We start from the raw sequence: 137,202 nt of genomic DNA, 5'->3' as shown, positions 1-137,202 counted from the left end.
AGCTGGATCTCTACTCAAATCTCAGATCTGTATCTTACCTCAGTTTCCTCTTCTGTGAAGTGGGGTAGTGGAGGTTGACCTGCTTCAAGCACAGTCCTGTCATCCCGGCCCCTCCCTTACTTTCCTTTGTTCTCCAGTGTTTTCAAGTGTCACAGCCAAACCCTTATCTTGGGATCTCCTTCTGGGACAGCTCGCACAGACATCTCACTCTATTTCCCCTGTGTTGGTTAAACGGCATGCTGTTTGTGGCTGGCCACCAGTGCTGATTGGAAGAATCACAACCGTGGTTACCTTTTTAGAGCTTTATTGGGAGAGAGGGAGGGAGGGTGGGAGGGAGAGGACAGACAGAAGGAAGGAACCCAAAGGAAAGAGAAGAATGCACAGAGGGCCCACCTGCTTTTTTAGGCTGGGACGCCATCGCAGGTTGATGACGTAATTAAGGACAGAATCCTTACACCCTGTCCCCCGTATAACCTAAAAAGATGAGTAGATAAGCAAAATGTCATCTGTCCAGTTAGTGAGATGATTTTTTCAGTCATTAAAAAGGAGAAGTAGGAGGACAGAGAAGAGGATGAGGTCCGGCAGGAAGAAGAGGAGGAGAGATGGCAGGAACATGGATACAGGCTATAAATGAACATCCTTTGGAAGAGTTCACACAAAAGGTCACTTAGGCTATGATTTCATTTATGAGAACTATATCATAATGAACGAAGTGAATGGCTGGGTGACTAGAGCTGACCAGGACTAATGTGCAGAACTGTGTGTGTTGGCCCATTTTTCCTTTTTGTGACAGAACCCTTGAAATAAGTAGCTTATGTGGAGGAAAGGGTCTAAGGCCACAGCTTCAGAGCCTCTTGGGCTTGCTGCTCTGGTGGCAGTGTGTGACACAGGTCTGTTCACCACATGTAGGCTGGGAAGCAAAGGGAGAGTGGGAAGAGGAGACTGGGGTCCAACATGCCTTCCCACACTCCCCATAGCCCAACTTCTAAGTCAGCTCTGCTTCTTAAAGGCTCTACAACAGTGGTTCTCAACCTGTGGACCACAACCCTCTTGGATCAAATGACCCTTTCACAAGGATCGCCTAAGACCATCAGAAAACACAGATGTTTACATTAAGATTCATAACAGTAGCAAAATGACAGTTATGAAGTAGCAATGGAAATAACTTTATGGTTGGGGATCATCACATCCTGAGGGACTGTATTAAAGGGTCGTATTAACTGTGTTAAAGGGTTCTCAGCATTAGGAAGGCTGAGAACCAGTGCACTATAAGCTCCCATCAGCACCACACACTGACAACCAAACCTTCAAACACAGGTCTCTGGGGATACCCCAGATCCAACTCATGCCACTGTTGAATGGGCACAGGCTTTTGTTTTGGAGTGAAGCCATGTTTTGAAAATAGAAGCTGTCGTTGCACAGCGAAACGCTGCTGGACACAGTGTGGGTTCAATGCGTGAGTTAAATAGCCTATGTCTCAAAGTCATTTTTTTATTGTGTACTCTCAACTCAACAATTCCACTTTTACATGTTCCTTAAAAACAAAAGGAAGGTGTTTTGGAGACTTCCCAGTCAGCAAAGTGCTTGGCACACAGGCATAAAAACCTAACTTCACAGTCTCAAGACCCAAATAAAAAATCAGGCACAGCTCACACACCTGAAATCCCAGCATCAAGAGAACCCCTGCAGCTCACTGGTCAGCCAGCCTAACTGAACTGATGAACACCAGGTTTACTGAGAGTCCTTATCTCAAAAAATAAGATGGAGAGTAATAAAGAAAGACACCTACCATTGACCCCCAGTCTCCACACAAACACACACTGTGCTTACCTGCAACACATGTGCACAGGAACTAATGCTTACAAACACATGACAGAGTGGCTGAACAAAATACAGACATAGCTGCTTGCCAGCAGAACTGCGCTCCCCCCATCACCACCATCACCACCCCCCCATGCTACCACCACCCACCATGACCCCAGACCCAAGCCATCCCAGCAAATCCCCAACCCTTCTGCTGAGCTCTGCTCCCAACCACAGAGGACTTCTGACACTGAAGTACAGACCACATCAGCTAGAACGGGTGGGTGACCTGCCTGCCAACAGAACTCTACCCTGGATTCTGTCCCTTGCAACCCTTCCCCAGGCCCGTGCCATCCCAGCTCATCCCTGGCCCTGCTGACGGGTCCTGCCACCAACCCCAGAGGACTTCGGCCACTGAGGCTCAGACCACACCAGTTACAACTGGTGAGTGACCCTCCTGTCCCAAGGCCCTCCCCCATCTCAGCACCAGCACCTCTGCTGGGCCCTGCCTGCACTCCAGAGGAATCCCACCTCTCTGCTGCAGCCCTCAACAGTGGAGGAGTAGGCGAGTGACCTGCCTGCCAGATGGACTGCAGCCGCTCCCTGGGTTCTGCTCCCCCAAGACCCACACTGCCACTCAACCCTCCCACCTCATCATCCTTCCTGAAGCCAGTTCTTCCCCAGAACTCCAGCAGACTCCATAGACCCGGACACAGTCCACACCAGTTGTAAGAACAGCCCCAGCTGCTCGACTGGAGGCCAGGCCGGTCCCAGGTATCCCAGAAGAAGACTTGGGTTTTACCGGAGACCAGACTGGATCAAGGGACCCAAGGTCCCCAAAACCCCAGCAGAGACACCCTACTGGACCTGAAACTGACCAGTCCTGAAACTGACCAGTCACAGAACCCTTGGCCACTTAAGCCTACTGGACCTGAAACTGACAAGTCACCAGAACCCTTGGCCACTTAAGCCAGAAGACCAGAGAGGAAACAGAAACCAAGGAACAAAACACCCATCCAACAAAGACAAACCCAGGAACACCTAGACCTGTAATCACCCCAAATCCAGATGCCTAAACCCCAGTATAAGAACACAATCAAAATGGAAAGGGCAATCAATATTTCACCACCAGAACCAGTTAACCTAGGACAACAAGACCTGAATATTCCAACCCAGCTGAAGCACAAGAAAACAACCTTAAAAATAACTTTATGAAGATGATAGAGGTCCTTAAAGAGGAAATGAAAAAAAATCCCTTAAAGAAATTGAGGAAAAGACAAAAATTTTAGAAATCAATAAATCTCTTAAACAATGTCAAGAAAAAACAAACAAACAGATGGAGGAAACAAAACTGTTCAAGATCTGAAAATGGAAATAGAAGCAATAAAGAAAACACAAAATACAAACATAAAAAGATTTTTAATGCAATTGGAGTACACACAGCAGGTAACTGGGGAGATAGTTCAGTTGGTAAAATGTTTGCCTGGCAAGCCTGAGGACCTGAGTTCAGATGCCCAGCAGCCATGTTTAAAAAAATAGAATATGGCAGATAAAACTTACAATTCTAGCACTGGGAGGCAGAGGCAGGAGGGTCCCTGAGGTTAGGGAGTGTTTTAGTTAGGGTTTGTATTGCTGTGAAGAGACACCATAAACACAGCAACTCTTATACAGAAAGCATTTCATTGGGATGGCTCACTTACAGTTTCAGAGGTTCAGTCCATTATCATCATGCCGGGGAACATGGCCGCCTGCGGGCAGACGTGGTGCTGGAGGAACAGCTGAGAGTTCTAGAGCAGGCAACAGGAAGTTGACTAACTGTGACACTGAGCAAAGCTTAATTCAAAACCTCAAAGCCCACCCCCAGAGTGACACACTTTCTCCAACAAAGTCACACATCCTAATAGTGCCAGTCCCTGTGAGATTATGGGGGCCAACTACATTCTAACTACCATAGGAAGTTAACTAGTCTAGTCAAATCATTGAACTTCAGGTCTAGTGAGAAATCCTGTCTCAAAATACAAGGTAGAGAGCAACTGAGAAAGACATTCAACATTGCCCTTTGACCTCCACATAGACATGTGCATGAGTACTCACTCACATAGGTACACATGTACACAAACACATACACACACAGGAGAGGGAGAGACAGAGGGGGAGGGAGGGAGGGAGAGAATTATACAAAATGGTTAAAAATTAAACTAGATCTCTATTTCACGTGGAACAACCTTGAAACATATTGTTTGAGTAAAACAACTTAACACACACAATGTGACACCATTTATAAATTATCAACACATTGTTGTCTACTGTTGATGAATTAATTGGAAATTTGAAAAACAGACGATCAGCAGTGAACCAGCTTCATGGAAGGAATGCTCTAATGCAGGAAGAGAGGCCAAAAAGGGGAGCCCTGCCTTGGGTTCTGCAAAAAACAAGAAGTCAAAGGTAGCTCATTTGCTGGAGTAGACAGGAATTTGTAGAACTGAGTCTGAAATGCTCCTCACAGACGCATGTGTTCCAACACTGACGCCCAGTGGTGGCAGTACTGGAGGAGGCCTGGAGCCTTTGGCCGTGAGGCCTTTAGGATGCATGTCACCAGGGAACTCTGCTTCTTGTCCTGCCAAGATGTGAGGCAGTGGAGCCTCCAGCTCCTATGGTGCTGTGGTGCAGAACAGCCACAGTTGTCTCGGCCCAGCCTGTCTGCTTGCCAAAGATCATTACAGTAGGCTTCCTGACATGGCCTCACAGGAGGATGGATCATTGGACCCACATCCAAGTACCGAGCCATTCAGGAAACAGGGATAATCATCTTCCAGTGGTTAAGATTTGGCCTCATATCATTGCATCTCTGGTCTGTTTGGGGCTACATGGACAGAGCCAGCACCTCCCTTGCCAAGCTGCAGGGCTCTTCAAAAAAAGCTGCATGTGACTGAAGAGACGAGCAGTTGGCATGGTGATGGTCCACCGGAGAGAAGAGTGACCAGCGGGGTTCAGCATGGGGGGCTAGTCTTGTTGCTTACTGGGGAGTGACCTCGTCAGCCATGTTTGAACACTTTATTTGGGAAGTGAATATGATAAATATTTGTATTTGATAATTATAACTATGGGTAGTTATATAATCCTTTGTTCCTGTCTGTGCTTGCTATTCAACCTCTATCAATTATATTTATAATGTGTATGATTATCAGCACTATTTCCACTTTTCTCTGCTGCAAGGAGGCCTAGGCGGTGAGTCTTCTTTCCCCCTCCCTGAGCCTGTGGGAGTATCTAACCATTGTAGATACACATGTGACACATGTCCTTTCCTTGGCTCATTTCCCTTAGTATAATGCTCTCCAGTTCATCCATGCTGCCCCATGTACAAGAACTTCCCTCTGTTTGTGGGTTTAACAAAGTCCCACTGAATGCACAGTTCAGGTTTTCTTCATCCATGCACCTGTTGATGAACACTCGGGGTTGTCCCATCCTTTGACCTCTGTCTTAGGTTCCTATTTCAGAAAAAGTGAAGAGACAACATGTCCACAGCAGCTCTTAAAAAGGGAAGCATTTAATTGGGGCTTAATACAGTTCAGAGGTTTAGTCCATTATGGTCATGGAAGGAAGCATGCAGGCAGACACAGTGTTGGAGAAGGAACCCAGAGTTCTACATCTGGATCGGCAGGCATCAGGAAGAAAGAGATACTGGGCCTGGCCTGAGTACTTGAAACCTCAAAACCCACCCCCAGTGACACACTTCCTCCAACAAAGCCATACTTATTCCAACAAGGCCACACTTCCTAATAGTGCCACTCCCTAGGAGCTGATGGGGGCCATTTTTATTCAAACCACCACAGTCACTTTAAATAATGCTGCAACAAACACTGGTATAAGTAACCATTTGCACGCCTCTTTCCAACTCCTTGGCATCTCTGTAAGTCTGCAACTGCCAAGTCATATGGTACCTCCATGTTTCATTTTTAAAGGAAATTCCACTCTGCTTTCCATAGCATCTGCCCCATTTGCATTTTTATCAGCAACACATGAGGGCTCCAGTGTCTCCCCACCTTTACCAACACATACCCCACCCCTACTTTTTATCTTTAGTTATAATCATTTCAATAGACATGAAGTGGTACATAGCTCACTGTGACTTTTATTTTCCTAAGAAAGATCCTGAATATCAGGCCACTTACATATTGGCCACTTGTTCATCTTCTGTGAATAAATGCCTATTCAAGCTTTCTCTGCTTTTAAAACTTTTCAGAATTAAAATGTAATGTCCCGTCTCTTGCAATGGAGCCTGTGTCTTGAATATATTGTTGTCTTTGTCCAGAGATGTTACTCTCTTGACTTTTCTGACAGTCAGGTTTTGTTCAACTTCATCTCTCAGCAAATTCCAGCATCAGCCACATCACTCATTCCCTCAGTCAGCAAGTTTGTTGAGAGCTTTTGCAAAATTTTCTGGCAACATCAAAAGTGACAGGCAAATCCAGTGTTGGGCAAAGGTCCCAAATGTCACCCTCCAGGAGGCAGGAGCAAGGGGGAGATCAAGCTGTCATGTCAGCTTGTCCTTCATCCTGGGCTAAGGCAAGTGGAAGCTCTTCTTCTGGCTTTCAATAGAAAATTAGCTCTTCCCAAACCGTAATCGTGGAAGAAGGAATTGAAGGGGGTGTTGTTTTAAGGGGAGGATACTTTCTCAAAAAAACACTACATCAATTTTAATTCATATCAAAATGCAAGTTCTGTGAAGTTCGTCAGTGTCTGTACCGTGTGTAGCTGCTCCTCTCCACTGGTGTCTAGACCAAGCCGTTTCCTCTCCGCTGGCATGTCTGCCGCCCTCTAGTCTGTGTCCCCCACACAGTGTCCCCAACACCTTACCATCTTGGTTGAAAGTCAATTCTATGCTTCCTCCTCTTTGTCAAGGTCTCAGACACATTCCACAGTCTATTTGCTGGGGAACATTTGGAGTGTAGGCTGCAGAGTCAGCTATTATTGAGGACAGAATCTGAGCTTTGTCGTTTAATACCATGGCTCTTGCTGTTGTTATTAACTTCTCTTCAATGTCTTTAATGTTTTCTGAGAGGAAATATTGCCATAAATAACCACAACACCAACTTTATCTCACTCTATCAAAGCAACAGCATATTAATTACTTGTCTTGTTGCAACAAAGTGCCTGACAATAGCATCTTGAGGGAGAAGGGCTTGTTTGGGCTCACAAGAAGATACCGTCAGTCCGCCATGGTGGGTAACTCATAGCGGCAGAAGTGTGAAGCAGCATCCACAGTCAGAATGCAGAAAGAGATGCAGGATCAGTTCCTATGACGGCTCATGTTGATTGCCACACTGACAGGATCTGGAACGACCACGAGGCAAGCCTCTGGGCACACCTGTGAGGGAGATTCTAGACTACAGTGCACTCTAGGCATGCCTGGGAGAGGTTTTCTTGGTTGGATTAATTGAAGTGGGATGACATGTATCCTTAGTGCAAGCACCACCAGCCATTGGCTTGGGTCTTCCTGGATTGCAAATGAAGGAGAAAGTGAGCTGCCAGCAAACAGCCATCATGACCTGCTTCTTCACTCTGGAGGCAGCAGGAGCAGCTGCCTCAAGCACCTGCTGCTCTGACCTCTCCATGGTAACGAACTATAGAAATGATCCCTGAAAGTATAGTCTTCTGACTTCTCCATGGTAATGGACTGCAGCTCCCTTCTGTAAGCCAGAACCCTCCCTCTCTCTTAAGGTCTTTCTGCTAGGGTATTTTATCACAGCAGCAGAAGAGAAGAATCTTAAACGGTCTTATAATTTAAAAAAAAAAAAAAAAAAAACCCAGAGCCAGATATTGGGGTGAAAGCTGAAAGGTCAGAGAAGCAGAGCAGCAGCCACTAACCTACCTCTACGAAATTCTCAGTCTAGAGAGAGTGAGTTCCTGTTTCCTCACGCCTTATATACCTTTCTGTGTTCTGCCATATTACTTCCTGGGATTAAAGGCGTGTGTCACCACTACCTGTTTCTATTTCTCTCATGTAGCCCAGTGTGGCCTTGAACTCAAAGAGATTCAGATGAGTCTCTGCCTCCCAAGTGATAGGATTAAAGGTGTGTGCCACCACTGCCTGACCTCTATGTCTAATTTAGTGGCTGGCTCTGTCCTCTGATCCCCAGGTAAGCTTTATTGGGGTACACAATATATCACCACAGGTAACTAAAACAGCACCCTTCCTCCTTTTTATTCAGTCAAGGAGTTAGGGTGAGTTTTTCCGCCTCAATTAATTCAATCTAGAAAATATCTCACAGGTATACCCAGAGAATGTACATCTAGTCAAACTGACCGTCAATATGAACCTTCTCAGACACTTGGTGTATCATTAAGACAAGAAGTCCAGAGCTGAGGTGAGATTCTGAGCAGATTAATTCCGCCATTCGGTGACGTCATTCAGAACCAAGACTCTTTCTATTTTATCACTCTACCAGACAAGTGTGGGTGTTGTTCTAAGGCCAGTTCCCATCAGGTTGTAAGAAAGCTCCCAGTTTCAGAGTTCTGATCCCCTAAAGAAAGAATCCCCCCAATTTGGTGCTGAGAGGAGAGCTTTCCCCTTACATCCACTAGAAAGGATCAACAAGGCCAGGCGGTGGTGGCACACGCCTTTAATCCCAGCACTGGGGAGGCAGAGGCAGGTGGATCTCTGTGAGTTCGAGGCCAGCCTGGGCTACCAAGTGAGTTCCAGGAAAGGCACAAAGCTACACAGAGAAACCCTGTCTCGAAAAACCAAAAAAAAAAAAAAAAGAAAGGATCAACAAAAGCCTCCTGAGCCCAAGTTATTATAACAGGACTGTGAAGTGTAAGGTAACATACAGAAGTCACACTTTCCTATAAACATATAGAATTTAAATTGTAAAACACAGTACCAGGGCTGAGACTATAGCTTAGTGGTGTAGCACTTCCCTAGCATGCATGAGGCCCTAGGTACACCTCTCAGCATATACATTAATGAATACTATTTCCATTAGTGGCCCTCAAAATAATCACTTAAATATAAACCTCTCTCTCTCTTCTTCTCTCTCTCTCTCTCTCTCTCTCTCTCTCTCTCACACACACACACACACACACACACACACACACAGAGAGAGAGAGACAGACAGACAGACAGACAGACAGATAGGCAGGCAGGCAGGCAGGCAGACAGAAATTAAGAGGTATTCTATTTTCATGGATAAGAAGACTCAGTGTTGTGAAGATGTCAATTTTCTAACTTTAGCAGCAGAACCAATGCAATCTCAGTCAAAAACACACTAAAGAACCTCGTGGATACTGACAACATGATTATCAGAGAAGCAAAAGGTCCTAGAACAGCCAACACAATGTTGAAAAAAAAGAAATGGAAAATTGGCACCACCTGACATTAAGGTTTACTATACTTAAAGTAGAATCATGGGTGACCCTGTGAAGGAAAAGAGGATGAGATCTACTTGAGTGGACTGGGTGTGGGGGAGGGGTGACAGAGGGCAAGGAGTAGGGGATGAGAACATAGGGAAATGGGAGGATCAAGCTGGAACAGGGACAGAGTGGGAGGGCAGGGAGGAAGATACCATGATAGATGAGGACATCATGGGAATAGAAAGAGGCAGAGTGCTGGGGAGGAATTCTCAGGAATCCACAAGGATGACCCCACCTTGGTCTGCTGGCAGTGGTCCAGAGGGTGCCTGGACCGGTCTACTCTGGTGACCAGCCTAGCAAATAACCTAGCTGCCATCATAGAGCCTTTGTCCAGTGACTGATGGAGGCAGATACAGAGATCCACGGCCAGGCACCAGGCTGAGTTCCGGGAATCCAGTTGATGAGAGAGAGGAGAGATACTGTAGGAGAGGGACGTCGAGATCTTGATGGGAGGACGTGCAGAGATGACTGGCCACACTAGTGGAAGCCCATGAACTGTGGACTGGTGGCTGTGGAGCCCCCATGGGACTGGACTAGGCCCTCTGGACATGGAAGATGGTTGTTTGGGCTCCATCTGTTTGAGGCAGGGGGATCGGGATCTGTCCCTGGTGCATTGCCAGGCTTCTGGGAATCCAGTGCCTGTGGTGTGACACCTTGCACAGCCTTGGTGCATTGGGAAAGGGCTTGGACCTGCCTAGGCTCAATGTGCTGGACTTTGCTGACTCCCCATGGGAGACCTCGATTTGGGGGATGTGGGGATGCGGGGTGGCTTGGGAAAGAGGGCTGGGGGGTGGGGGGAGGGGAGGGGGTCTGTGGATAGCATGTAGAGTGAGTAGAAAATTTCTTAATAAAGAAAAAAAAGAAATAGTTTTCAAGGATGTAGCTTAATGTTGGTTCATGCAAAGTGACTGGTGTGTGATACACAGTATTGAAAACAATTATTATGTACATTCTACATACTATTATTTTCTATAAATAACTTCTAAAAATTTGAAAAAAAAAAAAAGTAGAATCATGGGTACCAGGAGCAAGAGAGAGTAAGAGCAAGAAGCTGGATGGGCCAGCCAGTAGGCACTAAGTTCCAGTTAGATAGAGAAGTAAGTTCTACTGCTTTTTTATAGAGAGACTATACAGATTATATGGTTCAAGAAAAGGAAAGGATCGTTTTCTTTCTCAAGCTGAATATTGCAGCTTCACACATGCAGCAAGCACTCAGCCACTAAGACACACCCTAAGCTCTGGAAGAAAGGATGTTAATGTTTTCACCACAAAGAAGTGATCGGTATTTGAGGAAATAGGTAAGTTCATCCCAATTTGAACATATAATATATACAACCACCAAAACATCATGCAACAGTAAGGGTTAAGGATGTAGCTCAGCTGGCAGAGTACTTGCCTACCATGAATAAAACCCTGGGTTCCATCCCCAGCACACTAAAATTGGGCATGCCGGTGGACTGCAATCCCAGCTGCCAACAAGTGGAGGCAGGAGAATCAGAAGTTCAAGGTCATCCACAGTTTCATAGCAAATTTGAGGCCTGCCTGGGTTTCATAAGAACCCGTCTTTAAAAAATATATTACACACCCTTTAAGTGTGTACAAATTCATGTGTCAATCAAATTTTAAGAAAATTATTATAAAGTTATAATAATCAAAACTATATATTACTGAGAAAAGAGTAGGCAAAAAATGTCAATGAAATAGATAAAGAACTCAGAACTAGGACCACATAAATAAGCCAACTGATTGTCAGGCATGATGGCACACACTTGGAACCCTAGCACTCAGGAGGCAGAAGTAAGAAATTGCAATATTGCAAGTTCAAGGCCATCTTGAACTACATCGTAAGCTTCATAGCAAGACCCTGTCTGAAAAAAATTAGTAAATAAAAAATTAACTACTCTCTGACAAAGGAGGAAAATCAGTGTGGTAAAGAAAGGTAGACTCAACTTTCTGGCAAAGAGTACTGAGAGAATGCTGGGTATCCATGTGCCCAAAGAGCTGAGTTATTACACAGATTTACAACCACCACAAAAGTAACTCAGAGCCGGGCGGTGGTGGCGCACGCCTTTAATCCCAGCACTTGGGAGGCAGAGCCAGGCAGATCTCTGTGAGTTCGAGGCCAGCCTGGGCTATCAAGTGAGCTCCAGGAAAAGTGCAAAGCTACACAGAGAAACCCTGTCTCGAAAGACCAAAAAAAAAAAAAAAAAAGTAGCTCAGAGTCGATCACAGACCTATTGTAAAAGGCAAAACTAGAAGAAAAAAAGAAAAACGTAGAAAAATCTAGATGGCCTGAGGTTTTCCAGTGACTTGAAGAGTGTAACAAAACCATGATCTGTGCCTCTCTCCTCCACCTTTGTCTAAGTCACCTCCATCCCCTGTACCAAGGTGATCCCCTAACCAAGACCGGCCAGTGCAACACCTCCCTGGTACTGAGATGGCCTCATCCATGGGTACATACCCAAAGCTACTGTAAGGAGGACCTCCCAATCCCTAACTCTCCATGGAAATTTCATCCCACTAGGGCCACTGAGCAAGTAGACTAGGAGTCTAGGACATCTACAGTGACCACACATAGAATAGAGCCTAGCGTAGACAATCTGTAGGGAGACAGAAAGAAAGTGCGTGCTAATAACAGCACATGAACCCCCTAATCAACTGTTCCTGAAAGCAAAGCTAGAGTCTCGCGTTATCTGGCCCCCAACCTGGTATTTGCTTCGTCCATGACCTTGAGCTATACGGCCCAAAGGAGGCAGTGCTTCTTGCCATTGTATGTGACTTCTTAAAAGGAAAGGGAGAGGGGTCACGAGGCCCCTCCTCCCTGTTTCCTGTTTTCTGGTTTGACCAAACAGAGGTGGATTTGCTCGCTCCCAGTCAGATCAGAGGACAATTTCAGCTGTCTACTTGGTTCTGTATTTGTGAGTGTATTCCTCAATTTATCCTAATAAATTTCCCTAATACTCCCTAAGCAGACTCAGATGAGTTGCTTGCATTACTAGAGCCTTTACCCTTGTACCCCCGGAAATAATAATTGTACCATTTTTGTAATTATTTGTGTATAAGTGTATGTGTGTGGTATGTGTATATGTCGTGTATGTGGGATTTTTGTAATTATTTGTGTGTATCTGTATGTGTGTAGTGTGTGTATATGTGGTGTATGTGGGGTTTTTGTAATTATTTGTGTGTATAAGTGCATGTGTGTAGTGTGTGTGTATGTGGTGTATGTGGGATTTTTGTAATTATTTGTGTGTATAAGTGTATGTGTGTAGTGTGTGTATATGTGGTGTATGTGGGGTTTTTGTAATTATTTGTGTGTATCTGTATGTGTGTAGTGTGTGTATATGTGGTGTATGTGGGGTTTTTGTAATTATTTGTGTGTATCTGTATGTGTGTAGTGTGTGTATATGTGTTGTATGTGGAGTTTTTGTAATTATTTGTGTATATCTGTATGTGTGTAGTGTGTGTATATGTGGTGTATGTGGGGTTTTTGTAATTATTTGTGTGTATGTGTGTAGTGTGTGTATATGTGGTGTATGTGGGGTTTTTGTAATTATTTGTGTGTATCTGTATGTGTGTAGTGTGTGTATATGTGTTGTATGTGGGGTTTTTGTAATTATTTGTGTGTATGTGTGTAGTGTGTGTATATGTGGTGTATGTGGGCTGAGGCATGAAGGGACATACGTGCCTGTTGCAGCGAGAGGCCATGGCTCAGTATCCTCCTTGGCTGCTCTCCACCATTTGCTGTTTTTTATTCATTTGGTTTTAGGTGTTTGTTTGCTTGCTTGTTCTTTAAACAGAGTCTCTCACTGACTTGCCGAGGAGCCATCTGTCCCCGCCCCTAAAATGCTAGGGTTAAAGATGCACACCGAAACACCTGGCTTCTTATGCAGGTGCTATGGTTCCAGGTGCAGGTGCTATGGTTCCAGGTGCAGGTGCTATGGTTCCAGGTGCAGGTGCTATGGTTCCAGATGCAGGTGCTATGTTCCAGATGCAGGTGCTATGGTTCCAGATGCAGGTTCCCACCCTTGTGCCGCAAGCGCTTCGCCCACTGAACCATCTCCCCTGCCCACTAGACACTACTTTTTAATTAAACCAATTTAAATTGAACTTTTGTCACTTTCAACCAAAGGAACTCTAATAAGAGGCAAATGAATAAGCGCTCAAGACATGGGAGGTAAGAATGGCAGGTTGTGAGCTAGGAACCTACAGAAGTTAGAAATGGTTGGAGTTTAGGATGGGAGTAAGGAAAACTAGGAAAAAAAAATAAGAAAGCCAGATCCTGGGGCCTTCATATGGTGAACATGGTTGAGACAGGGGCTAAGTCCTCCTCCCTTCTAAAGTTACTAAGTTCAGCATAATCAATGAGGCTCTGCTGATCTTGAGAAGCTCTAGCAGAGGACAGTGACTCACACCTCTGAGTTCCCACCCAGCAGCGACTTCTGTAAACACAATGTCCCAGCCTGACTGTCACCAACAACGCTGCCTTCCTTGTTTGCATTTGATTTTTATTCTGGCTGCTGGTGGTGGTTTCTTAAGAAATGCCTCATCCCAAAGACTTTCCAAGATCCTCAGAAAGCAAGGAGTGAAACTGAAGGAAACTCATGAAATTAAGTCCTCTGGGCACCCTGGCGGCTCCAGAGCAGTCTTCCTAAAGCTGTCACACACACACACACACACACACACACACACACACACACACACACACACACACACACGACAAGGGTATCTCAGAGGGAAAGCAGCTCATTTTCTGCAGGGAAGGTAAGACTCCAGACTCCCAGGCTACGCTGGAGGATGTGGCTCTCATCTACTGAAATCATGAAGACTTGAGATCTCACCTCCCACAGGATCCTCAGTCCCACAAGTATCAGGTAAGAATCAGCCTGAAGGAAGGATACCGTCCATCAAGGGATCAGAGACGATGAGAGAAAACCGAGCCATGGCCTGAGCAATTGCTTCTCAGCCTCTGAAGGAGTCCCTCAGTCCTAGCTTCAGAACAGACAGAAAAGGGAACACCCTCCCCACAGTCAGAGCCTAGGGTCCCTCAAAACCCATACATATAACAGTGTGACAAGTCCATACGCAAGTATCACAGGGAAGACGGAATTGGTCCTGCTCTGCTCCTCCCTCCCCTGATGGTCCTGAGCATGAGTCCTTGGCAACACAATACTATTTACACATTTGGAATAAAATTACAGCATCTCATTAGCACAGACTCTAAGGCTGACGGAAGTGATGGAGCCCGGTCACCAAACAGCCCAGTTTCCAACACAGATGTCGGAGTGCCATCTTGTGGTGACGTGTAAGGGCAAGGTGGCCCAGGAAGAGAAGCAAGCTCTTCTGTCTACAATTGAGGTGTGATTAGAAATCCCCAGTGCATCTATGCAGTCACCTAGCCCAGAGTCCCAGCGTCCCAGCGGCTGGCCTTGCTTGAGTTCAGCTACCTGAAACTGAGGACAGCTCAGAAAACCCCCTTTCCGTGTGCTCAGAAAAGCTGGAGTCATGGTCTGTTGGTTTTGACCCAGATTTATTTTAACATTGTTTTTTATTCTTTGAAAATTTCATACAATATATTTTGATATTATCTACTCCCTAACTACCACCGTCCAAACCCCCTCTGGTACCTCACAATGTGTCCCCTTCTCAATTTCATGTGTTGTTGTTGTTAGCACCCTGAGAACAAATAGTGGTGACCGTATATGTACATGTACTGAGACCCAGACTTTTTATTCCAAAATTGAAAGTTATTGGTCAAGCTCTACCAATGCCTGGACTCCACCCTCTAACTATAGCCTCCCTAGGGTAACAGGAAGTGCTCACTGAACAGGAATGTACCTGGGGTGTAGATGTTGGATAATCTTCTTTCCCATCCTGTACATGTCACTTTACGGCACTATGTACTCCTCTCATGCATTTCAGGAGCAAGCCTTTGCAAAATGTCTCAAGACCAAAAACCATTCCCTTTGGAAATGCAGACCCAACTCTGCTCCAGGTTCAATCCTATTCTTCCTGGCTCAGCTAGCGTAAGCAGCAGAGGAAGACAAGCATTGACCTCTTGGTTGCTACCCTATAGGTTCTCCATAGGTGAGGTTCTCCAGGCGCATTCCTGCCAGAGCTCTGTGTGGGCACTGCTACCGCTTTGATCCCAGGGATCCCAATCCTTTCAGAGCCTGAATATACAACAAGCTGCACTTCAATGCTAGAGAGCCTCAGCAACTGCCACTAAGAATGGGCTGATGATGCTGGCATACAGTGGTACACCCCTTTAATCCCAACACTTGAGAGGCAGAAGCACGTGGATCCCTATTTGGAGATCAGCCTGGTCTACATTTTGAGTTCCAAGACAGCTAGGGCTATATAAAAAGACCCTTTCTTGGCCGGGCGGTGGTGGCGCACGCCTTTAATCCCAGCACTCGGGAGGCAGAGCCAGGCGGATTCCTGTGAGTTCGAGGCCAGCCTGGGCTACCAAGTGAGCTCCAGGAAAGGCGCAAAGCTACGCAGAGAAACCCTGTCTCGAAAAACCAAAAAAAAAAAAAAAAAAAAAAAAAAAAAAAAAAAAAAAGACCCTTTCTTTCCTCTTTCCCTCCCTCTCTTTCCAAGAGCAGGTGTTGTGTAGCAGTTTCTTCTGAGATAAAGCTCCACCTCGGAGGGAAACTCTTAAGACACAGGAGGTGTCTAAACGAGGTGAAGCATTCACCCTTCAGGGAAGCGTGTTCCTCAGGAAGTAAATAACTGAGAAGCTTCAGGAAGTCCCTGAAATTCACCAGATTCACTATGTCCCTCCCTCTTTTCTGTATACACACACACACACACACACACACACACACACACACACACACACACACATATATATGCAATAGGACTACAAAGAGACACTTGCAGACGAACTGAGCTGTCTAAAAGAGCTCAGACCACCTGAGCTGGCTGAAAGAGCTGTATCTACTCTGTGGTGGGCTTTGGTGACGCAGCTGTGTTTAGGTCATTTCTGCTCCTGTAAATAACCCCTCACCCATATTCCTATAAATAACCCAAATAACAGTCACTGGTTCATAAAGCTGGACTTCAGTGCTAGCCTTACTTTGATCTGTTTTCAGTTCCCTATCTGGGTGAGCAAACGTTTATTTGTGTCAAATAATTTATTTCAGCAAAATTTTATTATTGTTATAGTATAAAACAACAACGCAAAAAAAATAGCTTACAACAGAAATCAGTGCCACGGTTCTCTCTGAAAGGTGGGGCTCTGGGGTATGAGAGATCTTTCTAGATGTTGAACACGTTCAGTGTCTTAACAGGAACTTGGGAGACATTCATTAGAACACCCTAACATGTGTGTTTTACTCTACAAACACACATCAGTTAGAATTCATAAAAGTGCAAGATCTGAGTTTGGTAAGAGAGCTATAGAGAGGAGCAAAGGGAAATTCTTTCCTGGGCAAACACAGTAGGTATTTTATGAAGGGGACTCCGGCACAGTGGGGGCTCCCTCCCAGGCCTCGGATTGGGCACAAACCACCCCCAACACCTGTGTTCACAGAGAGATTCTTTCCTGGAAGGGAGGGGAGTTAAAGTGGCTGCTTTCTGACTCAAATGACCTTGCAGGTGGGATTTTTAAGAAGAGAAAAGAGGAGGTCTGTGTTAGAATGGGCTAGGATGCTGCAGTAACAGAGATAGAGGACACAGGAGAAGGGGAGGGGACAAGGGAAAGGGGACAGGGGTATTTGTCCCCAGGACTGCCTCTGGATAGAGGGGAGACAGAGATGGGGTACATAGGCAAATGCCAGTTTATAAAGGTAAAAGGGAACCCCCGTGTTAGGATGAGGTATTTAGTTTTAATTGGTTATGTTAATTAGGTGAGCCAAAGGGGGCTTCTGATTGCTGCACTTCAGTACCTTGATGGGGGGGAGGGGCTTAATAGTCAGCCTCAGGAGAAGTAAGTGGCCAAATAAGGAGACAGACCTTGTGGGCTAGCTTTAGCCTTCCTTTTAGCAAGGAAGAGGGACCGGAGAAGGGAAGGCCTGCCAGAGCAATGCTCACCAGCTGGCCAGAGTCCCTTCATTTTACAAAGTGTCTTGTGTGGAGGCCACATCCCTGTGAATACATAGCTAACAGAGGCCTCCCGTTAGGGGCTGGGGAGATGGCTCAGTGGGCTGAGAGCTTGCTGAGCACACGTGAGGACCTGAAGCTGCATCCCTAGCATTCAAAAGGTCAGGCACTGCAGCTCATGCTTGTCACACTGGGGTGAGGACAGAGGGTTCCCAGGGCTGCCCAGTCTACCCAACCAATGAGCTCCAACTTCAGTGAAAAAGCCTGTCTCAAAACAATAAGCTAACATGGACACCTTACCTACACAGGTGCCCATCTGCATACCCACGTGCATACATCACACATGCTCACAACACACATGCACGCAATGTTATGCCCAGATCACAGGGACCCCCAAAAAGTCACCATGGAGACTAAATCCAGCATATAAAAGCAAAGAGCCAGCCGGGCGGTGGTGGCACACGCCTTTAATCCCAGCACTCGGGAGGCAGAGCCAGGTGGATCATTGTGACTTCGAGGCTAGCCTGGACTACCAAGTGAGTTCCAGGAAAGGCACAAAGCTACACAGAGAAACCCTGTCTTGAAAAAACCAAAATAAATAGATAGATAGATAGATAGATAGATAGATAGATAGATAGATAGATAGATAGATAGATAAATAAATAAATAAATAAATAAATAAATAAATAAATAAATAAATAAATAAATAAATAAATAAATAAAAGCAAAGAGCCTTTATTTCAAGCTCCGGGCCTTGGTCCCTCTGTCTGTCCAATGCAGCAGTGAGCAGAGAGCCCTGAGCTCAGGTGGGGTGGGGTTTTTATCATAGCAGAGGTTGGGGTGAGGGGATTTCCAGGGTTCAGGACCCTGATTGGCTGACAATTGTCTGGGGGTATCTTGGTAAGAAGGGGAAATAGGTGTGTGCTAGACTCAAGGACATCTGGCCACCTTATCTAATGGTTGGAATGTCTGGGATGTCAGGTACTTCCTCACCCCTGGCTGGATCCCTGGGTGGTGTCAGCTTAAGGCTTTTCCTGGATCTGGGTGTTGCCTCCCAGTAAGCCTGTCACAGAAGCTGTGTAGGCCCCTAAGCCTGTCATGGCAGCTGTGTGGTCAAGCTGTTTTGGGACCCCTCCACACACATCCCACATGCACATACCACACATACACACATCACACAGCACACATGCACACACCATGCATTCACATACAGAAATAATTCAAAAGAAAGAAATTGTCCTTCTTAGAAGTCTGAATTTTGAAAAGCGAGCACAAAGCACTGTCTTAGGAGAGACAAGGAAACCTGAGAGCCACGGGTGGAAAACAAGTGAGGCAGCAGCTGCGGGGTAGACAGCAGCTCCAGGCAACCAGGGAAACTGCCCTGCTCCCCCTCAGACCGGCTGTCTGGGTTATCCCTCTGTGCTTTCTCTCATGATTGTTGTAAATATTTGACTTGAACTAATTCCACCGCAGTCTTTATCAAGTCTCATCCCACTGGGTGCATTCAGTCATTCTTGGATAATCTTAATGCCGTCTTCATTAAGTACCGAGTTCAACAGAACTAAAAGCTAGCAATTGCTGAAGGCCTGGTGAGTACTCAAGGTGCATTAATTCGTCTCATCTTGCTTCACCCCCAGAGCAGTTATTAGCACTGATTTCCGAATTGCACATAACAAACACTGAGTCGTGTTGGAGTTAAAAATTTACCCAAAGTTACTAAGCAGAAAATGAGGAGCAAAGGTGAAATCCAGACCCTGGGACCTGAGGGCTGACCACAGAGCTGCTACTCAACCACTAGAAAATCAAGACCTGAAACTGGGACCTCTGGGTAAAGCAGTTGTGACTGTGAGGAAGGAGAAAGCTGTACAGCTGATAGAAACCTCTTTGCTAGGGGCTGGGGAGGACATGACATGCGTGCATCAGCATCCACATAAAAAGCCAGCCACTGTAGCACACACCAGTGATCCCATTTCAGACATGAGGCTCACTGGCCAGTGGTCTATCCAATCATAAGCTCAAAGATCACTGGGAGACCCTGTCTCAAAAAAGAAGATGAAGAACAGCAGAGGGAGACATATGTCAACACCCAGATACTTCCATTCTGTCCTATTTTGCAGTCATAGATAAAACAGGTCACGATGGCCTTCATCTTGCATTAATTTGACAATGTTTTCTGTTTTCATATCTTAAAGGATTGAAAGGACCAAGCAGATGCCATAACAGGCTGCTCAGTCTTCTCTCAGAGATCAGGCCTCAATTTCAGTTTCCTGAGACTTGAGTAAGCAGTCTCTGGGAGGGCCATGAACAAAAGACATAGTCCTTGCAGTAGCTCCCTTTCTGCACGTACTCTGACTGCTCAAAGTTCAGCCAGATGTTTACTGTCTGGGACCTCTCACCAACTTAGAGTTATGAGCATGAGTCAAGGACAGGGCCTAGACCACTGAGCTAGCCCCCACAGTCAGTACATGCTAGGCCAGCCAGCCTCCATGGCAGCTCAAGGACAACGCCTGGGACTTGTGCTGGACTGCCCCCAAAGTGATAATTGTAACCACCAACCAGTAAATTCAAAAGTTACATACCCTCACCCAATTAAAAGAGAACAGAGATAAAATAAACCAATCTGAGTTGCACCCCTGCAAAACCCCAACCCGTCCCCCTCAACCTCCCTGAAGGGCTTGCAGTTTTTGCCTTTAAAAAGCTAGCCACACAAAGAAAGAGCAACTCCTCCCTGCCTCACTGTATTGGGTGTAGGAAGGAGTTCCCTGTCTAGACTTGTATCTACAGAATAAACCTTGCTGTTGCATTCTGGACATCCAAGGTCTTCGGTGGTCTCTTTGGGGTCACAATCTGGGCATAACAGGATAACTTTCTGTGTTGTCTTTTTTTTTTTGTACTTTCTCTCTTTGTGTGTGTGTGTGTGTGTGTGTGTGTGTGTGTGTGTGTGTGTGTGTGTGTACATGACTATGCAGACACACATATATGGGGATACACATGTACATGTCATAGGTCAACCTTGGCTGTTGTTTCTCAGAAGCCACTCACTTTGTTTTTAGAGACAGTCTCTCAGGGGCCTGGTGCTCACTAAGTAGGCAAGCCTGGGTGGCTAGTGAGTCCCAGGGACTGAGCTCACAGGCATTTGCCACCTTGCCCATCAAACACCAGTGCTCAGGCTTGTACCATAAATGTTTTACTAACTGAGCGACCTCCTCAACCTGATTGCTGTGTACACTTCTTCTGGCTAACTTTAGAACTATAAAATTCCTATATTAAACATATATTTTATGGGGGAGAGCTCTACCATGAGTTAGATAGCCAAAAGTTATTCTGCCACATTTTACAACACTCTACTCAAAAATACAGAAAGCTGTAAGCTAAAAGCCACCATCCATTTCAAAAGTGGAGATGGATGAGAGATGAGTTTGCAGTTAGGAGTGCTTTCTGCTCTTGCAGAGGACCAATCACCCATGCCAGTCATCTCACAACTACCTGGAAGTCCAGCTCCAGAGGACCCAATGCCCTCCTCTGGCCCCCTGCACCTGCTCTCATGTGCACAGTGTACCCCCCATAGACAACATACACACATATTTTTTATTTTAAAACCTCAAATGTAGTGTTTATGCAACATGTAACTTTAAAGTCTAAAAGTCAAATGTAGTGACTGTTCATACATTTAAAAAGAAATGTCTAGAGGGGTATCCTGGGGGGAATCTGGAGAAGGGCTGAGTTCTCAGACCTGCTCAGGAGGCTACCTCTGCTCCTACAATTTCATCTGGCTTTATGATTACCTCATAATGTAGAAATTGACCATCCATCAATGTAGCCCAAGCAACAATCTTAGAATAATAAATCAAGACAGGATTCTGAGCAACAAAGCTCCAGGAGACTTCTGGGACATTAACATTGACTGATGGCTAAGACACTGCTCTCCTGGGCTAGAGGGGAACATGGGATGGATTATAGCAGGATGCAAAAGCCAGTATTACAGGAGGAGCAGAACTGATTAGACCATACAATAATGCAGAATAATTACCACAGAACAACAGCATCAGAGACCAAAGCAGAGAAAACAGGGCTGAGTAGGCACATGCACGTACACACACCCACACCGGGACTGTGTATAGAAGCCTGAGAACCTGTGGGCTCTCTTCTCCCTTCCATTATGTAGGTCCCTGGGATTAAACTCAATACATCTGGCTTAGGAGCAAAGGCTTCACTCACTGAGCCATCTTATTGGCCTGATGTTGATGCTATCTAACATAAGGGAATGGAGCACCCCAAATTCTGGTACCCATGTTGGGGGTGAAGGTGGAGGTCTGGGACCAGTGCTTGAAGATACTAAAGGATGATTTCTGTTGTGGACTATTATTTTACTAGGCAAAGATGTGTTACTTTTGTTTATGTTGCCTTTGTTTAATGATGTAAGGATGTGTGTTTAATTATGTAAAGATGTGTTGCTTTGTTTCACCTTGCTTTCCTAAGGCACCTGATTGGTCTAATAAAGAGCTGAGTGGCCAATAGCAAGGCAGGGAGAGGGATAGGCAGAGCTGCCAGGCAGAGAAGATAAATAGGAGAAATCTAGGCTCAAAAGAGAAGAGAAAGAAGAACAAGAGAATGATGAGAATGAGGGACACACCCAAGGCAAGAAGGCAGGCAGGTGCCAGACAGACAGACATGAGAAGCGGTGAGGGTAAGATACACAGAAGGGAGAGAGGTAAAAAGGCCCTTAGCAAAAGGTACATGAAGAGAAATAGATTAATTTAAGTTAAAAGAGCTAGGCAGAAAACAGTCTAAGCTAGGCCGAGCATTCATAACTAATAATAAGTCTCTGTGTCATGATTTGGGAGCTGGTTGGTGGCCTAAAAGAAAAAGCCAGGTACAGATTTCAGTTCACACAATAATAAATTCCTAAAGTTATCAACAAATGTATGTGAAATTATCATGTAAACCGGCACAAAAATCAAGGCATTTGGGTTCAAGATGTGCTTCCCTACCCATAATCCTGACTCAGTTAGGAAGCATCAGAACACCAGGTACACAGGAGCTTGGCCTTGTCTCTATTCTTGACCAAAGTTTCTGCCCCTACTTACCTTTGCCTAAGCAGAACTGCCAGATGCTATTGGGAGCCGCAGCAGAAGGAAAAGGAAAATGAGGCCGTGAGAGCAGGGAACTGCTATACACATGTGCAGGGAAGCACCTCCATCACTCTTGGCAGCCAGGTAGGCACTCCTCCATCTTTATCCCAGGGGAGCAGCTGAGCAATGGCCATGAGGAGCCAATATTTTCCCCCAGAATGTTTTCAATGGGTTATAAGGCATTAGAACAGATTCCAGTTTTTACAAGTGACTGGCCAGCCCTCTTGACTTTTCTCAATTCCTTTCTGTAAATATTTTATGTATGTGAATGGTTTTGCCTGTATACATGTACATGCACCAGATCTCCTGTAACTGTAGTCACAGATGTTTGTGGACTGTCATTTTGGTTTCTAGGAATCAAACCTGGGGTCCTCTTTAACAGAAGCAAGTACCCTTCACTGATGAGCTAGCCATCTCTCCAACGACAGAGCCAAGTATTTGATTTCCAAGACTCTCTTGCAGCTAGGGGTAGTTGTTTGACATAATACAGACAGTAGAAGCATGTTGAGCAGATATTCTGAGAAATGTTTTATTTCAGTGGTTAAAAAGCATATAAAAAGATAGCCTTGAGACAGATAATATTGTAATGGCAGATTCACCTTGTGATCACAGAGGCAAAAGAATTACAAACACACCAACTTGGATATGGCTGAGGCACCAAACCACACCAGTGGCAATAAAAAATACATGAGTCTCATCCTCTTTTTCCTCCCTGTTCAAGTTTGCAGCAAGTCAAAAAAGAAATATCAATTCTAAGAGGTAGGTTTTTCTTATCATTTTTAAGAAACAATGTATTATATTTTAAACCCTAAGTTCACCTGGTCCCTTTAGTGTTATTTGAATAGACTTGTTTGAAACATGTGCAGACCACCAGTTCTCTGTACTGAAATGGCTCAAAATGCAAACAATTTCATGAAGGTATTTTCAAAGGAAGTTGGGAGATGCTGTCTGTGTCCCCAAACAATACCACATCCCATGCTGTGTGTGCAGCCTGCAAGTTCACTGGTATTTTTACTTAAATGGGCCCTAAATTGAGGTTTATTTAGCTTAAATTGGTTATCTTTGGTTTCTACCCTTCTCCATCAGTCTAACTTCAGGCACCGGTGTATCCAACTTATTCACCTCTTAAATCGGTCTGATTTCCTCTATGTTAGCTGCACCCTCAGGTCATAACAACTTTTAAGTGTATGATGGGTTAAATGGGTACTTACAACTCCCTCTGCCCTCACTGCATTGGGTGTGTCTTTAGCACCTGCTGATGTGAAGGGTTTCCCACTAGAGAAGATAGGACATCATTTCCCAGCTTAGAAATTGTGCTGGACCCTGTGACCTGTCTTGCCCAGTAAAATTGAACCTATGTGACAGTGTGCAAGCTCCCAGAAGAGGCCCTGGTGAGCACAAGATGTTTTTTTGATCACCCTGTTATACATCTGCTATTCACAATGAGAAGTTCATGACCCAGGTACCCACTGGTCCAAAACCATGATACACACAAAATAGACTGGAACTCAATCCTAAGTTTTGATTATGATTCTGTTCCAGCATTTCTGTTATGAACTGCAAAGCAATGTAGATCATTCACAAATCACCACTATGTGCCCAAGCAACAAGGCACAACTCCTAAGAAGTCCCCTACCCAGGAAACAGCACTGAAAACCTGATTCTGCAATTATCATTTCATCACTCAGCAAAAGGGATTTCTAGAATGGGAATGCAACTCAGTGTTGGAGAGCTTGCCTAGCATGGTGAGCTCTAGGTATAATCCACAGAACCACATACACACAAATAATACAGTGAAGTGTGGTGTTCATGCACACATTAATTCAACCGACATGCACTGACCACATTCTGCACATCAGGCACTTTACTAGGCACAAGGAACAGAGCAAGGCAAGCTAATCTCTACTTCATGGAACTGACAGTTTAGTGTGTGTGTTTAGAAGTTCACTAACTATATGAACAAATACAATAAATGTAAAAACATGTCTATGATCTGCAGAAAAACCAAACAGCAAAAGTTCATGAGAGGATAAGGAAGTACTACCAGGTCTGGCCATGGACCCTCCCTTCCAGCCACAGGACAGAGCCATGAGGCCTTTCTAGGAGAAAAGCATTTAAGTAGAACAGTCAGTGCAAGACTTAAGGAAAATCAAGGTCTTTGGAGCCAGAGGCAAAGGAATAAAGGGGAAGTAGAGGGTAGGGAGGGTAGAGCTGAAGGGGGGGCAGTCGATATAAGCCTGCTGGAAACTAGTCAGAGCTTTTGGAGTTAAAAATGCTGGGTCCAAGACTTTAGAAATGCGTATGTGTTGCAGACCTGTTCTATGTCTGTATATTTCCCATCGCACATATTGTGAGCTGACATGACTGTTAGTAAAGCACTTCCCTTGCAACCTTTGAGGGCCTGAGACTGGATCCCTAAAAATCATGATGGGCTGGGAAGCAGAGAAAGGCTAGTGTGAAGATCATAGAGTTCCAGGCCAATAAGAGACCATCTCAGACAAAAAGTTGGAAAGCACCCAAGGAGTGACACTGGGTTGTCCTCTGACCTCTTCACATACTCCATGCACACACACACACTTGCACCCAAACATGCAGGTACATAAGACAAAAAAATAAATGAGTAAATAAATACAAGTTGCTTACTGAGTGTCAAGCAAAATCAGTGTTTGTAGAAACCAAGGCATTACATTGACAGCCATGTGGGAGGGATGTGTATTTCAGTCTCTGGCCTTCCCTTTCTTAGTTCAAGATGAAATAAATTCATGATTGCATGTGAAGCATGTGGAGACTGTGCAAACAGCCATTAAACACAATCACTCTCACAGGGACCGGTTGTTTATTCTACCTGGGAAGTAGAGAAATACAACTTTTAATTTCTAAAATGGTATCTCACACAATCATCGCAATTATCATCCTATTCAACTTCAGAGGTAATTTAAACCATGGGTCAATTCTCCAGCAAACAATCTATTTGTAATATGCAATTTGGGCTTGGATTGCAAAGATAAATATTATCCTCCAAACAAACTCAAGTTAAAAGTAATTCACAAATAATGGTGTGAAAAGAGCATAAATGGTGTGCAGACAATATAGTTTAAAAAAGAAAATCCACTGAAGAAATGAGAATCAATAATAGTTCCAAAAGCTGGTGAATTGAATGGCAAGGAGATTTAGTGGTTAGAGCTCTTGCTGCTCTGACAGAGCTTCCAGATTTGGTCCCCAGAACTCCTATCACGTGGCTCCATGAAGCTCTGATACTCCCTTCTGGTCACTAAGAACTCTGTATGCATGTGACACACAAACAAATACAAAGATTTAAATCTGAACAAATGATGGCAAGACATAAGATAAATAGCCAGAAATCATATATGTGGCCTAGATACGTAGCCATGTACTTGTATGTTTCCAGGATGCATGTGGTGGGAGGGGAGTCTAGGAACAATGTCACCAAAACATTTGAGCTTTATATGAAAGAACTACAGGTGCTTAAACACAAAAATAACTGTCTATATTGATATGCACCTCCCCAAAGCATCACCTTTATCTATGAATGCTGTGACATTCCAGATGCTAAGAGAAGTATTTCACAGACTTTGAACTCAAAATACATAACATGGATTATTTTTCTGTATCTTACAAATATGGTATAGAAGTACACACTTAATCCCAGCACTCAGAAGGCAGTGACCTATGAGTTCAAGGCCAGCTTGGTCTACATAGCAATTTCCAGGCCAACCAGGGTAGCACAGTGAGACCCTATACAAAATATGATATATGAGCTATATCACAAACATACACATAGAAGCTGAAGTGTAGAAGGAGTGATTTTCCCATGATGAAGAAGTCAGTGTGAGGTTGTCACATCCTAAGATCCAATTATGTCCATGCCCTGCTGACACCCTTTTCCTGGCCTCTGCTTACAAATGGAATCAACTTTTTGCAAAGCTTTGCCTGAGATTCACAGTCTCCCGTGGGTTTTATTTCAAGCACCTCATTCACTCCAAGTACAGATCTTCATCTGCCCAGACTATAGGAGGCCCATCCTTGACAGAATAGGACGTCTTATCAAACTAGTATATCAGGGTGCGTTCCCAAGCTGATTTTCATCTTTAGGGCAGATGAAACGCTCTTCAAAAAGAGAGGAAATGCTTTGTGCATGTTTTCAAATCTGTATTCTTTTCTTTTAAAAACTGTGTTATTTATTATTATTAGTGAGTAGGGCATGTACATGCCATGGTACACATGTGGAGGCCAGAGGGACAGCTTTATGGGGCTGAGTCTCTTCTTTTACCTTTCCGTGAGCACAGGATATCAAATTTAGACCATAAGACATTCACACCAAATACTTTTATCTGCTGAGCCATCTCACCTTTGTGTGTGTTTTCCTGAAATTGAGAAAGATAACATAGGATGGAAGAAAACAGATCATTCTTTCTCCCCTACAAATATGCATGCAGAAACTCCTAAATAAAATACCAGCAGTGCAGAATCTGCCAGTAGCTACACACTGTGACCACTGGTGAGTTTACCTCAATGACACCCAAAGCACACTGTTGATGCTGTGAACATAAAATGTCCCCTACAGGCTCCCATCCTGGGGGCTTGGTTGACAGCTGGTGGGATTTGGGGCAAATGACTGAACCTAAGACTCTAACTTAATGCGTTGATTCCTTCATGAATTCATAATACAACAGCAGTCCAGGGAGGTTGGGAGAAACACGACATGGAGCCAGAATGGGAGGAAGTAGGTCGTGGGTGTGAGTAGGAGGATGCTTCTTAACTCTCACCTCTCTGCTCCCTGTGCTCCTGAGACGAGCAGCTTGGCACCACCGCGTTCAGTAGCAGCAGTAGAACTACCCGGCTGTGGCCTGAAACCAGGAGCCAGAATCAGCCTGCCCTCCTTTAAATGCCTTCTTTCAACTACGTCAGCAACCAAAGCTTAAGACGCACACTCTGCTACAACAGCTCACAATAGGGTGGTTTAAAGAGGAAAATGTCACTGACACAGATAACAAAAAGACATTCTACACTGTTTTTATTTTTAAAACAAAAATTCTTTGTAAAAGTAAATAACTCCTTACCATGATACAATATTTCATATTGTGTACCAGAAAGGTACGGTGTTTAATTGGGAAACATCACAAATCAAGGCTGTCTGCTGTGACTCATCCTCTGAGATTCTTTCCATGCCTCCTACCACAGCCACCATTCTCCTGCTTTCTTGCTGCCCCAGGTCTCCATCAGCAAGCACCACCCTGACTTCTGCTTAAAATTTTCCAAACAAGACATTGGTCAGAAAGTCAAATGTCAAGGTCAAAAAACCTGGGTCAAGGCCACTGATGACTCAGTGACAGGTCCCTAAAGCACAGCGCTCAGGACACCCTGCAGTGATGGAGCTGTGAGAACTGGGGTTAAGGAAAGTCATGAGCTCTGCTCTCCTGCAGTGTTTGTACCCGGATGGCTCCCGGCTCCAGGTGGGTCCCTTAGCCCTGCAACATTGTTGAAAACTTTCACTTCAACAACCTTGAAAACTGTCCCTCCACTAAACTGCTGTTTCCAAGTCTGAGCATCACCAAAGCATCTGCTGTTCCCACTGTTATTTAATGTAGGCCAGCAAGAAGTGGTTGATGAAGTGAGACAAGAAAGAAGTTAACGAAGATTGTCTCGCTGTGTTAAAGGAAAATAGACCTGGATAAGCGAAATATGCAGAGCAGACCAGATCATTGCGGTGAGGACCGGGGTGACCACAGATGAGCAGTCACTCTTCTGCCGCTGTCCCAGGACACTTTGACAAAGCACCTAAGGAAGAAAGGCACAGTTCAAAGCCTTGCAGCAGCTGGTCATATTATATCCACAATCAGGAAGCAGTGGATGCATGGGACTGCTCAGCTCCCTTTTCCATTTATGGAGTCAAGACCCCTTCCATGGGAAGGCACCCATATGAGCTTGCCTTCCCACCTTCCCCAGAGGCCCATCTCCCTGGGGAGTCAAGAGGACAATTAACCTTAGTGCTAACCTTCACATGGAGGAAGGCGCAGGACAGATAATGAGCAGGGAGTCGGGAGTGAGCCAGGTGGGAAGAATCTTTTCAGAATCTTACCTCATTTGGCCTCAGCAGACTAGGATGACTGCCAAGGGCGAGACTAGACTTGGTTGAGCCGAGGGACAAGAGGGGAAGCCTCAGAAGCAGATGTGATTTGCATACCTGAAAATTCCAAGTTTTCAGAATAAATTAGAAAAAAAATACAAATAAGAGAATGAAAAACAGCTGTCTGGAAGTATAAATTTAATGTGCCCAAACTCAAAACTTCCTTCCCTGTCACTATCCCTGATAGTGATAGTCCTCACTATCACCCAGAACCAGTCAAATCTGGCCTGCTGTCTGTGATGTAAATAAAGTTTTATTGAAGCACAGCTATGTCCATTTGTTTAACAATGGGCTGTGACTGTTTTGCCTTGCAACAGCAGAGCTGGGTAATTACAACAGAAGCTGTACATCACTGTCACCCTGACTGTGGTGTGTGTGTGTGTGTGTGTGTGTGTGTGTGTGTGTGTGTGTGTTTATGTGTGGTGCATGTGGTGTGTGTGTGTTTGTGTGTTTGCTTTCTAGTTAGGAGTATTCTTCAGTGATATAGTGGTCCTGGTTACATATCCAGCACTGAAGAAAAACAGATGATGGATAGATGACTGATTTATTTGTTGATTGGTGGCTGATTTATTGACTGATTGGTGGCAGGTAAGCAGATAGATAGACAAATGATAGATGATCGATAGATAGATAATAGATGGATGGATAGATAGATAGATAGATAGATAGACAGATAGATGCATGGATGCATGAATGCATAGGTAGGTAATAGATTGATAAATGATAGAGAAAGAAAGATGACAGAGATGCTGTGGGATATCTTTCTGTACGCTGTGAATATGTGTGGCTCCCATTGGATAATAAATAAAGCTGTTTTGGCCTATGGCAAGAAAGCTTATGGCCAGGTGGGAAATCCAAGCAGAGATACAGAAAGAAGGGCAGAGTCGAGAGAGACACCAGCTGCCACCAAAGGAGCAACAAGATGCCAGCAGACCAATAATGCCACAGCCATGTGGCAACATATAGATTAATAGGAATGGGTTAATTTAAGATGAAAGAACTAGCTAGCAAGAAGCTGAAGCCACAGGCCATACAATTTGTCATTAATATAAGCCTCAATGTGATTATTTTATAAATGGCTGCTGTACCATGGGGCCTGGCAGGACTGAGAAACTTATGGTTACAAATGGTGTTCCAACATGGGGCAAGAATTTCCACCTAAAACCTAAGAAAGCTTTAAAAAAGAGTTCCAAAAATGGAGCCAAGAACAGCTTCCTAGTTGTGTCTCTCATTCAAGCCATGATACAGAGACGCCTCAGCATGTAGGCTTGACCTACAGCATGGCAGATTCCCACCACAGTACACAGAGGTGTCTCCAAGCCAAGCAGGACACTGCATGGCAGATTTAGCTTTTACTAGTTAAAAAAAAAAAAAGGTTTCTGGGCCACACACTGCTTGATGGAGGTATAGAACCACTGCTTCCCAGAGTTAGCGGTGAGCATGGCTCCCAGAGCTGGTGTGATGTACCTCCGCCATGTTGGGAAGCTGAGGGGGTGGAGTCAGCAGCCAGAGCTGACTTAACAGTTTAAATCTCTCCTGGTAGAAAGGATTATAAATTCACATTAAGACAGATTCAGGTGGAATAAAACTCTAAACAGTTTATAATGTGTTTAAAAATGTACATAGGCTTGAAAGAGAGAGAAAAAGGAGTATAGGAAATTATATAAATAAATAGACAGTTTAAAAAAATAAAGTCTTTAAAGAGACAATAAAACTAATATAAAAATTAAGCCACATAAAGATGAAAATTACACAAAGAATCTGAATACTGGATATTGTCTTTGGGATTTTTAACTGCAGAGAGACATTTGATTGTAAAGGCTGCTGAGTTAAACACACACATATATTATATATGTTAAACATATATATATTAAAGGTATCTTAACTTTAGAATTTGTGTCTAAGGAGACATTGCTTTAGAAAAGAGGTTCTCCTTTTGTTTCCACAGAAGATGAGAACCTGTGGATTGCTTCCAGGCTCATATGGTTTGATCAACCAAGATCTCCTAAAAGGTCCCTGACGACACCATGGCCCAGATGATCCAACATCCAAAACAGCTTCAAGGCAACTGGCTGAGACAATACAGCCTCACAGACTACTACAGCCAAAATTTAACTATAATTCTTAATTTTCTCAGGATCCCCATAAGATTGCCAGTGCCTCCAATCAGCAGGAGGTAGTATGGGAAGCTATGTCCAAATTTCCAAAATATTGTTTATAAATGTTTATTTTTATTTAAAGGAGGTTGATTACAAATGCAATCTCTTTCTAAAAAGAAAAGGGGATATAGATATAATAGGATGAAAGTACAGATTATTGATTTACTTTTAAAGAGCAACAAGTTGTTTGAAATGTTTTACATTGTTATGGATTTTAGTTTATTGATACAAATTTAAAGTTAATTTTGTTATACTGTATGCATATTTTTACTCTTGTTAAAGGTATTATGTTTACGCAACTCATTTCAAATTGTAATGTATAATTAAGAAATACAGATTAATAATTAGTCATCTATGATAATCCAAATTATAGTCATGTTAGTTAAGTTTTCTAGGTATACAAAGGTATATTTCAATTAGGCAGGTAATCTTCAAACACTTCAAAGACCTACAGAATGATGGCATTTAAAATGTTTTAAGAACTTAGACTTTTCTGGACAATGAGATACATCTGCTCCTGGCAGCACCAATTACTTCAAAGAGGATGATGGGCATTGAAGAAACTCATTATGGAGTTTGCTTTCTTTGTGGCAAAAGTTAGCCACTGGGTAAAAAATGTCCTTGCCTCAACTGTTTGACAGGATGCTGTATAAACTGAACATGCAGGACCCAAAGGAAGCTAACCACTGAACTTTGCAAGGTGAGATGGTCCTTCAGGTTCCTGCTTCACAGAAGAAACTGCCAAACATTCTACAGGACACAGAGAGAAACAACTGAAGAACTTTGCCAGAATGGGTGGAACAGTCCTTAAAGTTTCCTGGTTCACTGAAAACTATTCCAGAGACTCTAGGCCTGTAGGCTGAGGATGGATGCTCCGTTACAGAGGAACTTTGGGTGATTGTCCAGGCAGCCAGATGTCTCTCATTTCTAGAATTTTAGAAGTTGTTTACAATGCACTTCCTATTTATTTAGGTAATATTATATCCTTCTGGGGTCTTTGGTGAAGTTGAAGACTAGATAGTTATAATTTTCCTTAGTCATGATATAAGATAAATTAGATATAAAACTTTAGACTCACACAAATAGGATAGATGATAGAATATTTTCTTTAATTTTGCCAAATATAAATAAACTAAATATTGTAACTGTAATTTTTGCTTGATAACTGTTTTGTTATATATAATTTTACTATGTTAAAGTTAAAACTTTCCTTTTTGATTAGACAGAAAAGGGGAAGTGTTGTGGGATATCTTTCTGTATGCTGTGAATATGTGCAACTCCCATTGGATAATAAATAATGCTGTTTTGGCAAGAAAGCTTATAGCCAGGTGGGAAATCCAAGCAGAGATACAGAGAGAAGGGCAGAGTCGAGAGAGACACCAGCCACTGCCAAAGGAGCAACAAGATGTCAGTAGACCAATAATGCCACAGCCATGTGACAACATATAGATTAATAGGAATGGGTTAATTTAAGATGAAAGAGCTAGATAGCAAGAAGCCGAAGCCATAGTCCACACAGTTTGTAATTAATATAAGCCTCAATGTGATTGTTTTATAAATGACTGTGGGACAGCTGGGCCATGCGAGACCGAGAAACGGTTACACAGAGACATAACCTTCTGAACCTTTATAGAAAGTGTTAAAAAGCACTACTGTTTATAAACAATGCTTAGTAGATCAAATAAAATCACCTCTAAATTAGTATAATACGACAGTAAGAACTTCACATAAGGTTACTAGGTAAAAATCAGAGAAAATATGTACAAAATCTGTATTTGAAGATCAGTAGTAGAGAGTGTAAGCTGTCTGAAAGTGCACAGGTATCCTGGGAAGGGCTTTGGACCTGAAGTGTTGTAAATCAAGGGATGAGCTTGGAATCTTAAGAAGTCAAGAGACCCCAGCTGATCCAGTGACATAAATACAAGGCCTGAATCAGGTTTCCAGGCAGAGCATGTGCCATGTGCACTGGGAACAATGACAACCAATGGCAGGGTTGTCACAGATTTACAGGCAGACAGAGACAGCAAAGTCATGCCAAGCAGATATCAAGACTGGGAAGATGGATGTGATTGGAAGAAGACAAGAGGATACATGGTTTCTGGTACCCAAGGAAATGTGCTGAGCATCTGGCAGCCTGACTCAGAAGTGAGAGGTGGAGCAGGATGCTCTGTGGCCAGAATTAGAGTGGACATCAAAATGTCCAGTATGCAGAGAGATGATAGGCAGGCAGGTAGGTAGGTAGGAAGGTAGATAGATAGATAGATAGATAGATAGATAGATAGATAGATAGATAGATAATAGACAGACAGGTAGCATGAAAGTAGAACTGGGATATTTAGGGAAGGGAGGGAGATTTGTAGGAGGCAAGAGGAGGAAGAGGTACTAGAGGATGAGTGATTAAAGTCCATATATACTTAAAGGAAAATGTTTTATAACCATCATAACAGTGAACATACACTGTGGTAGTTTGAATGCTATTGGCCCTCATAATCTCATAGGGAATGGCACGTAGGTGTGGCTTTGTTGGAGTGGGTATGGCCTTGGAGGAAATGTGTCACTGTGGGGGCCGGCTTTGAGGTTTTCTATGCTAGCAACACTGCCCAGTGTGTCAGTCGACTTCCTGTTGCCTGCAAGATGTAGGAGACTCAGCTCCAGCAGCATGTCTGCCTGCAAGTCACCATGTTCCCTGTCGTGATGATAACAGACTAAACTTCTGAAATTATAGGTGAGCCCCCTCAATTAGATGTTTTCTTTTATGAGACTTGCTGTGGTCATGGTGTCTCTTCACTACAATAAAACCCTAACTGCGCAGAAGTTGGTGCCATTGACTGGGGTATTGTTGTGATAGGCCTGACCATGCTTTTGTTTGGAATAGTGTAGACTTTGGTACTTTGGGTTTGAAATGCTTTAAGCACTGTTTAATGGGCCACACTAGTAGGAGCATGGAAGACAGAGGTTTCAGAGAAGAATTTTAATATATTGCCTAGAGATCATTCTTTCGATATTTTGGTGAAGAAAGTGTCTGCCTTTTGCCCTTGACTAAAGAGTCTGCCTGACATTAACAACTTAGATGCAAGAATGTAGAACATTGGGTCTGGAATGTAGACCACTGGTAGCGAACTTCTGCCCTCCGGGGGTTCCTCCATTTGTGTTGTAAGCCTGTATTTAAGGTTTCTTCCCTCTTTCAATAAACGGCATTCGACATTCAAAAAGAAAAAAAAAAAGAAAAAAAAAGAGTCTGCCTGAGGCTAAAGTGAAGAGTTTTGGATTAATTCCATTGGCAGAGAAAATCTCAAAACAGCCTAGTATAGACTCTGTTGTATGAATATTAGTGTCAAGTCTGATCAAGATTTATAATGAAAAGGAGCAAGCTGAGCAGAGTATATTACAAAAAGTAAATTTTGAGGAGAAAAATTATCAGGAAGTGGAATGGAGCTAAATTTTGTGTTCAGAGAGATAAATGGATTAAGAAATGGAATAAAGGGAGTGGTAACCTCAGGGCAAGATCCCACCCCGCTAAGTTTTCAACTTGTGGAAAGAAACTAAAGAAAAACTTTGAGCTGGGTGTGGTGGTGTATATCTTCAATCCCTGGCACTAGGAAGGCAGAGGCTGGCAGATTTCTAAGTCTGAGGACAGCCTGGTCTACAGAGCAAGTTTCAGAACAGCCAAACTTAGGCAGTGAAGGACAGAACGTTAGTAAAGATGTAATTGAACGAGAGGACCATGTTCCAGTCCCAGTAAGAAGTAGAACTTGGTAATTTCAGCCTTGTGATTCTGGGTTTAGAGTTAAGGAGAGAAGAAAGGAGTTATGGAATAAAGCCAATGAGACCAGGCACGTATTAGGATGTCCCTGAATGGAGGTCCAGAGAGGTCATTGTGTGAACTGTGAAGTTGAAGCCTGGATTGCCTTGGAGAACCCAAGATATTAGAGATGCCAGAGCCATGGGATACCTGCCAAGGAAAGCTGCTAACAGCAAGTGGAACCAGCCCAAGAGAAAGAAGTGTGTTACAGTCAACAACGCTGAAAGGAGTTGGAGATCTGCAGAGCACGTTGACATCAGACATGGAGATGCAGAGTTTGGAGTTTGCCCAGCTGGTTTTTGGTCTTACTTTGATCCAATATTTCCTCACTATGCTCCCTTCCCTATGTTTTGGAATGGTAATGTGCCCCGGCCAGCAGAGTCTTCAACAGGACCTAAAGGGAGGGCCGGCGAATGAGGGGGACAAGAGACACAAAGAATAAGAGCAAGACAAGATGTCTGATCAAGCTCCAACATTTTATTTTCCTCTTTAGGCATATATAGACGGGGGCAAAGGGGGGTGCAAGCAGGGAGAGGACTTTAATCATGGGTTGTTCACCTAGCAGGGAATGTTGCTCTGAGTTTATCTATCTACTCTTGCCCAACTGCAGCTCGGTCACCTGATTTCTGAGAAGAGGTTCTGATATTTGTGAGAAGACGTTCTGGTGCTATGGAGACTTAAGCAAGGCCTAGATCTAAAAAAAGAGGAGAGAAGCCCAAATATGGCAGCATGTGTGTCAAGGGTCACTTAGGCTTATGGCTCCTGTCAGTAATGTATGTACTGTACCATTATGTGTTGGAAGTATTTGATCTGTGTTTTGATTTTGATTTTGTAGGTGATTACAGTTAAGAGATGCATGAATCTCAGAAGAGGCTTTGAACTTTAAAACATTGTTGAGACTATGATAGACTATGGGGACTTTTGAAGTTGGACTAAATGTATTCTGCATTATGATATTGTTACACGCTTCTGGGTATCAGGGAATGAAACGTGGTAGTCTGAATGTAATTGGCCCCCATAATCTCATAAAGAGTGGCACTATTAGGAAGTGTGGCTTTGTTGGAGTAGGTATGGCCTTGTTGGAGGAAGTGTGTCACTGTGGGGGCGGGCTTTGAGGTTTCCTATGCTTGGAATACCACCCAGTTTCTCAGTCAACTTCCTGTTGCCTCTGAGTCAAGATACAGGGCTCTCAGCTCCAGCACCACGTCTGCCTGCACGCTGCCATACTCCCAGCTGCCTCTGCCATGATAGTGATGAACCGAACCTCTGAAACTGTAAGCAAGCCATCCCAATGAAATGTTTTCCTTTTTACAAGTTGCTGTGGTCATGGTGTCTCTTCACAGCAATAAAAAGCCTAAGACATACATCATTCTATCTAAAGAGCCAATAAATTACCCTTTCTCTTAGACACTGAGCTCCAATTCCTATTGCTTAGAAATGAAGCTCTTACCAGTAAAGCAGGTATGAGAACACAGGGGACAAGAACCTCCCAATCACTGCCAGTTATTCATTTAACAGACATGTATGAGATACAAGAACAGAACAAAAAGCCTTGTACGCAAATAGGATCATTCTAGAAAAACACCACTCAGGTCTTCTGTGATGTGTTTTTATAACAAAAACAATGGACTGGGCCATATAGCTTAAGTAAAAACAAAAGCGATTTTTGTTGTTGTTTGGTTTGGTTTGGTTTTTGAGAGTGTCTCTCTATGTAGTCCTGGCTGTCCTGAAACTTGCTCTGTAGACCAGCCTGGCCTTGAACTCACAGAGATCCACCTGCCTCTGCCTCCCAAGTGGTAGGATTAAAGGTGTGCGCCACCACACCAAGCAATAAATGATTTAATTGAAGCTGAATCCAGCCTATCACTAGTGGTCATCTGAGTAAATCCATAAGCTCAGCAAACTTAGGAAATCCTAGCTTGATTGTCCCACACCACCCTGCCAGATATCTAGTCCAAGCCCTCTTCCTATGGTCTGAAGGTCTCTGACATGTCCCTGCCACCCCCCAGGACAGTGGCAAGAACCTTATTCTGCATCTACAGTGCACCAAGGAGGAGGCCACAGCAGCAGCCCTGATCACTGGCACACACCCCTGGAGTCATTTGTCTCCACCTATCCTTTCCAGATGCTGCTTCCTGGGCCTCTCTTCAGTTAGAGAAGGCACAGCACTCACAGTCTAGTAGACATTTTCCATGTGCTTGCTGGGGTTGGCCTCCTAAATGGAACTGCTTGGGCTGGGAGAAGCACCCTTTACCCTCCTGCATTAGAGAATGCAAATGTAAGGACTGGAGCTCTGGCAGCCATCTTGGACTGTGATCTTGAGAATGGAAGCCATGGAGTGAGCATGGAAATTCGAAGAGATGAAGTCCCAAACAATTTTGTGTTACTGACACACCAGCTCTGACTGCCTACCCCTGTTGTGTGCCTCTCTCTCTGTCTGTCTCTCTGTCTGTCTCTCTGTCTCTGTCTCTCTCTCTGTCTCTCTCTGTCTCTGTCTCTGTCTCTCTCTCTCTGTCTCTCTCTCTCTCTCTCTCGTGTGTGTGTGTGTGTGTGTGTGTGTGTGTGTGTGTGTGTGTGTGTATGTCCCTCTGAGTGTGTTTGTGTGTCGGTGTGTACCACTCCAGGGACTGCTGAGCCACCATATGAGGAGAAAATTGATTCTGTTACTTGCAAAAAAAATACAATTTTAATTTCAAAATTTGCCAGTGTCTCTTCTGCCTCAGTGTTAGACCAGAGACTCGGGTGTCCCTACAAGAGCCCTCTCTGAGTCCTCATTGCTAGAGCCCCAGTCTCTTTTCTGAATTTATTATTATTTAAATTTTCTCATACACTATGTTATGATCATGTTCTTTCGTCTCCCTCACTGTCTTAATGAATTAAAGGTTTTACAGGAGCAGTGAAGAGAAACTATAGATCTTGCCTAAGGAAAAGGAAAAGGAGGAAGAAGAGGAAGGGGAAGGGGAGGGGAAGGAGAATCAAACCCTTGAGCAGCAAGGCATGGGGGCACACACCTGAGATTCCAGCCCTTGGGAGGCTGAGGCAGGAAGATCGGGAGTTTGAAGCCAGCCTGAGTGGTGAACTCCCATCTCAAAAATAGCAAGAGCTGGGGAGGTGGCTCAGCAATAGAGCACTTGGCTAGCACACAGGAGGCCCTGGTTCAAGCCCCATTGAAAACATGGGTGTTTCTTTCTCTCCCTTTCTCCCCATCAGCAATCTCTACGAGATAATCCTCCTATTTCCTTCTCATAGTACACAGAAGCAATCCTGAAAGCCGTGAAATCAGCCAGAGTGGGAGTGATACCCAAAGCCTTGTGAAGAATAGTAGTCAAGCTGCCCTTTGAAGGAAGGAAAATAATAAACGAGAGTGAGCACAAGCTCACTAAAACGGATTATCCTCCTGAAATGGAATGATTAAATATGCTAACACACTCGGGATTCTGTTCTCTGGCCCCGGGCCTTTGTGTGTAATGATTTGTTCTTTGTTTGAGAAAATGTGTGATTGTTTGGCAGTGTTTTAAATGATTAAGAAGGGGAGATACAGGCCTACAGAGGAAAGCGGGTAGTGTCATATTTTATCGAGAATCAGCCCTGACTTAGAAGTCAGACCAAGCTTCTAATCAAAACATGAAATAGGAAGTGAGCTTGGAAATAATATTAATCATTAATAGAGAGTACTTAAGGTTATGAATTCTTCAAGGGCGTTAGAGGAGCTTCAGGAAATTTTAAGGTCACAGTGAAAGACTGCATATCTTATTTACTTATGTGAGAGGGAGAGACGGTGTGTCTGTGGGCACACAAGTGCCACTGTGCACAGTGTGGGGGCGCAGAGGACAACTTTCGGAAATCAATGCTCTCCTTCCACCCCGTGTGTCCTGGGGATTGAACTCTGGTCATCAGGCTTGGCAGCAAGCATTTTTACCTGCCAAGCCATTTTGCCAGCCCTGTGAAGTCATTTTAAATAAATATTTAAAATGTTTCCAGGGTCAAGATGTTGTAAAGGAATAAACATAAGTTTAATGGATTCCTCTGTGAACAGCTTCAGAAAACAAGGCACATCACAGGTCACTTACTTTGCATAGGACAGTGACCTTTCACCTGTGGCTTCAGTCAAGGCCAGGTCACTAGAGACTGTAGCATTGAGGCTCACGTTTACTTTGCCGTTTAGTGTTTAAGTATGGCTAGAGGCTGTCTTCTCTAGTGAGGTGCCATGGCCCATGTCCCCAGTGTGGCTTAATTCTCAAACCAATAGGCCAAGTCTGGATTTGGCTGATAGTACATCTCAACAGTTTTTAAAAGCTGAACCAAGTTTGAATCTGTGCTGGCTGGTTTTTTCAACTCGGCACAAGCTAGAGTCATCAGAGAGGAGGGAGCCTCAGTTGAGAAGATGCCTCCCTAACTTTGGGCTGTAGACAAGCCTGTGGAGCATCTTCTTAATTAGTGATTGATGGGGGGGGGGGGTCCAGCCCATAAGTGAGAGTGTCCCAGAAACACAAATTTAGGTTATACCAAATTCTGTGTTGCAATAAGGTAGTGATTTTAAAAAGTTTTATAGAAACAGAACAAAGGAAATCATAAACCAACACACTTCTCAGATACATTGGTAGAAGCATTAGGTAGGTAGGTCAAAGAAAAGTGGGAAAATCTCAGTGTGGCTGTCGGAGCTCTGACGCTATCTGATGGTACCCTCATGCTTTCGGTTGGTGAGAGCTATGTGAACAATCCAAGGGATTTACTTATTGTTATTGGCCACAAAATGTTAATTCACACACAGAGAAGGGCAATAATGGCTGTTGAGAGGGCTAAAGATGGTCTGAGATAATTAGGCTTTGGAGTTGAAACATCCTAGATGCTCCACATCACTGGGGTTCTGATCTGTCTGTTCATCAGCCTTTAGGAGGCTCCAAGGACTGTCCTCTTCAGAAGCTTCATCATGGAGACCCCTTTACAATTAAACTTGCACATCTTATATACTCTAATATTCTCCCCAAGTTCATGCACAGCTGGGGGTACAAGCGGGGGTGACCCTCCCCTCCATCCTTCTATTGGGAAGTGACAACAGCTCCATCACCATGGGCATATTCCTACATGTTGCCATACTGTTCATTCCAAATAGCTGCCATGGATACCGGCTAAGGTAATCTGCTCCCAGATGTGGATGTGATGCTCACTTTGTGCACAGTGGGGAAGCCCTACTCAACATATAGAGTCCACTCAGATGGGATAGGAAGGGGTGCAGGCCAGCCTGAAAATGTTATCCCCTCTCCAAAGCACAAGACATAAACACCCTTCCATCACACTTGATTGTGCCTAGCTCAGCAATGCTCAAGGCAGTGGGAAGAAGGAAGGAAAAGTCATTCCACGTTCAAGTTCAAATCTACACTTGAAAAGTTAAATGATCTGGGTAGATGGTACAAATGGATCTTTTTCATCTAAAAATAACTCTATTCTTGGTGTTGGCTTCACACTGCGGCTCTCACGGGGTGGTAAACACATCAGTAGCATTACCTGAGGAAACTTGTTGGGGATACAAATCCCAGGCCTCACTCCAGATGTTTTGGGTATGCATCCCAGCAACATGGGTCCCAACCCCTCCTGGAGGTCTCGTGCCCCTCGAGTCCAAGAAATGGACTTGAACTTGCCTGGTTAGTAGCAGCCCTGCCTCCATAGACTGTGCATGTTATCAGCTCTCTTGCTGTGGAAACAGGATACTTGACATAAAATCTTAAGAGGAGGAAAGGTTTATTCAGCTCACAGCTCCAGAGGGCTCTATCCATCATGGTGGGGAGGGTGTGGCAGACCAGAGAAGCTCATATCATGGTATGCAGGGAGCAGAAAGAACAGGCCACTCTATAGTAGATTGGTAACAATAAAGCCAGAGCAAGAGGTAGTTCCCAAGGACACATGCCAGGGACCTTACTCTTTTACCATTCCAACTCTTTAACAGTCTATTCACACCCGAGTCCATCAGTACATTAATCGTGGATGACGTCAAAGTCCTCCAGATCTCTCACAGACACACCCAGGGTCATGTCCCAGATGATTCACAATCCAATCTAGTTGACACCCAACACTAACCATCAGACTACATGCATGTGAAAAATTCACTATACCTCCATAAGGCTGACTATCTAGATTGTCTAAAATACAAATGGGGAGTCCTCTGCAAGGCTGGAAAGAACATGAAAATAAAAGAAACATTGAGAGAATGTCACGGGCCTGAGGAGACTAAGGGTTGGTGACAACTCCATTCAGTGTGTCATCATGCATGTGAACAGGAGTAAAAACCATATTCACAGAAACGCTGGGTAAATCTAAATACAATAAGGAATTTGGTTAACCACAGCTTAACAATGTCAATTGCTTCATTTGCACAGATGCACCCTGGGAATGGAAGATCTTGCTGATAGGGAAAGTGGTGGGGCTTTCTGTGTGACATCTACCAACCTAAAACTACTGTAAGATGAGAGACTTGTTTAATATAGCTGTTGAGGGCTGGGTCCATTGGTAAAGCAAGTGTGAGCCTGAGTTCAAGCCCCCCAAATCCATGTAAAAAACAAACAAACAGGACCCCGACTTCCCTTCTGGACCAGAGAGAGTTGGACAAGAGAGCTCCCTTTTGGACAAGAAAGAGAGACTTCCTGAATCTGTCAGCTCTTTCTGAAACAAGTACACTGATAAGACCAAGAAAGAACCACAAGGAGATGGGCAGACGTCAAGGCAGAAGTACATACAACAAAATGAAGAGCAATACAGCATCACCAGAACCTAGCCCCCCTCCAACATCTAGACCTGAACACCAAAAATTGGAAGAAGCAGAAGAAAGTAGCCTTATGAGTAACTTCATGAAGAAGGTAGAGGCTTGTGTAGAGGAAAAGACAAAAAAATTGGAAGAACGCTGTAAACAACTAGAGGAAAGGGCAAACAAATTAGAAGAAAACAATAAAGCCCTCCAAAAAAACAATAAACTCCTGGAAGAAAACAATAAAGTCCTGCAAGAAAACAATAAAGCACTGAAAGAAAATCATGAAAAAGTAATGAAACAAACAAAGGAAACAGTCCAAGAACTGAAAAGGGAAATTGAAAAAATAAAGAAGACACAAACAGAGGGAATGCTGGAAATAGAAAACCTGAGTAAAAGATCGGGAACTTCAGATGCAAGTATAACCAACAGAATGCAAGAGATGGAAGAGAGGATTTCTGGCATTGAAGACACAGTAGAAGAAATAGTTTCATCAGTCGAAGGAAACACTAAAGCCAACAAAGTCATGAACCAAAATGTCCAAGAAATTTGGGACACCATGAAAAGACCAAACCTACGAATTATAGGGATAGAAGAAGGTGAAGAATACCAACTCAAAGGCACAGAAAATATATTCAACAAAATTATAGAAGAAAACTTTCCCAACTTAAAGAAGGAAATGCCTATGAAGATACAAGAAGCCTATAGAACACCAAACAGACTAGACCCCCAAAAAAGTCCCCTCGACACATAATAATTAAACAACTAAATGTACAGAATAAAGAAAGAATATTAAGAGTAGCCAAGGAAAAAGGCCAAGTGACCTATAAAGGTAAACCCATCAGAATAACACCCGACTTCTCAATGGAGACTTTGAAAGCCAGAAGGACCTGGACAGATGTAATGCAGACACTAAGAGACCATGGATGTCAGCCCAGACTAATATACCCAGCAAAACTTTCAATCATCATAGACGGAAGGAACAAGACATTCGAAGACAAAGCCAGATTTAAACAATACCTATCCACAAACCCAGCCCTACAGAAAGCACTAGAAGGAAAATTCCAACCGAGGGAAGTCAGATACACACTCGAAAACACAGGCAATAGATAAAGCCACAACAGTAAACCCCAAAGAAGAGAAGTACACACACACTACCACCAAAAATAACAGGGATGAAGAATCACTGGTCATTAATATCCCTTAATATCAACGGACTTAATTCACCTATAAAAAGACATAGACTTACAGAATGGATACGAAAGCAGGACCCATCTTTCTGCTGCATACAAGAAACACATCTCAAATTCAAAGACAGACACTACCTAAGAATAAAAGGCTGGGAAAAGACTTTTCAATCAAATGGTCTTAAGAAACAAGCAGGGGTAGCCATCCTGATATCCAACAAAATAGACTTCAAACTAAAATCAATCAAAAGAGATCAAGAAGGACATTACATCCCCATCACAGGAAAGATCGACCAAGATGAAGTTTCAATTCTGAACATATATGCCCCAAACACAAGGGCACCCACATATGTAAAAGAAACATTACTAAAGCTTAAACCACATATAAAACCCCACACATTAATAGTGGGAGATCTCAACACCCCACTTTCACCACTGGACAGATCTCCCAAATCGAAACTTAACAGAGAAATAAAGGACTTAACTGATGTCATGACCCAATTGGACCTAATAGATATCTACAGAACATTCCATCCTAACAAGAAAGAATATACCTTCTTCTCAGCACCCCATGGAACTTTCTCTAAAATCGACCACATACTTGGCCACAAAGCAAATCTCAACAGATACAAAACAATCAGAATAACCTCCTGTGTTCTATCAGACCACCATGGTTTAAAGCTAGATTTCAACAACAACAAAAACTACAGAAAACCTACAATCTCATGGAAACTGAATAATGCTCAACTGAATCACCAATGGGTTAAAGAAGAAATAAAGAAAGAAATTAAAGACTTCCTAGAGATCAATGAAAATGAAGACACCACATACCCAAACTTATGGGACACTATGAAAGCAGTGTTAAGAGGGAAATTCATAGCACTAAATGCCCACATAAAGAAGTTGGAGAAATTCCACACTAGTGAATTAACAGCACATCTGAAAGCTCTAGAACAAGAAGAAGCAAAGTCTCCCAGGAAGAATAGACGCCAGGAAATTATCAAAGTGAGAGGTGAAATTAATAAATTAGAAACTAAGAGAATAATACAAAAAATTAATGCAACAAAGAGTTGGTTCTTTGAGAAAATCAACAAGATAGACAAGCCCTTATCCAAACTAACCAAAAGACAGAGAGAGAGAATCCAAATCAACAAAATCAGAAATGAAAAGGGGGACATAACAACAGACATTGAGGAAATCCAGAGAATTATAAGGTCATATTTCAAAAACTTCTACTCCACAAAACTGGAAAACCTAAAAGAAATGGACATTTTTCTGGATAGATACCACATACCTAAGTTAAATCAAGACCAGATAAACTATTTAAATAGTCCAATAACCCCTAAGGAAATAGAAACAGTCATTAAAGTTCTCCCAACCAAAAAAAGCCCAGGACCAGATGGTTTCAGCGCAGAATTCTACCAGATCTTCGAAGAAGAGTTAATATCAATACTCTCTAAATTGTTCCACATAATAGAAACAGAAGGAACATTACCAAACTCCTTCTATGAGGCTACAATTACCCTGATTCCTAAACCAAACAAGGATGCAACAAAGAAAGAGAACTACAGACCGATCTCCCTCATGAACATTGATGCAAAAATACTCAATAAAATACTGGCAAACAGACTCCAAGAACACATCAAAACAATTATCCACCATGATCAAGTAGGCTTCATCCCAGGGATGCAAGGGTGGTTCAACATACGAAAGTCCATCAATGTAATACACCATATAAACAAACTCAAAGAAAAAAACCACATGATCATCTCACTAGATGCAGAAAAGGCATTTGACAAAATCCAACACCCCTTCATGATAAAAGTCTTGGAGCGATCAGGAATACAAGGAACATACCTAAACATAATAAAGGCAATATATAGCAAACCAACAGCCAACATCAAATTAAATGGAAAGAAACTCAAAGCAATTCCACTAAAATCAGGAACGAGACAAGGCTGTCCACTCTCCCCACACTTATTCAATATAGTACTTGAAGTTCTAGCCAGAGCAATAAGACAACATAAGGAGATTAAGGGGATTCAAATTGGAAAGGAAGAAGTCAAGCTTTCCCTATTTGCAGATGACATGATAGTATACTTGAGTGACCCCAAAGATTCCACCCAGGAATTGATAAAGCTTATAAACACCTTCAGCAACATAGCAGGATACAAGATCAACTCAAAAAAATCAGTAGCCCTCCTATATACAATGGACAAAGAAGCTGAGAAGGCAATTAGAGATACATCACCCTTTACAATAGCCAAAAATGACATAAAATACCTTGGGGTAACACTAACCAAGCAAGTGAAGGACCTATATGACAAGAACTTTAAGTCCCTGAAAAAAGAAATTGAAGAAGATGTCAGAAAATGGAAAGATCTCCCATGCTCATGGATAGGCAGGGTTAACATAGTAAAAATGGCAATCTTACCAAAAGCAATTTACAGATTCAATGCAATCCCCATCAAAATACCAACACAATTCTTCACAGACCTGGAAAGAATAATACTCAACTTCATATAGAAAAACAAAAAACCCAGGATAGCTAAAAGAAACCTGTACAATAAAACAACTTCTGGAGGCATCACAATCCCTGACTTCAAGCTCTACTATAGAGCTACAGTAATAAAAACAGCTTGGTATTGGCATAAAAACCAACATGTGGACCAATGGAATCGAATTGAAGACCCTGACATTAACCCACACACCTATGGACATATAATTTTTGACAAAGAAGCCAAAAGTGTACAATGGAAAAAAGAAAGCATCTTCAACAAATGGTGCTGGCATAACTGGATATCAACGTGTAGAAGGCTGCAAATAGATCCATATCTGTCACCGTGCACAAAACTTAAGTCCAAGTGGATCAAAGACCTCAACATAAATCCAGCTACTCTGAACCTGCTAGAAGAGAAAGTAGGAAATAGTCTTGAACATATTGGCATAGGAGATCACTTCCTAAATATAACACCAGTAGCTCAGACACTGAGACAAACAATCAATCAATGGGACCTCTTGAAACTGAGAAGCTTTTGTAGAGCAAAGGATACGGTCAACAAGGCAAAGCGACAGCCTACAGAATGGGAAAAGATCTTCACCAACCCCACATGTGACAGAGGACTGATATCCAGAATATATAAGGAACTCAAGAAATTAGACATCAAAACGACCAACAGTCCAATTGAGAAATGGGCTTTAGAATTAAACAGAGAATTCTCAACAGAGGAAACCCAAATGGCTGAAAGACATTTAAGGAATTGCTCAACATCCCTAATCATCAGGGAAATGCAAATCAAAACAACTCTGAGATACCACCTTACGCCTGTCAGAGTGGCCAAGATCAAAAACACTGAAGACACTTTATGCTGGAGAGGATGTGGAACTCGGGGAACTCTCCTCCACTGCTGGTGGGAATGCAAGCTTGTACAACCACTTTGGAAATCAATATGGCGCTTTCTTAGAAAATTGGGAATCAATCTCCCCCAAGATCCAGCTATACCACTCCTGGGCATATACCCAAGAAATGCTCAGCCATACCACAAGAGCACTTGCTCAGCTATGTTCATATCAGCATTGTTTGTAATAGCCAAAACCTGGAAACAACCTAGATGCCCTTCAACTGAAGAATGGATAAATAAATTGTGACACATGTACACAATGGAATACTACTCAGCAGAGAAAAACAATGACATCATACGGTTTGCAGGCAAATGGATGGATCTAGAAAAAATCATCCTGAGTGAGGTAACCCAGACTCAGAAAGACAAATATGGTATGTACTCACTCATAGGAAGATGCTAGATGTGGAACAAGGATGACTGGACTGCTACTCACATCACCAGTGAGGCTACCTGGAAAACGGGACCCCAAAAAAAGACACGGAGAAATGGACGAGATCTACATGAACAGCCTGGTCATGAGTGGGAACAATGAAGGGCGACGGTTGAGGGAAAGAGAGTGGGAGATCCTAGCTGGATCAAGAAAAGAGAGGGAGAACAAGGAATAGGAGACCATAGTAAATGAAGACCACATGAGAAGGTGAGAAGGGGAGGAAGCAGAGAGCTAGGGAGGCCCACGGAGATCCACAAAGATACCCCTGCAAAAGACTGCTGGCAATGGTCGCGAGACAGCAGGAACTGACCTACTCTGGTGATGGGATGGCCAGACACCCTGATAGTTGTGCCATAAACCCCATCCAAGGACTGAGGAATCTGAATGCAGACATCCACGGCTGGGCCCCTGGTGGAGCACTGGGAGTCTAATTAGTGAGAAAGAAGAGGGTTTATATGAGCGAGAATTGTTGAAGCCAAGGTTGGATAAAGCACAGGGACAAATAACCAAATGAATGGAAGCACAGGATCTATGAACCAAAGGCTGAGGAGCCCCCAACTGGATCAGGCCCCCTGAATGCGTGAGACAGTCATTTGGCTTGATCTGTTTGGGAGGCAACTGTGCATTGGTGCCGGGTCCTGGGCTCATTGCAAGAGTTGGCTGTTTGAATCCTGGGACTTATGCAGGGACACTTGGCTCGGTCTGGGAAGGGGGGAATGGACCTGCCTGGACTGAGTCTACCAGGTCGACCCCGGTCCTCGGTGGAGACCTTGATCTGGAGGAGGTGGGAATGGGGGGTGGGCTGGGGGCGGCGAGAGGGGGAGAACAGGGAATCTGTGGCTATTATGTTGAACTGAATGGTGTTGTAAAATAATAATAATAATAAAAAAAAAGATAAGTAATGAAAAAAAAAAAAACAGGCACAGTGGTCCAGGCTTGTAGTCTCAGCACTATGTAGGCAGAGACTGTCCAAAATCTGGACTGTAGACTGTCAGGAATTCATCTAGACTGTAGATGAATTAGCAAGTTTCAGATTCCCTGAGAAACCATGTTTCAAAAACTGAAGTGGAGAGAGACTGGGGAAGACATCCAACACATCCACATGTGTGCATCCACACACAAACATGTACACACACATACACAGAATAGGGGTGTGCCCCTAGTACAGTACGAAGGCGTTAACATCTAATAGACAACAAAGAGCAGCTGTGGTGGGGACGCGTTCATCTTGACCTGAAAATAATTTGTCTCTTCCCTCATCCTGCCTTTCAACATACAGATCAGGACAGTCAGGGCAGAGAAAACAACTCATTCATTAGGGACAGGAACAGAGCAACAGAGGGAATACAGTAGGTGCCTTAGCTCTGCACACACACACACACACACACACACACACACACACACACACACACACACACACACACACACTGCTCTCTTCTCTACAAAGCAGAGAGCTGCAGCTGCTCTCCCAGACCGCCATGACAACTTTTTCATGCCTTGAACCAAGATTTACTGTCAACAGCCACATAAGTAGCAGCTGTTCGCTGTTCTCCCCCTCTGCCACTTCTCGAATGTCAAGGCTCTTCGCTGGCTATGCTTGTTTTAAGTATTAGGGTTCTTTTTTCTTCTTGCACAGCATCACTGTGCAGCTGCCTCTCCTCCCCTTCAGCCTTACTTTGCTGAGGGACAGACAGCAAAGCAATGCCAGAAGGATCTGCAGCATCCTGTAGCCGGAATCCAGGCACATAGTTCACATCACATTTGGTGGTCCATAGTGTCGGCTCTGGGAGCACCTTCCCTTGTTCCTTTCCTGCGGACCTGTGACCTCGTTTTGTGGTATATGTAGCTATCGGAGTTGAATGTGTCTGGTTTTGCTGTCTCTTGGAGCCTAGCTGGGGAAACCACCGGCATCAGTCCAAAGGCAGGTTTTCTCTTCATGTGTATGTTCCCTGCTTCTCACCTCTGTTCCTCATTTGTAGTCTTTCCTAGGTGGACTCGCTGAATGAATGCAGTGCCCACAAGGACATATTTGTCACTGGAAGGTGACAACCAAAGCAGCACTGTAGGGAAAAGGTGGCAAGAGAGAAAGAAGAGCCTGGGCTTCCCTTCCCCATCAGAGCAGGAGCAGTGACAACCCTGGAGAAGTCACTCTGAGAATTTGTTACAGAGACAAGGTCACAACAGACACCAGACATCTTTTCTTCTGCTGTTTTTGGATTCTGTTTTGTTTTGATACATCTGCTTTTCCTGTGCCACCTTAAAGCAAAAATTTATACTCAGAGTAGACACCAATGTATTTCTGGGTCATTAAGCATGATCTCTCTGTGCCAGCAAGATGGCTCAATAGGCAAAAGCATGTGCCTGAAAACCTGAGTTCAATCCCAGCACCCACACTGAAGAGCAAGAGAACCACTTACTCCATAGCATGTGCATGTGTACACAACACACACACACACATACACACACACACACACACACACACACACACACACCTCCGTGGATGGCCAGAAGCTGTGTGCATGTGTCTACCTACTCAGCAAGAGGTTTTGAGCAAATTCCACCAAAAGAAGCCTTTCTAAGCACATGGGTAGACTTGGGGTTCAGCCCTGGCGTTTCCATCTTTTTTCAAACAGAATTTTTCTAAGCAAAGTATTCTTTTCTGACTTGAATGACACTTCCTGCCAGAAGCTCAGGTCCATGCAGCTGAGGAGCACATCTCTTCTGTCTCCCCAGCAACTGGCACAAATCAGGCCCTGAGGGTATTCCTGCTGACAGCCTGTGTGGACTGGAGTTTTAGCAAGCTATTGCTCTAAATGATTAGTAACTCCTTAAGTCCACCTACTCTCTCTAAAAGGCTGGGACTAGGGTTGTTCCCATTGCAGATTGAAGCCACTGAAGCCCTGGGTGAGGACACTGCATACTGCTGCTAAGGACAGATGGGGACTCCAGGCCGCTCCTGCACAGCCTTCCTCTGGATGCCTGTGCTGTGCTACAGTGTCTGAGGAGCCTCCAGCTAAGGCTGTAACCAAGATGAGGTCAAGGAAGGTAAATTCCCCCCACAGGCTATAAAGAAAACAACTCAGCCTCTGCACAAAGCAAGCAAGCATCGGGCAGGGTGGCACAGTGCTGGTGCCAGTGTGGCCAGGGCAGCACGGTGCCAGTCCAGGTGCGGGCAGGGTGGCACGGTGCTGGTACAAACAAGAACTTAAACACCTTTTGTGATCGATTCATTTGATCAGTGTAACAAGGTGTGGGCATTGTTAACACACAGCTCTTGTTACAGCAGAACTGACCCCTTTGTTCTGCTGACCTCTGCACTTCTTGTCACCTGAAAGAAGTTGTGATGTTTAATCTACTATTTGCTACTCAGAGCATCTTTAACTGATATGAAAAACCTAGAATTAGAATTTCTGAGCTTTTTCAAGAGTAACCAAAAAGATGCTATTCAAAGTGTGTTTAGATACTGGATTGCACAGGCAGAGGCTTGGGCTGCTAGTGAATGTCTTCCATCCCACCACAGCTTCATGGCTGGAGCTGTAGTTCAGTTGGTAGAGTGTTTGCCCAGTATACCTGAAGTCCTGAGTTCCATCCACAGCACCATACGAATTGGGCATAGTGGTATACACCTGTAATTCCTGCACTTGGGAGATGGAAGTAGGAGAATCAGAAGTTCAAGGTAATTCTTGGATCTACTCTGCATCAAAAAACATAGATAGATAGATGATGATAGATAGATAGATAGATAGATAGATAGATAGATAGATAGATAGATAGAGAGATAGAGAGATAGATAGATAGATAGATGATAGATAGAGAGATAGATAGATAGATAGATAGATAGAGAGAGAGAGAGAGAGAGAGAGAGAGAGAGAGAGATAGATAGATAGATAGATAGATAGATAGATAGATAGATAGGAGGGAGGGAAAGGAGAAGAGGGTGAGGAAGCAAAGGAAGAAGAGGAGGAGAATGGAGGAGGAAGAGGAGGGAAATGAAGAGGAGGAAGAGAAGGGAAAGGAACAGGAAGAAAGTGGAGGAAGAGGAGGGAAAGGAAGGGGAGGAAGAAGAGGGAAAAGAAAGAAAATCTTGGCTCAAGGCCATCTGTTAGTGTCGTATGTTGGACACTGAGGTTCTTTCCTTTCAGAAGCAGTAAGGGGCCAACTCTAGTTGATTTAGGAAGCTTGACGTTTTCCTACTCTGAGACCACTCAACCATCTTCATGATGTCCTGTCCCCATGACAGTGGGCACTCCTGACCTAAGAACACTGTCAAGGGGGCTTCTGATAGGTGTTTTCATTTGGAGTTCAGTCTCTCATCAATATATCAAAGGTGCCTCCTTTGGTGGAGATTCAGGGGTGGGGGTTGACCTCTTTCTCACCCTATGTGCATCTTCCCCATCTCCCAAGCCAGAGATGTTTCTCAGCAGTTTGGGGGCTTGTCTTTATTGCTCTTGTTGCTGTGGGTTATTGGTGATAGAATAAGTAAGACACACAGGCACTTGGGGTTTTACAAGAAAGATCCTGCCAGAGTTTGATGCCTTAGCTGTGTCCAGCCCACCTCTGGTCCAGGGTGTATAGCAGTCCAGTTTCCATTCTCTCATCTCTGTGGTCTTTGTCTTGATTGACAGTGTACTAGGTCAGTAAGAGGAGCTGTAACAAGTGACAACCAGATTAGTCTTCCAGCAGCCCCCTTCTCAAACGCTCATCACCACCTTCCCACTGGCCAGTCAGACAAGGTGGGGCGAAAGCTGACCATGATGAGGTCACAGTCAGCTCTCCATTTGAACAGGGTCAATCCTTCAGGGTGGAATGAATCTCTGGGGCCAGGAAAGCCTTCCTACAGCACAAACCTCCATGGTTCAAGAGACACAAGAAGGGGTCAAAGGAAGGGAGGTGCACTGAGCTGTTGACCTCAATGGTTCTTAAGACAATGAACCCTGATTAGAGTGTCCCTGAAGGGAATGAGGGACAGCCAACAGCCTCCTTCCTGAAGTGGCTCCCAGTGAGGGCATTGTTGGAGATGGGGCAGGGGAGGAGGACACAGGACAGAGCAGTGACCATCTGCATTCACCCCTCTCTGTTTTCTGACTGTAGGTGCAATGTGACCAGCCAGCTGACCCTTCAGTTGCCATGGTTACCATGCCTCTCCCCACCACAACCGACAGTATCTCTTTTCAAACTGTAAGCCAAAATAAACCTTTCAGTTGCTTTTGTCAGGCATTTTATCATGGCAAAGAGAAAGGTAAATAATACAGATACAAAAATAAATACTAGCATTGATAGTTTTGTTAGCCTTGTTACTAATGGCTAACAATATGAATGATGAATTCTTACGGTAGCCACATCCTGTCCTTCCCCTTACATATGGCTGTGACCTTCAACTTGCTTCAACCAGAAGAATGTGGCAAGACAACAGCATGCACATGACCTTACACAAGACTGTGGCAGTGATTTTGCGGACATTTGTCTGCCCTTCATTTGCATCTGCTTTGAAGATGGAAAAGATGTACTAGAAGTCCTTTGTCAGAAGGAGATGTGAGTGGGTAGAGTGGGAGTCTGGATCTGGAAACACGGCTCAGCAGTTAAGAGGCCTTGCTACATGAACATGGGGACCAGAGTTCAAACCTGGAACAAGCCCAGAGTCCCACAAACAGCTGCAGGGGATCTGATGCCCTCTTCTGGCCACTGTGGGCAAATAAAAGACTTCTTTTTTTTAAAGGGAAGAACACAAAAAGGTGACTTGTCCTTACTTCTTTTTGTTTTTTAGACAGTCTCCTAGAACTCCACTTGCCTGTGCTTCTCAAGTGCTGGGATTAAAGGTGTGTGCCACCGCCCCTCCCTATTTGTCCTTTATTTTTTATTAAGCATTAGAAATTAGTTGTCCAGCCCAAACCATAGAATAAGTCATTTCCCCATTTTTCAAGGCGATTTGCCTTCTTGATGTTCCCACCACAAATGCTACTTCCGATTGCTAAGGAGGAGTTTTGTGCTAACTAGATCCCAGCTAGCAAAGATGGATGATGAAGAGGCTGCAGAAGAAATCTTGCTCAGTGGATCCTAACCTCAGTGGATCCTTACCTCAGTGGATCTGGTACTGGATCACGAAACCAGCACCAGAGCCTAATTTGCTGAGACCCGAGGGCATGAGTCTCTGGAAAGATAAAGGAGAGGAAGCTCCCATCTGGCGGCTGCTGCGGAGCCGTGCACAGCCATAACTGCAGAGATTAATAGCTTCTCACAGCCATAAATACATTTTTTTCTCTTCAATGAGCCCTGGGGGATGAAAATCTGGTTATAATTGGATGTGTTGCAATATTGCTTTTCATTTACAATTACAGCACAAGGAAATGAAAAGGAATGGCGGTGAAAAGAAATGAACAGGAATGGCGTAAGGTTTGAGTGCGGTGGTGATTAGGGACAGTGCGGGTCAATAGGGCAGCCTCCTTCTTCTGCTTGGCACCTGCAATGCGGGAAATGGCTACCCAGGAAAGGGTGAGAGCACTGTGACATTGGTACTACAGTCCTTCCTCTGGTGGACTTTCAAAGTAGGGCAGTCATTCAGCTCCTGGCTGGGCTGTTACCCATCTCCAACAGTTAGTGACATGATTATCCACATTCTGGAATGGAGAGGGAAAAGGAAACTGAGGTGCTAGAGCGCTTGCCCAGCATGCACAAAGCCCTGAGTTTGATCCCCAGTGCTGCATAAAAACAGGCATGGTGGTGCATGCCTGTAATCCCACACTCAGAAAGAAGAGGAAGGGTACTCTGGAGTCATTCTCTACTACTTATGAGCTCTAGCCTGCCAGCCTGGTGGGAGCCTGTCTCAAAACAAAACTTTTACCTAAACAAGTGTGGTAGGTAGCACAGGGGTGGTTGAGGCAGGAAACTGGTTTGTTCAATTCCAGCTTGAGCTACACAGCAAGAACTTGTCTCAATATATGTACTGCACATAAAATTATGTACAGCACATAATGTTTAAAAGATACTGTAGCAAGTCAATGCAATCCCCATCAAAATCCCAACACAATTCTTCACAGACTTGGAAAGAAAAATACTCAACTTCATATGGAAAAACAAAAGACCCAGGATAGCTAAAAGAATCCTATATGATAAAGCAACCTTTGGAGGTATCACCACCCCTGACCTCAAACTCTACTATAGAGCTATAGTAACAAAAACAGCTTGGTACTGGTATAAAAACCGACATACGGACCAATGAAATCGAATTGAAGACCCTGACATAATCCATGCACATATGAACACCTGGTTTTTGACAAAGGAGCCAAAACTATACAATGGAAAAAAGAAAGTATCTTCAACAAATGGTGCTGGCATAACTGGATGTCAATATGTAAAAGATTACAAATAGATCCATATCTGTCACCATGCACAAAACTCAAGTCCAAGTGGATCAAAGACCTGAACATAAATCCAGTTACACTAAACTTAATAGAAAAGTAAGTAGGAAGCACTCTTGGATGCATTGGCACAGGAGACCATTTCCTAAATAAAACACCAACAGCACAGACCCTGAGCACAACAATTAATAAATAGGCTCTCTCGAAATTGAGAAGCTTTTGCAGGGCAAAAGACAGTCAATAAGACAAAAAGACAGCCAACAGAATGGGAAAAGATCTTTACCAACCCCACATCTGACAGAGGATTGATCTCCACAGTATATAAAGAACTCAAGAAACTAGACATCAAAATACTGAACAGCCCAATTAAAAAATGGGCTAAAGAGCTAAACAGAGAATTCACAAAACAAGAATAACAAATAGCTGAAAGACATTTAAAGAAATGCTCAACATCCTTAATCATCAGAGAAATGCAAATCAAAACGACTCTGAGATACCACCTTACACCTGTCAGAATGGCTACGATCAAAGACACCAATGACAGCCAATGTTGGAGAGGATGTGGAGCAAAGGGAACACTCCTCCACTGTTGGTGGGAATGTAAACTTGTACAACTACTGTGGAAATCAGTATGGCAGTTTCTCAGAAAATTAGGAATCGAACTACCTCAAGACCCAGCCATCCCACTCTTGGGCATATACCCAAGGAATGCTGATTCATACCATAAAGATACATGCTCAGCTATGTTCATAGCAGCACTATTTGTAATTGCCAGGACCTGGAAACAACCTAGATGCCCATCAACGGAAGAATGGATGAAAAAAATGTGGTACATATACACAATGGAGTACTACTCAGCAGAGAAAAACAATGAAAGCATGAAATTTGCAGGCAAATGGATGGAACTAGAAAAAAATCATCCTGAGTGAGGTAACCCAAACCCAGAAAGACAGTTATGGTATGTACTCACTCATAAGTGGATTCTAGATATAAAATAAAGAACAATCAGACCACAATCCATAGAACCATGGAGGCTATATATATATAGCATGGAGGTCCCTAGGACGACTGTGGCTTATAATAAATTTCAGTTTTACTCAATTATTAAAAAAAATAGCCAAATGAATGGAAACACATGAACTATGAACCAAAGGCTGAGGGGCCCCCAGCTGGATCAGGCCCTCTGAATAGGTGAGACAGTTGATTGTCTTGATCTGTTTGGGAGGCAACTAGGCAGTGGGACCGAGTCCTGTGCTCAAGTGCATGAGTTGGCTGTTTGAAACCTGGAACTTATGCAGGGACACTTGGCTCAGTCTGGGAGGAAGGGACTGGACCTGCCTGGACTGAGTCTACCAGATTGATCGCAGTCCTCAGGAGAGGCTTTGCCCTGGAGGAGGAGGGAATGGGGGGTGAGTTGGGGGGGAGGGGAGGGGGTGGGAGGGGGGAGAACAGGGGAACCCGTGGCTGATATGTAGAACTGAATGGTATTGTAAAATAAAATAAAAGGGAAAATAAATAAATAAATAAATAAAATATACTGTAGCTTACTGTCCTGCTGGCTCTGCGTGCTGGGTTCGTTTTATGAGGTTCTAATCCTGTGGGGTATGGGTCACTCTGGCTCTCAGGGCTCAAACTCAAAGCTGACAAGCTAAGGACATTGGCCTGCGTGTGAAACCCAAAAGCTCCTTGATATGGAAGCCACTGGAAAGAGGACTGTTTCTGTCTTCATGGTTCTGTCTTTCATGGTCACTGTTGGTCTCCATGCCATCCTTCCTTCCTTCTGTGACTTTACCCTGCTGTTACCAGGATACAACCTGCCGGAAGTCACAGCTACTGCAATTACAAATTTAACTTAGACTTTCCCTTCATGTTATAATTGTCTTTAGAAGGGAATTCAAAATCAATATATTACATTCTTGTGCTTTATTGGTTAGGGCTGAAGTAAATGTATTCATTGGCTCCTCACTGATTGCATTTTCAAATGTAACATATTTAAATGATAGTTTTATTTTTGCACATAAAATATTTTAAGGCCATAAAGTGTTGTGACAGATAGTAGCTCCTGTAACAGGCCAATGCCCCAGACATCCCATGCAAGAACCACTAGAAGCTGACATCAGCAATGTCAGGATGTGGCTTCAGTAACTGTCAGAAAGATGCTTTGTCACACTGAGCCAGGTCTCTGGACAGGTGCACACACCTGGACACACACACTAAGAGTTCTGGTGAACGAGTGAATTTCCACTTGACATTCTGCTCACATAAAGAAAAACAAAGAAACTAAACCAGGCCTGGAAGCACGTGTTTGCAAACCCCAGCTGCTCAGGAGGCTGAGGCAGGAGGATCTCAACTTAAGACCAGCTTGGGCAACCATCTCCAAGCAAAAACTAAAGAGAGAGTTGTCTTGGGCTGGGGAGATGGCTCAGCCAGTAAAGCCCTTGCTGTGCATACACGAGAACCAGAGTTCAGATTCCAAGCCCCCGTGTTAAAATCTGGCACAGGATTTACCTGTAATACCAGCTTTGAAAGAGGCAGAGACAGTGAGTCCCCAGAGCTGGCTGGCCAGCCAGACTAGTTACAATGAGCTCTGGATCTAGCAAGGAATAGTGCCACAATATTTAATCATTCTCAACTTTGGGCCTCCACACCCTGGGGACAAATGCAAGGAGCCCTGTGCACACATACACATGTGAATATGCATGCACACCCCCCACAACACACACACACACACACACACACACAGATACATACACAGATACACACACATACACACACATACAAACACACATACACACATACACACACATACACATATACACACATACACACACATACACATACATACACATACATACACACATACACACACACATACACATATACACACATACACACACATACACATACATACACACATACACACACACAAACACATATACACACACACACACACACACACACACACACACACACCTCCATGCTATCCTTCCTTCCCTCTGTGACTCCACGCTGCTGTCACCAAGACAGAACCTGCTCTACGTCCCATCTAGGTGGTGTGGCCCCTGAACACCTGCAGTTCAAGCAGGAGGCAGCAGCTGCCACCAAGACCCTGGGCAGCTGAAAGTGTCATACCTTCCCAGGGCAGTGACAGTGTGCAGCTCTCCTACTGCACACAGCAAACGCCTGGCATTGGTATCAGGATCCTAATGCTGTTTAATTGGCCCTTGATTTAAAAAAACAAACAAACAAACCCTGCAGCTTTCCACATTAATTACAATAGCGATTAGCAACCATTTTCCTACAGTTTAAATGGTCAAAAACAAAGTTTCTGCATTAATTAAGAATTACACTCAGCAACCAATGACAAATCTCCGAAAGATAACACAGGCTTAAAGGAACTGGCTGTGTTTCAAGTCTGTCAGCAAGATAGGCCAAGGCCAGTGGGCAAATCCCATCGGTCTGCAGTACTTCCTTCGTATACAGCCTCCATCCTCAGTCACCTCATGCTGACAGAATGGCTGCTGGAGACCCAATGACACATCCATGTGCCAGGCTGGGTAAAGGGGTGTATTTCTTGACTGATTCAGTACAGCTTTCACAAATATAACTCATGTGACTTTTAATGTTATTTCTGGGTGTTATGTTGACACCATGTTGTTATTTTGGCACAACAACCAAAGCTGTGTTGTGTGTTGTCAAAGTTATGTGTCTCACCATCCCATCACTCATCACACATATGTGGTCCGTGTGTCTGTCCACTTTGAAATACTCTCTTCCCCTCTTCAGTCCCCCATCACAAAGCAGGCAGGTACCGCACCATCTCAGTGTTTATTGAGCTAGGTCGGCTGCAGAACACTAGCTATGAGAGAGAAGAGTCTGCCCATCCTTCCGGGAGGGATCTCCTTCCAGCTGGGACAAAAGTCATTAGAGACACCAACTCATTACAAGTAGCAAAATCTTTTATGGCCACCTTCCTCGGTCTCAGTTGGTGTCCTGGGTGGTTACTGTCTACTTGAAACAAGCTAGAGTCATCTGGGATGAAGAATGTCAATTGAAAAAAAAAAACACCTCCCTCAGATTACCTATAGGCAAATCTTGGTATCTGATAGACGTGGGATAGTCCTTCCCACTGTGGTGCCACCCCTGGGCAGGTGAGGGGTGTATATAAAAACAAGCTGAGCAAGCCATGACGAGCAAACCAGTAAGCAGGATCCTCCACGGCTGCTGTTCCAGTTCCTGCTGTGGTTCCTGCCCTGACTTCCCTCAGTGACAGAGTGTGACCTGCGAGCTGCAAAGTAAATGCTTTCCTCCCCAACTTGCTTTGAGTCACACTGTTTATCACAGCAACAGAAACTCTAATGAAGACTCGCTCACCTCGCTCACGCTTGCTCCAGTCTCAAATCTGTGTCTAGAATCTTGCCACCTCAGGAGGGGGACAGGTGGCCACTCCCTGAATGTGTCTCATCTGCCCCCCAGTAATAAAGCCCTTTGGCGGTCACTTGGCAATGACAGCAGAGTGCTGGGCACCCACTAATCTTTGCATCCTCCGTCCCCAGCTGAAAGAGCTTCCATAGGGGGCTGTGGGGAATGTGCTCGCCATGCAGGAGAGTTCGATTCCCAGCACCCATGTGGAACAGCGAGCAACTGTAGTGCATCCCTGTCCTTGCAGAGCTATGGGAGGAGACAGGCGTCCCTAGGATCCCTGGCCAGCCTAGCCTGTTCAATAACCTGGGCCAACGAGAGATTCAGTCTCAGAAGACAAGGCAAACAGTTGCTAAGGAGCAACACCTGAGATGGTCTCAGGCCTTCTCACAAATGTACACAAGCACCAATGTAACCGCACGCGCGCGCGCGCACACACACACACACACACACACTCAATTTTATTTCATGGCTGTGACCACTGTTCTTGGTTATCAATTGACTACATCTGAAATTAACTAAAACCTAAGTGGTGGGTAACCTGTGAGGGTTTTTTTTTCCCTTAATTAAATCATTTGAAGTGGTAATACTCATTTTTAATCCAGACCTTTTAAGGTGGGAAGACCCACCTCTAATCTGGATCACACCTTTTGCTGGCAGCCTATATAAGGACATGCAAGAAGAAAGCTCTCTCTCTTTTTCTGCCTGCTTCCTCCTACCCTTGCAAGTCCATTCCATCACTGGTACTAGAACCTACTTCTTCAGGATTTCAGCAGATATTGAAGACCAGCTGAGACATCTAGTCTCATGGACTGAACAACTATTAGATTCTTGGACCTTCCATTGGTAGACAGCCATTCTTGGACTAGCTGGATCACAGGCTGTAACCCTTTCCAATAAATCCCCATTCTATCTGTTCTGTTCCTCTGGAGAACCTGACTAATGGGGTAACATGACCAGATGAAGAAGTAGTTCTTGGTCACAGTTCACACAGGAGCCAGTCAATGTAGGGGATTTCTGAAGGGAGCCTGACCGAGCTGAGACATGAAATATTTCTTCCTTAGCTTTCTAATTCCTCCTTGGGAAGACAGTGTGATAGTGAGAGCTCCAGCAGCCACACTGAGCCATGAGGCACTGTGGCTCCAAAAGCCTACATTTTAGAAGGAATAAAAGTAAGAAGCCTGAGTCTTTGATGATCATGAAGCGCTTTACCATTTCTAAACTCCTGTCTTGGACTTCTGTGAGGTTAAAAAAAAAGATTAAAAGCATCATTATTTTAGTTTTTTCTTATACAGGACAGAACCTTATCCTAACCAACAGAATAATCCTTAGCTTAGAGATTCAGTTTTGTATATATACGGATTCACCGACTTGGTGGTTCTCAACCCCAGTATGAAGACATCACCTGGTAGGCTCTCCACAGTGGATGCCTGAAGCCATCTTCAGGAGTCCTGACAATTCCTTTGCTTGAGGGAACCTCATAGCTTTCTTCTTCAGGTCTGAAGCCAAGGAGCCACCAGGAACTGAGTCATTTCCAGTTTTCTTTATTATTATTCTAAAAATTCCACTCCCCAACACCTCTAACTTGCCTTTTGCCTGATTTTTCTTGTAGTTTCTTGGCGGTGTGCCCCTCCACATCTGCCACCATAAGAGCCCTTGCTAAGTTACCAGTGTAGATGTTGCATCCTGGCTGCAGTCCATGCAGTGAACACAAACCTGCCGTGGTGGGCTGTTCATCTTGTCCATGTGCAGTTTCCCCTTGATGGTCATTGCCAGGATTTTCTCAGACAAGAGCTCAAAATAGCACCGTGCAGGTTTGCAGGGGTAAGACTGTGGTGCTTCTGCATTTGAAGGGAGCTCACAGCTTCTCCCCTACACTGTATCATTTGATTCATTATCTCTATAGAAGATCAGTTCACACTATGGCCAAACATCAAGATTTTCCCTTCCATTCCAAGCAGCTCATGTATTTTCCTCTTCTAAAAGACACACAGCAATCTAACGTCACTTGGACAGCAGCTGTTCTTAGAGCGTCATCCTTTACACTCTGATGTTATTACAGTGAAGCCCCCTAAGCTCACTTGAAATGGCCTCCCTCTGCTCAGCCACAGTTGTGCATTTCTCTTATGCTGTTATCGAAAACCAGATTAAACACAAGTGTGGGGTGATGTGAGGAGCTTGAGTGTTGCTGTGTAGAAGTTTCCTCTAAGTTACACATCCCTTCCTGGAGGGAAGATGATTAAGAGGAAATTCTACGAAAGGCTTTTTGAGAAGTTTCAGGAAGTATGTTTACTCACAAGTCTCAGGAAGTCACTGAAAGTGATCACATGGACAAGGCTCCTTGCTCCACAAGGTTATACAAGCAGTCAGGACTGCTGAGAAGAGACTGCAACTGTGGAGCTGCCTGCAAGTCCTGCAAAGAACTCTTGCAATTTTTGTGAGTCATCACTCTTGCTGGAGTGACCTTGAATGATGCGGCTGTCTCTGAGAAGCCTATCACCCATACTCTTGTAAGTAACCACAGTGAACTCAGGGGTTCTCCAAACCAGACTCTAGTGTGTCGCTGCTTCTCTACTTGGTGTTTGTAATGTATCTCCCCAGAGAGAGTATCACACAGCAAAGACACAGTCGTAGGTGGAGGGGAGGCCGGATGTCAGTAGGCTCCATGGTATTGGGAGTATGCACCAGCAACTTCACTTTATGTCATGGTGTAACAGGAAGCAGAGAGTGGACAGAAAGTAGAGCCAGCAAAAAAAAAAAAAAAAAATTAAAGTGCTCAGGTTCATTCCTCAAGGGCCACGTCCTCTAGTGAGGTAGCGCCTTCCGGACAGCATAAACTGGAGACCAAGTGTTCAAACATACAAGCCAACAGAAAACATCACATTCAAATGGTAACACAGCCCTGGTGGCACACATGACCCAGCCATGGCCAACTCAAGCCACAGTTAATCTCCTCATTGTGGACTAAATAATGTTTCTCAAAATTTTTAAGTCCTTGAAGTGCTAACCCAGAGGACTTCAGAAAGTGACCACAGTATAACTAAATTGAAGATTAATTTGAATATAATGTCTTTAAATAATCAACAAATAGGAAGTCATTAGCCAGGACCCTAGTCCAATAACTGATGTCTTCATTAAAATAGATCAAATCTTGTCATTTTTTTCTTGGTCATACCTGTAATCCCAGGACTTGGGGGGCTGGAACAGGATGGCATAAATTTGAGGCCAGCATGGGCAACAGAATGAGATCAAACAAAAAAAAAATGAAAAGAAAGAGGGTGGGCAAGCCACAAATACAAGGAATACATGAAGCCACAGGCAGAAGACAGCACCCTTCCAGTTAGAAGTTAGATGTCCAGGTTTCTAGCCTTCACAACTAGGAAACATAAAAGTCTCTTTATTAAGTGTACTCAGTATGGGGGCTTTTATGTCATGTTGGCCTTAGATGACTAATACAGACTTAAAGCCCATATGGGGCTGGGGATATATAACTCAGTGGGTAGAGTGCCTGCCTATCATGCACAAAGCCCTGGGTTCAATCCCCAGCACTGCATAAAGCAGGCACAGTAGCACATGCAGCACTTGAGAGGTGGAAGTACAAGTTCCAGAAGTTCAAGGCCATCCTTTGCCACATAGTGAGTTCAAGGCCAACTCAGGCTCCCTGAGAGCCTGTCTCAAAGAAACAAGCCAAAAGAAAATAAATAAATAAAAAGAGCCCATCTGGTCAGTAAGATCTTGGAATGTTTAAGTGTTTACCCTCCAACTCATTTAGGGAATTTTCATGCAGGTCATTAATAAAACAATTCAACGTGGCTTCCTAGTCTGGATCAAATGGGAAGAAGTACAAGAGAATTTGAGTCTTACAGTATTCAAAATCAAAAACTGGCAATTGTTTACTTCTCAAACAGAATCTTATCCTTCTGTAGTCAATATTAGCAATAGCAGTGGCAGGCTTGCCTGGGTCAGATAAACCTCAGGATGTCATTAGGTGCAGCATGGCCAGCTGAGCTGCCATAAGATTACCAAAATATCAGGTAAATGTATGTCTTGTTCTTGCAAAGATTTCTGTGAGGAAGCAGCTTTCCATGGATGCTGCCCTCAGGGCAGTGGCTACTTCTAGCCTCTACTTTTAACAGACTCTTCTCTACAAGCTGGAGACTCAGAGAGAATCACTGAGCTCCTGAGTGCCTCCACCCAGGAGTAACCAGTGGCCCTTCCACTCTCAGCCAGAACCAGACACACGGTTTCATCAACAGAAGATGCCAGGAGATAAGAGCCTTTCAGGAGTCCAGGGAGAGAGAAGAGTGACTATCGTGGTGAGAATTCACGTAAGAAGAAAGGCCGCTGTGATTCTTGTGAGCCAATGAGTGGAAGGGAGCAGAGAAGGGTGGCTACGCCCCCCAGGAGAAGAGACTGCTCGGGTTTAGCTGACCTTTCAAATGCCTACGGGGACCTCCTCCTGCCGTGTTGGCCATTGTCCTGTGCTTGGAAGGTGGAACACGAGAACAACCAAAGGGTCCTGGCAGCCAAATGAATGGCATGGCTCCTTGTTCTGAACCGACAAGAACAAATGGCCATTGACAAGAATCAGCGGCCATCTAGCATTTGGGGTGTTATATAAAGTCAACTCTTTTATGAGATGATGGTCATAATACATGGGTGTTGTCCCACTAAGAATTTGGCAGCCACTCACAATTTTAATCAATTTTTAATTATTGTGTTAAACCACTATAGCTAGTGATTTGGCCTGCACTTTGTTTCAGTTGTACAAGGGAACTGACTTTTGTGAGTGCCTCCTTTTTGGTGTTGAACATGCTTTCTCATTCCTTTCCCACAATATAAGAATGGATTTGTCTTAGTTTCTTTCCCTATTATTGTGGTAAAATACACTGACAAAAGAAACTTGAGGAGCATGGGTCTGGCTGACAGTTCCAGGGGACAGTGGCAATCACAGTGGCAGGAGCGTGAGGCTGTTGGTCACATTTCACCCACAGTCAGGAAGCAGAGAGCAATGAGTCCCATTTATACAATCCAGGATCCCCTACCTAGGGAATGGTCCCACCCATAATTAAGATGTATCCCCCACATCAATTAACATAATCAAGGTAGTCTGTACAGGTATCCCCAAAGGCCAATCTCCCAGGTGGTTCTACACATTTAGTATTTACCATCATACTGTGTTGTGCCTTAGCTACAGAGACCCAGAAGAAACTGTCCGGGTTCTAACGTCTTTTGTCTCACTTTTCACTGCTTTCCTGTATGGAACTCACATCTAAAATGAACCTTTTAAATTTCCCACCCTGACTCCTCCTCACATCCAGCCTCCAGCTTAACCTCCCTTGACTCTGCTAAGGACCCTCCATCCCTACGGGTGTTTGACCTGGACCATCGGTCATTCTTTAGTAGCAGGCTCCTGAGGGAAGGGGGTGGACCAGGGATCAGAAATCATAAAGAGGACAAGGAGTTGGGATCAAGAGTCTGTATGAGCTGGTGACTCATGCCAGCAAGTTTATTTAGAAGTACATCTTATATATTATTTGCAGGGGACAAATGGGACAGAGTCAAAACAAAACTGCCACAAAATGAGATGACATCAGCAGGAAGCTAATCAAGCAATACTGCACAAAGGAGACCAGGGAATCTCAGCTGTCACAAGCAAGCACACAGCAGCTTTGGGACTGATTGCCATGGCCCCTTTAAGTGGGAAGAGTTGGGTTCTCAGTCTCCTGAATCAAAGCTTCCCAAGGCTGGCCTTAGATAAGGATCCATGTTCTTTTTCCATACACTGGGGACTCAGGGAAAGTCTTGGATTGTCCTGGCTCCCAACAGGTGATCAACCCACAAATCTAAGAAATATTCTTAATTCTCTCTTTTCTTTCTCTCTGATTTCACATCCAAAGCTTTCAGTATACCTATGTTCTTCCTGGATAGTTATCAAATTCATTTCTTTCTCAGTACTTACTGGGTTGCCTTCTTCAAGTTCACCATTGTTGTCCAGATGCATTATGCATAAGCTTCCCGTTTGGTCTTGGGGCTTCTGTGTTTGCCCCTCTAATCCACTGTCTACCTGAAATCAGAATGACTCTTACAATCACAGCCACATGCCACATAACTGTGCTTCAGTTAACAATGGACTGTATATACCATGGTGGTCCCAGGAGGGGACACAGCTAAAAAAAATCCTATCATGTAGTGTTGTAGCTTGTGATGTTCAGATGTGGGGTTTGGAAAGTGACTGGGCCGTGAGGGCTCTGACATCATCTACTAATCCACCTATGGCTGCATGATGGGCTACTGGGATGTGATGACTGTGTGGAAGGTAGAGCCTGATTGGAGGATGCCAGTCACTGAAGGAGTGTCCACAGAATGAAAGCTCTGAAACCCTGAGCCAAAGTCCTCTCTCCTTTGATTTTCTTGGGTGTGATTATGAATGTAAATTGTCAGTTTGATGAGACCTAGAATCATCTGAGAGACAGAACTCTGGGCAGGCCTGTCAGGGATTACCTCAACTAAATTGGTGATGGTGGGAAGATCTTCCCACTGTGGGTAGCACCATTCCCTGGGCTGGGATCCTGGACTGCAAAAAAAGGAGTAAGTGAGCTCTGAGCATGATAAATCGTCACTCTATGTTTTGACAGCGGATGAGATGTGACCAGCTGCCTCAAGCCCCATGCTGACTTCTCCACCATGGTAGACCTCAAACTGTGAGCCCCTTCCTCCCTTAAATTGCATTTGTCAAAGTATTTTATTTACAGCAAAAAGACAAATAACTAAGGCATCAGGTATTTTCATCATAGTGACAGAATGTGACTAACACAAGCAGCACCACCAAGTGTACTATATCCACTTAGCTACTCTAGAACTGCTGTCTCAAAAATTCCCTTCCCTGTGTGGTTCTGGACTAGCTTTGATCACAGGTGAATTTAACATCAGCTATGGAAGACCAAAGCAAAAAATAGCTATGTTGCATGGAGGTGGTCAGAGCAAGGCCAAGCAATATTACAACTCACCTATGTGTGGGGAGCAGATGAAGTCCTGAGTGAATGTATATTGTAGACATGAGCATGGCTATGTAGAGGACCACAGTGCTTCAGACCTATGTTAATGGCAAGACCTTCCTCCAGTCAGGCTCAGAGGGATGGCAAGGACTTCCCCTGGTCTAGATATGCATTTTGACAGCATGTGCAGAAAATATCGACCGCAGCTTCCAGGATGACTTCTCCCTACAGAGACTCCTTCTGAGATTATCTCACCTTCCTCTTCCTATATGCAGCCATATTTAATACATGGCTGATTGTAATGCAAATATTAAAAGGTCTTATAATAATAAAAAAAAAAAAACCCAGAGCTAGATATTGAGCTGAAAGATCAGAGAAGCAGAACAGCCAGCCACTAGCTTACCTCTCTGAAATCCTCGGCCTCAAGAGAGCGAGTTCCTGAGTCCTCATGCCTTATATACATTTCTGTGTCCTGCCATATTACTTCCTGGGATTAAAGGTGTGTGTCACCACTGCCTGGTTCTGTTTCTCTCATGTAGCCCAGTGTGACCTTGAACTCACAGAGATCCAGACAGATCTCTGTCTCCCAAGTGATAGGATTAAAGGTATGTGCCACCACTGCCTAACCTCTATGTCTAATTTAGTGGCTGGCTCTGTCCTCTGATCCCCAGGTAAGTTTTATTGGGATACACAATATATCACCGTAGCTGAGTTTCCCAGCTGCTGGTCAATGCTATCAGAGCTGATACAACCTAGAATTGCCTGAAAAGAGACTCTCAATAAGGGATTGTCTACACTGAGTTGGCCTTTGAGCATGTCTTTAGAAGATAGTCTTCATTAAATTAGTTGATATGGAAAGACTCAGACAACTATGCTTGACACCATTCACTAGGCAGGGGATCTTAAACTGTATAAGACTAGAGAGGTCAACATGAGCACAAGTGAGCATGTGTGCATCCATTTCTCTCTGTTATTGACTATGGGTGAGACTAGCTGTCGAGTTCTTCCTATGAGGATGGACTGTAATCTGGAATTTTAAACTGAATAAGCCACTTTCTCCCTTCATCTGCTTTCTGTCAGGGTGTTTTTCACAGTAACAGATGTGAAACAAGGACAGAAACCAACAGGTTCCAGCTCATTCTCACAGATCCCAGGAGACCTTCCCCTTTACAGCCAAGATGGCTTCCCATCTACCTGCTCTGATGGCTGTCAGCCCAGTGCTATACACTGAAGCAACAGCCAGAGGCTAGCCATCATCTAGTTCTGGGTGACAACTCCTAAACGAATTCTTGTTCCATGTAGTGCCTAGCATATTTGCTTCTCTGATGAAACCACATCTCAGCATCTGTTTCTGGAGAATCCATCCAAAGGCAAGCTACTTAATAGATGCTCTGTGATACATTGTGATGGTTAACACTGATTGTCAACTCACCCAAATATGTAATCCTCAAAATGATAAGACTTGAGCATGTCAATCAGGAGTTATCTAGAATGGGTTCATTGTGATCAGAAGACACAGTCTAACCATGAGCATCATCATTCCTTGAGCTGGGGTGTCATACTGCAAAGGAAAAAAGAAAGAAAAAAAGCAGGGAACTACCTGAGCAGTGGCATTCACAGCTCTCTGTTGACCAGCTGCCTCCTGCCATACGATTTCCCTGCCATGGTGGACTGTATCCCCCTGAACTGTGAGCCGCAATAAACTCTCCCTTCCTTAAGAGCTTCTGTCAGGTATTTTATTGCAGCAACAAAAAGAGTAAGTGATACAGCCGCCATGGCAGTGCAGATACAATGACTCTTAACTCAGGCACGTGAGGCTGAAGGTTGTCAGTCATCCAGAGCACACAGCGCCTGTAGGAGGGAATTGACAGAACTCTTCCAAATGTGCAAAGCTGGTGTACCTTGCTGGCACACGGGGACCAAGAGGGAGTCTCCACACAGAGAACATCACAGCAGGCAGTCAGCGGGCAGAAACTGACTAATTCTCAGCACAGGTGTTCTCGCTGGTATTGATACTTGGTCTGAAGTCAAAATATAGTCTCTAATCTGGCTCCTCCTACACCAGCAGGTGTTTCTCACTCCAGAGCCTGCAATGCATGTGTCTTCTAAAACTATAAAAATAGGCATTGCTGGTGTTTCTCTATAGGAACACTTAGAAACAAACAGCATTTGGAAAGCTGCATACATCTTTTATAAACTTGTTCTACTTCCCTGGGAGGCTTGCTAGGTCTGGAGTGTGAGCATAGATCCATGTATAGTCATAAATTTCTCACGATGATGTGCTTGAAATTTGGAGCTTCCGAGAAAGGCAGCAGGACAGGTCAACTGTGAAGAAGCAGTACCTTTTATTTTAAAAGTAAAATCAATTTCTGAATTGCTTCATGTTGCTAAAATCTTGGAATTATAGATTAGGATTAAAAATATCAAATTCTAAGTAGGATATTGGGAAATGCTCAAATAAATTTAATTTCCTAATTAAAAAATAAAAATAGTTACTACCACAATAAGACAATTTTTATATCAAATATTTTCTATCTACTTATGTTCATAACTCCTTTTACAACTAGACCTTGCTCCCAGTAGAGGAAAATAAATTCTATATATAATGAGTTATTTTAAAGCTGTTTTTATTCTAAAACTTCAAAACAGACCGAATGTACTTTTCTAGTGTTTTATAACTTGGGATCAATAATCCATTGTGATAAAAAGCCACTGATCTTGCTATTCATAAAGAATATTCTGGTGGAACTGTTAATTAAATGATGCAAAGACTTTTCTTCTGTGAAGTTATGATTCACATCTGAGGCTTATAAAAAGACACTAAACACAAGGAAATAGAACATTACCCTCCAGACTCAGAGAAAAGCTTTAGTTAGAAGTGATTTTCTAAAGAAATGAACAGATTTCAAACAAGAATGTTGGCAAATACCAAGTAGGTATTTATATTTATATTCCTACCTATATCTGTTCCTATTATAAATGCAGATACAGCTACCTGGTAAATAGCAAATAAGTATTTATCTAATATCTGTATCTATTCATACCTAGATATAATTAGATGCAGATATAATTGATACAGACATTGATAAAATCAAGAGGCCTCCATGAAATACAAGTATCAAACTAGGAGCTGGAGACAGCCTCTCCCTCTTTGTCCACCAGCCTTACCCACTGCACACTGCATCCACCCTCCAGGCCCCAGTGCACTGCACACTGCACCCACTCTCCAGGCCCCAGTGCACTGCACACTGTATCCACCCTCCAGGCCCAGCCCAGCTGCACATCCTATGCTTCAGTACAGTCTAGTAAGGCTGTCCTTTTAACTCTACCCCATGTGTATTCACTCCAATCCTCAAATGTTGTGGCTCCCACATGCAATGCTCCACCTGCATCCTCCTCAATCTCCAGGCTTGGCCTAGGAGGCATCATATCCTGTGTCAGCCATGGCTGCTGTGTTCACATCAGATACACAGCCAACAAAAGGAGTCTACATGCCTAGGTCTCATCCCTAAAACACAAATAATATGAAAGGTCAGAATAGAACCCCCACCCATCAACACATTCGGGGGGGAAAAAGTGAAAATCCACGTATTCTATCTAACATAGTGCAGAAAGACGAAACCAACAGCAAACAAATCAGCAGCAAGAAAAAAAACCATGGAAATCAAACAACTCATTACTCCCTGCATGACGAATGAGTTAAAGATAGAAGTCAGAAAGTTCCTGGACTAAACAGAAGCTATAATACAATACGGCACACCCTCTGGGACATGGTGGAAGCTGTCCTGTACGAGGGATGTGTAGCCAGCAGCTCCTGTGTTAAAAAGCCAAAAAGAGCAGAAATAAAGGACTTGATGATGCAACTCAAGAAAGCAGAAAGGCATGATCAAGCCAAACCCCAATCCAGTAGATGGCAAGAAGTAATAAAAATTAGAGCCAAAATGAATGAAATGGAAATAAGGAATCAATGAGTACAACAGAGCTTCTTTGAGAGAATAAACCTATACTCCATTAAGTTGGAAAATCTTTGAAAAATGGATGGATTTCTAGATTCATCCAGATTGCCAAAGTTAAAGCAAGATGATCAATAACCTAAACAGACTCATAACCAATAAGTAAATTGAAAAAGCAAAAAAGCTCCTAACAATAAAATAAAAAGCCCAGGCCTAGAAGACTTTCAAAGCAGATCTACAGCCAATACTTCTTAAATTATTTTAAAAGCAATGAAACAGAAGGAGCTCCTCCAAGTATACTTTAATACCAAAACCTGTAAAAACAGGACAGAGCAACGTCCCTCATGAACATAATGTAAAAGTTCTCAATAAAGTACTTGCAGACCAAATATAAGCACACGTCAAAAAGATCATCCACCATAATCAAATCAGCTTCATTCCAGAGATACAGCAACAGTTCAACATGTGTTAAGTCACTAAATGTAATAACTCATATAAAGGGATTAAAGATAAAAATCACATGATAGTTTCAATAGATTCAGGAAAGGCATTTGACAAAATCTAGCATGCTTTCATGATAAAAGTTCCAGAGGGAGGAGAACTGGAGAGCACATCCCTCAACATAATAAAGCTGTATATGACAAGCCACAGCAAACATTCTAAATGGAGAAAAACTCTCAAAACAACCACACTAAAACAAGGAGTGGGACAAGGCTATTCCTTGTCTCTCCTCCTTGTCAATACAGTGCTCAGGGTGTAGCTGGAGAAATAGGCAAAAGAAGGAACTCAAAGGGACACGAATAGGGAAGGGAGACGTCAAGTTGTCCCTATGTCAAGTTGTCCCTACTTGCAGATATGCAGACATACAATATTATACCCTAAATATTCCACTTGAATTGAAGCAAAATACCAGGATACAAGACCAACTTAGAAAAATCAGTGGATGCCTCTATATGCCAACAAGAAACATACTGAGGAAGAGATCATGGGCACATTCACATTTACAATAGCCCCAAAGAAAATAAAATATCTTGGAATATCTTGTAAAATATCTTTTACCAATGAGGTAAAAGATTTCTACAATGAAAACTTTAAATCTCTGAAGAAAAGACTAGAAAATGGAAAGACTTCCCATGTCATGGACTGATAGAATTAATATTGTGAGGGGGAAAAATTCACCAAAAGTAATTTCCAGATTCAATACAACCCCAATCAAAATGCCAACAATATTTTTTTACAGAAATTAAAAAAAATACTACAATTCTTATGGAACCAGAAAAGACTCTAAATAGCATATACAATCCTAAAGAAAAAAAGAACAGTTCTGGAGTGATTATCTTTCCAGATTTAAAGGTACATTACAAAGCTATAGTAATAAAAACAGTATGGTACTGGTACAAAATAGACATGTAGACCAATGGCAAAAAATAGAAGATGCCAACACGAGTACATGTAATGTCAGCTATCTGATACTTGACAAAGCTGTCAAAAACATACACTAGAGAAAAGAGTGCCTTCAACAAATGGTACATGAGATCCACATGTAGAAGATGAAACTAGATTCATATCTATCACCAAGTACAAAAAGTAACTCCAAGTGTATCAAAGACCTCAATTTGAAACCTGAAACAATAAAACTGATAGAACAAAACATAGGTAGTACCTACAAGATATAGGTGTAGGAAAGGACTTTCAGAATAGGACTGCATTTGCCCAGGAATTAAGACTAACAATTAACAAGTGACCTCATAAAACTAAAAAGCTTCTGTCGAGTTAAGGAAACAATCAATTGAGTAAAGAGGAAACCCATTGAATAGGAGAGAATCTTTGCTAGCTATACATCTAACGGAGGATTAATGTATGAAATATATAAAGAACTCAAAAACAGTCAAGAAACTAACACAATTTTAAAAATGGACTATGGTAGTGAACAGAGAGTTCTCATAAGAAGAAATAAATGGCTAAGAAATAACTCAAAATGTTCAGGATCCCTAGCAATTCAGAAAATGCAAATCAAAACAACTTTCAGAATGGCCAAGATCAACAAAACAACAAAAATACTGGTAAAGACATGGAGGAAAAGAAACTCCAATTCGCTGTTAGTGGGATTGAAAACTGTTTCAGCCATTTTGGAAGTCAGTGTGGAGAACTCTCAAAAAGCTAAAAATAAATCTATCATGTGACCCAGTTCTACCACTCCTTGCCACTTGCCCAAAGGACTCAGCATCCTATTCTATAGATCCTTGCTCAGCAGCATCCATTGCCCCTTTATTCACAACAGTGAGGAAATGAAAGCATATAAATGTCCTTCAAATAATGGATTGATAATAAAAACATGGTACATGTACATGATGAAATACTTCTCAACTGTAAAGAAAACAGAAATCATTAAATATGCAAGTAAATTAATGGAGCTAGAAAAACAGTAACCCAGACCCAGAAAGATAAACCACATGTTCTCTCTATTCTGTGGTTCTTAGCTCCAAATCTTCAGCAGTGAGTACATAATCTGGAGTACCTACAGAAACCATGAAACCTCAAAGGGACCTGGAGTGGCAGGAGGACCATAGGAAAGAGAAGAGCAGGATGCAGGTGATATGAAGGGGGAATGGGAAAACTTGAGAAAGTCTTAATTGCAGAGGGGAGCGGAAGGGCAATACAAGAGAAGGAAGGAGGGATAAATGATATTAAGAATTCTTGAAAAAGATACAGTGAGTGATTATTTTATATTTACCTAAAACTACATATCAGTGTATGTATATACATGTACATATACACATACACATACAGTTTATATTAAGTTATACTACTTGGGATGACAATACTCCCCACCAGAGGCATAGACTATCTAACAAAAACTTCAGTGCTGGGCATGGGAAACACCCATTCTAGTTGTTGGTGAGGGGAGTTCAAGACACTCCAAAAACAATATAGGCTATTTTCACTCCCCTTAGTTGCTTTCCAGTGGTTGAAAGTGAGTCCCTATTGTTGAAGATACCACACACCTTGGACTTGGGACACAAAAGTTTGAGCTAGAACTGGCCTGAAAGCCTCCTCCCTGAAAACTAGGTTTCATGGTAGTAGAAAGTGCTAGGCAGGCTGCTGTGGAAGACAGCAATCAATAGCCCTACTTCACTGTGATGCTTATGAGCCACAACAATGTCCAGCATGGCAAGACATACCCAAATGTGCAATAGTGGTGCTTATATCTTGGCATTAAATAAGCTGTCTAATCAGACTCAACACCAGCTTGACAGGAGGAAAATCATGCATGGTAGTGGAAGCCTAGCCAACTATAATTACTAACTGCATTCTAAATACATATCCCTATGCCCTTTAGATAAGTGCAGCTCTCACCCCTCACCAAAGAAGTTTCTTTTTGCAGCAGATGGAGACTACTACAGAAAGCCCACAACTATTCAAAACGCAATAAACAACTGACCATGGGGTGCCCAGCCACATCTACATCTCTGACACAATTCCTGTACCTACAGATCAGGGAACATTCCAGAAAAAGAAGTGGATAAATTGTAAGAGCCGGAGAAGCAGGGAGTCTTCTGTGAGATTGTGCCATCCAGCTATGGCAGGAAAACTATACCCATGAAATTTCAAAAGCATGGCTGCCTAAACAAGACCTGAATAATTCCAACAACAGTTGCCATCCCAACTTGAATGAAGGAAATCTCATGAGGCCCTCCCTGTTAGGGTCCTGGAGAAGTCCCACAAAAGTTCACCATCCACATATGCAATCAGTAAGAGTGTTTATTATATTCTGTGGCCGTCCATCCTATACAAAGGCAAAATGGCAACAACCCCGAGAGAAGCTTGCAGGGTCCTTTTCAGCACAGCTAAGGGGAGTTCCTAGGGCATCTGAGTTAGGTCATCTCAGATATGATTGGCTTAAGCAAGTGGCAATCATATCAGTATGTTCTAATTGTCTAGGGCTAGCAAGGGCTGGTTAAGGTTGTAGTTTTTCTATTTGAGGACAGGTCTGGACAAGTCTCAAGCTTTGTCCTTATTTGGTTATCACCTTGAGCTCCTGTGGCTCAGGCCTGGTACATCCTTGCTCTTAGGGGTGTTGAAGATTGACTGTCCTTTGTTTGTGATTTCCTCAGAAACTGCTTGCTCAGTCTCAGGAAACTGAAATTGAGGTCTGATTTCTGAGAGAAGACTGGGCAACTTGTTATGGTGTCTGCTCATCCTCTCACACCCTAGGTGAAGAGCTATAAGCAATCAATAACCGAGAGAGAATTAATCTTCCACAATTGGAAGATTCACAAAATGATCCCCCTGATTGGTTACCCCCGGGCAATACTTAACAAACTCAGCAGGTTGTATCTATTCATTTTTATGTATACGCAACAACCATGGTTAAAGAAGAGAAGACCATAAATTTGGAAGGGAGCAGAGCTACAGGGAAAAGGTAGGATGGAGAAGAGGAAAAGAGGAAATGAAGTGATTATATTTTAATTTAAAAAATTTAAAAAGAGATAAAATGTAAATGCCAGATTAAGTAATAAAATAAGTTAATAAACACAGAAAGACTACCAAGCATGTTTATTGTGACAAAAAGTATAAATGGATTAAATTTCCCAGTCAAACAATGTTTTTTTGAAAATTTCAAACAATGTTTTTAAAACTAAAACCATATACTGATATATATATACCAAAATGAAAATTAAACTAATAGACCAATTATGCCTATAATCTTAGAACTCTGGAGGTTGAAACAGGAGAGCTGAGAACTCCAGGACAAAATGAGCCACATGGTAACTTCAGGGGTAGCCTGAATGTTGAGAGCCAGTGTTAGTTTTATGTAGGCTGTTACCCTGCAAGGAAAAGTCTCAAGGCACAACAAAACCCACTATAAGAGTTTATTAGGAGAAAGGAGGGACAGGAAAGGGTGTGCTAAGGCCTATTTGAGAGACATGTATGGAAGCAGGGGAGGGTATATGGGATCAGCCTTTTATGGACTTCCCCTTGCATGCGCATAAGGACCTACTAGTTACACCATACATGCACATAGATTATGTGATCATGCTGCACACAAATTATGTGACCACACATTGTGTGGATTACGAAGGATTTAGGGCCCTGGAAATGACTAAGCAAAAATGACCAAGTGTCTCACCAGCGCATACATGGTCATGGGGACGTGGCTAGAATTCCTATCATCCGGGACTCTTTGATTTTGACCTACAAAGACTAGATTGTTGAATGTCGCGGTAACGCCCGCATTACCGATACCCGTTCACCATGTCCGAGCGAAGGGCTGCGGATTAAAAACAGAGACAAGAGACAGCGAGTCATTCGCCACAACTGAATGCCGAATGCCGTTTATTGAAAGAGGGAAGAAACCTTTTAAATACAGGCTTACAACACAAATGGAGGATCCCCGGAGGGCATTCTTGCATCTAAGTTGTTTACACCAAAATACAGGATACAGGAACAAAGAACCTCCGGTGAGCTCTCCTCCGGTGATCCTTAGGTGAGAAGGAGACCAGCAGGGAATCTGAATAGGGAGGACATCTGGTCAAGGTCAGCAAGCAAGGTGGCAGCCACTCACAGTCGGGGGCCAGGGCCCATGGCGCCCACAGTTGAATTCTCCAACATTACATCCATGTGCAGTGCCCTCTGAGCACATTCTGGACATTCCCATTCCTTCTGCGAGAGGTCCACAGCCACATCTCTGAACGTTAACAGACTCTGGGGAGCATTTCCCAGAGAAACGTTCATTCTTCTTGTTGCTCTTCTCTGAGTTTCTATCTCTGAACCAAAAACTGGAATTCCTGATGGATCCTTTGCTACTGCCTCCTCTCTCTTGACTATCCACGGTTCTTTTTCTGCTTCACAGGTGAGCAGGACTGATTGAGCAATATGAGCACTGCACAGAAGAAAGAGATTCTTCAGAAGTCACCTAAAACTGGGAGGTTCCAGGGCCACTGGGCTGTGGTTTCCACCACTGGCGCTAACTTTCCCAGGCTGCCCTGCGCAGCGACTGCAGCTCCGGGGAGTTTTCAGGTCCCCAATACCCCATCTGATCATCCTCACCCAGTTCCAGGACCACATGGCTTCCTGTGGGTTTTGTTGTGCCTCATGACTTTTCCTCGCAGGGTAAACAGCGCCACATAAAACTATCAGCCACACCCACCCCAGGCTTTCTCGGAGGCCCTGATGAAAAGACAAAAGGTACCAAGTTCTGTATCCTTGTCCAGGGGCAGGCTTGACAAGGTCCAGTCTGGGGCCAGGGCCTCAAAGGAGTTAGGGTTTCAGTTCCTGGGAACCTGACTTTCTCCCTGAGGAGACTGAAGTTATCAGTCCCAAGGCTGCTGTGTGTTCAGTCTGCAAATGTACTTGAGATACTATGTGTTCTCTTTATTCAACATTGCTTGGGTAGCTTCCTTCTGACTTTGTCCATTGTATGACAGTTACTGCTGACTTTATCCATTTTTCTCCTGTAAATAGTATATAAGATGCTGCACTTCTGAATAAGATTGCTTGGCATGAAACATAGCTTGTGCAAGACCTTCTGATCCCATACTTTACTGTCTTCTTATCTTCCAACCTCCTAGTCATCCCCGCCCCATCACTGGGACCTGTTTCTGAAGAATGACCTGCTGGTCCAGGTCACTTCAGTTACACAGTGATACCTCACTCTCTAAATGCATAAATAAATGGAAAGCATAAGCAAAAAAACATGAAAATGGCTACTTTATACACATGTATGGAAATGTCATAATAAAACTCTGTTTTATACAATTAATATATGCCGATTTTTAAAGACCATGGCACAAGACCAAGCATGTGAGTTTAGCATATACATGAGTGTTCAGGGTGTACTGTTCACAAGAACTGGCTGTACACACCTCTTCCCAATTCCATGTTTGGTAAGGTCACCCTGGTAGCTGGAGACCAGCCACAGGAACACTAAAAAACATCAATGTAGCCTACAGAGATTAGGAGAGCTTTTTCTTCTGTTTGGGAAAGTGCTATACTTTGAGTCCCCCCAAAGGTGTATGTAGTAAAAGTTTCCTTACTACTATGATGCTACTGGGAGGCAGGGCAACCTTTAAAAGGAGGAATGGCTAATTTGAAATCTTAAGACAATTGAGTCCTTTATAATGGGACTCAGCCCCTTCTTTCTCCTCTCTTCCATCTTCTAGTAATGAGCTGGGTGGTTTTACTCCGCTTCTTCATAGCAAAGGACTAAAATTCTGCGCCAATATAAACTTGTTCTGTTTATAAGTGGATTGTCTCCAGTAAATTACAAATTACAGTAACAAAGGGGTGCGCAGCATGGGGAGGGGTTGTTTGACTGGTTGCAGTAACAAAAGGGTGCGCAGCATGGGGGAAGCGTTGTTTGGCTGTGGGTTTGGGTTAGGGTGGGTTTGTTGGTGTGATGCTGCTTTACTGGTGCATTAACACAAACACCTTCCTTCATTCATCTGCTTTGCATTTCTCAGTTTTGTTACTACAGACTGTTCTTTAGTTATGATTACTGAAGTGCTTGTGTCAATTGTCATGCCTCCTAGTTTGAATTCTGTTGCTATGATAAATAACATGACCAAGAGCAGCTTGGGGAGGAGAGGGTTTATTTCAGCTTACAGCTTAGTCTGTCACTGAGGGAAGTCAGGGCAGGAACATAAGGTAGGAAGATGGAGGTAGGAACAGAAGCAGAGGTCATGGAGGAACTCTGTTGCTCTCCATGACTTGCTCAGCCTGCTTTCTTATACCACCCAGGACCACCTGTCAAGAGATGGCCCTAGTCCCAGTGGTCTGGGTCTTCCCACATCAACGGTTAATCAAGAAAATGCCCTCCCACACTTGCCTACAGGTCAGTCTGATGGAGGCATTTACTCAGCTGAGGTTCCTTCTCCCTAGATGACTCTAGCTGTGTCAAGTTGACAAAAAACTGACCAGCACAGTACTCTGTGTGTGTGTAGGCACCACTAGAAGAAGGTACCAGAGTGCTGGGGCTAGAGTTGTGGGTATTTATGGGCTGCCTGATGTGAGCACTGGGAACTGGGTCCTCTGGAAGAATCCCAAGTGCTCTTAACGGCTCTTCTCCAGCTCCTTCAGTCTTTTGAATGCTGAACTTAGCAAGGGTAGCTTTGAACTCTCTCAGAACTGTAGTAGTTTGAATGTAATTGGCCCCCATAATCTCATAGGGAGTGGCACTATTAGGAGGTGTGGCTTTGTTGGAGTGGATGTGGCCTTGTTGGAAGAAGTGTGTCACTGTGGGGGTGGGCTTTGAGGTTTCCTATGCTCAGGATACCACCCAGTTTCTAAATCAACTTCCTGTTGCCTGCAAGATGTGGGACTCTCAGCTAATCCTCCAGCACCATATCTGCCTGCATGCCACCATACTCCCTGCCATGATAAGAAATGGACTGAACCTCTGAAACTGTAAGCAAGCCCCCTCAATTAAATGTTTTCTTTATAAGAGTTGCCATGGCCATGGTGTCTCTTCACAGCAATAGAAACCCTAAGACGGTAATCCAGGCAAACTTTGAACTTTCAATCCTCCTCTTTGGCTTTCCAAGTCCTGGGCTTGCAAGTAGCACTAGCCTGGCCAGTAGTCTTCCTCTCAACTTCATTCACACCTTTTTGAGTCTAGAACCTCCCAGGCCATGGAATGAACTCAGACATCTAATCTGTAGTCATGAGTTGACTCCCTAAATATCTTTTGATAAACAGTAAATATATATGCATCTTTTGTCTCAGTTTCTCTGGAAAACATCAACTAATACATTTCTATTACATGCTTTTGCTTTTCTTTAATAGTTTTCTAAATATTTTCATTAATTTGTAGTTATGCTAGTAATAATTTTTAATAAATGCATTATTAATTTAATTACTTACAACTTTATTTTCAATCATAAATTCTACATTCATAATATCATTGATTCAATTCATCTCTTGGCTATCTGGAGCGTAATGGGACGAATGTGTTAGAGGGACATACTGAGAATGTCTCTGCTGCATACCCACTTCAACAGTCAAGGAAGTGTGTACTAAAGTATCTTTTGCTCCAGAGTCTGTACACCTTACTCCACTGCCTGATTATCTGATGTTTCTGAGGTGGAAATGCCTAGCTCTTTTTCCCTTCCCCTGGGAGCCATCTTTCCAGGTGTGCATCATTTCTCTTTTGCCTTAAAATTCAGGCATTTCACCATAATATCCAATTCCATGGACTCAAAGAGGAATTGTTTCCCTCGTTGTCCACTCTGAAATCACATAGTACAGTGGTGTGCCACATCAGCGATGTCACTGTCCTGTCTGGTGACACTTCTGAATAACCACCGTAAGTCCTTCCTAGGCCTGGTGCTATGTGTGGTTTACACTATTTTAAACTTCTTTTCATTAGTTATTTTTGCCCACACTGGTAAACCATAAATGTAGCACCCAAGCTCTTGTCCATTTAAAAGTACTTACCTTCTATTGTTCCTCTGAACTATTTCTCCAGAGCTACTGCTTCCTTCTTTTGAAATTCTCACTCTTGTCCCTCTGTCCATACTTCTTTCCTTAGGTTAGCACTTGTTTCTTGGGGCTCTTTCTTCCCCTTGAGTTTGGGGAGAGGCTGTGTCCTGTTTCCCACTCCGTTTGATTCCGTGTTCTGCAGTTCACTCCTGTACATGAGCAGTGGACATGTCCCCACCAGATTTCAGTTGTCTCATGACTCCTCCCCACACAGTCCTCTCCAGTCTTCACCTTCTTCCCACAAATACTACACATACAATGCTTGCAAGTGCAGTGCTCTACAAAGTGTCAAGATAGAGTTAGCAATATCTGTAAATGTGTTCTCTCCTTTCTTGTGGCACCTCTGGCTCATAGGGCAGTGCAAGTTTTGAGTGTTGAGTTTCATCCAAATCTTCCATCTTGATGTACTAGTTACTTTACATTGTTGTGCCCAAAATTTCTGACAGGCAAAACTGAAGGGGGCAGCAGTTTATTTGGGTGCATAGTTCAGGGGATACAGACCTTCATAATAGGATGACATTACACCATGGCTTATTCCATGTTGGTGAAAGCTTGCGATTTGCTCACATCATAACCAACCAGGAAGCTGGAAGAGGTTCTCATCCTCAAGGCCAGCCATTAGGAGCCTCCTCCACCAGCCATGCCTATTACCCAAACGTTTTGCAGCTCCTAAAACATCCCACCATCTGGAGACCAAGCAACAAAGCACTTGAGCCTGTGGAGGAGATTTTACTCCCAAACTACAGCATCTGGTGTTCTTTCATATGTCAGTTGATTCTTCTCACACAAAGAAAGCAGCAACATCAAAGTCATTGCATCTGGAGGTAACTGTCTGTCACCTAGCATTTTCCACTCCTTCCCTACAGGAGAAACCAGCCCCAGAAAATTAAAATATGTGGTTTGACTAGTTGGAAAGCAAACTGTTCAGCACCTCTTCATTCTGCCCTTAACATCTGGTCCTTCCTCGTAGTCACAAGTGTTTCCTCTCTCATCTGAGCCCAGCTAGTATATCTGGCTTGAGTCATTTGTTTCTTCTTGAAGAATTCAGCACATGGATGAACAGCCATTCCCTAGACCACCATCAGTCATTTTCCTACAGAGACAAAGTACACCCCAGAGACACACTCTGGCTTCCACTAAAATGATGTGAGATAATTAAGATGCTATTAACTCATTTGAATCATTTTGGAGTCTTTGAAGTTTTTTATCTAATAAGATTAAAGAACCACACTAATATCATAGGAAAGTAATTTATTTCCTTCATCAAAATAAGTAAGCAATTTCTCATATCCCCATGAGATGGTGGGGTCTATATTTGGGAGCAAGACACACACACAAAAAGACAAGACATTCTTTATGATTTACTGCTGATCACGTCAAGGTCAGAATCTGCATTGATGCAAGTCAGTTAGGACAAAAATAACAAAGCACAGCAATTATTGCACACGTACGAAGCTAGGTTGAGCTTTTACAGCTATGTTCACACATACTCTGTGTGCTCCTCATTGGTAAAGCACAAATTACACTATGCATATGTGTATGAACTAAAAATGCATCTATATTAAAAGCAAATTGAATCCCTATTTATGTTTCCTTCTGATTTACTGTCAACTCAAAATAAATCCTCTGAACATTTTAACATTCCCACCTCCAGAATTTCCTCCTCTTTTGTTTGTTACCTGGCTGGAGAAAGAAGTACAGCGAAGTTTCTCTCAAATATATTTTGACTTAATTCAATAACATATTTTAAATTTTTAAAGGATTTCTTTATTTTTATTTGCCTGTATTTTGTATGCATAAGAGGGCATCAGATCCCCTGAAACTGGAATGAGAGAGAGTTGTGAGCTACTAGGTGGATGCTGGGAACCAAACCCAGTCCTCTGCAAGAACAGCCAGTGTTCTTACCCACTGAACTGTCCCTCCAACCCCTTAATTATATATTTTAATGTGAGCTGGCATAAAGAATAAATAAAAACTAGAGGAAGAAAATGTACTTTCCCAAAGTGTACATAATTTAATACGCAATATAGTTCTTTAAAGCAGCAACTCCACCAAAATTACCTATGTAGTGTTTTTTAAAAACCTGTAGTTACAAATTGCTCTGATCTTTCAGGAATCTTCTTAATTAAATAACATCTTTGCCCTAATACTCTCTGATCTCTGACTATGCCATAGAGAAACTCAGTTAATTATTGAGACATTCTCACACGATGTCCTCCATTTCTGTATACCCATTTTACAGGGAAAAGATAGACACTAAAGATACCTGTGTACATGTTCATGGATACAATGCAAAAAGAAACCCAGCCACATAATCTCAGGTTCCAGCAGATCAGGCTGAAATGCCTTGGAATGGAGTTTCATCTTTGGTTACTATGGTTACATCTCACATGTACTTCTATAGACTTCCAAAAGCACTGTACCTAATTATCTAAAAGGCATGTGACAATCAAGTATGGATTATATTAGGACATTCAAAACCCAGCCCATTCCTATGATAGATCAAAGAGAAGATTCACTTGACCATAGCAATAGATGTTTGAAAATACTTTATAAAATCCAGTGTCCATTCCCAATTTATATGCCTTAGAAAGGAGAACTGTAGCATATGAAACTATCTCAGAGCAGAAGCTTACAAAAGTGAAAGTGACCAGTCCTGGAGGCAGAGGGGAAACATGGCTGTCATTAAACTTGGATCTGCAGAAAATGGCTGGCCAAGCTCCAGAGTCATGGAAGCTATAGTTAGGCTTGTAGATGGCTAATAGATTCATCTTCACAAGAACAATAGGAAAATATTAGAGGTGGAAGACCCAGAGATCCCTCAACGAAACCAAGAGGTCCAAAAGCTCTGTGTATGCACAGAGCTGCCAGGTAACCCTCAAGTACCTTACCCCAGCCTTCTCTGTTAACAGTCACTGGTCTCCAGGTGTTAGCCAGCCTCCAACAGGCAAGATGGAAACAAAGAAAAGAAACTTCTAGAAAAAAAAAATGGCTGCTGCTTCTCTTTCCAGACCCTAAAAAAGTCCACTACAAGTTTTCCCCACTCCCTAGCTGCTGGTTTATTCACAGACACTTCCACACAGACTCTTGAATCTGAAGCAAGAGATACTAAGAGGCAGAGGAGAATGCATCCCCCATCCAAAGAGCCAAGCTCCTCCTACAGTCTTGATCTCTATGTCCTTGGTTCCTGCTCGCTCTCTCTCTCTCTCTCTCTCTCTCTCTCTCTCTCTCTCTCTCTCTCTCTCTCTCTCTCTCTCTCTTCTCCCTCCCTCCCCCACACCGTGTGTGTGTGTGTGTGTGTGTGTGTGTGTGTGTGTGTGTGTGTGTGGTATTTGCAGGGTGAGGTACACAAGTGTCTTCACATTGTGTGGAGACCAGAGGACCATTTTCAGTGTGTCATTGCTCAGGAGCTAGCTACCTATCCACCTTGTGTTTTGAGACAGGGTTGCTTGACAGCCTGGAGATCACCAGTTAGACTAGGGTGACTGCCCAGAGTCCCAGGGATGCACTCATCTCCACCTCCCCTGTGCTGGGATTACAAATATACACCACTGCACCCAGCTTTCTGGCACAGGTTCTGGAGATCAAACTCAGATACTCGTACTTGTGTGGCAAGCGCTTGACTGAATAAGCCATCTTCCCAGCCTGGTTCCTTTTAAGTAACCTGGTTCTTCATCTTCTTGGAAATTAAGTGAATCACACAATAGCTTACCACAAACCCCTGGGCCTTTTAATAAGCCAGAATCCATTTCAATTGCTAACCATTCAACATCTGTCTCAACTAAATCCCAAATGTCACTAGACAAAATATAATGTATTATCTATGGCATCATTTAAATAAAAATAAAAGCTGCCCACAAAGCAATGAGTATGGCTGACTTTATTCTCTTTCTCTTACTGTTCTGTACATTCTAATTATTGTGCAGTATGTATGTATATAATAATGATAAAATGTTTAATAATTGATAAATGTATTCACTCACCATCACAGTCTCCCAAAAGCTGATTCTGTGAAACAAGTTCCCATACAGAAGTCCACTGGGAAATTCTCAACATCCATGAGGAAATAGAGACCAAGAACTGGTCCGGTGGAGGAGCTGAACTGAGATGCAGTCACAAGGACTCCAGGAGGGACTCTGAACTTGAGCTGACCTTTCTGTCACCCTGAATTGGGATGGGAACCACAGCTTAATCCTCACATAAACAGGGCATCATATATGGCTTACCCCAATCGTGAGCAAAGCAGCTTTTTAGCTGAAGGCAAATCTTTCAAAAGAGTTTGGCTAAGAGCTTGTAGCTGCCAAAACCCAAGCAGCTGAGGGAATTATTTGCACTGCCAGAGTGGAGCAATCTGCTCAGTACTGTGCAGTGCCCACAGCTGTCTACTGCTTCTTCTGCTCGGCTGTGTGCCTAACGTAATCAAGTCTGGAAATAGCTCGTCCAAGATTCCATCTTTTCTGGGATGAATTTGGAAGAGGACTATAACAATTCCATCCATCAATAAAGCCTCCTTCCTTCTTCTTTCCCTTCCTCTCCCTCTTCTTTTCTCCCCTCTTCCCTTTCTCCCCTTCTTCCTTTCCCTCTTCCTTCTCCTCTTCCTTCCCTCTTTCCTTCTTTTCTTCCCTCTTGCCTTCATTCTCCCACTCTTCCTTCTTTCTTTTCTTCTTCTTTCCTTCCTCCCTCCCTCCCTTTCTCCCTTCCTCCCTCCCTCCCTCCCTCCCTCCCTCCCTCCCTCCCTTCCTTTCTCCCCTTCCCTTATTCCTTCTCCCCTTCCCTTATTCCTCCCCCCAGAAGCTGTTCTTGATTCCCCACCATGGATAGCACATCTGCTTGAGAAGACAGACTCCCATCATCAAGAGGTCTAAACACTCTTAGAAGTAGCTGCTGTTCCTGTCCTTTTCCCTGCAAAATTGAGGCAACAACAATCAAAAGACATCCATGGAAATCATTACCTGTGTGTCAACTGCGTTCTCCTCTCCCTTGTATCACATAAGCACAGCACTCTTCCAGTGACCAGCTATAACTGTACTGGTCAAAATGGTGTCCCGGTCCTTGCTCACTCTTTACTCTTAGCACAAGAAGCCTCAAGAGCCCAAGAACATTGTAATGGCTTTTACTGTTCCCTCTAGTGTAAGTACTCCATCTTGAGAATCCAGACCACTAAACCAACAAAATCATTTCTGTGTGGACAGAATGCATAAATTCTTGTGAGTCACTGGACCCACCCCTTGTTTCCAAGAACTGTTCTTCCTATATATGTGATACACCATAGACTGGTGATTCCCTTAGGGTTGAACTGTGTACTGGATGATGCTAGTCTACAAGCCACCCTCACTACATCTTGTCTGTCCACAACACTGTCCACAGGCCATGTTCTCTATCTGTCAAGCCAGAAGTAGCCTGTCCTTATTACTTGGGTCTGATACATGAATCTTCCTTCATCTGTCATAAAAATGGACTTCAAGGTGAGTAACCTGTGTAGTTACATTCAGAAAGGATCTTTGTTCAATTGATTTCTCTGCTGTCACTATCTTAAAAATACCAATAATAGTGTGTGTGTGTGTGTGTGTGTGTGTGTGTGTGTGTGTGTGTGCGCGCGCGCGCGCGCTGCTGTGATAATGGCCAGAGAACACTCTGTGTTGTTCCTCAGGAGCCATCCACCTTGTTTTTTGAGACAGGAGATCTCACTGGCCTGGAGCACCCCAAGCAGACTTAGACTGGCTAACCAGTGGAGTCCCAGGAATTCTCTTGTCTCTGCCTGCCCAGTGATATGCCCAGCACTTTTACTGTGGGTTCTGGGAACTGAACTCAGGTCCCCATGCTTACAAGACAGGCACCTTACTGAATGAGCCATCTCCCCAGCCCCCAAATAATTATTTTTAACAGGGTGCCCTGCACTTTTCATGTTGAACTGAGTTCCACAGATTGTGTAGCCAGTTCTTCCCTCTGCCTCTTCTCAGAATAAATGCCAAGAAGGACAAAGCAGTAAGAGAAAACGATGTCCCCAAAAAGGGCAAACACTTCACAAAGCTTACCTGCCTTCACATTAGTTTCTGGGCAGAAAAGCTTCCTCGAGGCATCCGGTGAATCTGTACAGGTTAACTCCTAATCTATAAGAACACTACCATGTTCTCAAGAGGGGCAGGTGACTGGTGTTCATGTTCAGCTTTATTCCTGCTTTTCTCTCCCCTTTTCTGTTAATGATGAATAGCTTGTCAAAGAGTGTGAAAAAAAATGCTTAATTTAATTAGTCACCAGAAGTTCTTATTTCTGAGAAAAAAAATGTAATGATTAAATTCCCTCTGCCTCTTAGTGGTTAGATATCAAATACAGCATCTCCTACCAGTGGACACAGGTCATTGTGCAAGTGACTTTCTCTACAGAGAATTAACATGGGTTCTCCATTTTCAGAGAATTAATGTAAACGGTGCACACAGCAGGGGCTCCTGTGGCCCTCCAAGCCTGGGCAGAGCTTCAGAGGCATTGAAACTTACAATGGTTCATTTTCTGTCAGCCTGATCAGGCAGAATCTGGCTGGATGTTTAGTGGAATATTATTCTAGGTGTTTCTATGAGGGTGTCTTTTCCCATTTTATTTACTTTTACATGTGCATACTGTGCTTTAGTCAGAGTTCCCCCCACATTACACTGCAATTGTCCCCTACTTCCTGGTCCCCTTCCCAAACAGTCCCCCTTCTACTTTCATTTGTTTTTTCTTCTTAACTTAGATTCTGCACATGACAGAAACGCAATGTTTATCTTTCTAGGTGTTCTCTTTTGCTTAATATAATGATCTCCATCTCTATCCATTTTTCTATAAATGTCATAATTACATTCTTCTTTGTAGCTGAATAAAACTCCATTGTGTATATTTACCACATGAATTTGATCCTTTTACCCACTGATGGACATCTAGACTGATTCCATAACTTGGCTATTGTAACAGAACCAGAACAAATACAGAGACACACAACACACAACCATTTCTCTAGTCCATTCCAGTCCATTTCTCTGTTAACCATTGTCTCAAAACATAATATGTTAAAAGCATAATCTGTCAAAAGATGGCTACTGGATTACTTTAAACATTTTCAGATGTTTTCAGGTTAACAAGACACCATTTATTTGCAAGTGTTGATAACTCATATAAAAGTCCTATGACATCACAGTACTGCAGGCATCCCTTGTCACTCACATGGCTGTAACTCAAGTTCAAGAGGATCAGATGCCCTTTTCTGGTGCCCTTGGGCATTACACATATGTGGTGCAGGCAAAATATACATGTAAATAAATCTTTTTTTAAGCCTTGTAAACATCAGTGGATATAAAAATCCAACTCTAGTTATGACATGTTGATTCAAACCCTTCTGACTTTGTGCTGAAGGGATGGAAACAATCTGAGTCTCGAGTTTTAATCTAAAATACAATTGATTTAAGTCAGACATCCAAGGCAGCAGCAAGTGGGAAAGGGTGGATAACAAGTATGGCAAGCATCCTGGGCTCTGTGCTCCACGTTTACCCAGGGAGACTTAGGAAACCTATTTAATATCTTTGAGTCTTGTTCTCCTCTCTTGACAAGTGAAGAGAATAATACTCCCCACTTTTGCAGAGACATAGGAGAATGTGCTTAGTCTCCTGTCTGATAAGTAGTAAGGCTCTCACAGAGCTTTGGTATTGTATTTGTCATCATTATTTCTTGCCCATTCCCAACAGAGAAGCCTGATAAACACTTGTCTACCAAGAATCAAGTAATGCCTTATCACATTCACCTTATCACATTCACCCTGTGCTAATCCCACTCCACACCCCAGCTGAGTCACTAAACCACGCCAGCAAGAGCTACAAAGCCCCATGCTGACCTGGCCCTAGAATCAGGCAAGCCCAGCAATCACTTGCCTCCTACTTGGTCTCCTTTCTGTCTTAGAGAATTTCTGCTTCTAGTTCCTCTACCCAATACACATTTTTCTCTCCTTGTCCTCTTTAGCAAGGTCTCAAAGTTATGCTCACACACTACCTCCTTGGACAAGCCATCCTAGACAACCAGACCAGAAGAGCCTTTATGACGCACTCTTGAGACCTCTGAACTTTCTTTCATTGCACCCAGCTATTAATATTGACTTATTTTTTGTTTAACTTTGTCAACTTGACACAAACACCACCCTGTGACATTAACTGTTGCCCTCCATAAACATCTTAAATCTAGAATCACCTGAGAAGAGAGTATCAGAGAAGAATTATCTACACTGGGCTGGCCTGTGGGTATCTATGGGAGATTGGTCTTAATTAAGTTAATTAATGTGAACAGACCCAGCCCATTTTGGGTGATACCACTCCATAGGCAGGGTTCTGTGAGTAAAGAAATGGAGCTGAGTACGACAAGCAAGTGGGCAGGCAAGCAAATGAGCATGCATTAATTATGCTCTGTTCCTGACTGTGTGATGTAACTGATCTCCTGCCTTATCTTCCCCACAGAGGTGGGGTGTGACCTGGAATTGTGAGTTGTAATAAATTCTTTCTCCCTAAGTTAGTTTTTGATAGGATATTTTATCATAGCAACAGAGACAAATGAAAACATTTGGTTAGCACTTTCTTTTTGAGTGAGAAGTCCAGGAGTGACCATCCCGGAAGGGTCCAGATTTAATGAGCTTTTGATGTCACACCGCCCTGCACCTCTAAACTGCACATCCATGCATGCAACCAATCACAGACATGAAAGAGTGGCAACTGTACTGGACATGAACAATCTCCCAAGCAATGCACTATAGCGAATGTTTAGCAGCATGTGCATTGTGTTAGGTATTACAAGTCTCCAGTGATGGTCAAAACTGTGCAGCAGGACTGTGGAGGGTCTATGCAAAGACTACACCATTCCAAGTTAACATTTTTGCCTCGTGGCAGAGAACAGAACCCAGGGCTTTGCACATGCTCAGTAAGCACATGGCCTATGTTTCCAGTCCACTGCACCACTTTATATAATGGATTTGAGCATCTGCATATTACAGCAGTGTGGGGGGAAGGAGAATGGAGCCAATCCCCATGGATACCAAGGGATGACTACATATAGTTTAAAAGACTACATGCTGAGAAAGATGTCAGTGGCCTGGCTCTGGCTGCTGAGATGCGACTGGGATGGGTAGGAGAAAAACGATGCTTGATCTCATTGCCAGCCTTATGTCAAAGGCCAATAAGGACCTGCCTATATCCTCATGGGCAAATAAGAAAGAGATGTGTCTATTCAGAATGAAGAGAGGGAGAGGCAAGAGAAAAGGATGGGAGGAGGAAGGGGAGAGGGGGAGGACAGGGGAAGGAAGAGAAGGAGAGAGAGAGTGGGGAGGGAGGAGGGAAAGCAGGCTAAGAAATAAAGGCTTGGAGAATCAGTGTGATAGTAACATGGGAGCAAAACCATTACTCTACTTATGAAGGACTAAAGGTGAACTGTAAATCCAACAGTCAAAATGTACAAAAATCCACCGCCTCAGATGCCAGCATGAGATGTTAGCTGTTGTCCACCATGCACATGCTAAATCTAGACTTCACAGGGTGAAATTTTTGGTGCTGATGAAGTGTTTACACAGTAGCTGGGAAGTTTCTCCTTTCATTTTTATTATAAAGGCAATGTAAGTACAAGGGAAGGAAGGCAAACAGAGCAGAGGGGAATAAACAGAAAATGTAAAGTTTCAAAGGCGATGCTGACCTCCAGCCTTGACTCCCAAAGGCAGTGGCTTGTGTTGAGAGATTTGGTTTCTTTCCAGCACTTTCCGTGCAGCCCTGTGAAAATATTACTGATATTTTTAGACAAGTGGGACTATGTTATCCATTTTTGCTTTACAATTTATTCTTTCTTCAGCATATATTAGATATTGGCCCCTTTCCACATTCAGATTTTTATAGCTCTCTAATAGTCTGCATGAAAATCTTTCAAGTACTCTCTTATGATTGGACAATTAAGAACCACAGTTCACATAATGATATGATCAATAGGCTCCTTCATACACTAGCTCCCCAGAAGAATATATGGCAGAGATTTTGCCTGCTTTGTTCCCTGATAAGACCCTTCCACTTGGTATAGGACCTGCCACACTGTATGCCCAATTAACCTTCTTTGGAAGAGTAATGGCTATTGTGTGTACACGTGTGTGGACTCACACATGTGTTCATGTATATGTATTGTGTGTACACATGTGGAGGGAGACCAGAGGTTAACCTTGAGTATCAATCCTCAGTAACTGTCCACCTTGGTTGTATTTTCTAATTACATGCTATAGCACACATGTGGAGGTCCGAGAACAACTTTCAGGAGTCAAATTTCCTTCCGGCATGTGAATCCCTGAGACCAAACTCAAGTAGTCAGGCTTAGCGACAAACATCTTGACAACTACCTTGTGTTGGAGACAGGCTGTCTCACTGGCCTGGATGACAAGCCCCAGGACCTACCTGTCACTACCTCCCAGCAATGGGGTCCTCCAGTTCTTTCACATTGGTTTTAGGACCACACACAGGTACCCATTCTTCCACAGAAAGCACCTTCCCTACTAGCTTTACTCAGTCACTCTATAGATATGCTCGAACAATTGCTTCCTTATATATTCCTATCTATAGTTAAAAATTATTTGTTATGTATACAGTGTTCTGCCTGCATGTATGCCTGCACACCAGAAGAGGGCACCAGATCTCATTACAAATGGTTGTGAGCCACCATGTGGTTGCTGGGAATTGAACTCAGGACCTCTGGAAGAGCAGTAAGTGCTCTTAACCTCCAAGCCATCTCTCCAGCACCCTATCCATGCTGTTTGCGGGTTTGTTTTGATAAACTAGGAACCTTATCTTTAAAGTTCAGTGTAGTCAAAATAAGAAATTCTTGTGCATTCATTTCCCAGTATTGCTGTGATAGATTACAGAAGTTAAAATACCACAAATGCAGTTTCTCCCAGCTCTGGGCACCTGATGTGCAAAATGGGTTGTGAGAGACAGCTGTAATATTTCTTGAGGTTCCAGGGAAGAAACCATGTGTTCTCCAGCTTCTAAAGGCTGCATTCCTTGCCCTTCACACCTCGTTCTGACCTCAGTTTCCCCTTTACATCTCCTTTGAAGCTAATTCTCCTGCCTCCCCTTTGCCCTTAAACACTTGATGGCTATATTGGGCACACCTATAATTTGACATCATTTCTCCATCTCAAGAGTTTAGCTTAATCACATCTACAAAGTCCCCTTTGCCATGAAAAATAACACAAAAGGTTCCGGGAATTCAACGCAGGCATCTCTAGGGTTGTATTATTCTGCCTGCCACAGTATGGGAGGAATTGGGTGTAAATATCAGCATTATCACCCACGCACCCACCTACCTCTGAATGTGTGTTGAATCCCTACTTATATTCTGATCAAAAGCTAAGAAATACATCACCTGGCTCTGTGGCCTTGCCTGGTTATGTAACCTACTTGCAGAACTACAGGAATTACTGCACGGCTCACAGGAATGCTGCATGTAAAGTGTCTGCAGGCACCCCTTCCACTTGAGGAGAATATGTGACTAAATGTAAGGAAAACACTGGAGGAAGAGAAACAGATCCTCTTAGAGGCTGCTGACGTGAAGGGACTGGTAGACATTTTGGAAGGCAATGTAATAAAGGTAATGAAAACTCAGATAATTGTTTCCTTTTATCCCATTAATCACCCACTTCCAAGAATGTACCTCGAGGGTCTGGTTGAATTTCTCTACAATGCAGCTAGTGAAACACTATATATAATGCTTGTGGAGAGGAGTGGGAGCCGACTGAATGTTCTCAAATAATAATTAGATAACAAACATAGGCATCCACATTACAGAAAACTCCGCCACATAAAGGACTTTAAAAGATTATTACATCAGAGATCTGTGAAATATTAATTGTCACATTAATTAGTGACAAATTTGGAGGTCTACCACTGAGCTATATCCCAGCACTCTATACTTTGTGTTGGAGGGTCCACATCTGTAACTCAGGCTGACTTTGAATTTGCTTCATCATCTGGAATAGCGAGGATTACAGCCTCTGCCACCTGTATAAACCAAAACTCAGGTTTCAAATCCGGGTCATTTATTATTTCATATAGATAAAAATGTGTGTGTGTGTGTGTGTGTGTGTGTGTGTGTGTGTGTGTGTGTGTGTGTGTCCGCGCGCTTCATGATGGAACAGTCGTATTTTGCCTTCTCTTGTATTTCTTATGGAAATACTAACAATAAAGGGGGGGAGGGGAGTTTGAGAGAGACGTTCTCCTAGATTTGCTTACCTAGCATTTCTAGGCAGTTACAAACACGACCCAAGATGTCCCTCTAGTGGAAGGCGGAACGCAGCTGCAGCTGGCACCTGATTGTGACTTTAAGAAACAGCATATTCAAGGTTTTTGCAAACAAGAAGCAGAAATGCGCACCCAGAATCAGCACCTCTTCCCCAGCGTGCGGTTTAGTCTCTACTTTTGTAATTATCTCCTTCAAACATTTTGAATAAGCACAGTACTTTATGCATTTCTGCTTCTTGTTTGCTAACATTCTGAACTGTCGATATTGGAGGGTTACGATAAATAGACTTCTCTGTTGGCATTTTGTTAGTTTATGTTCTGGGTCTAGAGAACCAAAACTCGAAGCCACCTGGTTACCGCCTGAACCGGACACTTGTCTGCGCGCTGCCTTCAAGGCTTTCAGCGCCTTTCGGCTAAGTTCGGCTACCTCCGGCCCTCTGGCTCGGCTTCATTCGGAACACATTTGTCCTAGCCTCGATTCTTCGTCGGCTACAATTGGTTGGCTCTTCTCTTGGACTCGGCTCCCTTCGGCTACGTCCGGCCTACTCTCGTCTCAAACTGTTGCAGCGATCTTCGTCCGGCGATCCTCCGGCCTCGGCGTTCATCCGCGGCGTTCGGCCAGCGCTCGGCTCGGCTCGGCTCGGCTCGGCTCGGCTCGGCTCGGCTCGGCTCGGCTCGGCTCGGCTCGGCTCGGCTCGGCTCGGCTCTTTCCGTCCTCATCGGGCCGCGGCCCCGGAAGGGCTCCTATGGAGCGGGGCTTCCTGGCTGTACGCAAGGCAATGGCGCCGCTGTTGGAGTACGAGAGGCAGCTGGTGCTGGAACTGCTCGACAGCGACGGGCTGGTGGTGTGCGCCCGCGGGCTCGGCGCCGACCGGCTCCTCTACCATTTCCTGCGGCTGCACTGTCACCCGGCCTGCCTGGTGCTGGTGCTCAACACGCAGCCGGCCGAGGAGGTGCGACTGCGAGAGGGGTGGACCCGAGGGCGAGGGGACATCAGGGCCGCTACCCGCGCGGCGTGAGCGCGAAGCTGTGGGTTTGCAGGGGCCCCGAGCCAGCGCAGGTCTCAAACGGCACACGAAAGGGAATGAGTGAATGGAGGTCCCTGAGGGAGATTCCGGGCACCCACATAGTTCTGTGGCGCTGCGAAGGAGGGAAGGGAACCTCAGGAAGTCCAAGTGGCTGCCACGACTTGGGAGGGCATTGAGTGCCGGTCCTTGAAGGAGACCCAGGGCTCTGACACTGCGGGAGGACCCTGCAAGGAGGGAGCGCGTCCCCGGGAAGTCTTGGCTTTCTCGCTTGACAGGGAGGGCACAGAATAGAGCGCTGTGGGAGATACAGGGCCCACAGCTTGAGGACACTAAGAATGCGGCTCCTACACACTCTCTGACAGTGAAAAAGAGAGGGTGACTAAGGTACACATTTAGGTAGGGGAGTGGAATGGAGTGCGCTGCAAAGGCGGGAAGCTGTCAGAATAATACAGAATAAAGCTGCAGGAATAATGTGTGAGCCTGGAAGTAAAGTATTAAGGTATTTCCGGGGACAGAAGACAGAAGAGTGGGGTCCCTAAAAGGACAGTGATGGGGACGGCAGGGTCTCTGAGAGGAGCACAAAAAGGAAAGTAGACCTGAATGCTGCACAAAAGAAGAGGGACTAGGGAAATAACGTTAGGAAGAGAAGAGACTGGAAGCTAAGGGTATTGGGAGGCGTTAATCCGGGTTAGGGAGAATAGGTAGGTGATCCTGAGGACAGTGGAATGCGGCACACCTTGCTGGGAAATGTTAAGAGATGGGAACATAGCCTAGCATGATAAATCTGGTGACCCTCTAGATAGAGTGGCCAAGAAGAAAGTGTCAGCTGAGAAGCGGCGCTATTGGACTCCCCTGGGTATCGCCAGTGTGGCATGCGACTTCGTGCAATGCAGGATGCCCAGGAAAGTGGCATTGAACTGAGAGCCTGTCAACCATGGGACCTGTGGAAATTCTGAAATCCCTCTAGGATGTGTAACTGCTGTAACTAATAATGCAGCACTAACAGTCTAAAGCATTGTCTGCAGAGAGGAATCCCCTACCTCACAGAGTATGCTGGCTGAAAAACCAAGGGAAGTAGTTTCTAGGTTCTGTTTGGGGTTTGGTGTTGAATGTAAATAATGACTGAAACATAATTATTTCATAGTGTGAACTCCAAAGCACTACTAAACAGAAATCTTAGTTAAAGTAACCCAATAGGCTGATGGGTATAAAAGAATAACTTAAGCTGGGCGTTGGTGGCGCACGCCTTTAATCCCAGCACTCGGGAGGCAGAGCCAGGCGGATCTCTGTGAGTTCGAGGCCAGCCTGGGCTACCAAGTGAGCTCCAGGAAAGGCGCAAAGCTACACAGAGAAACCCTGTCTCGAAAAACCAAAAAAAAAAAAAAAAAAAAAAAAAAGAATAACTTAGTTTGTATATTCACTGTGATGGTCACGAATCTGAGAATGGCGACGTCATTTGAAATCTCTGCAGCCTATTTTAAAAGTGTCCTGCCTGTATTAAACAGCTCGCTAATGAGTTTAATCTTATCTAGGAGTACTTTATCAATCAGTTGAAGATAGAAGGAGTCGAACACCTCCCTCGACGCATGACAAATGAAATCACAAGTAACAGTCGTTATGAAGTGTACACACAAGGTGGTATTATATTTGCAACAAGTCGAATACTTGTGGTTGATTTCTTGACTGATAGAATACCTTCAGACTTAATAACTGGTAAGAATTTGAAATCTTCCTTATGTACAAAGTGAGCGTTTCTATTTGTGTCTGTGTCCTCTGCTAACTGCTAAACTGGTTCCTATTATTCAGCATTGTAGTTAAACTGTTGGCATAATACCTGACACATTGTAGATATTCAGTCAATATTTATGACATAAATAAGTATGGCTACATGTCACTTAATGGCCACAGGTTCTCAGGCTGTATGATTTAGCTATTGTATGAAGATCTTAGAGCTTACATACAAGAACCTGCATGCATGATGGCCTAGAGAGGTGGGTCAGAGGTTACGGTTGCACACTGCTCTTGCAGAAGACAGTAGCTCAGTTCCCAGCACCCTTTTCAGTGGCTCACAACTGACCCTTAACTCCAGCTCCAGGGAATCTGAGAGTACTGCACTCAACATGCACACTCCCCCCTCTCCCGTCATACACGCACAAACATACATGCATAATTTTTAAATAAAAATAAATTTTTTAAATTCCTGAATGTTACAACTCAGTTAGATGTTGACCTCTCGATGCAACCAAGAGACATAGTAAACATGAGCTTTTGGGCCTGATGCCGCCATTGACACAGCACAGTGTTTTATGGTTGACTTGTTTATATAAGTAGAAGGGGACCTCCAAAATAAGGAAGAAAAGCACAGTATAGTAAACTAGCCAGACGACCACTTACTATATTACCGAGTTTTATGTATACTGCACATAACTGCGTGTGCTGTATGCTTATGTGACTAGTAGCACAGTGGTGTATTTGTTATAGATGTTTTTACTTATTATGTTTAGGGATGTTTTGCCTGTTCCCCATGCATGTCTGGTATCTGCAGAGGTCAGAGGAGATTACTAGATTCCTGGAACTGGAGTTACAGATGGTTGTGAGCCACCATGTGGGTACTGGGAATGAAACCTGGGTCCTCTGAAAGAGTAAGTGCTCGTAACCACTGAGCCCTCTCCATCCACAGTCTTTGTATCGGCATACAAACACGTAAAGGGTCATGATCTGACAGAGGTGTACCTACTAAAACATGGGTACTTGTCAGCTCTGTAACTTCTAGTTGAAGCATCACTATTCCTTGGGTGAGTTTGTGTAAGATGTGGCCCCTTGTTTCTGAATCTTACTTGCACTAATATTGTAGTTGACAAGCATTTGCCTTTTGGGAATAGCCAGACTTGGTGTGTTTATCAGTACTCTTCACAGATCTCTAAATGAATTGGCTGTCCTTCCTTTTCTGATGATTTAAATTAAACTATTTAGTTGCTTTTTGCTTTTGAGGGGAAGGGTAGGAGATCATTTTAGCTTGGAGTGGTAAAGAAGCAATCAATTTAGTTATTTTGAAATTGTCTCTTCAGAAACTGCTGCTTCCCTGAAGCTAATCTCAGAGCCCCGCCACTCTGCCATTAATCTACCCCGTGCCTCTCTACCCAGAGCACTCGGGCGCTACTTGCACTTGCCACCTGTAAGATAAGCTTTGCCCTAGGAAGCATTTGTTCACATAGCTGAATAGCCAGTACAGGTTGCTAACACACGCTTGCTGGCTGCTGTTGCCTTGTGTATGCACCGTGCTCGACAGTGTCGGGAGGGCAGAAAACTGAGATTCGCAAGCACACTCCCCACTGTGTCCCCCTGATCTTCCTGAATTCAGAAGCACCTCGAGGAACTTGGGGCTGAGTGAGTAAAGGGCTGGTGAGGTTCCTGGAGCTGCGGAAGGAGGTTTCGTCATTCTTTTCTGGCATTTTCACTGTCTTAGTGGCTTGAGCCTTGCAGCCAGACACACCTGACTTTGAGTGCCAACACCCACTCACAAACATGGTCCTTAATTTTCCTGAACTTCATTTTCTCATTTCTATTTTTTTTCAGATTTTTTTTATTGAAAATAAATTCTTCTCTCATACAATACGTCCCAAATCCCAACCACAGTTTCCCCTTCCTCTACTCCTCCCAGCTTCCCCCACCTCCCCTCTCCCCCCAGATCTACTCCCCCTCCATTTCCTCTTCAGAAAAGAGCAGGCCTCTAAGAGATGACAGCCAAACATGACAAAACAAGGTCCAATAAGACAAGGCAATAGCCCTCACATCAAGGCTGGACAAGGCAACCCAAGAATAGGAAAAGAGTCCCAAGAGCAGGCAAAAGAGTCAGATGCACCCACTCCCACTGTTAGAAGTCCACAGAAACACCAGCTAACAGCCATAACACACAGAGAGGACCTGGTGCAGACCCTGCAGGCCCCATGCTTGCCGCTTCAGTGTCTGTGAGCCCAGGTGAGCCCTGCTCTCCTGTGTCCTCCATCCCCTCTGGCTCCTATGGTCTTTCCTCCCTCTCCTCTGGGGGGTTCCCCAATCTCTAGGAGGGGAACCCTGTGGAGACCTCCAATTTAGATTCTGCCCATAATGTTTGGCTGTGTGGTCTCTGCATCTGCTCCCACCTGCTGCCAGAGGAAGCCTCTCTGATGACGACTGAACAAGGCCATCTATGAGTTTAGCAGAATATCATTAGGAATCATTTTACTGATTTTTATTTATTTATTTTTTTAAGACCGTTGGTGTTTGGTTCTACTGCAAGTCTCTGGACTATGCAGTCTCCAGTTTCCGGCCATCTAAGCAGAATGGCTCTCAAGTGAAACCAGACATTGATGGCCACTGCCACAAGTTCTGCACCACCACTGCCTCAGCACATCTTGCAGACAGGACAGATTGTAGGTCAAAGGTTTTGGTCCTGGATTGGTGTCCAGGTTTCTCCTTCCATAGCCTGCGGAGTGCCTTCTCAGGTCAAAGAGACTAGAACGTAGGAGTGAAGGATCCATGCAGACACCAGCTTGACCTCTCTGCGTTCAGGGGGCTGAGTGGAAGTTGTCCTCAGCAATGAGACCCTGCTGTCAGTTTTCAGAGGGTTAGCTTCTGTCCTAGCATTCATCTGAGTTATTCTTTTGTTGTCATTTTTGTTTTGTTTTTGAGACAGGATTTCTCTATGTAACAGCTCTGGCTGTCCTAGAACTTGCTCTGCAGACCACACTGGCCTCAAACTCACAAAGATCCACCTCCCTCTGTCTTCCTGGGATTAAAGACATGTGCTGCCACCACTTGGCTCAGTCTGGGTTGTTTAGGGATCTCCACAGGACATCTTTGGCCAATATCTCAACTGAATGTAATCCAGCCCACCACTGGAAGCCTTGCCTGTCTACAAAAGATGGCCAGTTCAGACTCCGTATCCTCCCTTCCTAGGAGTCCTCACTAGGGTCACCCTTAGAGATTCCAGGACATTTCCATTGCACTAGGTTTCCATTTCCACCCCAAAAGCCCCCTACTCCAGCTGTAGAGTCCCCTTCACCCCACCCCTGCCTCCTCCTGACACCTCTGCTCCCGTCCTCACCCACCCTCAGTCCACCCACAGAATCTATCTATTTCCCCTTCCCAGGGAGATCCATGCCCCCACCCACCCACCCATAGCCCTCCTCTTTACCTAACCTCTCTGGGTCTATGGATTGTAGCTTCATTATTTGCTTAACAGCTAATATCCACTTAGAAGTGAATACATACCATATTTGTCTTTCTGGGTCTGGGTTACCTAACCCAGGATAATCCTTGCCTGAAAATTTCATGATGTTATTTTGTTTTTTTAACTGATGAGTAATACTCCATTGTGTAAGTATACCACATTTTCTTTCCATTCTTCAGTTGAGGGACATCTCAGTTGTTTCCAGTTTCTGGCTATTATGAATAAATCTACAATGAACATTGTTGATCATGTGTCCTTGTGGTAGGATGGAGCATCCTTTGGGTATATACCCAAAAGTGGTGTAGCTGGGTCCTGAGATAGATCGCGTTCCAATTTTCTGAGGAACCACCATATTTATTTCCACAGTAGCTGTACAAATTTGTACTCCCACCAGCACTGGAGGAGCGTTCCCCTCTCCAGCATGAGCTGTCACTTGTTACTGATCTTAACCATTCTAACATGTGTAAGATGAAATCTCAAAGGAGTTTTGATTTGCATTTCCTTGATGGCTAAAAATGTTGAACATTTCTTTAAGTGTTTCTCAGTCATTTGAGATTCCTCTATTAAGAATTCTCTGTTTAGATCTGTACCCCATTTTTAATTGGATTGTTTTTTTTTAATATCTAGTTTCCTGAGTTCTTTATATATTTTGGATATTAGCCATCTATCAGATGTGGAGTTGGTAAAAGTCTTTTTCCATTCTGTAGGCCATTTCTTTGATTGACAATGTCCTTTGCCTTGCAGAAGCTTTTCAGTTTCATGAGGTCCCATTTATTAATTGTTGATCTTAGTACTTGTGCTATTGGTGTTCTATTCTGTAAGTGCCAGTATGTTCAAGGTTATTCCTCACTTTCTCTTCTGTCAGGCTCACTGTAACTGGTCTTATGTTGAGGTCTTTGATCCACTGGACTTGAGTTTTGTGCAGAGTGATAAATGTAGATCTATCGGCATCCTTCTGCATGCAGCCATCCAGTTTGATGAGTACCATTTGTTGAAGGTGCTGTCTTTTTTTCTCGTGTGTATTTCTGGCATCTTTATCATACAAGCAGACAAGACACCCATACACTGTGTGTGTGTGTGTGTGTGTTTTAATTAAAAAACAGTGCCTCTTAGAATGAAACCATAATAAACTGCACCAATAGTCGTCCTTTGTAGCTGGAGATATTCATGCATCCAAAGCTTGCTTTATGTGTGTAAATATGGATTTTAAGTTGCTAACATGAAAACATTGTCTAGAAACTACCACTAGATGTCAGTATTGCACCAAGTCAGTGGCCCTCACTAGGCCTGCACAGTCTGAATCACACCTTCTCCCAGCTCAGCCTACAGGTGAGTTCTTGACTGAAACTTCCAAAGTCAAGGCCATTCTGGTCCATGCTGTCCTGTCTCCTAAGAGGCTCCCATGGCCCTCTACACACACACACTGCACTGATGATGCTGGTTTACAAGGACCCCCAGTGGCTTCACTCAGTAGGAAGCACGTGGTAGAGCCTGTCAACCCTCCTTCTGGATGATCTTGGTCAGGTTGCTCCCCCCTGCCCTTTTTTTAATCTTAAAATAATCCCTACATTAAATGAAAACACACAGAACCCCCTGAACACAACTGCCTTTGGGGACACTTCATGTCCAAATCATAACATCAGTGGCCCAGGGTGACCCAACCTCAGAAAGCTTACCTGAATCCTGTTCACAAAGCCTGCGCCTGGAGTTAGGGTTAGCTTTCTCCTTTCTTCTGAATTCCAAAACAATGACAGCCTCTTAGGGCACATTGTCCTAATTTAAGGCTCACGTATAGTTCAGAAGTCCAGTTTTATTGTTTTCAATGTTATGTGCTATTTCTATTGCATGTGGTATGCACATGTATGTGTGTGTAGTTGTGTGCACCTGTGTACTTACATGGGCCAGAGAAGGATAGTGAGCATCCTGCTGTCTGTACCTTACGCTCTTGGGGCAGGGTCTCTCACTGAACTTGGAGGCAGGTTGGCAGTCAGCAAGCCCCAGGGATCCTCCTGTCTCTGTCTCCTGTGGCTCTGGAGCTGCGGGTATGCACGGGGGGCCATGCCAGCTCCCTGTGTAATGTTTCAACACAGGCTAACTACACGTGGCCCGTGGAATCCTTGGGAAAGCCATCTCCTTAGTTTAGAATATTTTCTGAGCAGTAAAGGAGTATGTTGTGTGCACCAGTATAATTGGAAGTTCTTTGTCCATGAACTCGTAAATGAATTTTCTTACACTTGCTTGTTGTTAGGGAGAGTAAATTTTACTGCCAGCCACCTTATCCAGAATTTCAAAATAAAGTAGTAGGATCTGCAGTGAGTTACTGAGTGACAAGAAGGGCACATGGATTACTGTATGATTTTTAGGACCCAGTGAGCGAGGAGAGCAGGCCCTCAACAAGTGCATGTATGTACATGGATGTATTAATGTATACCAAAACAAGTGTATGTGTGTACATGGACATATTAATGTATATCAGCTTGATTTAGGTCTAAACAACTGTGAATCATCATAGAATGGTGAGTGTGACCCAGAAATGATACCAGGCCTCTATTAGATCTACTTCTCTCTAATGTGTCACTAAACATACAACATCAAAATGGTACCAACAGGACCAGCAAGATGGCTCAATCCCAGAATTTGTCCTCTGACCTCCACCTCTGCCATGACATACACACACACACACACACACACACACACACACACACACACACACACACACGAAATAAATGTAATAAGAATGGCAGTACATTAAAGGTCTCCTGTTTTAGTATCTTATATTTAAATTAAGAAACATTTATAATTATCTTTTATCTTACATGTATGTGTGTGTGCTCACAAATGTGTAGGTGTACATGTGTGTGGAGGCCCAAAGTTGACATTAGGTGTCTTCCTCAATCTCTCTCTTCTTTATTTGTTAAGGCAGGATCACTTGCTGAAGCTGGAGCTTTCCAATCCTTGCTAATTTAGCCAGCAACTTGCTCAGGGGATCCCATGCCTCTGCCTCCCTGGTGCTGGATACAGGTGGCCCCACATTTGCCTAGCTGTTATGTGAGTTCTAGGAGCACATGGCAAATGCTTTCTTCACTGAGCCATCTCTTCAGTCCTTGTTCTTGTTTTTAAGATTCAGGGTCATCATACCACACAGACCACAAAAGTCATGTATTTCTAGGCATGGTGGTGCATACCTCTAATCTCAGTACTCAGGAGGCTGAAGCAAAAGGATCATGAATTTAATTAAGGCCAGGCTAAGTTAAATATCAAGTTCCTGCCTCTACAAACAAAACAAAATGTTGTATTGAGTTTGCTTGGTCAAGGTTTTTGTTTTAAATAGTATAATTTACCTCATTGTTGACTGTATCCTCAAAGCTGACTTTATCTAATGGGATGCAGATGCTACCCAGACTTGTAAAATAGAGCTGTTTTATGTGGTCCATCTGTTCACACTGTGTGCCACTCAAGAATTCTGCTCCTTTTCTCTCATTCAGCCTGGTCCCTTTGTGGTCCAGACACTCACAGTCCAAATGGCTCAGGAGACTCACTCCATCACCTCCACTTTCTGCTTACACACTCATCACTGAATTTAAAACATAGATCACCACCTGTGCTGGCTAGTTTTATGTCCATGTGACACAAGCTGGAGTCATTGGAAAGGAGGGAGCCTCAACTGAGAAAATGCCTCAGTAGGATTGGGCTGTAGACAAGCCTGTAGGGCATTTTCTTAGTGGTCCATGGAGGAGGAGTATGGGTGGTGCCCATTGTGGGTGGTGCAACTCCTGGGCTGGTGGTCCTGGGTTCTATAAGAAAACAGGCTGAGCAACCTAGGAGGAACAAGACAGTAAGCAGCATCCCTCCATGGCCTCTACATCAGCTCCTGCCTCCAGGTTCCTGCCCTGACTTCAATGATGAACAGCGATGTGGAAGTGTAAGCCGAATAACCGCTTTCCTCCCCAAGTTGCTTTTGGTCATGGTGTTTCATTGCAGCAACAGAAACCCTAATTAGAACACCACCCTTGTGCACACTTCTCCTTCTGATTTGTTTTCTTCTTAGCACTTGTAATATTAAACATTTTACCCATGTTATTTCAAGTTCTGCAAAAGAATAAGGATTTACATCTGCACCCAACCTAGAGCAAGGCCTGCCTGTTTTCAAGTAGGTGTTTCAGAAAAGGGGAATGAGCCAGAGTGAGCGTGGGAGTCACCTGTGTCCACAACGCCTGTCTTCTTTAGGGTTGCTGTTGCACTCTGATAAATCCCCGTTCTGGACATAGAGATTCATCTCACATGTTCTGTTACCCTAGAGAAGCCTGACTAATACAGCCCCCGCCCCCCCCCCCCAGGCATCCTCGTGTACAGAGCACACAGGATCATCGAGTCCTGCCAAGAAGCCTTCATCCTGCGTCTCTTCCGCCAGAAGAACAAGCGTGGCTTCATCAAAGCTTTCACAGACAATGCTGTTGCTTTTGACACTGGTTTTTGTCATGTGGAAAGAGTGATGAGGAACCTTTTTGTGAGGAATCTCTACCTGTGGCCGAGGTAACGACATTATGGGACAGCTTTGTGAGCAGAAGAGCCTTAACTTAGCTGCACTTTAGTGCAGTTGATAGAAGACATGCGAAACTTGCCATCCTGTCCATAAGGACCTTTTTTTAAAAAAATACATTTGTGCATGTGTGTGCCAATTTTGTGGAGAATACTAGTTGTACAATTATTCTTTTATTTAATTGTTCCTTATTTCAGAAGTAAAACCTGTCTGTAAATGACCAGATAGTAAGTGTTCTGGTAGTGGAGGCGCAGTTAGCTCAGCCTCGCTGTTAGAAGCACAAAAGCAGAGCCAACAAGATGGCTGAAGGGGTGCAGGAGCTTGCCGCCAAACCCCGAGGACCTGAGTTCCATCCTGAAGACTCACGTGGAAGGAGAGAACTGACTGTGGGCTGTCCTCTGAGCTCTGTCTGAGTGCTCAGACACACCACAAGTAAATAAAAACATGTAACTTTGAAAAGAATCGGAGTAAGGGTGGCAAGATGGCTCAGTGTCAGTGCTAGCTACTAACCTTGATTACTCAAGTCCAATCCCAGGACCCACATGGTTGTCCTATGATCACCACACATGCACTGTGGCACATACACACAAAATACGTGTGATCACTTTTTCTGGTTGTTTTGTTTTATAAGAACACAAAGCAGCCATAGATGGCAGGACCCCGTGGCTGGGCTGTGCCCTCACACTAGGGAAGCAGGTCCTGAGTTGAGCCAGCACTGGTTTCTGATCCTGCCTTGCTTGAGTGATGCTTTCACTCAGAAAGGCCCAGTGTGTTCTTAAGCGTTGCCATTTTGCTTCCATTTGGTTTGTAGCTGTTAATCTGGAAACTCTGTCTCCTTAGGTTCCATGTAGCAGTCAACTCGTTCTTAGAACAACACAAGCCTGAAGTTGTAGAGATTCACGTGTCCATGACTCCCGCCATGCTTTCCATTCAAACAGCCATACTAGACATCTTAAATGCGTGTCTGAAGGAACTGAAATGCCACAACCCATCACTAGAAGTGGAAGATTTGTCATTAGAAAATGCTCTTGGGAAGCCATTTGACAAGGTCAGCTTCCTTTTTTTCTTCCTTCTGCAGCACAGCTGGTTAGGTTGTCATTTTAAAGAATGCAAGGCATTTTACTAGTCACCATGTCCTTTGTAGGGATTAAGCTGTAGGTGATTTAAAGTGGGGCTGCTTTACCTACGAGGAACTAGTAATTTGCAGTGGCATCTGTGTTTGCCAAGGCTGACTCTTTCAGCTACATAGTGAGTAAATGTCTTGTTGTGAGTTTATCGATGTTGTCTTGGTTCCAAAATGATGTCAGTATCTTAGTGTCTGTAGACACAGAGTCTATAGACGAATGCTTCATAATTATACATCCCTAAACTTACCATCTTTTTTAAATAGAAAATTGGGTTTTTGGTGGAGGATGTTTTTGTTTTTGTTTTGAGACAGGGTTTCTCTGTGTAGCCCTGGCTGGCCTAGAACTCAATGTGTAGACCAGGCTGGCCTAGAACTCACAGAGATCTGCCTGCCTCTGCCTCCCGAGTACCGGGATTAAAGAAGTTCATTACTGAGACCTCTGTTCTGTCTCAAAATTACATTCTGAACTGAGAAAATGATAAGTCTTCAATTCAAGGAATTTTTCTTGTTTTTTCACCATAGCTTAATATTAGATATGTAAGTATTCAGTCCTATAGTGAGTTATAGAACTCCAAAATACTACCTTTAAAAAATTCCAGGTCACTTTTTTTTAGAACATGCCACTGTCTTTTAAACTCTGAATCAGTCTTGGTGTTACCAGGAACTGTGTGTGGTGACCGTGCAGAAGGAGAGGCCTGACTGCTGTGAGATACTCATTGGCAGGATGGATCCTGTGTGTCCTGTCTTCCTTTGTCTTAGAGTGTGTACAGCTTAAAGCGTGGGGATGACAAATCTTCATATTCTTCTAATAGAGTAGATATGTCCTAGAAAAGCAGAATGCATTACTCAACACTGACTTCTGTCTGATGTTGCTGGCTGGTAAGAGTCAAGGGTTGTTTTGGACACTCTTGCATTAATCACATCTACATATAGACAGAGCTTGCATCACAAAAATTTGAGGTTCCATGTGTCTTTTAACAAAAGAGGTCTGCTGTTGTAGAATGTTTCCTTGTCACATGCATCCTAGTCTGGAGCATGAATTATAAGGTCACCCAGGTGCCACTTCTGCTCGGTGTGCACTTGTCAGGTGAGAGACCCAGGAGGTTACTATTTCTGGTCATAAGAACAAGTTGATGGCTTTCTGATACACAGCAGGCCTTTTCTGTCTATAGTGTAGAGTTGCATGCCTGTTTGTGTATGTCTGCACACATGTGCATGCACAACTGTGTGGTGTGTGTGTGTGTGTGTGTGTGTGTGTGTGTGTGTGTGTGTGTGTGCTGTGTGCACGTGTGTGAAGTTGTACATGCTCCTGAATGTGTAGAGGCCAGAGGAGGACATGGAGTGACCTCTTTATCATTTCTTTGCCTCGTTTCCTTGAGAAAAGGGTCTTTCACTGAACCTAGAGCTGAGCTGACAGCTAGAATGTCCCAAGGTCTTTCTGTCTTTGCCCCTTATAGCTCTGGGGTTATAGGCACATGCCTGTGTTTTTATGTAGGTGCTAGGGATTTGAACTCAGGTCCTCCTGCTTGCACAGTGGACACTCTTACCCACTGAGCCATCTGACAGTCAGTTAATAAAAATCAAGGGAGATTAACTCCATCCTGTCATAAAAATTGTAGTAATAAGATATTATGCTTTTCAAACATTATTAAGATTTGGTGACCTGAAACTTTTTAGCCACTTTCATGGAAAGAAATATTTAGGGAATCTTATTGTAGTAAAATATAAATAACAAAGCATTTAGCATTTTAAATGTGTTTTTACATATCCAGTGAATAACCCTTATTGAAAGTATGGCTGTGTTAAGAAAAACCATAATGAACATTTTTTAGCAGTAGTAAATTGTGTTCTTTTTCAGACAATCCGCCATTACTTGGACCCTTTATGGCACCAGCTTGGAGCCAAGACAAAATCCTTGGTGCAGGATCTGAAGATGCTGAGAACCTTGCTGCAGTATCTCTCTCAGTACGACTGTGTTACATTCCTGAATCTTCTGGAATCTCTGAGAGCAACAGAGAAGGTGTTTGGTCAGAATTCAGGTGTGAGATAAAAATACTAATATTATTCTAGGAGCTGGTTGGCATAAAGTGTCAAAGGGAGGAGTGCTATATTCAACCATGTGTTATAAATTGCATTTCATGTTCACTGCACAAGGATGTAAAGCTTTATTGAAAGCTAATGTTCCCGCCTACTTAACTTCTGTTCTGTATAATAAATATTCATATCCATTCCTGGCAGTTTTATTTCCAGAAAAGACTTTGTAGTACAGACAGTCTCCAACTTGGAAATAGGTTATGTTCTGGAAGTTTAGTTGTTAGGAACTTAAAATTAATTTTACTCAAAGAGCCCCCAAGGGATGGGTTTTATCTGCTAGTGTCAAAGACTTAAGAGATTTATTTAGAGGTATATGCATGTACAGTGACTGTCATGGTAACCACTCAAGACCCTTGAGTCCTAGAGTCAAATTATATGCAATTAATAATTTTTATTGCTTCTTTGGGACATTCTTAAATAACAAAATACAGAAGTGGGGATAGAGCTTCATGCTAGAGCACATATCTAGCACATGTACTATTCCCCAGCATTGTGTACATACAAAAGTAATGAACTGCAAAGGTACACGAGGAAAGGACTCATTCGTTGGTGGTACTTGGTACCACACCTTGGGTTATTCAGAGTTACCAGTGGAGTTTTCTACTACCATCCTTGGAAATGTCAACACAATTGTCTTAGAGTTATTATAAGGAAATTTTTGATATCTCATACCCCATGAAAACCTCTTGGGGAGTCCTAAAAGAGTCCCTGGGCCACAGTTTGAAAACCACTGATCTAGTCAAGTAGAGGCCACAGCAGTAAGAGAAACTGAGGTACAGTTGCTGTGAAAGCAAGATGGCAGCCAGTGGTCTATGTGGGTTTTGTGCCCATTAAAGTGTTTAAAATTACCACTAATTGAAGCCCTTTTTTTTTAACCATTGTATTAGGTTGGCTTTTCCTGGATGCTAGCACCTCCATGTTCGTGAATGCTCGTGCACGAGTTTATCGTGTTCCAGATACCAAACTGAACAAAAAGGCCAAAATGTCTGAAAAGGTGTCGAGTGCAGAAGGGCAAGGTCGGGTCTTAAACACTTCTCTGTTTACACTGGTGTGGAAGCAGGTGTCAGCTTAAAGCAAATTTAAAATCTTCTGTTCTGCATATAAATGCATGTAGTGTGTGGGAGGAGTGTGCAATGAAACCAGGATGTGATCCAGAGAACCAGTGCCAGAGGCCAGACGTCAGAAAAAACATTTCAACCATGACTATTTGGGGCATGTAAAGTCTTAATGAAGCATTTCAGCATTCTTTGCAACTTTTAAAGATTATAAATACACTAGAGAGAAGTAACTGTAGGTTTTATTCTAGTTTCTACCTAGGAAGAGTCTGAGGCCTGGAATGGGGTAGTTAATGCTTGTTTCTGCCTCGTCCAAAGACCTATTCAAAACTGTGTTCATAATCTGTTTGAATACTTGAAGAAAAAAATAGTTGTTACCTGTTTTTAGCCATGTTCAGGATTGTAGAAAGCACAGGCTTATTAGAAATAATAAATATTGGTGGCACCTATTCCTTGCTTTTCGTAGCTGCTTTTGTACAGTGTCCCAAGTGGCAACAGAGCACCGGTTCTGTCGGCCATGCACACAGCCCATCCATGCATCCCGTCACCTCTGCACACCCCAGCAGACCTGTCAGCGGGCTATTCCAGAGCAGCAGCTCCTGTGTAGCATGGTAGAGGCCCAGGGACATGTCCTTTCCCAGCGGTGCTAGTTTTCTGTTGTGGGAAAGCCTTTGGCATGGTTTTGACTAACCATCACACAGGATGCGGTTATATTTTATTTCTATACAGAAACAAAAAAGGAACTGGTCCTAGAAAGCAACCCAAAGTGGGAGGCATTAAGTGAAGTCCTAAAAGAAATCGAAGCAGAGAATAAGGAGAGTGAAGCCCTTGGAGGCCCAGGTAAGAACAAAGGGGAGATGGCGACATTGGCTGAATCTTTGTTTTTGTTTCTGAGACAAGATCTTACTGACCTAGAGTGGCTTTGAGCTTGCTGTGCCTCTGAGGCTGGCCTTGACATTCTGATTTTCCAAGCAGGTGCCACCAGACCCCACACAGCACCCCGACATTAGCTGTCCATCAGCCGGCTCCCAAGGCTGCTCACCAAGCTCAGCCTTCACTGCTTGGCTTCTCGGGACCTCTCTTCAGGATTCAGCTAATTCCCATGTATATACTCACCAGGTTTTAAATCTAGAATCTCCAAGGAATCAGCTGGTGGTTTTTCTGTTTTATATCCCCAGCCAAGTGTCTTTCCAAAAAAGCTTAAATGCCTCTATTGACTGAGCCCTAGAAAAACAATTCCAAGTTCTAAGCCTTCTACCTTCAAAAAGGAACATGCTAACAGATGAGCACAGTAGACTAAGCCCGAACTGTCAATTCAAAATAAAACTAGAGAAAGAGTAAATCTACATGTTTGAAAACTGACTGAATCCTTGAACTGCCAAGTAATAAAGGCAAGCGGGGTGACATGGAGCGCCCGGGAAAGGAGGCGCACAAAGTGTCATGACACTATGGAGCGCCACAGTGAAACTGGCTAGTTTGTGCACCACCCTAGTGCTTAGTGTGTCTGAAGATGCTGAAGGGGCTGGAGAGAAGGCTCCGCAGTTACAAGCACTCACTGCTCTTGCCGAGGCTGAAGGTCCAGTCCCGGCCTCCACGTCAGGCAGCTCACGGCCACTTAACTCCAGCTCCAGGGATCTAGTGCCTTCTGGCCTCTACAGCATCTGCACGTTCACACTCGAATTTGGGCACATGCACAAATAAGAAAGTAAATCCTTTTGAAAAGGCATTCCTTATACTAGTAAATCCTGGTGATAATTGCCAGAGCTTACAGCACTGTGGTCTGAGACCCCAGGTTACATGTTCTCTTAGATGAAGTGGGGGTGGGGCAAGATTCCCAACCCCGATGATGCGATGCTGACGTCAGTGTGTGTCCTTCCCGGTTTCTTTCACATTTTCTATTTTACATTGTTAAAGTCATTTGGATGTGCCCAGCCCTCAGCCTGAAGTCAAGGCTAGCTAGGCATATGGCTCCCCAAAGCTTACACTCAAAGCATTAGGAGGGGGCCTTTGCTGCCAAACTGGACAACCTAAGTTTGTTCCCTGGAAACTACATGATGGAGGAAGAGAACAGGGTTTCTGACCTATACACACACACTGAATAAATAAAATGAATGTAATCAAAACTTTAAAAACCCTGAGGGGTGTTTGTGACATCTTTATAACTTGATTACACAGCTCTCAAGAGGCTCACTGGAAACCTGTCTTGTAATTGGACTTGGAACGGTCCTTCTGCCCCTGCCTCCTAAGTGCAGGGGTTATAGGCTTGTTACGCACTGGTTTTTATATAGTCCGTTTTCATTTTACTTAGCTAACTGACTGGAAATTCTCTATCTTTTGTATGTCTGTGTACATGCTTTACACATGCACAGCAACTTTATTAGTTGGAGAAGACATCAGACATCTTGTCCTGAATAAGCCAGCCCTGCTCTCAGCTGTCTCTCGAGCCTATGTCTTAGCTGCTTTGGCCAACTTAAATACAGCAGTTTCTCTGGTCCTCTTAGTTAGGATAGTGATATTGATCCGCTGATTGTGTCTCCAGACTTTCTAAGGCTGTTTTGTTGCTCTAAAAATCAACCTTTAGATGCAGTTTTCTCTGAGAACTATTTTTCTACTTTTAAGACTAGAAAATCACCTCCATCTTGGGGATGAAGACAGGCCATCCTTTCTTATGATTTAAGATTTGACATTTGAATATATAATCCACTTGGAATGTATTTTGGCGTCTAGGAGCCTCTAGAAAATTAGTCCTTAGAAGCTTCGTTAAAGCCTCCATTGTACCTTGGCTCTGCTTCCATTAGACTAAACAATTCTGGCTTCGGCGTCATTCCATGAATCAGTCCAGAGGTGACAGTGTGGGATTAGGGCCCAAGCCCCCTTTTGAACAATTTGTAAATTGGGTTCTTTAACAAGGGCAGGATGCCTTCCCATAGAAGGGGACAGGGGACCCAGGGCGACCCAAAGGAGCCGAGAATGGGAGTAAACAAGCAAGCATGCGTTCTCTGATTGCAGGCCAGGTGCTGATCTGTGCGAGCGATGAGCGCACATGCTGCCAGCTGAGGGACTACCTGACCATGGGAGCAGAAGCCTTCCTGCTGCGGCTGTACAGGAAAACCTTTGAGAAGGACAGCAAAGCCGAAGAAGTGTGGGTGAATTTTAGGAAGGGGGACGGCCCAAAGAGAACTATGAAATCTGACAAGAGACCCAAAGACGCTCAAAACAAAGAGCGCGCCCCCACCAAAAAAGGGCCCCCCAAAAGGAAGAAGCGAGAGCTGACTCTGACACAAGTGATGAGGACTGCTGAGGAGCCACCAGAGGACGGGGCTGCGGAGGAAGGCCGGCACAGACACGCCGCCGCCGCCGGTAGCCCAGAAGGCTGCGGGCAAGAGATTGAGCACGAAGCTTTCGATTTAAATTTGTCATCTGATGCGGCCTATGGCATCCTGAAAGAGCCCTTGACCATCATCCATCCGCTTCTGGGGTGCAGCGACCCCTATGCCCTGACGCGGGTACTGCACGAGGTGGAGCCCAGATACGTGGTTCTGTACGATGCCGAGCTCACCTTTGTCAGGCAGTTGGAGATCTACAGGGCCAGCAGGCCAGGGAAGCCGCTGAGGCAAGTCCTGCTTGGCGGTTCTGCGGGCTTTAGGACCAGAGGTGTTTGGCCTGCGTGGTGGTTTTCTTACCTTCAGGCTCCGTGAGGTTGGTTTGACGCTGCTTTGTGATGAATGGGAGGAAGCGCTCCCTCCGTGAGGAAGTCCGGCCACCCCTGCTAAATCGCAAGCTTCCAGAACCCCTGGCGTTTTTCCTGGCCTGCTCATATTCTTTGTTTATGTCTGAGTGTGTCGCTTACAGGGTACGATATCTGTAAGGTCTGGGAAATTTATAATGTCCTGTGTAATGTCAAAGGTAATATGCTAATGACTTAGCCAGATGTTATTAATCTTCTAAACACTCTGTAAAGTTTTAAACATTCTTCATTTTCTGTGTGGCTGTGTGCACACCATGACAACTTGCAGGAGTTAGTTAATGCCTTCCCTCCTTTTGTGGGCGCCAGGGATCACACCCAGGAGGCCCCTGCCTACCGCCACGTGACCATCTCACAGCCTACAGATGTTAGGACAGGAAGCCCCTGCCTACCACCACCTCACCATCTCACAGCCTACAGATGTTAGGACAGGAAGCCCCTGCCTACTGCACCTCACCATCTCACAGCCTACAGATGTTAGGACAGGAAGCTCTCACAGCCTACAGATGTTAGGACAGGAAGCCCCTGCCTACTGCACCTCACCATCTCACAGCCTACAGATGTTAGGACAGGAAGCTCTCACAGCCTACAGATGTTAGGACAGGAAGCCCCTGCCTACCGCACCTCACCATCTCAGCCTACAGATGTTAGGAAGTGACTCTAGATTTCATTCTTATAAAACTAAAGTCAGGAATTCCTGTACCAAGTTTTCTTGGGTTTCTAGAAATATCTCTTAAAAATCTACCAATCTTTCAGATGAGAAAGTGATGCCTCCCAAAGAATACAGTGTTCTCACTCTCCAGCTAGCTAAGGGGAAATAAACATCAAAATTAATATCCTGAACTCAGTCTGAACCAGAAACAGAGCCAAGAGAAGCCTTTGTAGCAGGGTGACTAAGGCAGCCTTGCAGAGCAGAGGCTGGCTCAGACGGATCCTGGGGATGAAGGCATTGATGCTTGGCTGGCTGCTCAGCCTGCTAGCCATCAGCTCCCGGGTAGTGTTCGAGCACCAAGTTCTTGCTGTCAGGATCATTCAGCTGTTTGCTCTGTCAGTGGGAAACTGAGGCCCAGAAATGGACGTTGATTTGGCTTCATCCACATGACACATTCAATGGGCAGCTGAAATCTCCTAACTCGCCGTGCACCCACCCCCCCCACCCCCCCACCCCCCCACCCCCCATGACCTTTCCCCTCTGTATGCTTCGAAGTCAGATGGTCTGGGAAGGTTTGTGCTAAAAGTCAAGCAGGCTGAAAGGGAATATCCCTAATGGAGTAGAGTAGAGGGAGCAGGAAGTGCTTGACTCAGCCCTAGCCACATGAGGAAAAGCAAGCGCTCTGGTGTTTCAAACACTATTTTTAATGATGTGTGTGTATGTGAGCACCGGTCACCAAAGATGGGGGGTGGGGGGTGGGGAGGGCTGGAGTTAGAAGCAGCTTTAAACCACCCATGTGGGTGCTGGGAACTGAACTCTGGGCCTCGGTAAGAGCAGGAAGCACTCTTAACCAACAAGCCATCTCTCTAGCCCCAGAGCAAAGCCCTTTAGAGACAAAATACATCCCCCCCCCAAAAAAAATGAGATTCCTGATACTACCCATGTGTTTATATAAACACTCCACTCTGTTGTGACATAAATAAAGGGAACTGAGAAAGTACTGTGAGGGTGAAGGTCTTAAATGTTTAATGTGTTTGCTTGTCACTAGCATTGAATTTCCCTAAGCTGGTTCTAATGATGATTGTCCAACTTTTAAGCTATGGTTTGGCAGAAGTACAAAGAAAAAAGCTGAAAAAAGAAGCCTCGAAGAGATTTGTGGGTCTCTTTTCTATGTGTTTATGGTTATGAAGAAAGACTTCTTCTGTCCTCTAGTTATATTCCAGTACTCACCTGAACTGTGCTCCTCCACTTGGTGAAAAGGAAAAGCAGCCTTGGGTAGCAGCCCCCCAACCCTTAGCAGGTGGGGTTCGCGTACCTCTTCCTGGGCCTCGCGTGCTCAGCGGGGCCTCACTCTTCCTCAGGTTGTTGTTACTTGAGTGTCCAGGGCTACTGTTCTCAGATGAGTCACTGTGCAGTCCTTCCAAGGTTAAGAACTACAGTTTTGCAAGCTAAAAAAGCTCTGTCTTTACCCACAGGGTCTACTTTCTTATATATGGAGGCTCCACGGAAGAACAGCGCTACCTGACGGCTCTGCGAAAAGAAAAGGAGGCATTTGAAAAGCTCATCAGGTGAGGTGGGTGGCCCACAGGAGCCTTGCTTAGCCTGGCCCTTCCCAGGGCCAGTGGAGGGCCAGTGGCTTCTCTGGCGGGAATATGAGACATCCCCCCAGGAAGAGAGGGCAGGAAAAAGGGGAGGGGAGAAGACTGAGCTGGGGATGGCTGATACCTGGGGCCTGCCTCACACACACTGCCCTCCCTCTCCCTTCCCCCTGCAGTTGCTTAATGCGAGTTTAGTGAGTAGACTCTAAGTTGTTCCCTTACCTGAAATCCTTGGAACTAGAAGTATTTCAGGTTCTGTGATCTTTTCATGTATGTGATAAGATGTGTTAGTGAGGGATCCAGTCCTGAACATGTGGTAGGTAGAAGGCGACAAGTGGGCGTGTGTGTGGGTTCCTTCAGCACGGGCCTGGACATGAATCTTCCCCTGTGCTGTTGTTGCATTGACCAGCCAAACACTTGGCACTTCATAACGTTTTCAGTTTCAGATTTTTCATATCAGAAATGTGTGAGGGAAACTGCTTTTTACCCATAGTGTGCAGCACCAGACACACCACAGAACACTGTTCTCTAGAAGGGAAGCTCTCCAACCCTGTACCTCTGCACAAGGGGCCTTCTTTTTGAATTACAGGTTTTCCCTCCTTATAAAATCTTGCTGGTCTGCAGGTGGGTAGCTGGGAAGTATTTATGTCTCTCCCCCACCCCCAGTTCTGACCACTATAAGCAGAACCCTCTAAGGTGGTGTTTTTTAAAGGTGTGCTGTTTTCTCAGCGTGTATATGGTTCTGAGAGTGGGTGTCATTGCCAATCCTGGTGGAAAATGCTTCTCGGTTTAACAGGAGCTGGTTATGGAGCAGTCACAAAGCGGCTGTCGGCCTCTCACCCCTAAGTACCGGGGAGATCAGGTGACCTACCAGGAGCCACATCAGTAGACTGCAGTGGACTGATGACCCAAGGGACTAAGAAGCCAGTTAGACCGGGCATCATAGAACTGAGCCAGAGAAAGCCTAGGCCAGAGAAACAATGGCCTACATCTTTCCATGCCTTGGACATTGGCAGTGTACAGTGTCAGTAAGCCTGACACTGAGCTAGACAGAATCTCAGAGTGAACAGTGTCCTCCAAGTCTGGCTGTGGGTGCTCAGCGTCTGTGTACCCAGGGTAGCCCGGCACAGGCATGTCTAGAAATGGGTTTTTACAGGCTGGTGCCTCTGGTCCCGCTGAAGGGCTTTAGCATGGTGTGTAGATAACACCCTTCCCTTTGTTATCTTCTAGAACAGTGGCATTTCCCTGAAGCTGCTAGCCATACAGTTTTGTTACTCAGTCTCTTAGCCTATGGAAATGCACCATGAGATTGTTTTTGTTATGTATTGTGGGGGGTGTGTATGTGTATATGTTGAAAAGCTATTTCAGATGTAGTATTACAACAACAGTTATTATACAACCTCTTCTTAGTCACAGTTCACAGAGCCTCCTTTCTGTTCTCTAGACCTTCAGCTACTGAGTCTCCAACAGTGAAGCTACGTATTGAGCATGTAGTCCATGCGAATGCAGTGAGAAAGGGGTCACATTGCGCAGGTGTATGGGAGAGCCCAGAGGTTCAAAAGGCCCGGAGCCTTAGGACTCTGTGGCAGTACTACACACTCTAGGTAGCATGAGGCTCATGCATTTGTAGAGATGTCTACGAAAAACAACTGGGGGATGAAGTTGTCTGCTGGGAGAAGGTGGCAGCAAAGATAGGTTAATGAAGAGGAGGGGCAGATGTGAGAGATGTTGAGGAGACAGGTCCGAGATGTGGCACCATCAGGTCTGGGCCAGCACCTCCCTGTGGTTCTTTTATTGTTATAAAAATATCCTTTATCTTATTTTTCTCTGATCAAAATAATTGTCACCAAACCACAAATGAACACCTAGAGCTGAAGTATCCTTATTAGATCATTGGTTTTCCTGTGTCAAGGTCCCCAAGGTCACTCTCCAGTCAGTGATCTGCTTAGAAGGACTCACAATTAAGTTTGTCACAGAGAAAGGACACAGGTGAGACTCAGCAGGGAAAAGCCACCAAGTGAAGTTAAGGAAACAAGCAGGAAGGTGCCGTCTGGAATCGTGGAGGGGCACTCGGCTCTACCACTGTGTCTCAGCACGTGCAGACATGGCAGCAGGGACACTCGTCCAGCCTTGACGTCCACAGTTTTCGTTGAGGCTCAGTCCCATAGACACCGCACCCATGTGACTGGCATTCCTCTCTCCAGCTGCAGCCTGCCAGAGCAGCATCAGGCATTCACCACCAGTCACAGGTAGCACTTGTACCTGTGACCCAAGGCCTCAGGCACAGCAACAATCTCGCCAAGCACTGTTCCACAGGCTCAGTGCTCATCTCCAGGACCTAGCCATGGCCCAGCTTTGAGCATGCAGACCTTTCTTGGAACTTTGCCAAGCTTTAGCAACTGGACCCTGCTCAGTTAATGCTTCTCCCACACCTTGTCTCCAAGGAGCTGATAGGCTATGAGATTATAGTCCCCTAGGGGATGGGCTTTGTGCTCCAGACTTGGATCTTGCAGCTGCTGCCTCTTGCCTGGTTCATCAAGGGGCCTAATTGATAAAAGAGTTCTTGGAGTCAATAGTGGCAATGTGTTGTGCACCACCATGCCTCTCCTGGCCTGTACAAATGATTCTGTTCATCAGGGATGGGGGCATCGTCAGGGTAGAGGATCTGTGTAGCATGTATGTGTCCTGAGTTAATTCCCAGCCCACGAGAAAATACACATCCATCTTAATGGCATTTCACCTAAAACTTAGCATCACTTTTTTTCCAAACTCAGTATAAATAGTCTTCTACTTTGCACAGCAGTTAAGTGGTTACACTCTTCAGCATCTTAGGACTCTGACTTTCCCAGAAGATTGAGGAATTTGAGTGGTGTTTGTTTTTAAAAAATGCAAAGCAGCATTTGGGGTCCATTGCTAGCAGGGCATTTGCACTTCACCTGAACCAGGAGAAAATTTACTGTGACAGGAGGAGAACAGACTCTTGCCAAGACCTCCATGGGGATGTAAGAACAAAAGCTGGGCTGCTGTTTAAAATGACCAGGGAGGAATGAATCAGGCAGACTGGCAGCGAGCAAGGACTGCTTAGCTGGCTTAGAGTTAAGTAGACTCAGTTGCTGGAGAGTAAGGGCAAGATGTTGGACGGGTCAGCGGTTCACAGTGAAGGGTCAAGATCACTTGACTTTGCCGAAGAGGGCTTGCCTAGACACCATCCAGAGATTCCTCGACTCTTCCTTCCCACATTACATCTTTATTAGAGCTATTCACGTATCACTGAAAATCCCAGCACTCCAGGCCAGCCTGGGCTACATAGTAAGAAAAATGTTGTTGAAAATATTAAAGCAACAATAGAAGACGTCAGCACCTGAGGGAAAAGTGGAACGAGGTGTAGAATTTTAACTCTCTGACACAGGGCTGCTAGAGTAGTTGTGCTGAGTGATGCCGGTAAGAGACAGGTGCTTGTGATTACAGTAAATGTCTGTTAATTTGCACCTGCTCAGCAAGACTTGCTTTCTTATGGTTACCAGTTCCTTTCTGGGGTGTAAATTTTCTCAGAAGTGGAAACAGTGCCAACTCCCTTTGAAAGCAGACCTTTAGCTTCTTAGTGTGACCTTGGATAACTGGCAACTAATCCTACTACATTCCATGCATCCTGTAGTCAGCCTTTTCAAGTAGACTATTGGCATTATCCCCATTTTACAGATAAAAAAAAAAGACTGAGGCAAGGAGCCACTGAGTTATTCCAGGTCACACTGCCAATAAGAACTAGATCTCTGTCTGCCTACATATAGTAGATTCATCAGGAAGCTGGGGTGCACCCCCTCCCCCACCATATGACCTGTAGCTTAACATGTGAAAGTGGTAGAAATAAAAAGGATCTGCTAATGTTTTGGCCGTCCTCTTGGGTCCATTGGGTGTGGCCAGAAGATGCTGCTGGGCAAAGGTTTATGTCACAGAACCCTTGACCTGGCCTACAGGACAGTGAGGAGAACAGCCAAGCCCTTGTCCATCCCCACATGCTGGACTAGCAACAGCTCTGTACGCGTGGGTTGTTCCACACCATGTAGGGTTCCAAATTATACTTTGTGGCACACATGTGCCCGCATAGATCACATACACTCTGTTCTTCGTAGTGTTTAAGTGGAGTCCTGCTCTATTTCATCTCTGGGAAGTGAGTGCTGTTCTGACCTGGTGCAGACACATCCGTTTTAGCAGCTCCTTCTGTCTTCCCCGGCCCCAGTCTCTGCTGAAGCTGTCACTTCCGAGGGTTTGCTCATGGTTGCTTTACTTCCTCAGCTCTGCTGCAAGCCTCGAGAGAAAAGGTTCAGGTGTGCATGTTCTGTCACATCAGGCATATATCAGACAGTTAGGACATACAGTCTCATGAGTTAACTGCCACATGCCCAGTGGTTTCAAAGATAGAGGACCTCCAGCTCAGTATGGTGAGTTGGGGGCTTACTTGACATAATGATGTCTGTCAAGTCTTGGCAGGTGACACAGTCCTCCTTACCCCTGTATGTGAGATACTGGGTTACTCCGAAGACTGGAAGGATTATATGGTCATCTTTATTACATTTGTTTACGTGTTTTCATGCGTGCCTGTGCCTGCATCCATACATATGTGCATGTGCACTGTGTGGAGTCAGAGGACAACTTGCAGGAATCAGTTCTCTTCCACCAAAGTGGGTTCTGGAGCTTGAACTTGGATAGTCAGGCCTAGTGGCAAGCACCTTTACCCACTGAGCTGTCTTGACAGCCCTGTGATCATTTTTATGTCCTGAACTCCTAACACAGAACAGGGAGCACTCCATAATGCTTTTAAGCAAACCCACAAGAAGTGGCTGCTGTTCCCATCTCTTTCCCCAGATGTTGGTTATCTGTTCCGGTCCCTGACAGAAATTTTATTCTTATATTGACATTGATTCTCCTTTGAAACTGATGGTGTTGATGGGGCCTCCCCCCGGAGGTCTCCAGTCAGAGTCATACGGGTCTGTTTTCATTCTCTTAATCATTGAATGAACCCTCCCTACATATGACCCTGAAAAATATCTGACCTTAAATGATTTGTTTCTCAATATTGATAATGCCTTAGCCTTGCAGCAGGCTCAGGCAAAACTCAGTCACAAGGTAGAAACCAAAAGAGCTTCTTACTTGAATTCCAGAGGGTGAGAAAGGGAAGCCCAGCCAAGTGACTTCCTGCTCAATTCTTCCCATTCATTTCTAATGTATTTCTTGCATTCACTTTTATGATTACAGTCAGTGCCATAGACAATCCTCCTGCCTCAGCCTTCTGAGTGCTAGGATTACAGGGGTGCACCTCTGGTGCCTGCATGTAGATCACCTTAGAAATTAGACTTTTCTAAAGATTCATCTGTAGCTGGAAGTTTTTTTGTGTCCTGCCCAGTCCTGCAGCTGCTCAGACCCAAGTAAACATACAGAGGCTTATATCAATTATGAATTGCATGGCCATGGCCTATGGCTCAATTTTCTTGCTAGCTATAACTAAACTTAGCCCATTTCTATTCATCTGTATGTTGCCACGTGTTCCATGGCTTTACCTGTGTGCCATTACATGCTGTTCCTTGAAAGATGGGATGGTGTCTCCTCTGCCTCTCCTTTCTTCTTCCTGTCTCTCTCCTGGATTTCTTGCCTGGCTATATCCTGACTTGCCATAGGCCAGAGCAGCTCCTTTATTAACCAGTCATAGCAGCACATATTCATAGCATACAGAAAGACATCCCACAGCATTCATTGAGAATGTTGAGATTAGTCAAGTGATGCTTATGATATTTGTTCCCCCAGGGAAAAGGCTAGCATGGTTGTCCCCGAAGAACGAGAAGGCAGAGATGAAACCAACCTGGACTTAGCAAGAGGCACAGTGTCCACAGATGCTCCCACTGACACTCGAAAAGCTGGTAAGTCATGCCCTGGCCTAGTGCCACTTTTGCCCCTAGAGGAAGCTGTGAAGCCCCGGAACTGCATAGCTGAGTTTTTCTAGATAAACTCTTAAAAACACAGGCTAGGGAGCTTGCTCACCTGTGAGGAGCGCTTGACTGTTCTTGCAGAGAACTTGAGTTCTGTTCCCAGCACCCATGTCAGGCATCTCACACTGCCTGGAAGGTCAGCACCGGCCTGGGGCCTCTCTGTGGTGTATAGAAACTCATGCAGGCACACACACTCAAATAAATAAAAATAACAAATGTAAAGAAAAGGAAGTGATTGGGGAAGATTCCAGATGAATTCTACCAGTGAACCCAGGGAAGCCAGAAGACTCACGCAGTAGCTGAAGGGAGCTTTCCCTAACTTCCTCTGCCTGTCCTCTCAGGGTCACACATTGCTAGGACTTCTCCCTGCTCTGAAGTATTTTCTACTTCTTGCTATCTCTCTGGTCCCAGATGCTTGGCATGTCACCAAGGCCTGCTGGATTCTAAGTGTACCTTTATTCACAAGAACTTCATTTCCCATAGCAGCTGCTCTCAGCCAAGCCACATGAGAGGGTTAAAGCTGATCTAGCCTCTGGTGCGGTCAGATGCATTCGCGTCCAGTGGACTTCAGGTGAATAGCTTTCATGCCCAAGCCTTCCCTGTGACACTCTGCCTGCCACAGGCTCAGAAACAATGGAGCCAGCTGCCTGTGGACAGAAACCCTGAGCCAAAGTAAATTCTTCCTCCCTTCCACTGTTCTGCCAGGTGTTTGTCGGGGGCCGGGAGAGAGGCTGGGGAAATGGCTCAGAGGTAAGTTAGAAGTTCTTGCATAATGACCTGGCAGTCTGAGTCCGTGTCCCGGCCTACTAGGCAACAGGAGAGAAGAAGCCCCTATTGAGAATTGTTCTCTGATCTCCACACATGTGCTGTGCACTTGTGGCCTGCTGACTTCAAACATAAAACTCTGCTTCTGTGGGTGGGAGCATCTGATGGAGAAGGACCTTGGATTGCACACCCCGGGAAGTACTGCTTCAGAACATCTGTGCCTTTTTTTTTTTTTTTTTTAAGGCAGATTCTTAACTCTGCCTACCTTGGTGACCTTTTGGGAAGAACTACATCCCATAAGACAGGGTGAAGGAGGGAGGTCAAGCCATAGGTACCTACCGCACATCAAGCGCTTCCTAGAGGTCTGCCGTTTGGAAGCCTCTGTCTGGGTTTCCTATTGCTGCTGTAAAACATTACACAAATATGGTGTCTTGAAACACACATTGCCCTCCTTACAGGTCTGCAGGCTAGACAGAATTCCAGCTGGATGTCATTGAGCTAGCATCAGGGTGTTCACAGGGCTGTTTTCTTCCTAGTGGTTCACAGAAGAGCCCTTTCCTTGTGTGTCCCAGTGCCTTAGAGATGACCTGCATTCTTGGCTCATGGCCCCTCCCTGTACCTACAAAACCACACTGCTGTCTTCTCTGACCCTAGCGCCTCCCCCTTCCTCTCCTGTGTGCCTCTGGGTTTACCCAGGTCCTTAGTTCTCCAGTGAACACCTGATGAAGCAGCTTAAGGGGAGGATGGACTGGGCTCCTGCTCTGCAGAGGTATCCATCCACACTCGGCCATCTTCGTTGTTCCCAGGCCACCATGGTGGAAGGGTGTGCGCCTGGAAGCTGTTCATCTATGGCAGCAAACACAGAAAAACCAGAGGGTACGTGCAAGACACCCCGCAGTGGCATGTCCCGGTGGTCTGCTGCCTCTGATTAGGGCATCTTTCCCAGCAGTCCATTCGGCTCTGACTTCATCTGTACACCAGTCCCCGATGAAGTCAGAGCCCTCGGAGCAAGACTGCAGGGCAAGCCTTGATTACACATTGAGCCTCTAGGGACACTTATAATCCAAATCATAGCATCAAGTGGCCCAGGGTGACCCAGCCTCAGAACACTTACCTGAACCCCATTCACAAAGCCCTCCTACCATGCTAGGTAACCCCATGAGCAGTGACGAGGGTGCAGGCACTTGGGGGGGCATAACTCTGCCTATAAAAGCCTGTAACACTTAGAAGTGCCCTTGAAGAGGAGGAGATGCTTCAGTGGGTAGGAATGCTTGCTGTTCAAGTATAAAGACCTGAGTTCAAATTCCCAGCACTGGTGTTAAAAGCTGAGGATGGCCAGATGACTGAACGGCCGCTGCTGAGTTATGCAAGGGCAGGAAGAGCCCTGGGGTTGCTGACTACTGGCCCAGCTCCGGGTTCAGTGACAGACTCTGCCTGGAGAGAATACGATGGAAGAAAAGGACAGATTGGACGCTCATCACCTTCCTCTGACCTCCACATAGGGATTCAACATAGCTACACACACGCACATGCACACGCACGCACATATGCCACACGTACACACTCATGCACACATACCACACATACCCAAAAAAAGTCCGTAAAGCAGCAGTGTTATCACCTCTGGAGGTTGTGGAAGTGAAGTTTTGGAGTCTTTAATCTCACACCTGTTGAATTCAGAATCTAGCCACGGCCCCAGGTTTGCACCTCAGTGTGTAAGAGGCTGTTCCAAGCCTCTTGCCTTTGCCCGTCTCTAGACCCAGAGGTGATGACCGCAGCTCAGCAGGCCGGTTAGCCCTACTGTGCATAAGACCTGGAGATAGAAGACCAGTACAGATGTGGTCAGTGGAACCCGAACAGAGGTTTTTGTGTGCCACTGTAAGTCATGAACTGCCAGCCCAGTCTAGCTTTCCTATTGGTTCCATTTAATTTGGGGAAAACTACCTCTGTTTTCTCTAAAAATGCTATTTTTTTTAGAAAGTGTTACAACCATCCATGCGAGTTTAACAACAGAAAGGATTTAAATCTATCCGAGTTCATCTCTGAGTACTCTTCCCTGTGACATGACCTAAATAACCCTTTTCATAGGTGGCCAGGAGCGTAATGGCACACAGCCCAGTATTGTGGTGGACATGCGTGAGTTTCGGAGTGAGCTGCCGTCCCTGATCCATCGGAGGGGCATCGACATCGAGCCCGTGACGCTGGAGGTGGGCGATTACATCCTGACACCCGAGCTGTGCGTGGAACGCAAAAGCGTGAGCGACCTCATTGGGTCGCTGCACAGCGGCCGCCTGTACAGCCAGTGCCTAGCCATGTCACGCTACTACCGGCGGCCGGTGCTGCTCATCGAGTTTGATGCGGCCAAGCCCTTCTCCCTGGTGCCGCGCGGTGCCTTCTTCCAGGATATGAGCAGCAGCGATGTGAGCTCCAAGCTCACACTCCTCACCCTGCACTTCCCGCGCCTGCGGCTGCTCTGGTGCCCCTCGCCTCATGCCACAGCCGAGCTGTTCGAGGAGCTGAAGCAGAACAAGCCTCAGCCCGATGCGGCCACGGCCATGGCCATCACTGCAGACTCGGAAACGCTGCCCGAGTCAGACAAGTATAACCCCGGGCCCCAAGACTTCGTGCTAAAGATGCCTGGGATCAACGCCAAGAACTGTCGCTCCCTGATGAATCAAGTGAAGAACATCGCAGAGTTGGTCTCCCTGTCCCAGGAGCGGCTCACAAGCATCCTGGGGCATGCCGGAAACGCCAAGCAGCTGCACGACTTCCTCCACACTGCCTATGCAGATGTGGTGTCTGGAGGCAGAGTGAGAAAGTGACCGCGTTCAGATAGCTGATCATTAATCACTGCATAGCAGTTCATTCTTCCCCAGGGCTTTTGGGACGGGCACTCTATCTATCCCCGACGATTTCCCACGGAGCTCTGGGCTGAGATGTGTCCTTACCTCCCCCTGCTGGTTCTCGCCCCTCAGTGCCCGGTCTATGCTAGGCTTGCCCTGTTCCATTTTAAATCAAGCGTGGCGGGATTATGCCGCGTGAAGCAAGCAGAGCTGATGTTTGCTGCTCAAGCTAGTAAAAAAAAACTCCATCGTGTTCCTAGCACTGTCTACACAGGGTATGGCAGAACTGAGACAGCGCTGCTGTTCCTAACATTCTCTCCAGCCATGTTCAGCTTCTTCACCTCCCACTCACAGGGACAAGCCAGCCCACTAGTCTCCTGGTCATCACATATATGTACATGTACTATGACTTGGTTGTTTAAACCAGTGCTTTGGCAAAAATTGTTTGTTGACAAGATTTGATGAGGTCATGAAGGACTCCCCAGAATTCTTGGTTTTCTCAATGTTTGACCTTCAAATTCCTACTCTAAGCCCAAATCACATCAGAAGTCTTCAGACCTCCTCCCACCCCACGTGTCACTGACGTCATCCACACGTCAGTGACGCCAGCGTCATCCCAGAAGCGCACCATCTCTGCCGTGCCCACGCTCCTGTGCTGACGGCCTCTCCTGCCTGAAGGAGGCCTAGACGAGATCAGAGGAGGTCCAGGTGCTTTCTAGATGTGGGTTTTTCTCCTTCACATTAAACAATTGTAGATAAATGGAAGATAAGTGCAGAGAATGCATAAGAATTCAAAAGAAATACATAGATGTTTAAGACCCACAAACCAATCTAAATGGTTGCTTTAGATTGGCCTTTCTGTGCTAACACGGGATTCACCGCATCTTCATGCTGTTTGCAGACTGATACTTGAGTGCTAGCCGTCGGGTGTTACGAGCAGTACGTTTTCTACCTCAAGAGCTGATGCCAACATGAATTCTAGCCTTGCCACGTGACTTCCTCAGTGTCAGCTGCCAAACTGATCAAAAGTGGACCTTGTAGCAAAAATACTGTCTTCTCTGACTTTAAAAAAAGCACTTTGAGCTGAGCTCTCCTGTTGACATCATGATTTATTGGTACTTAAGAGTACCGTTATCCCTCAGTGTCCATGGGCAGTTGCTTTCAGGATCCTCTGATGGTGCAAAGTCTGGGTGCTGCTGTCCTTCTTATAACCTCTGCCTCCTGTGAACTTGAGACCACCTCTAGGTGGCTTACAGCAACTGATACAGGTGTGTAAGGGGCTGTCCCCCTGTGCTGTCCTAGGGGTAGCGGTAAGAGTCTGCATGTTTAGTAGAGATGCATTTGTTTCCTGTATTTCCAATCCTTGGTTGGTTAAATTGGAGGATGTAGAGGACAGCTCAGGAGGATCTGTCGTCCTGTCCAGGGCCCTGAATGAACTGAGAGCGTCAAGACCCAGTTGATTATTGGGGGCTTCTGTTATGTGGTGTGGAAAATAGGGAGGAGATTAGAAAGTAAGCTTAAGGTGGAAAAGGAATCTGAGCTACTTGCTTCATCCCAGGGATAAAAATGTATTTGCCTTCTGGACGAGGACAGAACTGTCTGGTGATGCCGAGTGTTCGCTGTGGCTCCCACCTCCTTGACATGGGTGGATCATTTCACTTCTGCTTCTGGTGCACAGTCTCTTCTCTGTGTAATTCCACCCCCTTTTCTGTTGTTTGTTCCATAAAACAAAAATCATAACATAGCACATGCTATGATGGGTCTTTCATTCAGAATTAAATTTTCAAAGCCATCATTTTAAACCTAGTGCAACAGTGTTTAACACACTGACTTCCAGGTCCGTCAGCTCCCCATGTCAGCTGTTCACTGTGGCTCGTGTGGGATAAGCAGCCACACAGTCTGCAGCAGGCTTGAACGTGACTGAGGGTGTCCACTGTCTTGGGTGAAGACACCACTTTTCCTGATTGTCTCATCTGTCTCCAGGTGTGGAACCCTTCCAGTACGTCCATCGGTTGTTTGGTTTTCTCGGGGTTTGTTTGTTTTGTTTGTTTGTTTGTTTGTTTAACTTTTTTTTAGAATCTTTGCTAAAAGAACAGGAAGCTGCAAAGAGAAAGTCTGTTGTTTCCCAACAGCGTTTTGCTGCCTTTGAATTTCTTGTTGTTCAAAATCATAGATACCCAGTTTACTGATGAGCTCCTGAGTAGCTCTTAAAAGACCTTCAAAAGCTAGGTCAGCATCATGGTTACAAGCTGTTTATATAAAGCCTTGTACCTAAAAATTACAAGGAATTACCCTTGGGTTTACTTGCTTAAATCCTAGCACCTTTCTTGGTGTTTTCTTAAAATAATATGAGCAGATATCCTACTTAATAGTAGCCATCAAGCAAATCGTGGTGGCACACAGCCCTAATCCCAGCTCTGGGGAAGAAGAGGCAGGTGGATCTCAAAAAACAAAAAGTGGCGACCGTCAATACTGTCCTCAAGTAGTGGCTGTCCCTTTGGTGGATGATCACCAGACTGTAGGCCTGCAGATGTCTGAGTGCTTTATGGTGCAATCCTAGTTCACAGGGAACTGGAAATGATCTCATCCAGCCCCATCGGGTCTGGGAAGTGTTGAGGTGCAGGGACCAGGCGGAGGAAGGAGGCTCAACTCTGGCCTTTCCTTTTGTTTTCCCAGCAGAATTTGATTTCATGTTGCCTTGGAGAACATCTCAAGAGAGGGGTGTGTGTGTGTGTGTGTGTGTGTGTGTGTGTGTGTGTGTGTGTGTGTGTTCATTCAGCATCTTCCTCAGCTTTGTGGGCAAAAAAAGGTTTTCATTATATAGAATCGATGGTTAAAGTGGGTTTGCTCTGGATTGCTGCTTCTGTCTGGCGCCTAGGAATCCACACTCGAGGTCGTCAACACACCATCCTCAGTTGTTCCTTCTGTGCATGCTGCCACATCTTATGAAAGGAGGTGGAGAAGAAAAGCTCTTGTCCTTTGGAAATACCAATTTGTTGAAAACAATAAGTGTGTGGCATCTGGGGCATCCAAACAAAGAGTCATCTCCTGTACTTTTATTCCTTTTAACTCAAAAGTTAGAAGTGGGATTTATGATTTCTTGAACAAGTTTAATTATAGATTGAATTGGGTCACCAGTATGGTGTCCCGGGCGCTGCCTCTGCTTTGACGGTCCTTGCACAGCCCTTTCTAAAGTATGAAGACTAGCTCTCTTTTGATGCTTTACCCTTTGAATAAAGACTGGCAAACTGCTGAACCTTTTCTTTCCAAGACTGCTGTGCCCCTGTGGATCGGCCATTCCTGCCTTACCCCATTTAACCCCAGCACAAAGCCATGAAGTGCCAGTGTGTAAGCCTCCCTTGTGGTGAGGAAGCTAAGACCAGGGAGCTTGAGCAGTCCCCCCAGTGTCATCCAGTAGGTATTCATAAAACCATGATTTGAAGCCCACACAGTCTGACTTCAGAGCTATAACAAAGCATGGGCATGGGAAGGCACCTGGGAAAGGGGCTGTTTTGGGGGGATGAGTGTGTGTGTCCAATTTCATGCCTGTAGCTCCACATGCACTAAAGGAAAAGCAAACAGGCTTGACTCCTAGTCGAGATCAAGCACAGTTCTGGTAGAGGGCCGAAGAATGCGCCGGGCCCCTTGTGCACAGCTGCCTGTCGTCGACTCTGACTTGTGCACAGCTGCCCTGTCGGCTCTGACTTGTGCACAGCTGCCTGTCGTCGACTCTGACTTGTGCACAGCTGCCTGTCGTCGGCTCTGACTTGTGCACAGCTGTCCTGTCGGCTCTGACTTGTGCACAGCTGCCCTGTCGACTCTGACTTGTGCACAGCTGCCTGTCGTCCACTCTGACTTGTGCACAGCTGCCCTGTCGACTCTGACTTGTGCACAGCTGCCTGTCGTCGACTCTGACTTGTGCACAGCTGCCCTGTCGTCAACTCTGACTTGTGCACAGCTGCATGTCGTCGGCTCTGACTTGTGCACAGCTGCCTGTCGTCCACTCTGACTTGTGCACAGCTGCCCTGTCGACTCTGACTTGTGCACAGCTGCCTGTCGTCAACTCTGACTTGTGCACAACTGCCCTGTCGGCTCTGACTTGTGCACAGCTGCCTGTCGACTCTGACTTGTGCACAGCTGTCTGTCGTCCACTCTGCCTCTAGGCCTGGGCACCTTCTGCTGGCTGATTAGGAAGGCTGTTTGCAGCTCTGTTTACAAAAAAAAAAAATAGAGATTGTTGGGCTGGAAAGATGGGTTAGTAGTAGTTAAGAGCACTGGCTGCTCTTCCAAAGGACCTGGGTTCAATTCCCAGCACCCACATGGCCGCTCACAACCATCTGTAACTCTAGTTCCGGAGGATCCAATATCCTCTTGTAGACATAACAGGCACCAATATAGACATAACACCAATGCACATAAAATAAAAATAAATAATTTTTTTAAACTAGAAATTTTTGTAGATGTGGTGATGCTTGCCTGTAATCCCAACACCAGCACCTGGGGACTGAGGCAGGAGGATGGTGGAATTCAAGGCCAGCCTAGGTTGCATGGCCCATGATGTCTGGGTGTGGGTCTCTGCATCTGTTCCCACCTGCTGCTTCTCTAATGATGACTGTGCAAGGCAATGATCTGGGAGTATAGCAGAATGTCATTAAGAATCATTTCATTGATTTTTATTTATGTATTTATTTATTCACCAGTCATGTTTGGTTCTACCCTAGGTCTCTGGACTATCCAGGTCTGGAAAGATAGCTTCAGTAAGTGAGAGCATTTGCTGCCCCAGTAAGAGGACCTGAGTTCAAATCCCCAGCTCTCAATTAGCAGCTGGGCATAGCTCCATGTGCTTGTAACCTCAGTGTTGGTGGCTGAAAACAGCTTGTCTGAAACTGAATTTCAGGTCCAGTGAGGCCCTGTCTCAAAAATAGTATGGAGCACAGCAGGGTAGGACGCCCTCTGTGTCCTCCCCCAGCTTCTGCATGCATGGACATGGACATGTGTGTGTACATTCAAAATTATTTCATGAAAAAAGTCTCTACCTTATTTGTTTTCCTTTCTATGAATTGTGGTTTTAATTTTTGAAAACTACTTTTTGATCGTATTACAGCATTAGCTCTCATGACTCCCAGGGATAAAGCCTGCTTCCGGCATCATACATCCAGCAGTTACACCTCATTAAAAAAAGAGAGGATGTGGGCTGGAGAGATGGCTCAGCAGTTAAGAGCACTGCTGCTCTTCCAGAGGACGTGGGTTCAATCCCCAGCACTAACATGTTGGCTCATAGCCATCTGTAACTCCTGTTCCAGAGGATCTGGCACCCTGTTCCACACCAGGCACACATGTAGTGCACAGATATACATGCAGGCAAATCACCCAGACACATAAACTTAACAAAAAAAAATGTACTTTTTAAAAAGAGGATGCATGTACATATGCTGAATACACACATATATATATAAACTGAATTGTTAATAAATATGTAATTATATATTTTATATTTATGTAGATGTTTTTATAATACATAATATAAATAAAATTTTACATAAATAAGTTTACTTATATAATATGTAAAATGCATGTATGTTAATATAAATAAAATAAGTATATAAATATATAATATATATACAAAATATACATAATTTTAGAACAAATGTACAAAATAAAAAACATTGTAATGTTTTAGTTAGCATACAAATCTCATTACAGCACTGCTATACATATATATCATGGTACTTTGTTTGTATTCATACCACACCTGTCTTTCCTCCCTCTGGGTTTTCTTCCCTCCCCCAGATAACCCCCTTCTGTTTTCAGGGTGTGACCATCAGTATTCTAGAAGTATAATTTGGTACTAAGATGTTAATATATTTAAAACTACAAGTTAATGCTTATTTTTAAAGATGTGTGTGTGTGTGTACATGAGTGTAGTACCCAAGGTCAGAAAATGGCCTCAGATCCCCCAGGACACTTGTCAGATCCCCCTGGACACAAGTTCTGGACACTTGTCAGCTGCCTGACGTGGGTGCTGGAAACCAGACTCAGGTTGGGAAAACAATGCCTGCTGTCAATCGCTGGCCCTCTCTGCAGCCCCAGGGATGCCAGTTTTAAGAGCTGTAGTTTGTTTTAAAATCCAGTGCAGTGCTTACTCAGTGCCATGTGCAGGGGACCTCTGTCTCACTCTCTTTGCAAGCACTCAGCTTTGACAGAGGTCCTTTTCTGTGAAGCCATGTTAAAGAGACAGACTTGTAGGAGACAAGGATCTAGTTCTACTAGAGAACACAGCTCACTGAGGACTGGAGGCTAAACAAAGCCCATTCCTGCTCTTAGACAAACGGTGTTTCCTGGGATTCCAGACAATGGCAAGTAAGAGCCAGCAGGCAGAGGTGATTGCCACCAAGCCTGATGACCGGAGTCCTCGGCACCCACATGGCAGGAGAGAACCCATGCCTAGAAGCTGTCTTCTGACCTCCATACACAAAATAAATAAATATAATTTTTCAGAATATTTTAAAATAGTTAACAACGAGGGCTAATGAAATGTTGGCCCAGCCTATCTGATGTGACGCTTGGGATCCTTCTCCTATCATTTTGAGGTCCAGAATCTATCAGCAAGAGAGCACCTCTTATCTAGTCAGAGATTTGTCTTCCTGTGCAGCTTTATTTCTGGGCAGAGCTACACCCAGTAGCAGCTGAGGAGAGTTGTGGGAAGCATGACTGGCCAAGTCTTCCTTCTACATCAGGCACTTATCACAGGGCCCCCCCCTGTTTCTGCTGTCACTGTCCAGGTCATCACGGTTCACTCAGCCCTGCAGCAAAGACAATTCCAAGTCAGAAAAGGCCACAGGAGGGATGAGAGGGCTCTAGGGATCAGTGGCCAGCCATGGCATCAGAGTAGACGTAGAACTTAAGCTGAATGGGCAAATGGCTAGGGTTTGGCAGACAGATTTGGAGGGTGCACTTGGCCCATTCAACCAGATTAGCAGAGGAGTGGATAGGAACTGAGCTGTGCTGTCTGAAGAGTTATGATCAGTGAAGTAGGAGCAGCATGGCAGGGTTGCCGGAAGGGCTAGGAGGGCCTGCTTCTTGTTCGGTGGAAAAGTGTGCCATTGGGAGCTCTGTTCACTGAGTTTGGTGGTTCCCACTGGTGGTTCATTCAGAAGGCTGGAGGCACTCAGGAGACTGAAGCAGACACAACACAGGTTCCAGGCCAGTCTGCCTAATGGTGAGCAAGTTTGAAGCCAGCGTGACCTTCATAGGGAGATCCTGACTTAAAGAGTAGGAGCAGGAGCTAGGAAAATATCTCAGTAGTTAAGAGCACTGGCTATTCTCCTAGAAGACCTGGGTTCAGTTCCCAGCATGGTAATTCACAATCTGTTGTGGAATAAAATAATTGTTTAACTATGTAAAGATGTGGTGCATTTTTTTATGCTTCATTTGTTTAACTATGTAAAGATGTGTTGCTGTTTCACCTTGCCTGCCTAAGGCACCTAATTGGTCTAATAAAAAGCTAAACAGTCAATAGCTAGACAGAGGAGGGATGGGCGAAGCTGGTGGACAGAGAGAAAAGGGGAACCAGCCAGCCAGTCAGGGGCTAGACAGCCAGACACAGAGGAAGCAGGAAAGTAGGATGGACAGTATGTAGATGAGGTAAGTGAGCCTTGGGGCAGCACATAGATGAATGGAAATGGGGTAATTTAAGTTTAAAAAAAAAGTTAACTAGAAACAAGCCTAAGCTAAGGCCAAGCATTCATAATTAATAATGCCTCCTTGTCATGATTTGGGGGCTGTCAGTCCAAGGAAGCCTGCTACAATCATCTGTAGTTCCAGGGGGTCCATCACCCTCTTCTGGCCTCTCTGGCACCAGGCATGCATGTGGTGTACATATATACATGAGGACAAAACACCCCTACACTTTTTTCTTAATTGAAGTGGCTCACATTGTAATCCTAGTACCTGGGAGGTAGAAGCAGAAAGATCAGGAGTTCAAGATCATCCTCAGGTACTAGTGAGTTCTAAACTACCCTGGGCACTGTCTCAAAACAAAAATCAAATGAAGCTGAGTTTGAAATGGAAAGGAACCAACACTGAATACTTGGTGGGCTGGGTATCTGATTGTGGTAGTTTAAATGGAAATGGCCCCATAGGGAGTGGCACTATTAGGAGGTGTGGCCTTGCTGGAGGAGGTGTGTCACTATGGGGGCGGGCTTTGAGGTCTCAGAAGCTCAAGCCTGGCCAGTGTGACACTGTCACTTCCTGCTGCCTTTGGATCCTGATGTAGAACTCTCAGCTGCCTCTCTGGCCTCATGTCTGCCTGCATGCCACTGTGCCTCCCACCATGAAGATAATAGACTAAGCAGCTGAACTGTAAGCCAACCCCAACTGAATGTTTTCCTTTATAAGAATTGCCATGGTCATAGTGTCTCCCCACAGCAATAAAATCCTAACTAAGACACTGACAGTCATCTTAAATCTCTAAGAGTTTTTTTTTTTTAATCAAAGCCGTGGACACCCACATAAAAACCCACTGCAAAGCTCGTCTCTCTTCCATCCTTTTCCAGCTGCACTAGAGGAGGTGGGGGTGAGGCCACTCAGCAGTAGGAAATGAGGGTCATATATGTGGCCTCAGAAATGGTGAGGAAGATGTAAACCGAAGAAGCATTATGGGCTGGGAAGGAGACTCAGTGAGTAAGAGCCCTTGCTATACAAGCAACATGGACTCCTGAGAGTTCAAATCCCTAGTACCCATGTAAGAAGCTAGGTGTGGCTGCATGCCTGAAACACAGCACAGGGCTGGAGCTCAGCCTTCTGTTCCATGGGAGACCTTGCTTCAAGGCAGTACTGCTAAGAACAGTAGACACTTGACATTCTGCTGTGGCCTCCACACATGCATTCATCACACACACACACACACACACACACACACACACACACACACACACGCCAGTCTGTGCAGCAGACTGTCTAAGGAAACCTAAATGATGTCCATTGTTAAGGCTGGACTCAAGAGATGATAAGGATACCTAACAAAAATAAAGCAAGTCTGGAGAGGATCTGGTTTTGTTGAGGGAAGCACAGTTCCATATTGATTATTTAATTGTAAGTCAGAGATGGGACAGTGTCGTATGGAGATGTAGCAGATGCTAGCATTGAAACAGGGCTGTAGACCTCTGATGAATATAAAGAAGCAGAAGAGGACCAACTTTAGAAAGTTGCTACATCAGGGGCAGGGGGAAGCAGGGGGTGGGGACTGAATCAGCAAGCACCTACAATGCCAGAGGGTCTCATGGGGAGTGCTGGGCAACCAGAAACAGGCAGGGTAAGTGACCATGTGGGTGACAGAGGGAGGACCTGGGGCACCACTGCTCGGGAGACTGAGAACCCTGGGAAGGATGCAGTAGACGTCAGTGCAAAGGCTGTCTTGCTGGCTGGTGGCCAATATGAAGGAGCAGAGCTGACTAAAAGAAAGAAGATGCTGGACCACCAAGATGGCTCATCAAGTAAGGGTGACTGCGAACAAGTCTGGCGACCTGAGTTCACTCACCAGGACCCACACGGTAGAAGCAAAGAACCAGCTCCTGCAAGTTGTCTCCAAACTCCGCATGTGCACCATGGCTTGAATACAGTGGTGCATCTCTCTCTCTCTCTCTCTCTCTCTCTCTCTCTCTCTCTCTCTCTCTCTCTCTCTCTCTCTCTCTCTCTCTCTCTTGAGAATGGGCTGGGGTAGAGAAAAAATAAAAATGGGTTTTGTTTTCTAACGTGTCATGCCTAAGAAAATGTATTTGAATTGCCTCTTCTAAAGAGCAGCATTTGTATTCTCATGTGTGCCCCCCACCTGCGATGGGACTGACCAGCCCCAGTCCCTTTCTTGTGTCTGCTGTTTGCACAGCATTGATGTTTGGCTGTTGAGTCTGTGGGTGTTTGAAGGTGACTGAGGAACAGCCCTAGAACCCCTTCACATACATAACCCAGCATGATGGGTTTATTATTATTACTTAAAACCTCCTTCTGCAAACTTATAAAATTCAAATATGTGCTGGCTAATGTCACCTGGAAACTGAAAATCGATGTTCAGCAGCTTGGTGAGGATTTTTATTTTGGTGGTGCTGGAAGTAACTGGGGCAGCTGGGTTGCTATGGTGACTGGTTCTCCAAACAGAGCCCTCTGCTTCCACACACCACACAGCAGATAAATCCCAGGTTGATATGGTCGTGACTTCCTACTTGAAGCATCCCTCAGGCTCCCATCAGGACTTCTGGAAGGGGAATTGGGGATCAGAGCTAAAAAAGCATTAGCTAAAAAATTGCAACTTGAGTGTTTTTGACCTGGCCCTTCTCAGTCCTCACACCCCTGAAAACCATTGGCTCACAATCTGGAGCTCCTCTTTGGGGGTAGGTTGTAGCTTGGGGAAGGTTCATCCCCCAAACAACTGTGAGATTAATTGCTCCAGTGTGGACATAGGCTGGAAGTTGAGGCTCAGGCCTCACTCCCATCACCAACAGATGGAGTGGGGGGAGGGGGGAGTGTAGGACTAACTGAGGACCAGGCTGCTGCTGCTGGGGCCTCTTGCAAATCTGTGGCTTAGTAAGCCCTGTCTGGAGCAGCACCCAGTAGGTCCCTGCACAAACACGTTCACTGTGCTATTGGCAGAGCCAGCTTCCCCCATCAGCCCATCAGTGCATCAGGAGAATGTGATGTTTTATTCTGCCACCAAGAAGAGTCCTGTCGGCTCAGGGAGATGGGTGGAACTAGAGAGAATCGTGTTTAAAAAAAAAAAAAAAAAAAAAAAAAACTGGATTGAGACAAGTATCACTTTTCTATCATGTGAGGAATCAAGACTTAAGCAAAAAAAAAAAAGAATTAATTAGAATATAAATATATGTGACATGACAGTAGACAAGGAAGAAAACCTTCTGAGAAAAGGAGGGACAAAAGAAGGCAACCTAGCATTTTCGCTAACTACAACAACACTAACAGAAATTATGCAGGGCTTTCTCAGAGAGGGTACTCTCCAAGCAGGACCTCCGCGCCCACGCAGTCCTCCCGGGTCCCACCGGTAGGGGTCCCCATTGAGTCACGCTTCGTACACTGCTCTGGGTTGCTGGACCCTAAGGATTGGCGGCACTTTAAATAGGGCGTATCTGCCTCTGCTTTGTGCCTAAGTATGACATGGGAAAGGGAAAAGGGAAAAAAAAAAAAAAAAAAAAAATCCTGACTTGAAGGATGACTCATTATGAACAAACGGAGGGCAGACTCGCTGCCTCTTATCAGAGTTCCAGTGCGCCCCGGGGCAAGCCTGAGTCAGACCAGAAGTCCTGAGTCTCCCTACCCAGAAGGCATGTTCCCCTTAAGGGAGAAATGTATTTAGGCGAAGTGCTACGGATTTCTTAATATTGTCTGCGACCCCATGTTAAACCCTGGGCTTCCAGGTGAAGTCACATCCCTCAGAAGCAAGACTTGCAGATTGAAGATAAAAACTGGCCACCTCCTCAAAGAAACCAAGAATAGGCAGAAAGGTTTGTGATCTTACTACAATGCTTCTACGACACACATACCCAAACCAAAACCATAAGCCTCGCCTGACTGTGTGCACCTTACTGCATTTAAATTAAACCAGTGATTTTTGTTTTGTTTGTATTTATTTTATTTTTGAGATAAAGTCTCAAAATGTAGCCCAAACTAGCCTCAAATGCAAAATCCTCCTACACCAGCCTCCTGAGTGCTAAGATAATAGGCATGGACCACCATACCAAACTTCAATGGTTTTTTTGTCTGTCTGTTTTAAAAGAAGAAATACAGTTAGCCAGGCATGGTAGCACAGACCTGTAACCCCAGATACTAAAGAAAAATAAAAAGTAACTGAGATGTAGACTGAGTAAAAAGGCCAACCTGGGCAATCTGGTGAAACCCTGTCTCAAAATGAAAAGTAAAAAGAGGGTTGTGGATATATAACTTAGCAGTGTAGTGTTTTCCTGGCATGCACATCCCCTGAATCCCCAGGGCTTCAGATAAATAGACAGATCAATAGATAGATAATTGAGTGGAGGAAAAACAGCTGCCCAACATACTATATTCATTATGAACTCCCAAAGGCTCCTCGCTTGCCCATCTATGGGGGTTTGTTGCTTATATTTAGTGCAGATACATAAAATGACCAGGGTAAAGGGACCACGGCCCCAAAGCATCAAAGGCCAATCCTAGCCCTCTAGAGTGTGTGTTGGTGAGTGTCCGACTCATTTTTTTTTTTTCAGCTCCCTGTTCACTGGCCTGGAGGGAATGGAAGCCCTGGGAATCAATGGAGGGGGGGTTGGCAACAGCTCTGGAGTCAGCGTGGGTAGAAATGTTAGGTAGCAATGGAAAACAGAGGTACCTTCAGTGACCCTGCCCCCGTCCACCCCAGGCAGCCACGGGACAGACAGACAGACACTTGAGGGTCGCTGCCACCTGTGCTTGCAAAACACACATGCGAAATTACTAAATACTTGGAGGGCTATACACCAGCAAGACAATTAAATTAGAGGGAAATGAACACACGCACTTAAAACGGCAAGCAAAAAAAAAATCTTGGCGGGTGAAGGCAATGGAAGAGCACGTAGCCTCGGGGGTGGGCTGGCCCGGGTTTTTATGTAAGTATCTCCAATTGGAAAAATATGAGTATGTGTCTACACATGGGCTTGCTTATGAGACTCTAAAAAATAGTAGGTTTTTTTCTACTTTTTGGTAAAACACCCTCAATGGATAGGTACAGAGATCTTTTCTTTTTTTCTAAATAGGTATTTTCTTGGGGACACCTGCTTCTGACGGCTAACCTTATGAGAAAGAACATTACTGCTTTCAGTTTGATGGCTAACCTTACCCCAAAGACTAATTATTTCTTTCATTTTTCCCCCCACAGTTTCTGATGTGGCCTTTGTCTGTTCCTGGACTGTCTTTTAACACATTCAGCATCTATGTGCACATGTTTTAAAGATTTACTTTATTTTTAATTATCTGTATGTGTGTCTCTGCAGGATAAATGCATGTGAATATAGATGCCTAAGGAGGCCAGAGAGAGCATCAGACCCTTGAAACTGGAGTTATAGAGGTTGTGACTCCTTGGAAGTGGGTGCTGGGGTCCCAAATTTGAGTCCTTTGGAAGAACAGTGAACACTCCTAACCACAAAACCATCTCCAGCCCCAAGGAGGTTGTTTGTGTAAGTGGGTTGTCTTTGTCTCCAAATCTCTCTGTCACCTGTGCTCCGTGTGTGTGTGTGTGTGTGTGTGTGTGTGTGTGTGTGTGTGTGTGTGTGTTGGTGGAGGCCATAGGTCGACTTCAAGTGTCATTTCTTAGATATTGCTCACTGATTAGGCCTGGCTATCTGGCCAGCAAGCCCCAGGGACCTGCCTGTCCCCTCACGGCCCCCACCCAGTGGCGAGCTAACAAGTGGCACCGCTATGCCAGTTTGTTTTGTTTTTTTTTTCTAATGGGTTCTGGGATCAAACTCAGGTCCTTATTTACAAAGCAAGCATTATACCAACTGAGCTATCTCCCCAGTACTCAACAAGTGTTTTCTCTCTAAACCCAGGATCTTCACAACTATTATTTAGAATTATTATTATTTGTGGCAATTATTCAATAAACCCTGATGTGCCTACCATGTGCCTGAATGGTAGAATACAACATGCTGGAGATAACTTGTAATCGTTATTTTCCAGGCCTTGAAGAGGCCAAGCTGTAAGGACAGGCTCACACTAGCATGTCCCTGACACCTTTAACAGACAAACCCTGGTTGCCTGCAGAGTGTTCTGATGTGCTGCACAGGGTTCTGGGATGCTGGGAGAACAGGCCACAGAAGTTGTAAACAGATCCGGCTCTGTGGCAAACTGCCAGGCAAGGCTTCATTTCACATGTAATGCTATGTGAATTGTATTACATGTGAAATAGTAATACTGTGTGGTAGGATAAAATACCACAAGACATATCTTCTGGCCAATGGAAGAGTGACGCAGCTCTCTGGGGTATCAGTGCTAGTCACTGGCTGCCTGATAGAAAAGAATTTTTGTAAAAGAAAAGAAGATTCCCAACTGCTCTGGAGATCACTTTTATAATTTTGTTGGTAGTGGGCTCCAGACCTGTCTCTTTGAACTAAATGTTCAGCATCTGGTCTATAGGCACGCTTTGTGAGTCTCCCTAGTTGTTAACTACATTCCATACGCTATCTAACTTTATTTTTTAACTTGGCCACCAGTACATAGAATTACAGTAATCACAGTCTTGGATTCAGTGAAGCACATCATTAATCCAAGCACGACCTACTTTAATTTAGTTAGTTGCTTTTTAATAACACAGAAAATACCTATGACACTACCTCACCCCTGTTGACAAGATTATAACCGACTTCCAGTCCTGTTGTGTATCCATAGTCCATCCTTTCTCCCTCCTCCGGCCAAACCATCCTGATGAAATTGTTAAATTCTGTTCTCTCTCTCTTTCCCATGTGATCTTACTCTTCTTTCTTTTTATGTTTATTATTTATCTTGTGCATATGCACATGGGTACTGCCATGGCATACATGTAGAGGCCAAAAGACAGCTAGTGAAAGTCAGTTCTCTCTTCCACCGTGTGAGTCCCAGGGACTGAGCTCAGGTCATCAGGCTGGGTGGCACAGCCCTTGACCCACTGAGCCATCCCACTGGCCCCAGCGACAGCACAGTTCTTCTCAGACCCACCTCTCTTCTCTACGTGCCCAACTTCGTGCCTTTTTCAAATCCTCCGTCAAGGCTAGTTTATGCTGCTCTCATAGTCTTGGGCGGGTGGCCTTCCCCTGGAGCATGGAGGACTTATCACAGAGTGCACTCTTAGAGACAACCGACTCTCCTCTCCATCATCTAGTGGCTGTCACCAGCTCCTTGGCTAGGGGTGGATTCTGTACCCGATTCCTCTCTCCCTGCTGAATTTGGTCCTTCTGAGCGTGCACAGCTTGTATACTTACTGTCATGCCTGCACCGAGTCTATGTGTGCCAGCCGCTTCCCTGCTGGGCCCAGAAGACTCCATTTTCCTTGTAGTCACTCACTGCCTCTGGCTCTAATGCTCTTTCTGCCCCTTCAGGAATGAGCTGTGAACCTGGGAGGAGGAGGTGTGACGGAGGTGTTCTGTTTATGAGCAAGCATTTGGCACTCTCTTCTCTGCACCTTGGCCAGTTGTGGGTCTGTATGTGAATCGCTATCTTCTGCAAAGAGAAGCGTCTCTGGTGAGGGCTGAGAACTGCATTCATCTATGGGGGTCACCAATGGCTCTATCGGCAGTGGGACCTGGAAAATTGGAGCCAATAAATGAGGTTGGCTAAAGTCTCATGCAATAGCCAACTTTATTCAGAGCATCAGACAATTTATATTCTGAGGGTTAAGAGAAGTCACATGAGTAAAGTGTACAATTACAAGGGAAAGCCACACATGGTAGCAAGCTGCACATGATAGAAACATGTTTTCCATGGAGGCATATAAGCAAATAGCAATAGCAGTTGTATGAATAATCTGAAGTAAACTCACTACACCTGAGACAGGCAGGAAAACATAATCTAAGAACAATGCTGTGTTTTGAAGAAACTGAGGTCACAAGATTCTTGTTTTATTGGCGTTTTCTCACAAACACTCAGAAATCTCCTCACATGACTTTATTCTTGGACCATGTCCCAACATCTCCTCCTTTTTTATTTTTCAATAGCAGGATATCCAGAGTGGTTTTGATTCTAAAAATTCCACATTAATATAATTGTCATTTGAGGCTTGAGCATCCTATAAGCAAGCAAATTAGAAACATATTGAATAATAGAGAACATTGTGTGT

At 44.4% G+C, this 137,202-nt stretch overlaps 1 protein-coding gene and 1 long non-coding RNA gene across 2 annotated transcripts; one reads left to right on the top strand and one right to left on the bottom strand.

Moving 5' to 3' along the window:
* Positions 1-27,409: 27,409 nt before the first annotated feature.
* LOC143274443 (uncharacterized) lies at positions 27,410-84,800 on the bottom strand. Its single transcript, XR_013053088.1, has 4 exons — positions 84,504-84,800; positions 50,816-50,907; positions 28,492-28,596; positions 27,410-28,190 (listed from the first exon to the last, which is right to left on the bottom strand). It is a non-coding gene; the product is annotated as an uncharacterized LOC143274443 (long non-coding RNA).
* Positions 84,801-91,450: 6,650 nt separating this feature from the next.
* On the top strand, positions 91,451-124,638 carry Ercc4 (ERCC excision repair 4, endonuclease catalytic subunit). Its single transcript, XM_006983890.4, has 11 exons — positions 91,451-91,696; positions 93,304-93,484; positions 101,321-101,516; positions 102,364-102,571; positions 104,508-104,688; positions 105,631-105,759; positions 106,528-106,638; positions 108,808-109,411; positions 111,671-111,763; positions 117,593-117,705; positions 120,628-124,638. Exons 1-11 carry the CDS (start codon positions 91,490-91,492, stop codon positions 121,359-121,361), a joined length of 2,757 nt encoding a protein of 918 aa, XP_006983952.2. The 5' UTR covers positions 91,451-91,489; the 3' UTR covers positions 121,362-124,638.
* The last annotated feature ends 12,564 nt before the right edge of the window (positions 124,639-137,202 follow it).

This window comes from Peromyscus maniculatus, chromosome 8, assembly GCF_049852395.1.
Source record: "Peromyscus maniculatus bairdii isolate BWxNUB_F1_BW_parent chromosome 8, HU_Pman_BW_mat_3.1, whole genome shotgun sequence".
Taxonomy (NCBI): Eukaryota; Metazoa; Chordata; class Mammalia; order Rodentia; family Cricetidae; genus Peromyscus; species Peromyscus maniculatus.
This window is presented reverse-complemented; position numbering and strand designations above follow the sequence as displayed.

Coding starts and splice junctions, on each gene's coding strand:
- Ercc4 (XM_006983890.4), top strand. CDS start 91,490: ATGGAGCGGGGCTTCCTGGCTGTACGCAAGGCAATGGCGCCGCTGTTG. Junction 105,760..106,527: donor GTCGAGTGCAGAAGGGCAAG/GTCGGGTCTTAA, acceptor ATTTCTATACAG/AAACAAAAAAGGAACTGGTC. Junction 106,639..108,807: donor TGAAGCCCTTGGAGGCCCAG/GTAAGAACAAAG, acceptor CTCTGATTGCAG/GCCAGGTGCTGATCTGTGCG.